The sequence below is a fragment of the Pongo abelii genome, chromosome 19, assembly GCF_028885655.2.
Source record: "Pongo abelii isolate AG06213 chromosome 19, NHGRI_mPonAbe1-v2.0_pri, whole genome shotgun sequence".
NCBI lineage: Eukaryota > Metazoa > Chordata > Mammalia > Primates > Hominidae > Pongo > Pongo abelii.
The window spans coordinates 79,775,262-79,909,718 of record NC_072004.2 but is presented as its reverse complement, the minus strand read 5'-3'; the positions used below and the strand labels follow the sequence as shown (position 1 = coordinate 79,909,718).

The 134,457-nt window shown below is 46.4% G+C and overlaps 1 protein-coding gene across 3 annotated transcripts; it reads left to right on the top strand.

The window, feature by feature from the left end:
* The first annotated feature begins 65,835 nt into the window (after positions 1 to 65,835).
* PECAM1 (platelet and endothelial cell adhesion molecule 1) lies at positions 65,836 to 131,184 on the top strand. Of its 3 annotated transcripts, XM_024234936.3 has the most exons (16): positions 65,837 to 66,110; positions 66,197 to 66,223; positions 78,593 to 78,886; positions 81,370 to 81,675; positions 86,714 to 86,989; positions 90,281 to 90,529; positions 93,301 to 93,576; positions 97,325 to 97,612; positions 98,682 to 98,789; positions 100,201 to 100,228; positions 101,245 to 101,318; positions 103,269 to 103,322; positions 105,374 to 105,436; positions 111,992 to 112,048; positions 123,976 to 123,998; positions 129,845 to 131,184. In XM_024234936.3, exons 1-16 carry the CDS (start codon positions 66,047 to 66,049, stop codon positions 129,872 to 129,874), a joined length of 2,217 nt encoding a protein of 738 aa, XP_024090704.3. In that variant the 5' UTR covers positions 65,837 to 66,046; the 3' UTR covers positions 129,875 to 131,184. The 3 variants fall into 3 exon arrangements, with proteins under 3 accessions (XP_054391661.2, XP_024090704.3, XP_054391662.2); XM_054535686.2 differs by lacking the exon at positions 123,976 to 123,998 and having other exon boundaries at positions 65,836 to 66,110; XM_054535687.2 differs by lacking the exon at positions 81,370 to 81,675.
* The last annotated feature ends 3,273 nt before the right edge of the window (positions 131,185 to 134,457 follow it).

The window sequence follows — 134,457 nt, the reverse complement described above, 5'->3', positions numbered from 1 at the left end:
TTTTTATTTGTAAAGACAGGGGTCTAGTTGCCCAGGCTGGTGTTAAACTCCTGAGCTCAAGTGATCCTCCCGCCTCAGCTTCCCAAAGTGCTGGGATTACAAGTGTGAGCTACTGTGCCTGGCCAAAAATGCCTGCTTTTGTTAAATGTTGATTCCTAGACCCCACCCCAGACTTACTGGGTTTGAAGTCCAGGACTCTGATTTTTTTTTTTTTTTTTTTTTTAACAAGGGCCCCGAGCAATTCTTACGCACAGTGAAGTCTGAGAAATATTTATACAAGGTGCTGCTGCCTCAGTGATTTCTGAATCAAGGGAGCCTTGGGGACCTGTTATTACGGCAAGTCCTCCAGTGCCAGGAGATCTGAGGTAGGAGTTAACTTAGATCAGCCTTTGAAATAGAACATGCAGGCTGGGTGCGGTGGCTCATGCCTGTAATCCTAGCACTTTGGGAGGCTGAGGCGGGCGGATCACCCGAGGTCAGGAGTTTGAGACCAGCCTGGCCAACACAGCGAAATCCCATCTCTAGTAAAAATACAAAAAACTTAGCTGGGCATGGTGGTGCGTGCCTATAATCCCAGCTACTTGGGGGGCTGAGGCAGAAGAATCGTTTGAACCCGGGAGGTGGAGGTTGCAGTGAGCCAAGATTGCACCACTGCACTCCAGCCGGGGTGATAGAGCGAAACTCTGTCTCAAAAAAAAAAAAAAATGTCAATTGAAATAGAATGTGCAGAGCCACTTCTTGATGGAGTGGAGGTCACCAAAAGGATAGAAAGGTATGACTATGGGGCTAGGTGGGCAAGACAGCTGGTTGACATGTGCAAGAATTGGCAGGTCCACCAAGAGAGGAAGCAAGGCGTTGAATGGCTGGGGCAGCCTTGAGCTGGGACATTCATCTCTGTGCCTTAGGTCCCAAGGTGTAACCAAATCCCTCCTTATTGACTCAGGGTCACCCAGCTAGCATCCTCTAGCTAGGGGGTTTGATACTGAATCTCGCTCTGTCTCCCAAGCTAGAGCACAGTGGCACCATCTTGGCTCACTGCAACCTCCACTTACCAGAATCAAACTATCCTTCCACCTCAGCCTCTCTAATAGCTGGGACCACAGGCACAAACCACCATACACTACTAGGTTTTTAACTTTTTCGTAGAGATGAAGTCTCACTATATTGCCCAGGCTGGTTTTGAACTCCTGGGCTCAAGCGATTCTCCTGCGTATGGCCTCCCAAAGTGCTGGGATTACAGGCATGAGCCACCATGCCCAACCCTTACTACAACAACTTTACAGCACTTTATAAAAGTTTGGATGGGTGAACTGTCAGATACATGTGCAAAATTCCATCAACTTTTTCTTTTCTTCACGTCTTCAATGTTTTTCATCAGCATCCTGTCACTTTTTGGCTACCACTGCTGGTCAGCTGGAAAAAGAACAGACAACCACAGAATCATTCCCCGCACCCACATTTTCTTTCTCTCTTTTTTTATTTTTTGAGATGGAGTCTCGCTCTGTTGCCCAGGCTGGAGTGCAGTGGTGCTATCTCGGCTCACTGCAACCTCCACCTCCTGGGTTCAAGGGATTCTCCTACCTCAGCCTCCCAAGTAACTGGGGTTACAGGTGCGTGCCACCACGCCTGGCTAAATTGTGTATTTTTAGTAGAGACGGGATTTCACCCCATTGGCCAGGCTGGTCTCGAACTCCTGATCTCAGGTGATCTGCCTGCCTCGGCCTCCCAAAGTTGTGGGATTACAGGCGTGAGCCACTACCCCCGGCTCCACATTTTTGTATAGACCCATGGAAATGGTTTCTCTATCAGATCCAGTACAAATTGCAGACAAATCTGGCAATGAAAAAAAATATATTGGCAACTTCTAGTATTTTCAAACTTGAGTAACAGCTGCAGTGGCGCCATCTCGGGCCACTGCAACCTCCGCGGTTCCCAGGTTCCCAAGTAGCTGGGATTACAGGCACTTGCCAGCACGCCCAGCTAATTTTTTTTATTTTTACTAGAGATGAGGTTTCGCCGTGTTGACCAGGCTGGTCTCAAATTCCTGAGCTCAAGTGATCTACCCACCTCAGTCTCCCAAAGTGCTGAGATTACAGGCATGAGCCACCTCACCTGGCCTCACACACTCTATTTCAAAGGCTGATCTGAGTTTACTTGTTTACTCCTACCTCAGTTCTCCTGGCACTGGAGGGCTCGCCATAATAACAAGACCCCAAGGCTGCCTTGATTCAGAACTTCACTTTTGAAAGACACTGTCTCAAAAACAAAAAAACAACAAAAAAAGAATTTTTAATGGTGATGTAGAAGAACATTTCGTGATGTGGTAAGAGAATCACAATATACTTAAGAAAAGAGAAAAGGTATTATTAACAGTTGTAATAACATAAATCATTTTTCTAATAAGAAAGTGCATAATTTATATACATAGAAAAACTATCTGGAGGCCGGGCACAGTGGCTCATGCCTGTATTCCCAGCACTTTGGGAGACTCATAATGAGACTTTGTCTCTAAATTTAAAAAGAAAAGGAAAAGAAAGGAAAGGAAGAAAGAAAGAGAAAAACTATCTGGAAGGATATTTTCTCAAAATGTTAACAATAGCTATATCTGGAGAGTAGAATGTTATTTTTATTTATTTTTTTATTATTATACTTAAAGTTCCAGGGTACATGTGCACAACGTGCAGGTTTGATACATAGGTATACATGTGCCATGTTGGTTTGCTGCACCCATCAACTCATCATTTACATTAGGTATTTCTCCTAATGCTATCCCTCCCCTAACCCCCCACCCCCTGACAGGCCCCAGTGTGTGATGTTCCCCTCCCTGTAGCCAAGTGATCTCATTGTTCAATTCCCACCTATGAGTGAGAACATGCGGTGTTTGGTTTTCTGTCCTTGTGATAGTTTGCTGAGAATGATGGTTTCCAGCTTCATCCATGTCCCTGCAAAGAACATGAACTCATCCTTTTTTATGGCTGCATAGTATTTCATGGTGTATATTTGCCACATTTTCTTAATCCAGTCTATCATTGATGGACATTTTGGTTGGTTCCAAGTCTTTGCTATTGTGAATAGTGCCGCAATAAACATACGTGTGCATATGTCTTTATAGTAGCATGATTTATAATCCTCCAGGTATATACCCAGTAATGGGATTGCTGAGTCAAATAGTAATTCTAATTCTAGATCCTTGAGGAATCACCACACTGTCTTCCACAATGGTTGAACGAATTTACACTCCCACCAACAGTGTAAAAGCATTCCTATTTCTCCACATTCTCTCCAGCTTTTATTTTCTTATTCTAGGTCCTCTTTTTTTTTTTTTTTTTTTTTTTGAGATGAAGTCTCACTCTTGTCCCCCAAGCTAGAGTGCAATGGCACGATCTTGGCTCACTGTAACCTCCGCCTCCCAGGTTCAAGCAATTCTCCTGCCTCAGCCACCCAAGTAGCTGGGATTACAGGTGCCTGCCACCACGCCCGGCTAATTTTTGTATTTTTAGTAGAGACGGGGTTTCACCACGTTGGCCAGGCTGGTCTAGAACTCCTCAGGTGATCCGCCCTCCTTGGCCTCCCAAAGTGCTGGGATCACAGGCATGAGCCACTGCGCCTGGCTGCTCTTCTTTCAATTCTTTCTTTCCACATTAATATTCCTATTATGGAGAAGGAGGAAAGATAGGATAATGGTAGACCTTGACATCTTTCCTTGGTCCTCCGTAAGGAGAAAGAGCCTCCTCTAAGCCTGGTAGTATGGTGCACCGAGTGAGGACAGGCAGTTGGGACATTTCCCAGAGGCTTGGGTTCAAAACCACTGAGGTATTGAGAAAGATAAAGTAACCTTTACATGGAAGGTAAAAACAAGATTCTTTCCTCAAAAGACCCACCTGGAGCCTATACTTGCCCTCAGGCAACCCATAGGCTTGCAACAACAGTGTCTATTTTTTTTTTTTTTTGAGGCAGAGTTTCACTTTTGTCGCCCAGGCTGGAGTGCAATATTGTAATCTCGGCCTTCTGCAACCTCAGCCTCCCCGCCTCCCCAGTTCAAGCGATTCTCCTGCTTCAGCCTCCTGAATAGCTGGGATTACAGGCATGCGCTACCATGCCTGGCTAATTTCTTATTTTTAGTAGAGATGGGGTTTCACCATGTTGGTCAGGCTGGTTTCGAACTCCTGACCTCAGGTGATCCGCCTGCCTCTGTCTCCCAAAGTGTTGGGATTACAGGCGTGAGCCACCGTGCCTGACCAGTGTCTATTTCCTTAAGAAAAAAATATGTTTTTTTCCTTAAGAAAAAAATTATAAAAATTGAAACAGCATACAAAATCCAAAGAAAACATCCAACAGGCATGAATATAATTAATTTCCGCTTATTGTCCTTGCCCCCAGGAATGTCTTTAGCACCCCCTCCCCTGCATACATTCTTTGTTGAGGATAGCATGCATTGTTAGAAGCAGTTTATCATGAATTTCGGTTCATAATCATAGTGGCAGCTGTTGTGTATTGACTAGGTCTTGTGTGAAATGCTTTTTCCTCATGATCTCCTGTAATTCTCTAGAGGGTTATTGTCCCCATTATACATTTGGGGAAAATCAGCTAGGAAGTAGCATGGCTGGGATTCAAACCCTGTGTGGGTGGGGTACAGTGGCTCACACCTATAATCCCAGCACTTTGGGAGGCCAAGACGGGAGAATCACTTGAGCTCAGGAGTTTAAGACTAACCTGGGGAACATACTGAGACCTTGTCTTTACTAAAAATAAAAATTAGTCGGGTGTGGTGGTGTGCGCCTGTAGTCCCAGCTACTCAGGAAACTGAAGCAGGAAGATCACTTGAGTCTGGGAGGTCGAGGGTGCAGTGAGCTATGACTTGCCACTGCACGCCAGCCTGGGCGGCTGAGAGAGACCCTGTCTCGAAAAATAAAAATAAAGAATAAGTAAATAAAAATAAAACAAACAAAACTCCCTCATCTGTCTGAAGTCATAGCCTGGTCTCCCAATTCTTTTCCACTGTCTCTGTCTGCCCAGTGCCCACGATCAGAACTTTCTTGACTTGAGGTCTCAGAATCCCTAAATTACAATGTGAAGTAGCTTGTGGTTGGTTCACTTCTACAGGATCCAGAATTCTCCTGGTTCTATGAAGTGTACACAAAGTAATGCCACATATTCCAGTCTCACCAGTCTGAAGTGGGAGGTGGGAAATGATGGGAAGGGCTTCCCAAGTGAAAGGAACTATGATCAGGCAGGGTCGCCTGGGTTACTGATTCTTGTCTCCACACAGGGTTAACCCTGTAGGTAGGTCCTGCACATTCCTGTAGACAGGTGTCGTCAGGCCAGGTGAGGTGGCTCATGCCTATAATCCCAGTACTTTGGGGGGCTGAGGTGGGTGAATCACCTGAGGTCAGGAGTTTGAGATCAGCCTGGCCAACATGGTGAAACCCCACCTCCACAAATAATATAAAAAATTAGCTGGGTGTGGTGCACGCCTGTAATCCCAGCTACTTGGGAGGCTGAGGCATGAGAATCACTTGAACCTGGGAGGCAGAGGTTGCAGTGAGCTGAGATCTCGCCATTCCATTCCAGCCTGGGTGACAGAGTGAGACCCTGTCTCAAAACAAAACAAAACAAAACAAAACAAACAAACAAACAAAAAACCAAAGACAGGTGTCATCTCTGTAGGGATGCCAGTTCCCTGCCCGTCCAGATTCTCCTAGGACATCCTCCCCACCCCAGCGTTGACTCACTCCAGGCTCCCCAGGCCCCACCTCCTGGTGGTCAGCCACCCCAGGGGCCACACCCTGCCACCACCAGGGGCCTGCTGCCCTCATCCCACTTCCTCCCTACCTGTCCACCACTGCCTGGTAGCAAATCATCTGTAACCCTCAGTTCACAAAAGGCGTTTATTCCCTCTTACAGTAAAAATTACTCCTCAGGCACTTCCCTTCTAAAAGAGATGACATGGTGCTTTTCATACTGTGACATCAGCGGCAATTTCTCTCAGCAAAGAAGCGAGGATGGAAAGAATCCTACAAGTTTAATCTCTGATGGGATAACTCTCAGTGCTAGAATTTCTGCTAAAGGGAATTGGAGGTTTTGTAAGCATGACAGTTTTGACACTTTCCCCACCAGCGTGTCCTCCATGCTTGCCTGGGCAGAGGGAGGGATGGGGCCCCTGAGATCCATCGTGCCTGGGAGGACTGGGGACCTTTCAGAACAGCTGACATGTCTAGAATTCTCTGCTGCAAGCAGGAAGCTTGCTGACCGCAGATCTGATCTAAAGACAACAGAGGAAACCAAGGGAAATACCGCTTACAGCTGTTAGCAAACATTGCTAGGAGCTCTTTAGCAAGGCCCTGGAAGATGGATTTGTCAAAAGTGGAATAATATTAATCAGCTGGGCGTGGGGGCTCATGCCTGTAATGCAAGCACTTTGGAAGGCTGAGTAGGAGGCAGGAGTATCGTTTGAGCCTAGGAGTTTGAGATCAGCCTGGGTAGTAGAGTGAGACCCTAACTCTAAAAAAAAAAAAAATTGAAAAAATTGAAACAGTTAACTGGGCTTGGTGGCACGTGCCTGTAGTCCCAGCTACTTGGGAGACCATGGCAGGAGGATTGCTTGAGCCTGACAAGTCAGGGCTGCAGTGAGCTGTGATTGTGCCACTGCACTCCAGCCTGGGCAACAGAGCAAGACACTATCTTAAAAAACCAAAACAAAAACAACAACTACAAAAAAAACAGTGGCATAATAAACCAGAGGTGAAGTCTTAAATTGAAAAAGAAAACATTTTCCCCATAGACCTGACACATTTCTCAAAATCATGCCAAATCCATGTTAGTGTGATCTGCAGTAATTTACCATATTGATAAGACTGACAGTAAATATAGTAACACCCAATAAAGTTGCTATATTCCTTTTTGCTGTGCTAAGAGCTTCATACTGATAATCTCATTTAATTCTCACAAACTTCTAATGAGAAATGCAGAAGTATTATAAAAAATACTTACTGTCCAGGCAAGGTGGCTCATGCCTGTAATCCCACCCCTTTGGCAGGCTGAGGCTGGAGGACTCCTTGAAGCCAGGATTTTTAGACCAGCCTGGGCAACAAAACAAGACTCTGTCTCTATTAAAAAACAACAACAATCAGTAGGAGAACATAAATATATAACTCAATACATAAATAAAAGATTTAAAAATAGATTTCACCACTGCCCCCACTTTGTCTCTAACTAAACTGACCTATATTACAAAACTACTTATACTTATCAAGAGAGAGAAGTTCTCATACAAATTGTTAATCACACTATTCTCACATTTTCCAAGGTTTTGCTGATGTTTAGAAATGGATGGCCGGGCTCACGTCTGTAATCCCAGCACACTGGGAGGCCAAGGCAGGCAGATCACCTGAGGTCGGGAGTCGAGACCAGCCTCACCAACATGGAGAAAACCTGTGTCTACTAAAAATACAAAATTAGCCAGGCGTGGTGGCACATGCCTGTAATCCCACCTACTTGAGAGGCTGAAGCAGGAGAATCGCTTGAAGCCGGGAGGCGGAGGTTGCAGTGAGCTGAGATTGTGCCACTGCACACCAGCCTGGGCGACAATAGTGAAACTCTGTCTCAAAAAAAAAAAAAAAAGAAAAGAAAAGAAAAGAAAAAGAAGTGGATGGTGTGGTCTTTTGAATCCTGGCATGATTCAAAAGACCTTAACATGGGCCTTGAACTTTTCCAATAAATTCTTGCAAATTGATGGCCACTGGGTAATGTATGGTCTCCATAAAAAGGGAATTTCTCTTCATACTAATAGTATTATTCATGGTGTTAAATCCTCAACCCCTGATGAACAATAACTGTTAAAAAATTTAAAAATGTTCTAGCTTGCTGGGCGCAGTGGCTCACGCCTGTAATCCCAGCACTTTGGGAGGCCAAGGCAGGCAGATCATGAGGTCAGGAGATCGAGACCATCCTGGCTAACACGGTGAAACCTTGTCTCTACTAAAAATACAAAAAAATTAGCCAGGCGTGGTGGCGGGTGCCTGTAGTCCCAGCTACTCGGGAGGGTTAGGCAGGAGAATGGTGTGAACCCGGGAGGCGGAGGTTGCAGTGAGCCGAGATCGCGCCACTGCACTCCAGCCTGGGTGACAGAGCAAGACTCCGTCTCAAAAAAAAAAAAAAAAAAAGCAACAAAAATGTTCTAGCTCGAATGATGATGCTGTTTGAAAATTTTATATACCCAATGATATGATTTGGCTCTGTGTCCCCACCCAACTCTCATCTCGAATTGTAATCCCCAAGTGTTGAAGGAGGGATCTGGTGGAAGGTGATTTGGTCATGGGGGTGGTTCCCCCATGCTGTTCTCGTGACAGTGAGTTCTCATGATATCCGATGGTTTAAAAGTGTGTGGCAGTGTGGTAGTTCCCCCTGCCTGTCTCTCTCCTGCCACCTTGTGAAGAAGGTGCTTGCTTCCCCTTTGTCTTCTGGCATGATCATAAGTTTCCTGAGGCTTCCCCAGCCATGCAAAACTGTGACTCAATTAAACCTCTTTCTTCATAAATTACCCAGTCTCAAGTAGTCCTTTTTTTTTTTTTTTTTTTTTGAGACAAAGTCTCACTCTGTTGCCCAAGCTGGAGTGCAGGGATGCAATCTTGGCTCACTGCAACCTCCACCTTCTGAGTTCAAGCGATTCTCCTGCCTCAGCCTCCCAAGTAGCTGGAATTACAGGCACCCACCACTATGTCCAGCTAATTTTTGTATTTTTAGTAGAGATGGGGTTTCACTATGTTGGCCAGTCTGGTCTTGAACTCCTGACCTCAGGGGATCCACCCACCTCAGCCTCCCGAAGTGCTGGGATTACAGGCATGCGCCACCGAGGCCAGCCTCAAGTAGTTCTTTATAGCAGTGTTAAATCTGGCTAATACAGAAAATTGGTACCAGGAGTGGGGTACTGCTATAAAGATACCTGAAAATGTGGAAGTGACTTTGGAACTGGGTAATGGGCAGAAGTTGGAAAAATTTGGAGGGCTCAGAAGAAGATAAGAAGACTGTTGGACATGGTGGCTCATGCCTGCAATCCCAGCACTTTGGGAGGCCAAGGTGTGAGGATTGCTTGAGCTCAGGAATTCAAGACCAGCCTGGCCAACATGGTAAAACCCTGTCTCTACTAGAAATTAAAAAAATAGCTGGCCATGGTGGTGCATGCCTGCAATCCCAGCTACTCAGGAGGTTGAGGCATGAAAATTGCTTGAACTCAGGAGGCGGAGGTTGCAGTGTGCTGAGATCATGCCACTGCATTCCCACCTGGGCAACAGAGTGAGACTCTGTCTCAAAAAACAAAAACAAACCCAAGAAGAAGACAGGAAGATGTGGGAAAGTTTGGAACTTCCTAGAGACTTGTTGAATGGTTTTGATCAAAATGTTGATAGTGATATGGACAATGAAATCCACTCTGAGGTGGTCTCAGATGGAGATAAGGAACTTATTGGGAACTGGAGTAAAGGTCTCTCTTGCTATGCTTTAGCAAAGAGACTGGTGGTATTTTACTCCTGCCCTAAGGATCTGTGGAACTTTGACCTTGACAAATATGATTTAGGGTATCTGGCGTAAGAAATTGCTAAGCAGCAAAGTGTTCAGGAGGTGGGCTGGCTACTCCTAACAGCATATAGTCATATGCATTTAAAAAGGGATAATCTGGAATTGGAATTTATATTTAAAAGGGAAGCAGAGTATAGAAGTTTGGAAAGTTGGGGCCAGGCACGGTGGTTCACGCCTGTAATCCCAGCACTTTGGAAGGCCGAAGCAGGCAGATCACGAGGTCAGGAGTTCGATACCAGCCTGGCCAACAAGGTGAAACCCCGCCTCTGAAAAAAAAAAAACAAAAATTAGCTGGGTGCAGTGGTGTGCACCTGTAGTCCCAGTTACTCAGGAGGCTGAAGCATGAGAATTGCTTGAACCTGGGAAGAGGAGGTTGCAGTGAGCCAAGATTGCACCACTGCACTCCAGCCTGGGCAACAGAATGAAACTCCATCTCAAAAAAAAAAAAAAGTTTGGAAAGTTTGCAGCCTGACCATGTGGTAGAAAAGAAAAACCCATTTGCTGGGGAGAAATTCAAGCCACTGGGCTGCATAAATTTGCATAAGTAAAGAGAAGCTGAATGTTAATAGCCAAGACAAGGGGGCAAATGTCTCCAGGGCATTTCAGAAATCTTCATGGCAGCCCCTCTCATCACAGGCCTGGAGGCCTAGGAGGGAAAAATGGTTTTCTGGGCCAGGCCCAGGGCCCTGCTGCTCTGTGCAGCCTCAGGACATGGTGCCACACGTCCCAGCTGCTCCACTTCCAGCCATGGCTAATAGGGACCAAGGTATAGCCCAGGCTGTTGCTTCAAAGGGTGCAAGCCCCAAGTCTTGGCAGCTTCCATGTGGTATTGGGCCTGTAGGTGCACAGAAGACAAGAGTTGAGCTTTGGGAACCTCCTCCTAGATTTCAGAGGATGTATGGAAATGCTTGGATATCCAGGCAGAAGTCTGCTGCAGGGGTGGAGCCGTCATGGGCCTCTATCAGGGCAATGCAGAGAGAAAATGTGGGCTCCCCACACAGAGTCCCCACTGGGGCACTGTCTAGTGGAGCTGTGAGAAGAGGGGTACCATCTTCCAGACCCCAGAATGGTAGATCCACTGACAACTTGCACTATGTGCCTGGAAAAACTGCAGGCACTCAATGCCAGCCTGTGAAAGCAATTCTGGGAGCTGTACCCAGCAGACCCATGGGGGGTGGAGCTGCCCAAGGCCTTGGTAGCCCACCTCTTGCATCTGCATTCCCTGAATGTGAGTCATGAGTCAAAGAAAATTATTTTGGAGCTTTAAGATTTAATGACTGCCCTGTTGGTTTTGGACTTGCATGGGGCCTGTAGCCCCTTTGTTTTGGCCGATTACTCCCACTTGGAATGGGAGAATTTACCCACCGCCTGTACCCCCATTGTATCTTGGAAGCAACTAATTTGCTTTTGATTTTACAGGCTCATAGACAAAAGGGACTTGCCTTGTCTCAGATGAGACTTTTGACTTGAACTTTTAGGCTAATGCTGGAATGAGTTAGGACTTTGGGGGACTGTTGGGAAGGCATGATTGTGGTTCTTTTTTTTTTTTTTGAGACAGTGTCTCACTCTGTTGCCCAGGTTGGAGTGCAGTGGTGCAACCTTGGCTCACTACAACCTCCACCTCCTGGGTTCAAGCGATTCTCCTGCCTTAACCCCCTGAGTAGCTGGAACTACAGGTGCACATCACAATGCCTGGCTAATTCTTGTATTTTTAGTAGAGATGGGATTTCACTATATTGGCCAAGCTGGTCTCAAACTCCTGACCTCAAGTGATCCACCTGCCTTGGCCTCCAAAACTGCTGGGATTACAGGCGTGACCCACTATACCTGGCCTGATTGTATTTTGAAATGTGAGAGGACGTGGAATTTGGGAGGGGCCAGGAACGGAAAGACATGGTTTGGCTCTGTGTCCCCACCCAAATCCCATCTTGAATTGTAATCCTCAAGTGTCAGGGGAGGGACCTAGTAGGAGGTGATTGGAGCATGGGGACAGTTTCCCCCATGCTGTTCTCGTGATAGTGAGTTCTCACAAGATCTAATGGTTTAAAATTATGTGGTGGTTACCCCCAACCCCTGCCACCTTGTGAAAAAGGTACTCTCTTCACCTTCCCCTTCTTCCATGATTGTAAACTTCCTGAGACCTTCCAGCCATGTGGAACCGCAACTTAATTAAACCTATTTTCTTTTCCTTTTTTCTTTTCTTTTTTTTTTTTTTTTGAGATGGAGTCTTGTTCTGTCACCCAGGCTGGAGTACAGTGGCACAATCTTGGCTCACTGCAACCTCCATCTCTCAGGCTCAAGTGATTCTCCTGCCTCAGCCTCCCGAGTAGCTGGGATTACAGGTGCCAACCATAATATCCAGCTGATTTTTATTTTTGTTTTTGAAATAGAGTTTCACTCTTGTTGCCCAGGCTGGAATGCAATGGCATGATCTCGGCTCACTGCAACCTCCACCTCCTGGGCTGAAGTGAGTCTCCTGCCTCAGCCTCCTGAGTAGCTGGGATTGCCGGTGCCCACCACCACACCCAGCTAATTTTTGTATTTTTAGTAGAGATGGGGTTTCACCACGTGGGTGAGGCTGGTCTCAAACTCCTGACCTCAGGTGATCCACCTGCCTTGGCCTCCCAAACTGCTGGGATTACAAGTGTGAGCCACCTTGCCCAGCCTAAACCTCTTTTGTTTATAAATTACCCAGTCTTAGGTAGTCCTTTATAACAGTGTGAAAATGGACTAATACACAATATATATAATATCTAATAGTTCTATATATTAGATTCTATTCTATATAGATATTTAATATCTAATAGTAAAATATTAGATATAAAATATCTAATAGTAAAATATTAGATATAAAATATCTAATAGTTCTCAATAACAAAAATTATCTAATTCATTGGTTTAAATGTATTCTTCCACAAAACTTTAATAAATACCATCTGGTGAAGGTGTAATTGCCTGATGAGTTCTTCTTGCCTGCTACACAAACAAAAATCAATTCACTGAGATAACAGCATTGCAAAAAGAGAGTTTACTCAGCGTGAGGTCAGCCACACCACATGGGAAATGAAATTTATTATTCAAATCAATGTCCCTGAAGGCTATGATGTTAAGGGTTTTGTGGAAAATTTGGTGGGCAGGGGGCTTGGGAATGGGTGTTACTGATTGGTTGAGGATGAAATCATAGGGGTATGGGAAACAGTCTTCATGAGTTGAGTCCACCTCTGCGTGGAGCCACAGGATCAGCTGACTCATGAGTCATGGGTCCAGGTGGGGTCAGTCTGAAAGATCTCCAAAACACCAGTTGTAGGTTTTACAACAGTGATGTTATCTACAGTGTTTCCAGAAAGGGGTTCTGATCCAGACCCCAAGAAAGGGTTCTTGGATCTCACACAAGAAAGAATTCAGGGCATGTCCACAGAGTAGAGTGAACACAAGTTTATTAGAGAAGTAAAGAAGCAAAAGAATGGCTGCTCCATAGGCAGAGCAGCCCTGAGGGCTGCTAGTTGGCTATTTTTATGGTTATTTCTTGATCATATGCTAAACAAGGGGTTGATTATTCCTAAGTTTTCTGGGAAAGGGGTGAGGAATTCCCAGAACTAATGGTTCCTCCCCATTTTAGACCACATAGGGTAACTTCTAGACGTTACCATGGCATTTGTATACCGTCGTGGTGCTGGTGGGAGTGTCTTTTAGCATGCTAATGCATTATATTAGCATAATAAACAGTGAGGATGGCCAGAGGTCACTTTTGTTGCCATCTTGGATTTAATGGGTTCGGGCTGGTTTCTTTACTGCATCCTGTTTTATCAGTGGGTTCTTTGTGACCTGTATCTTGTGCCAACCTCCTATCTCATCCTGTGACTAAGAATCCACAACCTCCTGAGAATGCAGCCCAGCAGGTCTCAGCCTTATTTTACTTAGCCCCTGTTCAAGATGGAGTCGCTCTTGTTCCAACACCTCTGACACATTTCTCCCTCCCTTTTACAAGGGGACTAAGTGGTGTAGAGGGATGAAGAGGCATCATCAGTAACTTCTTTGGGCTGAATAGGGGTGGTGATATTCCTGCCTAACTATTAGGGTCTCTTTTATTCAGGGTACAGAGGAGCTCAGTCAGAAAGCATTAGTATGGTGAGGGCCATTCGTAACTCTGAGTTCTGACAAAAAGGTGGTATCTGGAAGATTAATAAGTGTTCAATTTAAGAAAATGTTGGCCAGGCGCAGTGGCTCACGCCTGTAATCCCAGCACTTTGGGAGGCCAAGGCAGGCGGATCACCTGAGGTCAGGAGTTCAAGACCAGCCTGACCAACATAGAGAAACCCCATCTCTACTGAAAATACAAAATTAGCCAGGTGTGGTGGCACATGTCTGTAATCCCAGCTGCTCGAGAGGCTGAGGCAGGAGAATCGCTTGAACATGGGAGGCAGAGGTTATGGTGAGCCAAGATTGCACCATTGCACTCCAGCCTGAGCAACAAGAGTAAAACTCCATCTCAAAAAAAAAAAAAAATGTTGAGTAAGTTTATCCTGCATTCTTACACAAAGAGTACAACAGCCATATATTCCATAATAGTAAAACAAAATAGATAAAATAATTCCAAGTAAACTAAATAGGAAGGCTTTCCATGAACTGGGCAATTGTTGGAACCAAGCTGATACAGAGTTGCTTGCCAATCCCAATACATGCCCAGAATTATAAACCTGATCCAAATTTTTACACTGCCCATTCCTCCTGTTTCTGCTGAGCAGCAGACAGAGATCACTGGTTGGTTCACAAAAATAATCAGGGTCAGTCTAAATAGTAGAAAAGGTCAGGTGTGATGGCTCACGCCTGTAATTCTAACAGTTTGGGAGGCTGAGGAAGGTGGATCACTTGAGGCCAGGAGTTCAAGACCAGAGTAGCCAACATGGTGAAACCCCATCTGTACTAAAAATACAAAAATCACCTGGGTGTGGTGGTGGCTGTCTGTAATCCCAGCTACTCGGGAGGTCAAGGCATGACAATCCCTTGAACCCAGGAGGTGGAGGTTGCAGTGAGCCGAGATCATGTCGCTGCACTCCAGCCTGGGTGACAAAGTGAGATTCTGTCTCAAAAAATAAAATTTAAAAAGCAGAAAAAACTCAAAAACAATGGATGAGACCAGACTCTAATAACAGATATGTATTAGTCCATTTTCACACTGCTGATAAGTACATAGCCGAGACTGGACAATTTACAAAAGAAAGAGAGGTTTAATGGACTTACAGTTCCACATGGCTGGAAAGGCCTCACAATCATGATGGAAGGCAAGGAGCAGCAAGTCACGTCTTACATGAATGGCAGCAGGAAAAGAGGGAGCTTGTGCAGGGAAACTCCCCCTTATGAAACCATCAGCTTTCATGAGACTTATTCACTATCATGAGAACAGCATGGGAAAGGCCTGCCCCCATGATTCAATTCCCTCACACCAGGTCCCTCCCACAACGTGTGGGAATTCAAGATGAGATTTGGGTGGGGACACAGCCAAACCATAGCAAGGTATACCATAGTTTTTGATACATAATTTTTTCTCTCTCTCATCTCCCATTTTTATTAAATTAAAACAAATCATGATAGGACTGATTTGTTTGCAAAACAAGCTTTAGTCTTATGATACTTGGCAAATTATTCACATAATGTGCAGCAAGAATAATTATTTGCTATATAGGCTTCTTTTAAATTTGACTTTGATTGCCAGGCACGGTGGCTCACGCCTGTAATCCCAGCACTTTGGTAAGCTGAGGCAGACGGATCACCTGAGGTCGAGAGTTCAAGACCAGCCTGACTAACATGGAGAAACCCTGTCTCTACTAAAAATACAAAATTAGCTGGGTGTGGTGGTGCATGCCTGTAATCCCAGCTACTCAGGAAGCTGAGACAGGAGAATCGCTTGAACCCAGGGGGTGGAGGTTGCGGTGAGCAGAGATTATGCCATTGCACTCCAGCCTGGGCAACAAGAGCAAAACTCCTTCTCAAAATAATAATAATAATAATAGAAAAATAAAACTGGCTTTGATGTAACTTTGTTCTATAAGGACTCTTAGAGTTTTTAAGGCCTTGAGCCCAGCCACTGATTAATCTGTGCTGGCAGATACCTATATGTGCTGGTAAATTTCTCTCTTCTTGAGGTCCCAAGATAACTTGAGGCTTCTGGGCCTGTCAGAAAGTGACATTCTTTACTTGCCACAGGTCAGAAACACTGTACAGGGATTGTGTAGACAAAGTATGATGGCAGTTTTCCTAAGGGGCTTTTATTGGCTCAATATATCAACTTTGATTCCTTAAAGCAGTCTGTTTGTATTTGAAAGCACGCCAGATAAAATAACCTGATACAAAAGAAAAACAGATTCTTATTGCACTTATTCAAATAGCTATATTGCCATAAGTTAAGAATACTAGGCCAGATGTGGTGGCTCACACCTGCAATCCCAGCACTTTGGGAGGGTGATGTGGGAAGATCACTTGTGCCCATGAGTTTGAGACCAGCTTGGCCAACATAGTGAGACCTCATCTCTACAAAAAAAAAAAAAAAAAAATCAGCTGGGTGTGGTGACACACAATTGTAGCCCCAGATACTTGGGAGGCTGAGGTGACTAGATCACTTGAGCCTGTGGGGCTGAGGCTGTAGTGAGCTGTGATGATTGTGATCACGCCACTGAACTTCAGCCTGGATGAGAGAGAAAGGCCCTGGCCAAACAAACAAACAAACCAAAAACCAACCAACCAACCAAACAAAAAACACTCAAGAATACTCACAAATAGTTTCCAGATTCGGAAAAATCAGGTAAAGAGAAAGAAATATGCTCCAAATTTTGCTCATAGGAGTATACTTTACTCAATTGTTAAAAGCTGTAAATAATTCAAAAGAAGAGTTTTCTTGACTCTGGAAAACAAAAGAGAAAGGATCAGCAATGTTTGAAGCAAAAAGTCATAAGAAGATTATTTTGGTCTTTTTTAAATTTAGTCTATGCAATTAATTCCTGTTTTGCTTGATATTTATGAACACATTAGTTTTCCAAGAAAGTCTTGGAAATTTCTCCCCTCTACTTTAACAGCACACTTTCAAAACTTAGCAGAGACCTGGATTTAAGAGTCAGAGTCCTATAGCTAATTATAAAACATCTTTTGAACGGGATCAAAACAAGACAATAATTGTCTGTGAACGACAGAAGGTCTTGGGGAGCCACATTCAAAGACACAATTGACAAGGAAATTTGGTCACTTCTGTGGTATACAACAATTTTACATAAAAATTAGAATTATTACTGATAACTTACACTAACTCATATCAGAACTATAGGAGTTTCCCATAATTTTGCACTACGTATCAATAACATACTTATACAAATAAATCCCAAAGAAAGCCGAACACCAATTCATATTTGACAATGCTTCCAGTATGATTTTAATATACCACATAGGTCAAATATGTTTTGTTTTGTTTTGCTTTTTTGAGACAGTCTCACTCTGTCCCCCGAGGCTGGAGTGCAGTGACGCAGTCTCACTCTGTACGCCAGGCTGGAATGCAGTACATAATCCCGGCTCATTGCAATCTTCACCTCCCATGTTCAAGTGATTCTTGTGCCTCAGCCTCCTGAGTATCTGGGACTGTAAGCACACACCACCGTGACTGGCTAATTTCTGTATTTTTAGCAGAGATGGGGTTTTGCCTTGTTGGCCAGGCTGGTCTCAAACTACTGGCCTGAAGTGATCCACTGGCCTTGGCCTCCCAAAGTGCTGGGATTACAGGCATGAGCCACTGTACCCAGTCCAAATATGTTAATTTTGGATTTTATAGGACTTAATATCTAAAAGGATTAATCAGGTCAGGAAAAGACATAATTTAGAATTTGATTTTGGAAAGTTTGTCAAATATCAAAGATTTAAAATACTGATATTATAAAATAAAATCCTAGGTCAACATAAGTCATTTATTTAGCCAAAATGATAACTCAAAGATTTTAAAAAGACAAAAACCTTTACTCATTGATAGAGGAAGAGGTAGCTTCCCAAAAAAAAAGTCTTTTTAATTTCTCTTCTTTTTCCTGTAGTTTATTCAAAAGGCAAGCAAAAATCTTTCATTATCTTTTAATATTACGTGAAAATTTTGTTCAAGAGAGAAAGCCAAATTTTACCTTTGCATTGGTGTACTATTAATGTCAAACCCAATTCTTAATAAAAGCTATAGACAAATTTATTTAATTTCATTTAGTTTGACCATAAGGTAAGATTCTCATAAACCTTTTATAACCCTTTACAATTTTCTGTTAAAGATCAAATCAGCCAGGCGCGATGGCTCATGCCTGTAATCCCAGCACTTTGGGAGACTGAGGTGGGAGGATCACTTGAGATCAGGAGTTTGAGACCAGCCTGGCCAACATGGTGAAACCCCGTCTCTACTAAAAATACACAAATTAGGCGGGCATGGTGGTACACACTTGTAATCCCAGCTGCTTGGGAGGCTGAGGCATGAGAATTGCTTGAACCTGGGCGATGGAGGTTGTAGTGAGCCCAGATTGTACCACTGTATTCCAGCCTGGGCAACAGAGCAAGACTCTGAGTCAAAAAAAGAAGAATCGAATCAATGCCCTAAGAAAACCCTGTTGTGGTTTTATTTCAGTGTTCAATTTATGGAAAAATGGATCTTTATCCAATATGTTCACACATAGAATTTGTTTTATAAGATTAATCTTTCACAAACCTTTCACAACTTACCCAAAACTTTAGCTTTATCCTATCAAACTTAAAACAATCCTTTAACTCTCTAAATTAGGCCAAAAAACCTACATTCCCATATCCTCTTTACCAAAAACACATTCTACTTTCCTTACATATCTTGCGTGTGAAACTGTTTCTCCAGTACTCTCAATTACATATGTTACAATATTACCTCTTAGTTACTTCTATTCTTGGTGAAAAACCTAGCAAGTAAGAGATTTTATTTATGAACCAGGTGTGGAGCCTAGAACACCTGCTAAGAAGTGCAGATAAGGTCTGACTCTTCTCAGCATAGCTAGGGGGCATAGCTAACTCCACTTCCTCAGCCTTTTGCTCCAAAGCAGGTAAGTTGAACAATTATCACATTAAATAAGCAATTTATGACATTTAACCATTTAGCAAATGTGTCAGAGGTGCTGGAACCAGAGCAACTATTCTTTTGAATAGGAGCTGGGTAAAATGAGGCTGAGACCTTCCGGACTGCATTCCCAGGTTAGGCATTCTTAGTCACAGAACAGGAGATCCGCACAAGATATAGGTCACAAAGATCCAAGTGATAAAACAGGATGCAATAAAGAAACCAGTCAAAACTTGCCAAAACCAAGATGGCAAGTAAAGTGACCTCTGGAATCTCTTCATTGCTCATTATATGCTAATTATAATGGATTAGCATGCTAAAAGACACTCCCACCAGTGCCATGACGGTTTACAATACCATGGCAACGTCTGAAATTTATATAGACTGCCTCAGTTTCAAGAATTCCTTCCCCTTTTCCAGAAAACTCATGAATAATCCACCCATTGTTTAGCATACGACCAAGAAATAACCATAAAAACAGCCAACAGCAGCACTCTGGGCTGCTGTGCCTCTTGAGTAACCATTCTTCTGTTTCTTTACTTCTCTAATAAACTTGCCTTCGCTGTACTCTGTGGACACACCCAGAATTCTTTCTTGTGTGAGATCCAAGAACCCTCTCTTGGGGTCTGTATCGGGACCCCTTTCCAGGAACATCTTCCTGGCAAACCACGAAAAGACATTACCAGAGAGACCCTTGGCCCAAAGGAAAATCATCTGTGCAGCACTAATTGGCCGACTTTGGGTAAGTAGTGGGTACCTTTTATCCCGGTTAAGGGACAAAAATTTGGGTTAGAAGCCCAACTTTGAAGGGTTAGATTCCCCCCTAAGACGTAGGGGGTTAGAAGTCCCCCTCAGTAAGGCCCCTCTTAGTTAAAAATGGATCTAGCGGCCGGGCGCGGTGGCTCACGCCTGTAATCCCAGTACTTTGGGAGGCTAAGGCAGGTAGATCACTTGAGGTCAGGAGTTCGAGACCAGCCTGGCCAACATCATGAAATCCCGTCTCTACTAAAAATACAAAAATTAGCTGGGCGTGGTGGTTCGCGCCTGTAATCCCAGCTACTGGGAAGGCTGAGGTAGGAGAATCACTTGAACCCGGGAGGTGGAGGTTGCAGTGAGCTGAGATAGTGCTACTGCACTCTAGCCTGGGCGACAGAGTGAGACTGTCTCAAAAAAAAAAAAAAAATGGATTTGGCACTATGGGATGCTAACAGCTATTCTCTTTGGATTAATCCACCTTGCGCTCTTTGCTGATGACTGCGAGTTTTTTTCCTCCATCAAAGGGGAAAATTGAGAGCAGATGGGACTCCTGGAAAAGATCCCTTTGTTACTGACAAGCAGTTGCCTGAACTTTTGTTTCAGTGTTGCTGTGATGGTGGAGCTTTCTATGGCCTCCTGGTGCTTCTCATCTCCCTTTCTCTGCCACAGGCAATGCTCTTCTCCCTCCACTTTCCTCTCTCTGTCTTCCTTTCCTTTCCCTTTTCTATCTTTTCTGTCACTCAGGGTGACTGTCTACTCTTCTATCTTGCCCAGAGACCACATATTGAAACTCCTGGTTTGGAGGTCCTTCCACCCCACTTTGAGTAGATCAAAGATGACAGGGGCCAACAGGGGCAAGTTTGAGCCTTGCCAGGCTGATATTTGGTGCTCAGCGGGGTGGCTGTTTTGTCACATGTATTTTGCTCCAGGCAGAATGAAAAAATGTTAATTCAATTTCTCCATGCAGCCTCTTGGGCAGCATCTTGCAAAATTGAGAGGCTTTTGCTTATGGTTCCATGAAACAGAAAAAGATGATTTTCTTTTGTCACATGGCTTGGCCCCCATAGCCATGGCATAGCAAGCATGGCCATCAAAGTCATACAGAGAAAGGGAACCTAGAAACTTGGCATGCTGGCAAAAGGGTAAGAATTTCTTACCAGTCAGAGACCAGGTGCAGTGACTCACGCCTGTAATCCCAGCACTTTGGGAGGCTGAGGTGGGAGGATCACCTGAGGTTGGGAGTTCGAGACCAGCCTGGGCAACATGGTGAAACCCTATCTCTACAAAAAAAAAAAAAAAAACCCACAAAAATTAGTTGGATGTGGTGGTATATGCCTGTAGTCCCAGATACTCGGAGGGCTGAGGTGGGAGGATCACTTGGACCTGGGAGGCGGAGGTTGCAGTGAGCAGAGATCTTGCCACTGCACTCCAGGCTAGGTGACAGAGAGATACCCTGTCTAAAAAAAAATAAAAAAAATTCTTACGAGTCAAGCTTCTGGCCTCTCTCTGTGTGCAAACTGGTTGAATAAATGGTTAAAAAAAAAAGTGTCTGTCTCCTCTGCAAGGTTTTGATTAATAGGAAAAATGATTTGTGAGGCCAGTCTTAGGCTGTAGTGAATCTGGTGTACCTTGTGTCATGAATTTGTCTCTCTGTGTTGTTCTATCATGAAGAGAGGGGTACCACAGGATAGAATCTGGACTTGGGACCCCTATAAGCCCACTATTCAAGCCGGCCCATCAGATTTCCTGTCTTGAATTTTCCTTTCTCAGAGCTACCTTTGGAGATTCCAGATCTTATAAAAACTGCTCACCACCTCTTTGAAAATTCCTCCTATGCCCATGATTAAGTCATAACTTTAGTTAAGGCTCATTGGTTTCACCTGGGAGAGCTTTTAGTCTCGGTATGTAATAACTTGGTGGAAAATATACTTTTAGGGATGGCTAATGGCAGCTATGGGGAATACACAGCTCTTTCCATGTTTGGATCAGAGACTCATCTTCTTGGAAGCTGCATGCTTTCCTGGCCCTGTTCCTCAAAGGGCTCCAACCAGAAGCTGGTAATCCAGTTAAAAAAACTTAAAAACTGGGCCAAGTGGCTCATGCCTGTAATCCCAGCACTTTGGGAGGCCGAGGTGGGTGGATCACTTGAGGACAGGAGTTCGAGACCAACCTGGGCAACGTGGCAAAACCCCATCTCTACTAAAAATACAAAAATTAGCCGGGCGTGGTGGCGGGCGTCTGTAATCCCAGCTACTCAGGAAGCTGAGGCATGAGAATTGCTTGAACCTGGGAGGTCGAGGCTGTAGTGAGCCAAGATCATGGCACTGCACTCCAGCCTAGGTGACGGAGTGAGACTCTGTCTTAAAAAAAAAAAAAAAAAGCTCTTCTTCTGTCTGTGTGCATATTTATATGTGTTGTGTGTATAATGTTTATATAAAAGATCTCTAATTAATTGGTTTAAAGAAAAATAAGCACTTAAATCAAATATTTCTCAGAAAAGTCGAAATTTTAATGCCTTTTAGTTCACATGACTTAAATAATCTTTGGGAGATAAAGATAGTTTTAAAGATTATTGGTAAAATAAAAATGTCTTCAAAATTTAAACATTTGGTCTAAGTTAGGCAGGTCAGATACTGTGTTTACTAAACTACATAAACTGCTTCTATGACTTTTGGAACCATTAGAGTCTAAGCCTGGGGATATATGAGGGTAGCCATGCCCCCTGGCTATGCTGGAAAGAGTCACACCTTATCTGCACTACTGCCTGCTGACCTAGGCGCCACACCCGGTACTTGCCAAGTTTTTCACCAAAAATAAAAGTTGCTAAGAGTTAACACTGGGACATATGCATACAAGGTGTGTAAGGAAAGTATAATGTTTTTGGCAAAAGATTACAAGATGGCATGGAAATGTGGATTTTTTGGCCTAGTTTAGAGGGTTAAAGGATTGTTTTGGCCGGGCACAGTGGCTCACGCCTATAAATCCCAACACTTTGAGAGGCTGAGGCAGGTTACTTGATTCATTTGAGTCCAGGAGTTCAAGACCAGCCTGGGCAACATGGCAAAACCATATCTCTACTAAAAATACAAAAATTAGCCAAGCATGGTGGCGCAGGCCTATAATCCCAGCTACTCGGGAGGCTGAGGCACGAGAATCTCTTGAGTCCAGGATACAGAATTTGCAGTGAGCCGAGATCACACCATTGCACTGCAGCCTGGGCAACGAATGATTCTGTCTCAAAAAGAGAAAAGAAAAAAGAAAAAAAAAAGGACTGTAAAATTTAAATAGGATAAAGCTGAGGTTTGAGCAGGTTGTGGACAGTTGTTAATCTCATAAAAGAAATTCTATGTGTGAACATATCGGCTAAAGTTAAAGGGGGTATTATTCCGTTTTTTCAATAAATCGAACATTGAAATAAAAGCAAAACAGTTTTCCTTGGAACATCTGTTCTTTAAAAAAAGAAAAAGAAACAGAAAAAATCTTGTAAAAGGTTTATGAGAATCTTACCTCATGGTGAAACATTAAGATTGTATAGATTTGTCTATAAAGTTTTATTAATAATTGGGTTTAACATTAAGAGTACATTAATGCAAAAGTGAAATTTAGCTTTCTCTCTTGAACAACATTTTCACATAATATTAAAAGACAATGAAAGATTTTTCTTCACTTTTAAATACGCTACAGGAAAAAGAAGGGAGAAAAAAGAGACATTGTTTGGAAAGCTGTCTTCCCACTATCAATGAGTAAAGGTTTTTGCCTTTTAAAAATCTTTGAGTTGTCAATTTGACTAAATAAATGACTTATGGTGACCTGGGATTTTATTTTATAATATCAAGTGCTTTAAATCTTTGATATTTGACAAACTTTCCAAAATCAAATTCTAAATTATGTCTTTTTCTGACCTGATTAATCCTTTTAGATGTTAAGTTCCATAAGTTCAAAATGAAATATTTGGCTTATTTGGTATATTAAAATCATACAGAAAGCATTGTCAAATATAAAAGTGTTTGGCTTTCTTTGGATTTTATTTGTATGAATGTGTTGTTGATGTATGCTCCAAAATTATGGGAAACTCCTGTAATTCTGACGACTTATTGTATGCTATCAGTAATTATAACTGTTATGTAAAATTGTTGTATGCCACAGAAATAACCAAAATTCCTAGTCAATTGTGTCTTTAACCATGGCTGCCCTAAGACTTTTTGTCATTGTTAACTAAAAGTATCTGAGACAGGTCTCAATCAATTTAGAAAGTTTATTTTGCCAAGGTTAAGGACATGCACCTGGGAAACTGCCATTCTCCAAAGATTTTGAGGGCTTCAATATTTAAAAGGGGAAGGATGGATATTGGGGGAAGAGGAAAAATTTTTTACATGTCTGGGTAGATAAGAGACAAATGGTTGCATCTTTCTGAGTCTTTGCTCAGCCTTTCACTGAATACACAGTTTACATAATTCAGGGGAGTAGATGAATAGCCATTTATGCCACGTCTGACTCAGTGAATCTGCATTTTTACATATGATAATGTAAACAGTAGGGCAGAGGAAGCAGTCAGATATGCATTTATCTCAGGTGAGCAGAGGGATGACTTTGAGTTCTATTCTTTGTCCTGCATCTGTGAAAACAAGCTATCAATTTACATTGCCAGGGTGAAATTCAACAGAATTGTTCTAAGGTGAAGATCTTGAGACCCACAAGGAATTTACTTGTGGGCAAATTGTAAGGGAGGTATATGGCTTTTTTTTTTTTAATCTTTGTAGCTATCTTATTTAAGAATGGGAGGCAGGTTTGCCTGATGCAGTTCCCAGTGTGACTTTTCCATTTTGCTTAGTGATTTCAGAGTCCCAAGATTTATTTTCCTTTCACATCATCTACAGACAATTGTCTTGTTTTGATCCTCTTCAAAAGGTGGCTTATAATCAGCTATAGAAACTCTCACAAGTACTCTTAAATGCAAGTTTCTGATAACTTTGGAAAGTGTGCCATTAAAATGGAGAGGAAAGAACTTCCAAGACTGTCTTGGAAAGTGAGTCTATAAGCACTGAGCAAAACAGGAACTAACTGCATAGACTGAACTAATAAAAAGCCAAAAAATCTTTTTAGTTTTTTCTGCGATTTAAACTGACCCTGCTTATTCCTGTGAACCAACCAGTGATTTCTGGCGGCTGCTCAGGAAAAGAGAGGAATGAGTAATATAAAAATCTGGATTGGCTGCGTGTGGTGGCTCACGCCTGTAATCCCAGCACTTTGGGAGGCCAAGGCGGGCAGATCAAAGGTCAGGAGATCGAGACCATCCCGGCTAACACAGTGAAACCCCGTCTCTACTAAAGTAGAAAAATTAGCCGGGGCATGGTGGCGGGCGCCTGTAGTCCCAGCTACTCGGGAGTCTGAGGCAGGAGAATGGCCAGAACCTGGAAGGCGGAGCTTGCAGTGAGCCGAGATCACACCACTGCACTCCAGCATGGGCGACAGAGCCAGACTCTGTCTCAATTAAAAAAAAAAAAAAAAAAATCTGGATCAATATCTAATTCTGGGACAGATGGAATTGGCTAGCGACTCCATATCAACTTGGTTCCAACAGTTGTCTAGTTCATGGAAAGCCTCCTTATTTAGTTTACTTTAGATAATTTCTTAAATTGAACACTTATTAATCTTCTAAATATCACCTTTTGTCAGAACTCAGAGTTATGAATGGCCTTGACATACCGACGCTCTCTGATTAAGCTTCTCTCTACCCTGAATACAAGAGAAACTAATAGTTAGGCAGGAATGTCATCACCCTTATTTCTCCTAAAGAAATTACAGATGATGGATCCTCATTGCTCTACAACACTTAGGATGAAAAGTCTCCTTGTAAAAGGGAGGGGGAGTGTGTCAGAGACATTAGAACAAGAATGACTCCATCTTGAGTAGGAGTTGGGTGAAGTGAGGCTGAGACCTGCTGGGCTGCATTCCTAGGAGGTTAAGCATTATCTAGAATCTAATGGGGCTTATTTAGAATCTAATGGCTCCAAAGCAGGTAAGTTGAACAATTATCAAATTAAAGAAACGTCCTGGCCAACATGGTGAAACCCTGAGTGTACTAAAAAAATACAAAAATTAGCCAGGCGTAGTGGCACATACCTGTAGTTCCAGCTACTCAGGAGGCTGAGGCAGGAGAATTGCTTGAACCCAGGAAGTGGAGGCTGCAGTGAGCCCAGATCGAGCCACTGCACTCCAGCCTGGGCGACAGAGCGAGACTCCAGTCTCAAAAAAAAAAAAAAAAAAAGAAAAGAAAAAGTTAAAGCAGTATATGATATTAAAACATTTAGCAAATGTTTCAGAGGCATTCGAACCAGAGCAACTCCCTCTTGAATAGGGGCTGGGTAAAATGAGGCTGAGACCTGCTGGGCTGCACTCCCAGATTAGACATTCTTAGTGACAGGACAGAAGATCAGCACAAGACACAGGTCACAAAGACCCAGCTGATAAAAAAGGATGTAGTAAGAAGCTGCCAAAACCCACCAAAAGCAAGATGGTGAGGAAAGCTACCTCTGGCTGTCCTCACTGCTTATTATATGCTCATTATAATGCATTAGCATGCTAAAAGACACTCCCACCAGTGCCATGAGAGTTTACAAATGCCATGGCAATGTCTGGAAGTTAACCTATATGGTCTAGAAGGAAGAGAAATCCTCAGTTCCAGGAATTCCTTGCCCCTTTCCCAGAAAGCTCATGAATAATCCATCCCTTGTTTAGCATATAATTAAGAAATTTTCAAAAATAGCCAACCAGCAGCCCTCGGGGCTGCACTGCCTATGGAGTAGCCATTGTTTTGTTTCTTTACTTTTCTAATAAAAACTTGCTTTCTCTTTACTCTGTGGACTCACCCTGAATTACCTCTTGTGTGAGATCCAAGAACCCTCTCTTGAGGTCTAGATTTGAGACCCCTTTCCAATAACAAATCTATATTTTACTCAAACCAAGGAAAAGGGTGTGAATAACTGCAGTTAATACTGTAACGGCTCGGTGGGTTCACCTTGCCCACTGCCTAGACAGACTGATTTATTAAGACAGGAGAATTGCAATAGAGAAAGGGTAATTCACACAGGGCCGGCTCTGCGGGAGACCAGAGTTTTATTATTACTCAAATCAGTCTCCCCAGGCATTCAGGGAGCACAGTTTTTAAGGGCAACTTGGTGGGTAGGGGGAAGCCAGGAAGCCAGGAGTGCTGATTGGTTGGGAATGAAATCCATAGGGAGTAGAAGTTGCCTTCTTGCACTGAGTTCCTGGGTGGGGGCCACAAGGTCCGATGAGTCAGTTTATTGACCTGGGTGGTGCCAGCTGATCCATCAAGAGCAGGGTCTGCAAAATACCTCAAGCACTGATCTTAGGAGCAGTTTAGGGAGGGTCAGAATCTTGCAGCCTCTAGCTGCATGACTCTTAAACCATAATTTCTAATCTTGTGGCTAATGTTAGTCCTACAAAGGCAATCTAGTCCCCAGGCAAGAAGGAGGTCTGCTTTGGGAAAGGGCTGTTATTGTCTTTGTTTGTTTGTTTGTTTGTTTTTGAGATGGAGTCTTCGCTCTGTTGCCCAGGCTGGAGTGCAGTGGCGGGATCTCAACTCACTGCAACCTCCACCTCCCAGGTTCAAGCAATTGTCCTGTGTCAGCCTCCCGAGCTGCTGGGACTACAGGTGCCTGCCATCACACCCAGCTAATTTTTGTATTTTTAGTAGAGACAGGGTTTCACCATGTTGGTCAGGCTGGTCTTGAACTCCTAACCTCAGGTGATCCACCCGCCTCAGCCTCCCAAAGTGCTGGGATTACAGGCGTGAGCCACCTCACCCAGCCACCACTGCACCCAATTTATCTTTGTTTTAAACGATAAACCAAGTTTCTCCCAAAGTTAGTTCAGCCTGTCTAGGAAAGGACAAGGACAGATTGGAGGTTAGAAGCAAAATGGAGTCGATTAAGTTAGATCTTTTTCACGGTCTCAGTCATAATTTTGCAAAGGCGGTTTCAAGACGGCCAGGAAAATCTTACACATGGAGAGTTCTTTAAAGACGTAAGTTAAGGCCAGGTGCGGTGGCTCACACCTGTAATCCCAGCACTTTGGAAGGCTGAGGTGGGCAGATCACCTGAGGTCAGGAGTTCGAGACCAGCCTGGCCAACATGGCAAAACCCCATCTCTAATTTCGTAAAAATACAAAAATTAGCCAGACGTGGTGGTGCACACCTGTAATCCCAGCTACTCCGGAGGCTGAGGCAGGAGAATAGCTTGAACCTGTAAGGCGGAGGTTGCAGTGAGCCGAGATCGTGCCGTTGCACTCCAGACTGGGCGACAGAACAAGACTCCGTCTCAAAAAAAAAAAAAAAAAAAAAAAGACCTAAGTTAATTACTGGCTTTAGGGTGGAGCCTTTTAAGGAACAGGGCCAGGAAAGTACTAGGGACTAATAAGCAGGCTTGGATCCCCAAATAAAGGGAATCAGGCTATCCCTTATAGGAGTCTTATCTCTCAGTGGGGGTGGGTGAGTATGTTTCCATACCTTCTAGGTGGTCAGGAGTATGCTTCTCTGATCCAAACATGCAAAGAACTGAGTACTCCCCTATAACTGCCATTAGCCATCCCTTGAAGTATATTTCCTACCTAGTTATTACACATTAAGGCTAAAAGCTCTCTCATAATGTAATTTCTCATACCCTAAATGTAAAAAACATCAGGTAACACAATGCAAAACAGAGCAGAGCCTGACTTTTAACCAAATCTCTTATTACCACTCCAGCCAGGACAAATAGCTCTTTATTCCTGGCTTTTGGACTTTACCAAAGGTAACCTTCCAGGTGAAACCAATAAGACTTAACTAGGATTATGACTTAACCATGGATGTGCATTTGTTTGTTTGTTTGTTTTGTTTTGTTTTTGAGATGGAGTCCTGGTCTGTTGCCCAGGCGAGAGTGCAGTGGCACGCACGATCTCAGCTCACTGCAACCTCTGTCTCCCAGGCTCAAGCTATCCTCTTACGTCAGCCCCCCTAGTAGCTGGGATTACAGGCACGCGCCACCATGCCCAGCTAATTTTTGTATTTTTAGTAGAGACGGGGGTTTCGTCATGTTGGCCAGGCTGGTCTCAAACTTCTGACCTCGGGGGATCCACCTGCCTCGGCCTCCTTTTAAAGTGCTGGGATTATAGGCGTGAGCCACTGTACCCGGTGTGTGTGGTATTTTCAAAGAGGTGGTAAGCAGTTGTTACAAGATCTAGAATCGCCAAATGTAGCTCAGAGAAAGGAAAATTCAAGATGGGAAGTCAGAAGTTGTTCATGGAGGGGAAGATAATTAATAACTGGCAAAAGTCACACAGATAGCAAACCAGAAAGCACTTATTCCCTAAGCTGGGAATTGAACTGAGGCCACCACTGTGAAAAAAAAGATAAGGCCTTAGCCACTGAGCTAGGGTGCTGGGCAATTTCTGGTACTCTTCCCAGAAGGAGCCTAAAGCAGTAAATTTCGAGCTTGCAAAGGCTTTTAGCTGCTCAAGTTAATTTTTAGAGCTAAATATGATATGAACCTCCAAAATTCCCACCCTTCAGATGGCAGAAGCCAAGAGAAAGTACCCCGACATGGTCACAGGGTTAAAGGATCAAGCTCCCGCCTCACCTCCCCGAGTAGCTGGGATTACGGGTGCTTGCCACCATGCCCGGCTGATTTTTTTTTTTTTAAATTTTAGTAGAGATGAGGTCTTGCTATGTTTCCCAGGCTGGTCTTGAACTCCTGAGCTCAAGCGATCCTCCCACCTCGGCCTCCCAAAATGCTGGGCTTACAGGCATGCACCACCATGCCCAGCTGAAATTACCGTTTTAAACCAAAGCCAGTAAGGATCTGGGTAGGCCCTTAGCTGCCTGCAGAAGTGACCTATCCTAAGAGATGATTTGTCAAGATTTTGTTAGTGGAGAGAAGACGATTCCAGAAAATCTGGGTGTTTACCACAGGCTGAGCACAAGGAAGGAAGGAAGGCTTTGGGTTTCCTTGTAGGGGCAGGGGACAAGTAAGGGCTCTGGTGACTCTGTCTTGCTGTCTTGTATCCGGAATGGCCTGGGCTGCCACCTGGGAGAATGCTGCACTCCCTGGGTCCCAAAGTGATGCCAGTGGACCCCCAGGCCCCCTTCAGGGAAGGGAGTGCTGAGGATTCTGGGAAGACTACATCAGCTGACCTGGGTGAACTTGTTTCTTGTTTGTTTGTTTTACTTGTTTGTTTGTTTGAGACAGGGTCTTGCTCTGTAGCCCAGGCTGGAGTGCAGTGGTGTGATCTCGGCTCACTGTAACCTCCATCTCCCAGGCTCAGGTGATCCTCCCACCTCAGCCTCCTGAGTAGATGAGACTACCGGTGCGCACCACCACACCTGGCTAATTTTTTGTTTTTATTGTAGAGTCAAGCTCTCACTATATTGCTCAGGCTGGTCTTGAATTCCTGGGCTCACGCGGTCCTCCCACACTGGCCTCCCAAAGTGCTGGGATTACAGGAGGGAGCCACTGCACCTGGCCTCAACTTTTTTTTATTTAAGTTCAAGTGACTCAAAAGAAAAACAAGCAAAAATAAAAATAAAGTGTTAAGGCATAAGCAGTTAATGGGCAATCAGTTCCTTCTCTAGCTAATTTGAAATTACAGACACTTGACAATGATGCCATCTAGTGGAAGGTTAGCAGGTCAGACAAAACCCATCTATTTCTCCTGATTCTTGCTCTGTCAGTTCTCAGCTGTGAATAAGTGAGTTTTGCTGGCCATCCCAGGAGTGGACTGGCCCCAATTGTGGGGCGTCAGCACCCAGGAACAACATCCTATGAATGATCTTTCCTGCTTCTCTGAGTTTGCTGGGGTCTCCTCTGGTCTTTCAAGTTCCAAAGAGAAAATCTAGCACTTACTGAGTACCTCCTGGTTAAAGGTCAGTTCGTTAGATGAGCCAGCTGACTCCATCCTCATAATGACCCTGTGACGTGTTCTGTTTCACACATGAAAAAAATCAGCTTGGTCAACATGGCAAGTCCTCATCGCTACAAATAATTTAAAAACTAGTCAGATATGGTGGGGTGTGCATGTGGTCCCAGCTACTGGGGCTGCTGAGGCAGGAGGAGTGCTTGAGCCCTGGAGCTCAAGGCTGTAGTGAGTCATGATCACACCACTGCACTGCAGCCTGGGCAACAGAAAAAGACCCTGTCAAAAAAAATAAATAAATAAAAAGGAAACTGTAACTGTAAAGGTAGTCTGTCTCTTTGTAGGAAGGCTGAAAATACTTGTTTGTACATAGTGCTAGAAGAGCCTTACTGTGGGAATTTACAGAGGGAGAAGCTGAGATATTTGCTCTAAGTTGCTTGCTACTCAATGGGAATGGTGTTTGGGCTGAAACTCAAGTTTTTCTGGGCAAAAAACTTGCAGTGAGCACTGTAGCCTCGACCTCCGGGGCTCAGGTGATCCTCCTGCCTCAGCCTCCCCAGTAGCTGGGACTGCAGGCATGCTTCATCATCACACCTGGCTAATTTTTTTTATTTGTGGAGACGAGCTCTTGCCATGTTGCCCAGGCTGGTCTCCTGAACTCAGGTGATCCTCCCTCCTTGGCCTCCCAGAGTGCTGGGATTCCAGGCGTGAGACACCATGCCTGGCCTATTTCATATATTTTCAATGTACTATTTCTGTATTACACATTTTATATACTTTTTAATATCAATAGTATGTCTGTATTAGAAATAACAATGTAAAAGTGAAATAAGCAATGGGAGTGTCCAAAGCTATTTTAAAGGTGTTTCGGGTGGCCAGGTGCAGTGGCTCTCACCTGTAATCCCAGCACTTTGGGAAGCCGAGGCGGGCGGATCGACTTGAGGCCAGGAGTTTGAGACCAGCCTGGGCAACGTGGTAAAACCCCGTCTCTACTAAAAATACAAAAAATTAGCCAGGCATGGTGGTGCACCCCTGTAATCCCAGGTACTCGGGAGGCTGAGGCACGAGAATTAGTTGAATCCAGGAGGTGGAGGTTGCTCTGTCTCAAAAAAAAAAAGCGTTTAGGAGCAGCTGTGGCTGATAAATTACAAATACATGGGTTTTCGTCTGAGCTGCTAATCTTCCACTAGATGGCGTCATTGTCAAGTGTCTGTAATTTCAAAAGCGCTAGGGAGGGAACTGACTGTCCATTAACTGTTTATGCCTTAACAATTAATTTTTATTTTTGCTTGTTTTTCTTTTGAGTCACTTAAAATTAAAGAAAAAAAGTTGAGGTCAGGCACAGCGGCTCACTCCTGTAATCCCAGCACTTTGGGAGGCCAGTAAGGAAGGATCGCGTGAGCCCAGAAATTCAAGACTAGCCTGAGCAATATAGTGAGATCTTGTCTCTACAATAAATACAAAAAATTAGCCAGGTGTAGTGGCGCACACCTGTAGTCTCATCTACTCAGGAGGCTGAGGTGGGAGGATTACCTGAGCCTGAGAGATGAAGGTTACAGTGAGTACAGTGAGCCGAGATCACATCACTGCACTCCAGCCTGGGCTACAGAGCAAGACCCTGTCTCAAACAAACAACCAAACAAAACAAACAAACAAACAAGAAACAAGTTGAAGTTCCCTTCAGAAATACCCTACTATTTCAAGCCTAGAGAGGGTAAACCAAATGAGGTGCTCGTTAAAAGAATTTAGTCCTTAGATGAAAAATACCATCAAATGCATGTAGAGTTTCTTTTAGTCCTGCAGAAATTCACCCCCGATACCTCGATTATCACAGAGAAAAATGTTTTTGGCTACTTTAAAATGTTCCATAATTCTGAGCAGGCTGGCAGTCCTACCTTTTCATCATCAAAAACCCCCCATTATTTTTATTGTGTATTTATTTATTTTATGTTTTGAGGCAGGGTCTCGCTCTGTCACCCAGGCTGGAGTATACTGGCACACCCATGGCTCACTGCAGCCTTGAACTCTGGGGCCTCATCCTCCCAACTCAGCTTCCCTAATAGCTGGGACTACAGGCATGCACCACCAAGCCCAGCTAATTTTTTTGTTTTGTTTTGCAGTTGTTGTTTGTTTGTTTTAGTGATGGAGTCTCACTATGCTACCCAGGCTGGTCTCAAACTCCTGGGCTCATGTGATCCTCCTGCCTCTGCCTCCCAAAGTGTTGTGATTATAGGCAGGAGCCACCACTCCTGGCCCCTTCATTATTTGTATTTTATAAATCTCATTATTGGGAATACTTTATCCAAAATAGCATTGACTAAGTAGTCAATGATTTTTCTATTTATATTTATACGTATATTTGATTAATTAAAGTCCCCAGTAGATAAGGGACAACCTTGCTAGGTTGGTAAAACTCCATCCCTGCTGGGCGCAGTGACTCACGCTTGTAATCCCAGCATTTTGGGAGGCCAAGGCGGGTGGATCACTTGAGGTCAGGAGTTAGAGACCAGCCTGGCCAACATGGTAAAACCCTGTCTCTACTAAAAACACAAAAATAAGCCGGGCGTGGTGGCAGGTGCCTGTAATCCCAGCTACTCAGCAGGCTGAGGCAGGAAAATTGCTTGAACCCAGGAGGTGGAGGTTGCAGTGAGCTGAGATCACACCACTGTGCTCCAGCCTGGGTGACAGAGCAAGACTCTGTCTCAAAAAAAAAAAAAAAAAAAAGAGAGAGAGAGAGAATGCTTCTCCTTCCTTCTTGAAATGCCCAAATTGTCGTGGTCATATCATTGATGAGCTAAGTAATGGGATTCTTGGGCTTATAAGTTTACAGTGGCTGAAGCCTCCACTGTATAGGGCAGTTTTTGTGAAATCCTCTAGTACTGGAATGGCACTAGGGAAATGGAAGGAATAGAGTGGAATGTCATTGAGTCTTCCTCATTCGAAAAAAAAGGAGCCCCTTTGCAGATATAGCTGTCCATATCCATGGGTTCCAGATTCATGGATTCAACCAACCGCGGATCGAAAATATTCAGAAAAAAATTCCACAGTTTCAAAAGTTGAAACTTGAATTTTCCACCTGCTGAGTCCTATGTTGAATTCCCCACAAACGAAATGATGTGCAGCATCTTATGTGGTTTTATAAGTAATCTAGAGATGATTTTTTTTTTTTACTGCTCCTTATGGAGCAGAGCTAACTCATAGGCAGTATACCCAGAGTTGGCCATAAGTAATCTAGAGATTATTTTAAATATACAGAAGGGTGTACCTAGGTTATATGCTATTACTATGCCATTTTACAGAAAAGACTTGAGCATCCTGAGATTTTGGTATCTGTGGGGGTCTGGTACAATCCCCCATGGATATCGAGGGGCAACAGTATTCACAAAGAAAAAAGTTTAATTACACCAACAGCACATTTAATTAAGTCTCCAAGACTCCATCTCTGATGGGGTGAATTTAAAGAATGCGTTATTATAATTTTGATAGTTGGTCAGAATTTCGTATCTGGATAGCTGAGGGCCAGACCTACTAGCAAGTAGCTCTGTGTTGACTATGGACAAATGCGACTGTGCTAATTCTAAAAAGCTGATGTTCTCTTACTAATTATAAAATGCAATTCTAAAAGCAAACACGACATATATACGAATGTTAGTTTTATTGGACAAGGTCAAAAAAGTTTCTCTCCCATAGAAGGGAAAAATGAGACATCTTTCTCTCTTTGCTTTGAATGATTGTGTGTTTGGAGGTAAGTGTGTTGTGGGTTTGTAATTCACCTCTTTAGGGGCAGGGAAGTGTGATACTCATTTTTGTAGCCCCTCATGCAGCCTGCACAGAGCATTTAGTGGCCATTCAGCCAATGAGAGTCTGTATATTTCTCTAATTTCTGGGCAGCAAAACGGGGTAGGTGGGTGATTTTAGTATTTGGACCATCCAACAAGGGGAGGACTGTTGCCAACTCCCCGGTTTGTCCTGCGGTGTTTCTTTCTTTTTGTTGTTGTTGTTCGTTTGTTTTGAGATGGAGTCGTGCTCTGTCACCCAGACTGGACTGCAAGGGTGCGATCTCGGCTCACTGCAACCTCTGCCTCCTGGGTTCAAGCAATTCTCCTGCCTCAGCCTCCCGAGTAGCTGGGAGTGACTACAGGCATGTGCCACCATGCCCAGCTAATTTTTGTATTTCTAGTTAGAGATGGGGTTTCACCATGTTGGCCAAGCTGGTCTTGAACTCCTGATCTCAAGTGATCTGCCTGCCTCAGCCTCCCAAAGTGCTGGAGTTACAGGCATGAGCCACTGCACCCGGCCTGTCCTGTGATATTTCTGACCTTGAGTCTTGCCCTCTGCAGGCCATTGGCCACTGGGAAGACAAAGCTAACGTGACTGTTTAGAATGTATTTCCTATCGGCCGGGCGCAGTGGCTCACGCCTGTAATCCCAGCACTTCGGGAGGCTGAGGTGGGCGGATCATCTGAGGTTGGGAGTTCAAGACCAGCCTGTCCAACATGGAGAAACCCCGTCCCTACTAAAAATACAAAATGAACCGGGCATGGTGGCCCGTGCCTGTAATTCCAGCTACTTGGGGAGGCTGAGGCAGGAGAATCACTTGAACCTGGGAGGCAGAGGTTGCGGTGAGCGGAGATCACACCATTGCACTCCAGCCTGGGCAACAAGAGCAAAATTCCACCTAAAAAAAAAAAAAAAAAAAAAAATGTATTTCCTACCTTGGTGGCTTCTATGGGTTCCTGGGCAGGTGGGATGGTTTTTGCAGTTGTATTTTGCTAGAGGTGACAGTGGGGAGGAAGTGCATGGAAGGTAAAGCTGGTTTTTCGTTTGTTTGTTTGTTTTTGTTTTTGTTTTTTGAGATGGAGTTTTGCTCTTGCTACCCAGGCTAGAGTGCAGTGGCGTGACGTTAGCTCACTGCAACCTCTACCACCTGGGTTCAAGCAATTCTCCTGCCTCAGCCTCCCTAGTAGCTGGGATTACAGGCACCTGCCACCAGGCCCGGCTAATTTTTTTTGTATTTTTAGTACAGATAGGGTTTTACCATGTTGGCCAGGCTGGTCTTGAACTCCTGACCTTAGGCGATCCACCGGCCTTGGCCTCCCAAAGTGCTGGGATTACAGGTGTGAGCCACCCTGCTCAGCCAAAGCTGTTTTTTTAAGCAACAATATTATTCTAGGCATCGTGCTAAATTTAACAGCTTTACCTACCATAAAACTCACCCATTATAAGTGTACAATTAATTCAGGGTCTCTGAGTTAGGCTTGCACATAAAATACAGGATATCCAGTTAAATGTGAATTCTAGGCTGGGCACAGTGGCTCACGCCTGTAATCCCAGCACTTTGGGAGGCCTAGGCAGACAGATCACTTGAGGTCAGGAGTTTGAGACCAGCCTGGCCAAAGTGGTGAAACCCCCGCCCCTACTAAAAATACAAAAATTAGCTGGGTGCTGTGTTGCGTACCTGTAATTCCAACTACTTAGGAGACTGAGACAGGAGAATCACTTGAACCAGGGAGGTGGAGGCTGCAGTGAGCCGAGATCGCGCCACTGCACTCCAGCCTGGGCAAGAGTGAGGCCCCACCTCAAAAAAAAGAAAAGCGAATTCTAGGTAAACAGCAAATGTTTTCTTTTCTTTTCTTTTCTTTTTTTTTTTTTTTTGAAATGGAGTTGCACTCTTGTTGCCCAGGATGGAGTGCAATGGCGTGATCTCGGCCCACTGCAACCTCCGCCTCCCGGGTTCAAGCGATTCTCCTGCCTCAGCCTCCCGAGTAGCTGGGATTGCAGGCATGTGCCACAGCGCCCAGCTAATTTTGTATTTTTAGTAGAGACGGGGGTTTCTCCATGTTGGACAGGCTGGTCTCAAACTCCCGACTTCAGGTGATCCACCCACCTCAGCCTCCCAAAGTGCTGGGATTACAGGCGTGAGCCACTGCGCCCGGCCCAGCAAATGCTTTCTTAGTGTAAGTATATCCCATGCAATATGCAAGGATGTCCCATCTGAGACATACTTATATTAAAAATAGTATTTGTTGCTTATCTGAAATTTAAATGGGCATCCCGTATTTTTATTGACTAAATTCGGGAACCCTACAATTTGTGAAGACAGTTGTACAAGCATCACCACAATCCAGTTGAGCACATTTTCTTCACCCCCAAAAGTTCCCTCTTGCCCAATGGCAATTGTCCTCTGATCCCTCTCAAGTCCCAGGCAACCTCTGGTCGGCATCCTGTCTCTATGGAATTGGAGAAGACTGTATTTTTAAGTGGAGAGACTTGGCTGTTACATAACTGTTTAGCACCCGAGTATTTGCATGAAGAGTTTCATTTCATTTTTTCAAGCGAAACCATGGAGGAGAGTGGCTGCCCAAGGTGGGGTTTGTCTTTTGCCGTCTGAGTGGCCCCTGGGATGCAGGTATGTCCATTATTTAAATCTCTTGGTGTTTACAGACCACTTGGGTAACCCCTGTTGTGGCAAGGCTGAGGACCTCTTCACCTGTCACTGAGTGTGGGGACTCTTTTCAGGCCTGGGCAGGGCAGGAAGTCTGGAGGGGATATCAGGTGATCAGAGGGGCCATTCAAGAATGCTGCAGGCTACACTGACAAAATGCTGGTCCTTGGCTACCTGGGACCAGTCCTGGAATGACTTAACTAAATTAAATATTATGAATCAAGGTGCCTAGCACCGTGCCTGTTGCCTAAATGGTAGCTGGAAAATAGTCTCCCACGAATCCAGAGTGACATTTGTTCCACACCCAGTTGGGCCTAAGCCTCTAGATCTAGAGATATCCATGAAGAATGGCTCTTGCTTTAAGAACTTAATTCTTTAGTGACTAATGTTTCTAGAGCATTAACCACAGGCAAGCATTTTCTAAGTGCTTTACATATGTTAATGTCCAGTCCTCACAGACACACTGTGAGGCAGATGCTCGCATTCTCTCCGTCTTGCCTATGAAGAAATCAAGGCTCAGAGAGGTTAAGCAAATCCCCTGAGGTCACACAGCTAGTCTGATCCTAGAAGAGCCTTTTCTTCTACTATTACTCTGTGTTGCTTCACAATATGGTGTAAGTTCTGTGGGAGCCCAGAAAGCAAGGCATCTGAGCTACTGGGAAGGAGGGATGAGACAAGTCCCCTGAGGAGTTAGGTGACCAAGGAAGCAGGGAACAGCATTTCAAGCAGAAGGAACAGCACATGCAAGGGTTACAGGCAAGAGACCGTGGCCTACATGAAGAGTGGCTGATGAGGTTTGGGATAAGTGCCTTCCCAGAGCATTTCAAAAAAACTCATATGTTTTCTTTGGGGAAAATAGTCTGATTTTGGCAACAGAAAGAATCTCAAAAGAAAGCCTTGAGACCTTCAGGAGCTATTGTTAACTTGGTGAATTGTCTCTGGTGCATCTCTCTCCCTCACAAGGCCTGTTTGTTCTTCTGTGATAAAAGTGCTAATAGCACCTGTGCTGTGGGCTCATTTAATAGAACACAGTCGTGTGTAGGGCGTAATATAAGAGAATGGAATGGAATAACGTAGGTGGCATGCATCGAGAGCTTCACATGTGGTGGCCACCCAGGTGTGGCACAGCCCTGGGCCCCGACGCATCCGCTCGGGCACCCATGCCTTACTGACACATTGAAGAGGAGCTGGGAATTTGTTTTCCATCTGGCAGAGCCCCTTCTCTCTTCCTCTACCTGCGGTTCTGGGGGCTCAGTCTGGAGAGGCGCCAGGCGGCTAACCGACTCTGGCGTTGGGAATGCGTTTGCAGGGAGCCAGGGGAAGGGAGAAGTCTTATTGCCGGCTCCCTCTGGGCTCCCTTCCTGGTGATTTATCACTATGGAAACTGAGCTCCTTTCCTCTTCGCGCTGCCGGCTGGTGGGGGTGCACATTGTTGATGCCGTTGCCGCACAGATCAGAAGTTCCTTCCTCTTTCCTGCTGCAGAAATGCCACAGTAACCTACGTGGCCCAAGAACTGCAGCTCACACCTGAAGAGCCCAGTCTTGGGAAAAACAATCTCATCGGATTCCCCAGGGGTCACGGGGGCCTTCTGGGTAAGCAGAGCCGGCCTGAGAACAATGTCATGGGAGAACAATGCAGCCACCGGGCTGAGCTGGTGGCCCTGCTGTTCCTCTTCCTTCAGCTTCCCTAGCTGGGGGTTAAAAATGGATTTACAGGCAGTCGCAAGTAGCATCATGTTAGGCGGCAGAAAACTGAAACTCAGAGTCTCTTAGTGTGGGCAAAGTCTCCCGTGACAACCCGCTTGCTGCAGGTGCCCAGCCCTGCGTATGCCCACTCATGACATATGCCCACCCACTGCATTTGCCCACCCACTGCATATGCCCACCCACTGCATTTGCCCACCCACTGCACATGCCCACCCACTGCATATACCCACTCACTGCATATGCCCACCCATCACATATGCCTATCCATTGCGTGTGCCCACCCATGACATATGCCCACCCATGACATTCCCACCTAGTGCATGTGCCTATCCACTGCATATACCCAACCCCTGCATATGCCCACCCATTGCATATGCCTGCCCATTACACATGCCTATCCACTGCATATACCCATCCACTGCATATGCCCACCCACCGCATATACCCACTCACTGCATATGCCCATCCACTGCATATACCCACTCACTGCATATACCCACTCACTGCATATACCCACTCACTACATATGCGCATCCACTGCATATACCCACTCACTACATATGCCCATCCACTGCATATGCCCATCCACTGCATATACCCACCCACTACATATACCCACTCACTGCATATACCCACTCACTGCATATGCCCACTCACTGCATATATCCACTCACTGCATATACCCATCCACTGCATATACCCATCCACTGCATATATCCACTCACTGCATATGCCCAGTCACTGCATATGCCCAGTCACTGCATATACCCATCCACTGCATATACCCATCCACTGCATATACCCACTCACTGCATATACCCATTCACTGCATATACCCATCCACTGCATATACCCACTCACTCACTGCATATGCCCACTCACTCACTGCATATACCCACTCACTGCATATGCCCACTCACTCACTGCATATACCCACTCACTGCATATGCCCACTCACTCACTGCATATACCCACTCACTGCATATGCCCACGCACTGCATATACCCACTCACTGCATATGCCCACGCACTGCATATACCCACTCACTGCATATGCCCACGCACTGCAGATACCCACTCACTGCATATACCCACTCACTCACTGCATATACCCACTCACTCACTGCATATACCCACTCACTGCATATACCCATCCACTGCATATACCCACTCCATATACCACATATCCATATATCCACTCCATATACCCACTCACTGCATATACCCACTCACTCCATATACCCACTCACTCCATATACCCACTCACTGCATATACCCACTGCATATGCCCATCCACTCACTGCATATGCCCACGCACTGCATATACCCACTCACTGCATATACCCACTCACTCCATATACCCATCCACTGCATATACCCACTCACTGCATATGCCCACGCACTGCATATACCCACTCACTGCATATACCCACTCACTCCATATACCCATCCACTGCATATACCCACTCACTACATATGCCCACTCACTGCATATACCCACTGCATATGCCCATCCACTCACTGCATATGCCCACGAACTGCATATACCCACTCACTGCATATACCCACTCACTCCATATACCCATCCACTGCATATACCCACTCACTGCATATGCCCACGCACTGCATATACCCACTCACTGCATATGCCCACGCACTGCATATACCCACTCACTGCATATACCCACTCACTCACTGCATATACCCACCCACTGCATATACCCACACACTACATATACCCACTCACTCACTGCATATACCCACTCACTGCATATGCCCACTCACTGCATATACCCACTCACTGCATATACCCATCCACTGCATATACCCATCCACTGCATATATCCACTCACTGCATATGCCCAGTCACTGCATATACTCATCCACTGCATATACCCATCCACTGCATATACATCCACTGCATATACCCACTCACTGCATATACCCACTCACTGCATATGCCCACTCACTGCATATATCCACTCACTGCATATACCCATCCACTGCATATACCCATCCACTGCATATATCCACTCACTGCATATGCCCAGTCACTGCATATGCCCAGTCACTGCATATACCCATCCACTGCATATACCCATTCACTGCATATACCCACTCACTGCATATACCCATCCACTGCATATACCCATCCACTGCATATACCCACTCACTCACTGCATATGCCCACTAACTCACTGCATATACCCACTCACTGCATATGCCCACTCACTCACTGCATATACCCACTCACTGCATATGCCCACGCACTGCATATACCCACTCACTGCATATGCCCACGCACTGCATATACCCACTCACTGCATATACCCACTCACTCACTGCATATACCCACCCACTGCATATACCCACTCACTACATATGCCCATCCACTGCATATACCCATTCACTACATATGCCCGCTCACTGCATATACCCACTCACTCCATATACCCACTCACTGCATATACCCATCCACTGCATATACCCACTCACTACATATGCCCACTCACTGCATATACCCACTGCATATACCCACTCACTGCATATGCCCACGCACTGCATATGCCCACGCACTGCATATGCCCATCCACTGCATATGCCCATCCACTGCATATACCCACCCACTACATATACCCACTCACTCACTGCATATACCCACTCACTGCATATGCCCACTCACTGCATATACCCACTCACTGCATATACCCATCCACTGCATATACCCATCCACTGCATATACCCATCCACTGCATATATTCACTCACTGCATATGCCCAGTCACTGCATATACCCATCCACTGCATATACCCATCCACTGCATATGCCCATCCACTGCATATACCCACTCACTGCATATACCCACTCACTGCATATGCCCATGCACTGCCTATACCCACTCACTGCATAGGCCCATGCACTGCATATACCCACTCACTGCATATACCCATCCACTGCATATACCCATCCACTGCATATACCCACTCACTCACTGCATATACCCACCCACTGCATATACCCACTCACTACATATGCCCATCCACTGCATATACCCATTCACTACATATGCCCGCTCACTGCATATACTCACTACATATGCCCATCCACTGCATATACCCACTCACTGCATATGCCCAGTCACTGCATATACCCATCCACTGCATATACCCATCCACTGCATATGCCCATCCACTGCATATACCCACTCACTGCATATGCCCACTCACTGCATATGCCCATCCACTGCCTATACCCCCTCACTGCATAGGCCCATGCACTGCATATACCCACTCACTGCATATACCCATCCACTGCATATACCCATCCACTGCATATACCCACTCACTCACTGCATATACCCACCCACTGCATATACCCACTCACTACATATGCCCATCCACTGCATATACCCATTCACTACATATGCCCGCTCACTGCATATACTCACTACATATGCCCATCCACTGCATATACCCACTCACTACATATGCCCACTCACTGCATATATACCCACTCACTGCATATGCCCACTCACTGCATATGCCAACGCACTGCATATACCCACTCACTCCATATGCCCACTCACTGCATATACCCATCCACTGCATATACCCACTCACTACATATGCCCACTCACTGCATATACCCACTGCATATGCCCATCCACTCACTGCATATGCCCACGCACTGCATATGCCCACGCACTGCATATACCCACTCACTGCATATGCCCACTCACTGCATATACCCACTCACTGCATATACCCATCCACTGCATATACCCACTCACTCCATATGCCCACTCACTGCATATACCCACTGCATATGCCCATCCACTGCATATACCCACTCACTACATATGCCCACTCACTGCATATACTCACTACATATGCCCATCCACTGCATATACCCACTCACTACATATGCCCACTCACTGCATATACCCACTCACTGCATATACCCACTCACTGCATATGCCCATCCACTGCATATACCCACTCACTGCATATGCCCATCCACTGCATATACCCACTCACTGCATATGCCCACGCACTGCATATACCCACTCACTCCATATGCCCACTCACTGCATATACCCACTCACTGCATATACCCATCCACTGCATATACCCACTCACTACATATGCCCACTCACTGCATATACCCACTGCATATGCCCATCCACTCACTGCATATGCCCACGCACTGCATATGCCCACGCACTGCATATACCCACTCACTCCATATGCCCACTCACTGCATATACCCACTCACTGAATATACCCATCCACTGCATATACCCACTCACTACATATGCCCACTCACTGCATATACCCACTGCATATGCCCATCCACTCACTGCATATGCCCACGCACTGCATATACCCACTCACTCCATATACCCACTCACTCCATATACCCACTCACTGCATATACCCATTCACTGCATATACCCACTCACTGCATATACCCACTGCATATGCCCATCCACTCACTGCATATGCCCACGCACTGCATATACCCACTCACTCCATATACCCATCCACTGCATATACCCACTCACTGCATATGCCCACGCACTGCATATACCCACTCACTGCATATACCCACTCACTCCATATACCCATCCACTGCATATACCCACTCACTACATATGCCCACTCACTGCATATACCCACTGCATATGCCCATCCACTCACTGCATATGCCCACACACTGCATATACACTCACTCCATATACCCACTCACTGCATATACCCACTCACTCCATATACCCACTCACTGCATATACCCACTCACTGCATATACCCACTGCATATGCCCATCCACTCACTGCATATGCCCACGCACTGCATATACCCACTCACTGCATATACCCACTCACTCCATATACCCATCCACTGCATATACCCACTCACTGCATATACCCACTCACTCCATATACCCACTCACTGCATATACCCATCCACTGCATATACCCACTCACTGCATATGCCCACCCACCACATATGCCCATCCACTGCATATGTCCTCCCATCACATATGCTCACCCACTACACAGGCCTGGTGAGAGCTGGCTCTGCTGGACTTGGTCTGGCCCTCCGTAACCATTCCTTAGAGGCCAGTGCCTGGATTAGAGCACCCTGGGCATGGCATCACATGTACCTGTGCCAGGTTCTAGACTCAAGGACACAGGGCAAGGGGAGATTCCAGAGACAACAAAGGAAGCTCCCTGGCCAGGAAGTCCTGAGACACTGCCAGGCCCAGCAGTCCCCTTGCTGGCCACACAGACAAGACATGGCCAACATCAGGGCCTCAGGGTCCTTCTCTGTAAGTTGACCTAAGGGATTCCTCTGTAGGCCTCATCCTATGGGGGATGGGAGAGAGGGAGCTAAGAGCACCTCCTACTTGCCCATCTCTCTCTTAGAGAGGTTCATCTAAGAGTAGCTTTCTGAGGAAACTGGCCTTCAAACGACTTGGGAGAAAAACATTTCATTTAGGAGCTGAGGCTTGTCAATGCATCTCACAATAATTTGCAGAAATCCCCTTTACCTCCCTGAATATACAAGATCTTTTCTAAGTGCAAAGTGTTCCTGTTTGTTTTCCGTTTAGAATTTCCCCTTGTTGAGGGCATATTTGTTCCCTCTCACCCTCAGAGAAAATTTCCAAGTTCCTTCCACATTCTAAAGAGCAATGTGAAAATTCAAGATTTTCTGTTTTGTTTTGTTTTGTTTTTTTGAGACTGAGTCTCGCTCTATCGCCCAGGCTGGAGTGCAGTGGTGCGATCTCGGCTCACTGTAACCTCTGCCTGCCGGGTTCAAGCGAATTCTCCTGCCTCAGCCTCCTGAGTAGCTGGGACCACGGCACGTGCCACCACGCCTGGCTGATTTTTGTATTTTTAGTAGAGACAGGATTTCACCATGTTGGCAAGGCTGGTCTCCAACCCCTGACCTCAAGTGATCCTCCTGCCCTCAAGTGATCCTCCTGCCTCAGCCTCCCAAAGTGCTGGGATTACAGGTGTGAGCCTTGGCATCCGGCCCTATTTTTTAAATAGAAATATTTTTATTGGGATAATAGTACATTTGCATGCATTTGCAGTAAATAATACAGAGATATGTACCAGTTTCCCCTAATGGTAACATTTTGCAAAACTACAGTATACCATCACAACCAAGTTTTCTGGTTTTTGTTTATTTGTTTTGTTTTTGAGACAGGGTCTCCCTCTGTCACTCAGGATGGAGTGCCATGGCCCAATCATGGCTCACAGTAGCCTCCACCTCCCGACTCAAGCAATCCTCCCACTTCAGCCTCCCAAGTAGCTGGGACCACAGGCATGTACCCCCATGCCTGGCTAATTAAAAAACAAAATTTATGTAGAGATGGGGGTCTCACTATGTTGTCCAGGAGGGTCTCTATGTTGTCCAGGAGGGTCTCGAACTCCTGGGCTCAAGTGATCCTCCTGCCTCAGCTTCCCAAAATGCTGGGATTACAGTCACGAGCCATCGTGCTGGCTGCAACTGGTCCATTTTTAAAAAGCTCTAATTAAAGCAAGTCCTTGACATTTGGGAGGTATCCATCCGCAAGCCCAGATGTGTTCCCACATTCTGAGTATTATGAATGTTTACACAGGCTCCCGACATGGTCCTAAATCACATGAATCTCATTTCTGTCTAGAAGCACCATTTCCTGTGCATATTCTCATACCCCAACTTGGCTGCCTTTTTTATTTTTATTATCTATTTATTTTAATTGTGTTTAATCAGGTAATGAAGCTGTAAAGAAACAGGAAACATGGAGACAGTTGTATAGAACAAGGTGAAGGATTACATCCTTGAATAACCTTGGTGAATACATATGTTACATTCAGTGTATTTCAACTGTTTCAGACTTTGATCCCTTCCATCTTTGTTCTAGACCAAAGATTTTTCTATTGTGGAACATTTCAAGAAGTCCTGAAATGTTTTTCTTTTCTTTTTTTTTTTTTTTTTTGAGACAGTCTCACTCTGTCACCCAGGCTTGTGTGCAATGGCGTGATCTCAGCTCACCTCTGCCTCCCGGGTTCAAGCAATTCTCCTGCTTCAGCCTCCCGAGTAGCTGGGATTACAGGCATGCACCACCATGCTCAGCTAATTTTTTGTATTTTTAGTAGAGATGGGGTTTCATCATGTTAGTCAGGCTAGTCTCAAACTCCTGACCTCAGGCGATCCACCTGCCTTGGCCTCTCAAAGTGCTGGGATTACAGGTGTGAGCCACCGCACCGGGCTCTGAAATGTTTTTCTTCTAGAGGCCCTGTGTGAGGAATTAGGGCTCAGGGCTGAAGGCAGGCAGCCAGCGTCGCCACTTCAGCTGTGGGATCGTGGACAAGAGTACTAACCTCTCTGAGAGTCTTGTTTCTCTCTTGTAAAAGGAGGGTAATAACAGTAATTGACTCATCAGATTAAAGGAAATGTGAGATGTATGTAAGCACTCAATAAATATTAGTTATTATTATTTAAATAAAAGCTCCATAGCGGAGTCTTCTAATTTTTAGGAGTAAAATCATAACTCTCATGCAAATATAAAATGAACATGTGTCAAATATTTTATTTAACTTATCAATTAATGAGTGAACCAGTGAAATGCTATAACTTACTCAAAGGAGAATCAAAGAGGATATGTATATATGATTACATTGATTGACCAATTGATCATTAGATACACAGATATCTACCATCAGAGATGCTAAAATGAATTGGCTTAAAAGATGTAAAATTGGCCGGGTGCGGTGGCTCACGGCTGTAATCCCAGCACTTTGGGAGGCTGAGGCGGGTGGATCACCTGAGGTTGGGAGTTCGAAACCAGCCTGACCAACATGGAGAAACCCCGTCTCTACCAAAAATACAAAATTAGCCGGGCGTGGTGGCGCATGCCTGTACTCCCAGCTACTCGGGAGGCTGAGGCATGAGAATCACTTGAACCCAGGAGGTGGAGGTTGCAGTGAGCGGAGATCGTGCCATTGCACTCCAGCCTGGACAACAAGAGCGAAACTCTGCCTCAAAACAAAAGATGCAAAATTGCTCAATATCATTAGGGGAATTATCAACTGCATCATCCCCACTGGACACAATTTGCATTTCTCTGGACAACCTGGAAAATTATAAAATATCTCAAAGACAATGAAAGGCACGGATACCTCATAGTCAGATAAGCTGGAAGAATGCGCTAGATTGCCTCTACTTTTTGTTGAAGACACCCAGGAATCTTTTAGGCCTATTTCAAACCCTTTCACAATTTTTCCTGATGCTTGTTCATTTGATATGAGGTCAAAGGACAATACTTAACGTTAGCCATATCCCTATAGAATTTTATGATATTGAGGCCCGCAGTGGCCTTATGAGGAGCAATCTACAGGCTGGTGAGCTGAGGCTTGGTAGACTTGGCTCACATGAGTTCAGAAGTCCACAAACCTCCCCCAAGGCAGCTCCTCCTCCCTTTCTTTTTTCTTTTCTTTTCTTCTTCTTCTTTTTTTTTTTTTTGAGATGGAGTCTCACTCTGTCACCCAGGCTGGAGTGCAGTGGTGTGATCTTGGCTCACTGCAACCTCTGCCTCCTGGGTTCAAGCAATTCTCCTGCCTCAGCCTCCCTAGTAGCTGGGATTACAGGTGCCTGCCACCATGCCTGGCTAATTTTTGTAATTTTAGTAAAGATGGTGTTTCATCATGTTGGACCAAGCTGGTCTCGAACTCCTGATCTCAGGTGATCCTCCCGCCTCGGCCTCCCAAAGTGCTGGGATTACAGGTGTGAGCCACTGCACCCCACCAGCTCCTACTCCCTTTCATGCTGGGTGGTGCAAAGCAGGATTGATCTTGGCCCCTCAAGGCCAAACTAATGAAACTGTGCTACATGGAACTGATGCGGAGCAGGTGAACTCCAGAATTGGGGCTTAGCCTGGCAGGGTTCTTGGCTTTGCCCAGGAAAGAATTCAAGTGCAAGCTAGGGGAGCCGGTGGTGTTAGATAGCAACTTGTATTGAAGTGGCAGTGCCCAGCAGCAGCAGACGGACTGCTCCTTGTGGAGCAGTGTGCCCAGAGCACCAGCTCAGGGCAGTTCTGCATCATATGTGTGCCCATCTAGTTATATGCAAATTAAGGGCCAGACTATACAGAAATTTCTAGAAAAAGGGTGGTAACTTCTGGGTCGTCAGGTCATTGCCATGGAAAGGGGTGGTAACTCCCGATGTTGTCATGGCAATGGTAAACTGACATGGCACACTGGTGGACGTGTCTTATGGAAAACTGCTTTCTCTCAGTCTCTGTTTAGCTAGTCTTCAATTTGGTCCAGTGTCCAAGCCCTACCTTTGGAGTGGAGTCCCACCGCCTACCTCAGAACATTTGTAGAGCCATTTAAAAAGGAAAACTCTCTAATGTGACCCTTTGTAGAGCCACTTTATGTCTGACAAGGAAAGGCTGGAATTCTTTCTGCTGTGTAGGCACAGGTTCAGGGCCACACAGCCCTTCCTTTCTTTGAACACCGGATTAGTGCACCAGGGAGCCCCGGCGTGGTGGATTCAGGCTCAAACACTGAAAACAGTCCAGCAAAACCTTGACCTATAGAGAGTGAAGGGCACAGGGCCAGGGGAGGGGAGCTCTTCGCGGACACAGGGCGACTTCTTTCTCTAACCTGCCTTTTGGGTTTCCTTGGCTTTTCCTCCCTCCTCCTCTTGGATGAACTTGTGAGAATGAAGGTACATGTCTGTGGCCCATGCTGGGTCCTCCAGGCATGGTGGGGTCTGGGAGGGCCATGGCTGAGGAGCCCAAGGAAGCTGGGCCCGTTGCTTTCTCACCGGAGGATTTGTCTCAGAACCATGACACAGTCAAATGAGAACAGAAACCCCACTCTAAGGCCGGGGTCGGTGGCTCAGGCCTGTAATCCCAGCACTTTTTTGGGAGGCCAAGGTGGGTGGATCACCTGAGGTCAGGAGTTCGAGACCAGCCTGGCCAACATGGCAAAACCCCATCTCTACTAAAAATACAAAAAGTTAGCTGGGCATGGTGGCGTATGCCTGTAATCCCAGCTACTTGGGAGGCTGAGGCACGAGAATCGCCTAAAACTGGGAGGTGGAGGTTGCAGTGAGCCAAGATTGTGCCACTGCACTCCAAACTGGGCAACAGATCCAGACCCTATCTCAAAAAAAAAAAAAAAGAAAAAAGAAAAGAAAGAAATCCCACTTCAAATCTCTACTAGAGGTTGCTTGAAGGTTGCTGGAAGGGAGATGTGAGGGCAAACTTACACCACGCTGCCCAGAGAAAAACCCACGAAAAACTTGTGTCTCCCTCAGAGTCATGGTAGTGGCCCCAGCGTCCCTACCACCCCTCCCAAAGTCAACCAGTCAGTCTCGCCCTGTTTCCCTCACCCCCAGATCAGCTCCTTTCTGCATCATCCTGGGTTCATCCTTCTGTTGTCCCCAGACGACCCCACCACCGCTGGGGATAGAGACTAGGCTGCATTTTGCTTTTCTTTTTGTTTTTGGGGTCCCTGTCATTCTAAAGTTTGTCCAGCCAATCTGCTTAGGTTTCCACAGTGGGAACACAGACAACTTTTTTTTTTTTTATTGAGACGGAGTCTCTTTCTGTCACCCAGGATGGAGTGCAGTGGTGCAATCTTGGCTCACTGCAACCTCCGCCTCCTGGGTTCAAGTGATTCAGCCTCCTGAATAGCTGCGACTACAGGCTTGTGCCACCACGTACAGCTAATTTTTAGTAGACATGGGGTTTCACCATGTTGGTCAGGCTGGTCTCGAACTCCTGATCTCAAGTGATCCGGCTGCCTCAGCCTCCCAAAGTGTTGGGATTACAGGTGTGAGCCACCATGCCCGGCCAGATGCTGTTTTTTTATGTTGTCTGGGCAGTCATTTGTGAGCTCCATGAACAGTTGCATGGTCATTTTTAGCATCAGGCCAGAGCTATGATTCCCAGCCCACAGTGACAGAGGCCACCTAGCCACCTTTGCAATGGCAACCACATTGACGATGACAGTCTTCCTTCCTTTTCCTTTGTCTTCAGCTGTGGCAATCAGTGGGACACTGCTCTGACCCCGGCATTGATTTTGACAAATACTTGGCTCCTTGTTAGCTTTATTAATAAGATGAAGAGATATTTGACAGCTACATTTTCCCCCTAAAAGAAGAAGGAGTGGCCCACATGGCTTCTGGAGTTCTTGGGAACTGACACAAAACTTGCCTCATGGTGGAGGCTGGGTTTGCCTCAGGTGGGCCCAGAGGAGACTCCGCAGCTTTAGGAATCACCTCCATCTCTCTCAGCTGGCTTTTTTTTTTTTCTTTTTTTGACAGAGTCTTGCTCTGTGGCCCAGGCTGGAGTGCAGTGGTGCAATCTCGGCTCACTGCAACTTCCACCTCCCAGGTTTACTCGATTCTCTTGCCTCAGCCCTCTGAGTAGCTGGGACTACAGGCACATGCCACCACGCCTGGCCAATTTTTGTATTTTTAGTATAGATGGGGTTTCACCATGTTGGCCAAGTTGGTCTCAAACTCCTGACCTCAAGTAATCCACCTGCTTCAGCCTCCCAAAGAGCTGGGATTACAGATGTGAGCCACTGCGCCTGACCTTTTTGTATTTTTTTAATAGAGACAGGATTTCGCCATGCTGCCCAGGCTAGTCTCAAACCCCTGACCTCAGGTGATCCGCCTGCTGTTGCCTCCCAAAGTGCTGGGATTACAGACATGAGCCACCATGCCCGGTCTCATCCGGCCTTTTAAAACATTTGCAAAACTTTCCTTACCTGCTGTGTTGCACAGTTCTGGCTGAAATATACCTCCCTATAATTTCCACCAAAAGTAGAAAAAAGTCTAGTTCTTCTTTCATATAAAAACAATGCAATTATTTAGGCTGTGCAGGATCGGGGTGTCAGGTACTTTTCAGGTCTGAGGTGAGGCCGTGGATAGGGCAGCTTCTACCCACCTCATCTCAACTCTCCCTTTTCTTGCTTGGTGTCACATGTAGGACCAGTTACATAATTTGTGGGTCTAGTGCAAACGAAAATTCAAAATTATCAAGAATTTCAAGGTGGCGACAGCAAGGCATCAAACCAAGCATGGCAGCTTCTGAGCACAGGGCCCCTGTGACAGCACGGGTTACACATCCATGAAGCTGGCTCTGGTCTCATGACTCATGTGTGTCAGGTCAGGGACTGGGTCTGAGCGTTCTGTCCAGAAAGGTGCTGTAAAAGGTCAATCATAGAAGCCTTGTAGCAAGCCAGGCAGACACAGGCAGGCAGATGTGGTGCTGGGAACTTGGTTGATGTTTCACCTCCTGGCCCTCAGCTCCCCATCTGTAATATGGGTCATGATACCCCTGTGGTAGGCTGCTGATGACCCCCAAAGATATCAGGCCCTGACCCTGGAACCTGTGAATGTTGCCCTATATGGTGTCTTAGTTTGTTTGGACTGTGTGCCTTAGAAACAACAAAAATGGGCTGGGCGCAGTGGCTCACGCCTGTAATCCCAGCACTTTGGGAGGCCGAGGCGGGTGGATCACCTGAGGTCGGGAGTTCGAGATCAGCCTGACCAACACAGAGGAACCCCATCTCTACTAAAATTACAAAATTAGCCAGGCATGGTGGCTCATGCCTGTAATCCCAGTTACTCAGCCGGCTGAGGCAGGAGAATCGCTTGAACCCGGGAGGCGGAGGTTTCGATGAGCTGAAATTGTGCCATTGCACTCCAGCCTGGGCAACAAGAATGAGACTCCATCTAAAAAAAAAAAAAAAAAAAAAAAAAAAAAGAAACAACAAAAATGTATTTCTCACAGTTCCAGTGTCTGGTGAGGCCTACTTCCTCATTTATAGATGGCTGTCTCTCTGCTGTGTCCTCACATGATGGAAAGGACTAGGGAATTCTTTTCTTACTTTTTTTTTTTTTCTGTTTTGAGAAGGAGTCTTGCCCTGTCACCGAGGCTGGAGTGCAGTGGCGAGATCTCGGCTGACCACAACCTCTGCCTCCCGGGTTCAAGTGATTCTCGTGCCTCAGCCTCCCAAGTAACTGAGGCTACAGGTGCGCCACCATGCCAGCTAATTTTTGTATTTTTAGTAGAGATAGGATTTTGCCACGTTGGCCAGGCTGGTCTCAAACTCGTGGCCTCAAGTCAATCTGCCCGCCTTGGCCACCCAAAGTGCTGGGATTACAGGCATGAGCCACTGCACCTGGTCTAGGGATTTCCTTATGGTCCCTTTCATAAGGGCACCAGTCCCATTCATGAGGGCTCCACCCTCATGATATAACACCTCCAAAGGCTCCACCTCCAAGTACTATCACACTGGGGATTAGGTTCCAACATGTGAGTTGTCGCGGGGATGCAAACATTCAGTTTGTAACATGTGGGAGAATGGGATTTGCAGATGTGATTAAGTTAACAGTTTTGAGATGGGGAGATTATCTGGATGGGCTCCAAATGCAATCACAAGTGACCTTACCAGAGGGGCAGAGGGAGGCGGGGCACATTGGTTTACACCTATAATCCCAGCACTTTGAGAGGCCCAGGCAGGAGAATCCCTTAAGCTCAAAAGTTCAAGACCAACCTGGGAAACATAGCGAGACCTCATCTTTACAAATAATTAAAAAATTATCTAGGCATGGTAGTGCGTGCCTGTGGTCCCAGCTACTCAGGAGGCTGAGGTGAGAGAATTGCTGGTGGTCAAGGCTGCAGTGAGTCGTGATTGAACCACTGCACTCCAGCCTTGGAAACAGGGTGAGACCCCATCTCAAATAAATAAATAAATAAATAAATAATAAATAAGGGAGATTAGACACACAGAAGAGAGGTGATATGAAGATTGAGCAGAGATTTGAAGATGCTGGCCTTGAAGACTGGAGTGATGCACCCACAGACCAAGGAATGCCAGCAGCCACCAATCTGCTCCTGTAAGAGGCCAGGAACAGATTCTCCTCCCGTAGAGCCTCTGCAGGGAGTGTAACCCTGCTGGCAGCTTGATTTTGGTCCATTCATACTTATTCTAGATCCAGAATGGGGAAAGAATAAGTTTCTGCTGTTTTAAGCCAGGAAGTGTGTGGGTATTTTTCACTGTAGCCACAGGAAATGAAAACATACCCTCTGAGATTTTTAAAATAACAGATTCATTGAGATATAGTTCATATGCCATACCATTTACCTATTTAAAGCATGCAATTCAATGGTGTTTCATATATTCAGAGTTGTGCAACCATCACCCCAATCAATTTTAGAACATTTTCATTATCCCAAAAAGAAACCTGTATTCTTTAGCTATCTTGCCTAATCCCCCAGCCCTAGCCAACCAAACTACTTTCCATCTCCATGGATTTGCATATTCTGGACATTGCACAGAAATGGAATTATATAATATGTGGCCTTTCATGTGTAGCTTCTTCCACTTAGCATGTCTTTAAAGTTCATCTATAGTGTAGCATGTATCAGTATTTCATTCCTTTTGTTGTTGTTGTTTAGAGACAGTCTCACACTATGACCTGGGCCAGAGTGCAGTGGTGCAATCCTAGCTCACTGTAGCCTCAAAGTCCTGAGCTCAAACAAGCCTCCCATCTCAGCCTCCAGAGTAGCTGGGACTACAAGGGCACACCACCACACCAGGCTAATTTTTAAAAATTTTTTGAGGGAAGTAGGTGGGAAGTGAAAAAAAAATTTTTTTTTTGGTAGAGCCAGGGTCTGGCTATGTTGCCCAGGCTAGTCTCGAACTCCTGGCTTTAAGCGATTCTCCAGCCTCAGGCTCCCAAAGTGCTAGGATTACTGGCGTGAGCCACCATGCCCTGCCCAGTACTTTATTCTTTTTATTGCCAAATAATATTCCATTATATGGCTATAACACATTTTGTTTACTCATTCATCAGTTGATGAATATTTGTGTTGTTTCTACATTTTGGCTATTGTGAATACTGCTTCTATAAACATTTGTGGTTTTTTTTTTATTTTTTTTGAGACGGAGTCTTGCTCTGTTGCCCCAGGCTGGAGTGCAGTGGCACGATCTCGGCTCACTGCAAGCTCCGCCTCCCGGGTTCACGCCATTCTCCTGCCTCAGCCTCCCGAGTAGCTGGGACTACAGGCGCCCGCCACCATGCCCGGCTAATTTTTTGTGTTTTTAGTAGAGACGGGATTTCACCGTGTTAGCCAGGATGATCTTGATCTCCTGACTTCGTGATCCACCCGCCTCGGCCTCCCAAAGTGCTGGGATTACAGGCGTGAGCCACCACACCCGGCCCTATAAACATTTGTGTGCATGTTTTTGTGTGGGCATGTTTTCAGCTCTCTTGACTATATCCCCAAGAGTTTAATTGCTGCTGGATCACATGGTAACTCTATTTTTAATTTTGGGGAACTGCCAGCTGTTTTCAAAGTGGCTGTATCATTTTACAGTGCCATAGTAACATATGGACGTTCCTGTTTCTCTACATCCTCATCAATACTTATTGTCTGTCTTTTTGGTTACAGTTATCCTAGTGGGTATGAAGTGGTATCTCATTGTAGTTTTGATTTGCAATTCCCTAATGACTAATGATGTTGAGCATCTTTTCATGTGCTTTCGGTCATTTTTTTTAATCTTCTTAGGAGAAATAATCTGCTCAAATCCTTTTTTTTTTTTTTTTTTAAGATGGAGTCTCATTGACTCTATTGCCCAGGCTGGAGTGTAGTGATGCGATCTCGGCTCACTGCAACCTCTGCCTCCTGGGAACAAGCGATTCTCCTGCCTCAGCCTCCTGAGCTCCTGAGTATCTGGGATTACAGGCATGTGCCACCCCCCAGCTAATTTTTTGTATTTTTAGCTGAGATGGGGTTTCACCATATTGGCCGGGCTGGTCTTGGAACTCCTGACCTTAAGTGATCCTCCTGCCTCAGGCTCCCCAAGTGCTGGGATTACAGGCGTGAGCCACCACGCCCTGCCCCTTTGCCAATTCTTTAAAATGGTTGTGTTTTTGTTGTTGAGTTGTAACAGTTCTTTATATAGTCAAGATCCTAGACCCTTATCAGATATATTATTTCCAAATATTTTCTCCCATTCTGTGAATTACCTTTCACTTTCCTAATGCTATCCTTTGCAATAAAAACATTTTTAATTTTAATAAAGTCCAGTTTATCTATTTTTGTTATTTTGTTGCTTGTGCTTTTGTGGTTTTGAGAACAGAATGCACAAACACCTGTTTTGGCTTTAGTGCCTGGGACATGGTGGTGCTCTTCCCAGGCCAGCGGCCAGGCCACTCAGGATGGAAGACAGTAGGTCCCTTAACCCCTTGGGCTGTTGTGTGCCTGATCTGTTGTCAGGCCCTTCTTCATTAGGTTTAGAAGATACAGTCATCAGAAGAATAAAACTACTGTCTAGGTAAAAGAAATTTTTAAATATATAATATGAATATATTCTTATTTATACCAGTGCAGTTTCAAAATGTAATTTTTTTTTTTAATGGAGGAAGAGGTCTACAAAGGCAAAAATGCCTGTGGTTATGAGTCATAATACAACCATGTCAGCCAGGTGCGGTGGCTCATGCCTATAATCCCAGCACTTTGGGAGGCCGAGGCGTGCAAATCACTTGAGCTCAGGAGTTCAAGACCAGCCTGGGCAATGTGACGAGACCCCACCTCTACAAAAATTACCAAAATTAGCCGGATGTGGTGGTGCATGCCTATAGTCCCAGCTACTCGAGAGGCTGAGGTGGGAGGATGGCTTGAACCTGAGAGGCAGAGGTTGCAGTGAGCTGTGATCACACCACTGCACTCCACCATGTGCAACAGAACAAGAACCTGTCTCAAAAAAAACCCCAAAAAAACCCCAAAAACAAAACAACCATGTCCCTTGTAACTGGAGGGGGCCTCCTGCAGGGGATGGAATAGCACAGACTCCTCCACAATGTCCCTGCCTGCCTCCCTTTTGCCCAGCTGCCCACCTTTGTGAGGGGCCAGACTTGGGTGGTGAGGGCAGCACATGGTGGGTGTGGAAGAAAAGGCACTGAGCGCTGCCCCTTGGGTTCACTAAGTCAGCTGAGCTCCAGAGCAGCGATTCAGATGTGGCAGGCCCAGCCAAACCAGACCAACAACTGTCATTATTATTGTTCAATCATAACCATTGTGTTTTTTAAAACTTTTTAATTAATTATTATTACTTTTTGAGAGAAGGTCTTGCCCTGTTGCCCAGGTTAGAGTACAGTGGCATGATCGTGGCTCACTGCAGCCTCAAACTCCCGGGCTCGAGCGTTGCTCCCGCCTCAGCTTCACGAGTAGTTGGGACTACAGGCATGCACCACCGTACGCAGCTATTTTTTATATTTTTTTGTTGTTACTATGTTCTTATTGTGCTCTGCTGGTTAAATGTGCTTTCAAAGGCTAGCTCTTGTTTGATCTTCCTAACAAGCCTATTCAATGGGTAGATGGGCACATTATTCCCATTATATAGGTGAGGAACATGAACCTCAGAGCATTTAAGCTATTAAGCTGAAGAGAACAGACAGGAACCCCAGGCTTCTGATTTACGCATTAGTGCACATTCACTCCCAGCCTGGGGTGTGTCCCAAACCCAGTGGATGGGGGCTGTTGAGTCTGGCTCATCAACTCTCCAAGACTAATGAGATCTGCAGCTACAGGTAGGGGAAATGGAATGGCCGGTGAATCTCATTTCCGATCACCATTGTCATGAAATAAGTGGTTGGCCTGCTGTGCCTGGTGCTGGTAACCCTCTGACATGTCTGTTGCCCACCTGCCTCCGCCTTCCTCCCCCCACCCCACCTCCAGCTGCTCAGAAAAACCACTTCCTGAAGTTTATTCCAGCAGACAGCTTTTTTGTGCAGTTAACGAGTCGCTATGTTTCGGATCTGCGTTACTTCCCCGGTATTTGAAGGCAGGAGCACTGCAGGTAGGAATGACTATGTGTCTGTCCTCCTTCAATTCTGCTTGGCTGAGAAGAAGCAAACAACACCATGGGAGAAACAGGGTCCTGGATGAGTTTGTTAAGCCTGGTGGGAACTCCTGGGGTCCCTTGGTTATGTAGGAGTCAGTCTCTTGATCAGTTACCAAGAAGCCAAAGCAGTGTGGGAACCTTTGCCCCAACCCAATCAAGGAATCCACCAAGGTCAAGGGGAAGAAGTGAGGAGAAAGGAGAGGCCCACAAAGGAATAAAAACCCATTCAATTTACTATATTGAAAAAGGCAAGGCCAGGCGTAGTGGCTCATGCCTATAATCCCAGCACTTTAGGAGGCTGAGGCTGGAGGATCTTTTGAGCCAAGAAGCTGGAGACCAGCCTGGGCAAGACCCTGTCTCTACAAAAGGCAAAAAATCAGCTGTGCATGGTGGTGCACACCTGTAGTCCCAGCTACTTGGGAGGCTGAGGTGGGAGGATTGCTTGAGCTCAGGAGTTTGAGGCTGCCGTGAGCCATGATTGTGCCACTGCACTCCAGCCTAAGAGACAGAGTGAGACCCTGTCTCAAAAAAAAAAAAAAAAGAAGATGTTGGCTGGGTGCGGTGGTTCATGCCTGTAATCTCAGCACTTTGGGAGGTTGAGGTGGGTGGATTGCTTACGGTCAGGAGTTTGAGACCAGCCTGGCCAACATGGTGACACCCCATCTCTACTAAAAATACAAAAATTAGCTGGGCATGGTGGTGCACACCTGTGATCCCAGCTACTCGGGAGGCTGAGGCAGAAGAGTTGCTTGAACCCAGAGGCAGAGGTTGCAGCAAGCCGAGATTGCAGCACTGCACTCCGGCCTGGGCCACAGAGCAAGACCCTGTCTCAAAAAAAAAAAAAAAGGCCAGGCGCGGTGGCTCACGCCTATAATCCCAGCACTTTGGGAGGCCAAGGCAGGTGGATCATGAGGTCAGGAGATCGAAACCATCCTGGCTAACACGGTAAAACCCCGTCTCTACTAAAAATACAAAAAATTAGCCAGGCGTGGTGGCGGGCGCCTGTAGTCCCAGCTACTCGGGAGGCTGAGGCAGGAGAATGGTGTGAACCTGGGAGGCGGAGCTTGCAGTGAGCTGAGATCATGCCACTGCACTGCAGCCTGGGCGACAGAGCGAGACTCCATCTCAAAAAAAAAAAAAAAAGATGCTAACTGATACATAGATCACAAATAAGCATGTGAAAACATGCTCAATATTGTTAGTCAATAAGAAAATGCATATTGAAACCATAATAAGATATTACAATACCTCCCACTAGAATGGCTAAAATTAAAGGCCTGCCAAGTGTTGGTGAGGGTGTAGAGCAACTGGGACTCACAGACTGCTGATGGGAATGCAAAATGGTATAACCAGTTGGGAAAACAGTTTCTTAAAATATTAAACATACATACACCTATCGTATAATCCAGCTGCTTCATTCCTAGGTATTTACCCAAGAGAAATAAAAATATATGTCCATACAAAGGTTTGTTCATAGCAGCTTTATCTGTAACAATGCAAGATTGGAAACAGCCTAAATGTCCATCAGTAGATGAATGGAGAGGCTAGGTGCAGTAGCTCATGCCTGTAATCCCAGGGTTTGGGGAAGCTGAGGAGGATGGCTTGAGGCCGGGAGGTCAAGACCAGCCTGGGTAACAAGAAAAACCTTGTCTCTAAAAAAAAAAGAAAGAAAAAATAATAGGCGAATAAATAAATAAACTGTGGTGTATTCATACAATGGACTGCTACTCAGCAGTAAAAAGGAATGAAATATTGATACACCCACCAGCATGACAACATGGAGGAATCTCAAAATAATTACACTGATTGAAAGAAGATAGACCAGGCTGGGCGTGGTGGCTCACACCTGTAATCCCAGCACTTTGGAAGGTCGAGGCGGATGGATCACGAGGTCAGGAGTTCAAGACCACCCTGGCCAAGATGGTGAAACCCCATCTCTACTAAAAATACAAAAATTAGCCAGGCGTGGTGGCAGGTGCCTGTAATCCCAGCTACTCCGGAAGCTGAGGCAGAGAATTGCTTGAACCTGGGAGGTGGAGGTTGCAGTGAGCTGAGATTGTGCCACTGTGCTCCAGCCTGGGTGACAGAGAGAGACTCCGTCTCAAAAGAAAAAAAGAAAAAAGACACACCAAAGATAATGATAATAATAATAAAAGGTACATACTGTATGAATCTTTACAAAATTCCAGAACATGCAAACTAATCAGAAAGCAGATCAATCCTTGCAGTGGGGAGGGTGCAGAGGACAAGGGAGACAAAGGGCACAGGAACCTTTTGGGGGTGGTGGATGTGTCTACTTCCTAGACTGTAGAGGTTGTTTCATCGGTATACACATGTCAACACTTTTCTGAGTGTATACTTTAAACATTTGCAGCTTATTGTATGTCAATTATATAATACTTCATAAAGCTGAACAGAAATTCAATTTCTTAATTAAAATTTTAAAGGTAATACTGCCCGGCATGGTGGCTCCCGCCTGTAATCCCAGCAGTTTGGGAGACCAAGGTGGGTGGATCGCCTGAGGTCAGGAGTTCAAGACCAGTCTGGCCAACATGGTGAAACCCCATCTCTACTAAAAATATGAAAATTAGCTGGGCATGGTGGCACATGCCTGTAGTCCCAGCTACTCGGGAGGCTGAGGCATGAGAATCACTTGAACCCTGGAGGTGGAGGTTGCAGTGAGCTGAGAGAGTGCCACTGCACAACAGCCTGGGCAACAGCGCAAGACTCCATCTCAAAAAAAAAAAAAAAAAAAAAAAAAAGTGAAAGGGTAATACAGTTACATGATTTAAATAACAAAAGTACAGAAAGCCAGAAAGCTTTACAAAGAAAAGTCCCCAACTGCTCAGTTTCTGCCACCCACCCCTCTGCCACAGATAACAAGAATCCTTTGCATCTTTACTGGCTCTCTACAAGTTAATGTTTACCCTCCCCTACTGATCGTAAAGTATGCTAGTCTACCGTAAACAGCAAGTCAAACAAACGTTAATAACCTGAGAGCGTCAGGTAAACCCTGGACAGGCATGCGGTAATCATTTTTGCCTATTTCCAATTTCAGATACTTTTTCTTACATTATGGAAACTATCTGTTCATATTCTTTGCCCATTTTTCTATTGGATTGTTGGTCTTTTCTTTTTCTTCTTCTCTTTTATTTTCTTTCTTTTAATCAGGCAGCCTCCCAAGCCAGAGTAGCATAGACAGACTCCTGATCTTTTTCTTCTTAATTTATGAGTGTTCTTCACATACTAGGGAGGTTATCTCTTTGTCCATGATGTGAGTTGCAAACATTTTTTCCAGTTAGCAGTTTTTCTCTTGACTAATTTTTTTTTTTTTTTGGCAAAGCAGAACTTTTTTTTTTCATAAAGTACAATTTATCAATCAATTTTATGGCTTCTGGATTTTAAGTTTTAGTTAAACCAGCCTCTGCCATTCAAGGTTGTAAGGACTTCTTTTCTTCTTTTGTGTTTTCTTCTAGAACTTTTTTTTTTTTTTTTTTTGCGAGACAGAGTCTTGCTCTGTTGCCCAGGCTGAAGTGCAGTGGCATGATCTCGGCTCATTGCAACCTCTGCCTCCCAGGTTCAAGTGATTCTCCTGCCTCAGCTTCCCAGGTAGCTTGGACTACAGGCATGTGCCACCACGCCTAGCTAATTTTTGTATTTTTTAGTAGAGACGGGGTTTCACTATATGTGGGCCACGCTGGCCTTGAACTCCTGACCTCAGGTGATCTGCCCACCTTGGCCTCCCAAAGTTCTGGGATTACAAGTATGAGCCACTGTGCCTGGCCTCTTCTAGAACTTTTATGGGTTTATTTGTACATTCATATCATTGGTCCATTTGGAATGTATTCTGGTACACAGTGTGAATCATGGGATACAATTTTTCAATTTTCTAAAAAAAAACATTTATTTTTTAAATAAAGCTTTATTTTATCATGGTATCCTGAAAATATTAGAATCATTTATGAAGCAATTGCCACATTTTAGAAATTTACTTTGGAACTTGAGGGCACGGGGTCTGGGGTCTTGGCATTTATCACTATCATTTGAATTGTCGCTCTGCAAAAGGTGCTTACTCTGCAGTATCTAAAAGTTACCATTGAAGCCAAAATTTATTTTATTAATCATGGTGTTTCCTTTTTTGTTCCCACATCAAAATTTGGTAGATAGGTGAGGGTAATTTCCAGTAGGTTGCCAAAGAAGATAGCTTACAGTGGGGAATGGCGAGCACAAAACAACAGCAAATAACACAATGGAAAACATTCCTTTAGAAGTAAATGGGTAAAGTGTGTATTGCTGTTCAAGGCTCTTATCAAAACTTCCACTGAACCGTAGGTCAGAGAGAGGAATTGTTTTCTAGCTGGAAACCATTACTTCTTGGTTCTTGCCCTGAGGTAGAGGAATCTGGTTTCGATTGTGGCCAGTTTGTATCTGTCTTAGCTTTACCATGGGGAAGTCCTAGAGGGTGGCATTTCAGAAACAACATGGCACCCTTAAGGCAGTGATCATCTGATTCAGACAATACAGTAGCTTGTCTTCATCCATCTAGACAATCATCCATTGCACTGATGCTTTTTCATCATCTACTAGGTTCCAGGCACTGTCCCTGTCATCAAGGAGATTGCAGTCCATTTGGGGGAGGACAGGCCATTATGACACATCGTATAATAAAAGTGTCCGGCCAGGTGTGGTGGCTCACGCCTGTAATCCCAGCACTTTGGGAGGCTGAGGCGGGCGGATCACGAGGTCAGGAGATCGAGACCATCCTGGCTAACACGGTGAAACCCGTCTCTACTAAAAATACAAAAAATTAGCTGGGTGTGGTGGGGGGCGCCTGTAGTCCCAGCTACTTGGGAGGCTGAGGCAGGAGAATGGCGTGAACCCGGGAGGCAGAGCTTGCAGTGAGCCAGGATTGCGCCACTGCACTCCGGCCTGGGCGACAGAGCGAGACTCCATCTCAAAAAAAAAAAAAGGGGTCCGACAGCTGGGCCGGTGGCTCACATCTGTAATCCCAGCACTTTGGGAGGCCAAGGTGGGCGATCACCTGAGGTCAGGAGTTCAAGACCAGCCTGGCTAACATGGTGAAACCCCGTCTCTACTAAAAATACAAAAATTATCCGGGCATGGTGACACATGCCTGTAATTCTACCTACTTGGGAGGCCGAGGTAGGAGAATCTCCTGAACCTGTGAGGTGGAGGTTGCAGTGAGCCAAGATCACGCCACTGCACTCCAGCCTGGGCGACAGAGCAAGATTCTGTCTCAAAAAAAAAAAAGTGTCCGATAGAGGGAAAACCAGGGAGGTGAGGGGGTTGCAGAGGAAGGGCAGCTCAGTCTGGGGAAGACAAGGAAAAATTCTGGAGAAATGGATTCCTGAACTGAGTTAGGAAGGATGGGTAGGAATTTGCTTGGAAAGAAGTGGGGAAGGCATTCCAAGTAGGGGAGCAGCCCCGACAAAGGCACAGACAGATGAAGAGTGCTGGGAACTAGAAATTCTAGCAGCCATAATGCAAGTGCAAGGAAGGAAGTGGTGAGAGACTAGGCTTGAAAGGTAAGCAAAGGCTGTATTATGGCAGGCTGTAAATTGACTTTTTCTGGTCTCAAACAGAGGAGTGAAAGGAAATGATGTATATCTTTTTTTTTTTTGAGACAGTGTTTCACTCTTGTCCCCCAGGCTGGAGTGCAATGGCGTGATCTCAGCTCCCTGCAACCTCCACCTCCCAGGTTCAAGCGATTCTCCTACCTCAGCCTCCTGAGTAGCTGGAATTACACGCATGCGCCACCACACCCGATTAATTTTTGTATTTTTAGTAAGGACGGGGTTTCTCCATGTTGATCAGGCTGGTCTCGAACTCCTGACCTCAGGTGATCTGCCCGCCTCGGCCTCCCAAAGTGCTGGGATTACAGGCATGAGCCACCATGCCCAGCAGAAATGATGTATATCTTAGAAAGCTCCCGCATAGTGGCCCAGTAGAGTACGCATTTGTTTAGGGGTGCAGGCTGGAGAGGGGCCTCTCATAGGGCTGCGTATGTCATCCACACCAAAGGCTGGGGAGAGCTTCCTAGTTCTATTACCAGATGGTGCCGCGCAGCTCCAGGCTGTTGGTGCCATGAACAAAGAATTGGACATGACACACGTACAAATAGGAAAGCAGCAAATCATTTATTAAGCACAGCGACACTCTCGGAGAGGGGTGAGTGGGCTGACCTGTGAGTGGTTCTCAGTGCCTGTTTGTTGCATTTTGTGGCCTTTTACATGTTTTTCCTCACTTGCTTAATGTCACTTGCGTTTCTCTTATTGTGCTTTCACCCTACTTTATTTCTTGTAAGCTAGTTGTTCAACCTTGTTTACCCCCACTTTACCTTTTCTGACCAAATTGCTCATCTTTACTTTTATTTTTTGCGACCAAATAGCTACTGGAAGTCCTTTCAACTTACCTCTCTTACCTTCCATGTCCCAACTTACTGCTTACTCCCTTATCTATTATATTACTTTTTGTGGCAATATTTGATTGATGTTTTAAATTACAGACTATAAAGAAACACCATAAAATATTAAGACAGTCTGAGAGATTTTGATGTGTTATTAATATCCACATGGTTTGCTTCTTTTCCAAAGACTCCCATAACTTTTGACTCTATGACTCTAACAAGTTAGATTTTTAGAAACTGATGCAAAGGGTCAGATTCTAGTAGTTTCTTTCTTTCTCTTTTTTTTTGAGATGGAGTTTCACTTCTGTTGCTTAGGCTGGAGTGCAGTGGTGCAATCTCAGCTCACTGCAACCTCTGCCTTCTGAGTTCTTCTGCCTCGGCCTCCTAAGTAGCTGGGATTACAGGTGCATGCCTTCATGCCCGGTTAAGGCTAATTTTTGTATTTTTAGTAGAGACGGGTTTCTCCCTGTTGGCCAGGTTGGTCTTGAACTCCCGACCTCAGGTGATCCGCCCGCCTCGGCCTCCCAAAGTGCTGGGATTATAGGCATGAGCCACCATGCCCGGCAGAAATGATGTATATCTTAGAAAGCTCCCGCATAGTGGCCCAGTAGAGTACGCATTTGTTTAGGGGTGCATGCTGGAGAGGGGCCTCTCATAGGGCTGCGTATGTCATCCACACCAAAGGCCGGGGAGAGCTTCCTAGTTCTGTTACCAGATGGTGCCATGCAGCTCCAGGCTGTTGGTGCCATAAACAAAGAATTGGACATGACACACGTACAAATAGCGAAGCAGCAAATGATTTACTAAGCACAGCGACACTCTCGGAGAGGGGTGAGTGGGCTGACCTGTGAGTGGTTCTCAGCGCCGGTTTGTTACCTTTCATGGCCTTTTACATGTTTTTCCTCACTTGCTTAACGTCACTTGCGTTTCTCTTATTGTGCTTTCACCCTACTTTATTTCTTGTAAGCTAGTTGTTCAACCTTGTTTACCCCCACTTCTGACCAAATTGCCCATCTTTACTTTTATTTTTTGTGACCAAATAGCTACTGGAAGTCCTTTCAACTTACTTCTCTTACCTTCCATGTCCCAACTTACTACTTACTCCCTTATCTATTATATTACTTTTTGTGGCAATATTTGATTGATGTTTTAAATTACAGACTATAAAGAAACACCATAAAATATTAAGACAGTCTGAGAGATTTTGATGTGATATCCACATGGTTTGCTTCTTTTCCAAAGCATCCCATAACTTTTGACTCTAACAAGTTAGATTTTTAGAAACTGATGCAAAGGTCAGAATCTAGTAGTTTCTTTCTTTTCTTTTTTTTTTTTTTTTTGAGATGGAGTTTCACTTCTGTTGCCTAGGCTGGAGTGCAGTGATGCAATCTTGGCTCACTGCAACCTCCACCTTCTGAGTTCTTCTGCCTCAGCCTCCTAAGTAGCTGGGATTACAGGTGCACACCTTCATGCCCGGCTAAGGCTAATTTTTGTATTTTTAGTAGAGACGGGTTTCTCCCTGTTGGCCAGGTTGGTCTTGAACTCCTGACCTCAGGTGATCCGCCCGCCTTAGCCTCCCAAAGTGCTGGGATTACAGGCATGAGCCACCGTGCTCAGCCAGATTCTAGTATTTTCTACCATCAAAATATCTATTACCCAATGAAAAGTCCAAAGGCCAATCTTTTTTTTTTTTTGAGACAAAGTCTTGCTCTGTCACCCCAGGCTGGAGTGCAGTGGTTCGATCTCGGCTCACTGCAACCTCTGCCTCCGGGGTTCAAGCGATTCTCCTGCCTCAGCCTCTCGGGTAGCTGGGATTATAGGCGTGTGCCACCGCACCTGGCTAATTTTTGTATTTTTATTGGAGACAGGGTTTCACCATGTTGGCCAGGCTGGTCTGAAACTCCTGACCTCAGGCAATCCTCCCACCTCGGCCTCTCAAAGTGCTGGGATTACTGGCATGAGCCACGACTCCCGGCCCCAAAGGTCAATCTTAAAGCTACAAGGTATCTTTTAAAAGGAGTAGGAATAACGTATTTTGAGGCTTGAAGGAGTAGGAATAGTGTATTTTTAGATTTGAAGCCATCTTCTAAAGGGTACGATATTGGGTTAACATGTCACTCCTTATCGCCATGGAAGAAGTTAATTCTATTCTTTTTTTTTTTTTTTTTTTTGAGATGGAGTCTCACTCTGTCGCCCAGGCTGGGGTACAATGGTGCGATCTCAGCTCACTGCAACCTCTGCCTCCTGGGTTCAAGCAATTCTCCTGCCTCAGCCTCCTGAGTAGCTGGGATTACAGGGGTGCTCCACCATGCCTGGCTAATTTTTGTATTTTTTTTTTAGTAGAGACGGAGCTTCACCATGTTGGTCAGGCTGGTCTCAAACCCCTAACCTCATGATCCGCCCGCGTTGGCCTCCCAAAGTGCTGGGCTTACAGGCATGAGCCACCGCGCCCAGCCGTTAATTCTATTCTTACTGTTTACTCCCTTATTTCGTATGTTCTTCTACTATCTTACATCTTTTGCTTTTGCTATTGCTTAAGCTAGCCTACGCCCAAGGGTCCTCTTTGCCCCCTACTTCCTCTGCTATTCTCCGCCTCAGTTCCACTGCATTCCAAGCTCAGCCTGCCCCAGCAGCAGGTCTCTTTGACAAACCTGCAATTTTAGGGAAAAGTCAGCCCAAGAAAGGCAGGGGCCCAGAATTATGCTGTGTGGGAAAAGCCCTCTTTGATGGGGGAAGGGGAGGACTGGAAAAGCAGAGAGATCTTTCTGGATGTCCTGGGAGAGCAGCCTTTTGGGTGGTGGGTGGAGGCTGGAGGCAGGGAGGAATCCCCTCACCGTGCCATGAGAAGGGCCCCCAAACTCAGGAGACAGAGGGAGGGTCAAGAACGCCGAGGCAAATGTCACTTGTGCCGTGTTTTTTCCCTAAAGAAACTAAACAAAGCGGCTGCATTCGGTGGCCCCTCAGGAAGGCCGGTCATTTCCTGAGGAGATATCAGGCCAGCCCAGGCCCCATTGTTCCCGGTTTCCAGCCATGGCTGCCATTACCTGACCAGCGCCACAGCCGGTCTCTCTGCAGGCGCCGGGAGAAGTGACCAGAGCGGTTTCTGCTTTTCACAGGGCGGGTTTATCAACGGTGACTTGTGGGCAGTGCCTTCTGCTGAGCGAGTCATGGCCCGGAGGCAGAACTAACTGTGCCTGCAGTCTTCACTCTCAGGATGCAGCCGAGGTGGGCCCGAGGGGCCACGATGTGGCTTGGAGTCCTGCTGACCCTTCTGCTCTGTGAGTGTTTACTCTGTTTCCACATCACTTTAACTCCATGAGCATCGAAGCTTCTGGAATCAACATGTTTCTTCCGTTTCTTGCAGGTTCAAGCCTTGAGAGTCAAGAAAACTGTAAGTCTGATGTTTCCACTGTAACAGATGTTTCTACCTGGCTTCCTCCTTTGTCTTCTGTGATGCCTAAAAAGCATGTCAAATTGCTGGGGTTTGATACTTCTAACAATTAACGAAAAGATTCCAATTGAGAGCTAAAGTTTATTCCATGTGGGCATTTTTAGAAAGGCTTAGATCTAAGCCAAGTTCTGGGCAGTGTGTTTTAGAAGTTAGCATACGTTTCCTTGGCTGGTCTGAAGGTAGTGGGTTATCTTGATGAATTGTTTAGTCAGTTACAGATCAAACTCCATGTTCTTTTTTCTGTTCTCACGACTACACTAGACTAGTCTAAAAATATATTAGGTTGTTGCAAAGTAATTGTGGTTTTTGCCATTTTTTAAAAAATGGCAAAAAAACACAATTATAAGTAGCACACATTTTCTTTTTTTTTTCTTTTTTTTTTTTGAGACAAGTGTCTCTGTTACCCAGGCTGGAGTGCAGTGGCGCAATCCTGGCTCCTTGCAACCTCCGCCTCCTGGGTTCAAGGGATTCTCCTGTCTCAGTCTCCTAAGTAGCTGGAATTAGAGGCGCATGCCACCAGGCCCGGCTAATTTTTGTATTTTTAGTAGAGACAGGGTTTCACCATGTTGGCCAGGCTGGTCTCAAACTTCTGACCTCAGGTGATCCGCTGGCCTCCACCTCCCAAAGTGCTGGGATTACAGGTGTGAGCCACTGCGCCCGGCCTCACATTTTCTAGATTCCAGTGCATTGCTGTTTTTTGGGATGGGGAGGTGATTTTTCTTTTAATGAGCAATTCCATAATTAGTTTTTTGTTGTTTTACCATAATGGCTTATTTAAATATTGTAACCTATCCCCAACTGTTTTTATTTGCAAATGAGATATAATTGATTTGTTAGACATATGAAGACAGATCCTAGTTTAAATTGTTGCTACTGTTTTTACTCCTAAATGATAAAAATCACACACTGGAGCTCATTTTCCATTCACCTGTGAGGCTACAAGTATATCTGTAATATTTTGTGTTTGCACAAAGGGAAGGGGGGTGCTGCCTATCTTTGAAGCCTGGTTTATCTTCCACTTTACAGCTAATTTTGAACCTTTGTCTTGAGATGAGAGGGTTTTGTTCTGCTTCTTCTGGGACCACATGAATGAGGGGGCTCAGTAGTGTCCCAGGGCTGTGAATAGAGGGAGAGCCCACAGAACCCTATTTCCTAGTCAGAAGTCACTGCAATTAGTAAAGAATGGAGGTGACTGGGTTGCAGGCAAATTGCACAGCTCTTTGGAGGTGAAGTTAGCTGGTGAGTCAAGCCTCAGAGCAGTGGCCCCAGGCTGGGGAGGGCTAGTTGGCCACTGGCAAAGCCGCTCTGCCAGGCTTCTCTGCTCAACTGTACGGTGCTTCCTTGGGCATTTGATCCCCATGGCAACCCATGGAGGCAGGATATCTATAATCTTCATAATTATCCTGCTGGACTGATGGTGTCACCGAGCCTCAGAAATAACTGATTTTACCAGCCACGTTGGCTCACACCTGTAATCCCAGCACTTTGGGAGGCCAAGGTGGTCGAATCACTTGAAGCCAGGAGTTCAAAACCAACCTGGCCAAAATAGTGAAACCCCGCCTCTACTAAAAATACAAAAAATTAGCTGGACATGGTGGCACATGCCTGTAATCCCAGCTACTCGGGAGGCAGGGGCATGAGAATTGCTTGAACCCGGGAGGCAGAGGTTCGGTGAGCCAGGATTGCGCCACTGCACTCCAGCCTGGGCAACGGAGCAGGACTTTGTCTCAGAAAAAAAAAAAGAAAGAAAGAAATAACCGATTTGTCCACGGGAGAGGCAGTTGGCTGGACACTGGGACTGGAACTTCCACTCTCTGAAGCCGCACCATTTGTCTGGAGCCATAGGCCTGACTCAAGTCTTTTAGACCAGTTTTACTTAAGCTCTTTGAGCTATTTTCCCAATCTGTAACATGGGGATGATAAGAGAACTTCGTGGGCATGAAGTGGGTGTAAGGTTGAGACTGGATAAAAGGAGGTGATTCATTGGCCCCCGCCTCGTGGTGATTGATAAATGACAATGGTGTTTACTACACGGTCCTAGCCCACCTTTACAACTGTGGCTCCTGCCCCACCCACTCTCCCTTTGTCCACCCCAGCCCTCGTACCCTCCCAGGCCACACCCTTTGGGCCAGACTCTGCCCTGCAGACGCTCACGCTTTGGGGTCCCTCTTTTTCTTACCCGCAACATCCTGCTTCCCAAAACCGTGGTGCTCTCCCCTCTCCCCCTCCACCCCACATGGAAGTCAATTGCTCCCTCCTTTGGGTTCCTAGAGAATGAATGTTCTTTGTACCTTCAGGGAAGACGTTGGAACTGCAGAATGTGGCACAGGGAGCGACTCTCCCACTGCCTTCTCAGGCCTCTGCCTTGTTTTACACTCGAGGAAACAGACCCGGAGGCCACAAGGCACCGAGCAAGCAGGGTCAACACTGGGGGTGGGCAGGGCGGCGGCTGGAACCAGGTCTCCATTCCTTAGGCCCCCCAAGGCCAGCATTTGCAGTGCATGGCCTGCAGGCTTGCTCCAAGTCTCCTGCTCTGCAGCTGGGGTCCTGGGACAGCCTCGGCCCTTTCCCTTCCTTCCATCTCAGGCCTCTTTGTTCCCCTCCAGCCCGCACCTCACTGCAGCTGCCTTGCCTCAGGAGGTGACTGCTGCTCCATCTTCACCTAGAAAACAGTCATCTGGAGGAACTCCCTCAACTTCTCGCCTGGGCCTGGCTGCAGGCTTATCAGCCTCCCCACCCATCCTCTCGGCTTCCCTCCTGGCCTCGGAGGACACGTGCACCCCGCTCCTCAGCTGATGGGGGCCAGCCAAGCACCTAGGCTGAGACCCTTCCTCACCCCCAGGACCCCACACCTACGTGCATTCATGTCCCTCTCCCCTACCACCACTTCTAGAATCTCTATTTCTGCTTCTGGCTCTGTTCTCTCAGTGAATGGGAACTCTTTTTTTAGGAAAAAGAAAAATCACACGCAGACACACCCCCCCAGCCGTTTATCTCGTGTCCCCCTCATCTGGCCTTTCTAGTTTCCTTTCTCAGTTGAACCTCTCTGAAAGTTAGTTTATAATCTGTCCCTACCCCCCTCACCTCTCAGACATGCCTCACTTCCCAGCAGCCTGGCCTCGGGCCCCACTTCTCCGGCTGTTGGGTCTTCTCTTGCTGAGGGGTCACCAGGGACCACCTGATGCCAAAGGCAACGGACACTTCCAGCCCTCGGCTCCCTGTACCCCTTTCCTGCCTTTGACTTTTGATCGTGCCCCAAAGCCTCCCTCCTTGACCTTCTCCATCCTCTACCCTGCTTTGTGTCCTCCCTGTCTAACAAACCCTCCTCCTTCTGCCCCATGGCTGACTTTGGACTTACTTTGTCTTCTCCTGGAGTCTGAACCCCGTCCTGGTCTCTGCAGGCTCCTGGTCTTATCCTTCCTGGAGACCAGCTCCCCTTTCAACACCTCCACATTCCCCCCTCCCCTAAATCCACACTCCTCCCACCTTCACAGTCCAGCCCTGACCTCTGCCCTGAGCCTCCAGTTAACACAGGCTGACTTTGATGTCTCCTCCCGGTCCTCCTACTGGCGCCTTGCACGCAGCTGCACCACCGTCACTTTGTATTCCTTCCTTATCTTTTTCTGTTTTTATTTGTTTGTTTTTTGTGTAGAGACTGGGGTCTCATTTTGTTGCCCAGGCTGGTCTCGAACTCCTGGGCTGAAGCCATCCTTCTGCCTTGGCCTCCCAAAGCTCTGGGATAACAGACATGAGCCACCACGCCCAGCTGCGTGTGGCATTTTCTATTTTAGTTTGGTGGCACACACATCCTCCTGGGAATCTAATCCAGGAAGTTTATCTTCCATTCTTTCAACCCCATATCCAATCAAACAAAATCTTTTTTTAAATTGTGGTAAAATACAAATAATATAACATTTATTATTAGTGACATTTAGTACATTCACAGTGTTGTGCAACCATCACCATTGTCTAATTCTAGAACATTTTCTTTCTTTTTCTTTTTTTTTTTTTTTGACAGAGTCTCACTCTTGTTGCCGAGGCCTGGAGTGCAGTGGTTGGATCTCAGCCCACTGCAACCTTCACCTCCCAGATTCAAGCAATTCTCCTGCCTCACCCTCCTGAGTAGCTGCAATTACAGGCATGCACCACCATGCCCGGCTAATTTTTGTATTTTTAGTAGAGACAAGGTTTCCCCATGTTGGCCAGGCTGTTCTCAAACTCCTGACCTTAAGTGATCCACCTGTCTTGGCCTCCCGAAGTGCTAGGATTCATTCTAGAACATTTTCAACACTCTAGAAACAAGTCCTGTTGAGTCCACTCAAGAGATCCCGAGCCTATCCTTCCCTCATCCCCACTGCACCCGCCTAGCTCAGGCCTCATCAGCTTTCACCTGAACCACTTCCAGGCTGTTTACTGGCCTCGGGTGCTGTCACACCCCTCCTGACACCTCAGGTCAGGGCCCAGCTTGTCAGCACAGCAGGCCGGCCCTCCATTCTGGCACCACAGACCCAGCCACCTGGCCTCTCTAGCCCCACACTCTGGTTTCTGTAATGGGTCATGCCCAGAATGCATGGATTTCTTACACCCCTGTGTCCTGGTACACGCTGTTCTCCTACCTGGAGCACCCCACTGCCTGTCCTTGGCCTGACAGGCTCAGTTCAGTGGTCACTTCCTTCAGACTCCTTGACCTCTCCTGGGCAGCCCTTCCTCTTGGTGCTTACTGATATCACTGGAGTCCAGCTATGTGGGCCCCACCAACCTTTGCTGTTTGGGACAGCAAGGATGATTCCTTATTTACTCTGTCAGCCCAGCACCTGGCACAGGTGCTCGATACATGTCTCATGGATGGGAACTTGAACTGAACTTGGAGATGCTTGAGATTCGGGTAGGAAGATGGTTCAGTGTGCTCTCTGATGAGCACAGAAGTTCATCAGGGACTCTATGCTTCGTGGCTCCCATTAATTTTTCTGACAAGGGTGGGCAGCCCCTCCTTCTCCTGCACCCTCCACTTTCTCCCTGAGTCATTTCCAGGTTGAGGGCCAGGTGGCTGGCTGACTCATGGTGCCGCATGTTTCCAGGGAGCACCACCATCCACTGATGAGTGGCCTTGAGGTCAAGGTCCCACTGTTTTTAGCATGTTGGGGTTTGGCACTGTGGTCACGGGCTGTTCCGTGGTGACTTTCCAAATTTGGATCCTTCTCCGTCAACCTTCATCTCCCCAGGTTGAAAAGATCTGACCTCTTTAGGCTGTCCCACAGCCCCACCCTTCATCACAGTAGTCCTGAACCTTTTTGGGTTCAGTAAGGAAATCTGTGGGCCCTCTCTCCAGAAAAAGCACACATTTGCACACAATTGGAGGTAGTTGATGAGGCTCCTAACACCCACCCATGCACCTCCCAGGGGCTGTGTCCCCCAGGTTGTGAACAGTCACTCTGTGTAAATAGTGAGACCTACAGGCAGTAATTCAGTTTGGCTGTGCTTGGCTGATTTATTTAGAAAGATAATGTTTTCCATATTATCAAAACAAGAATCAGGCAGAGACTTTTGAAGTTTGGTTGCGTGGTATATTTGTTACCTTTGCTGCTTAACAATTTACCTAAAACTTACTGGCTTAAGATAACACAGATTTATTATCCTGAAGTTTCTGAGGGTCGGGAATGCAGGAGTGGCTGAGTTGGGTGGTGCTGGCACCGGGTCTCATTAGATTGCAGATAAATTGTTGGTCAGGGGTGCGGTTATCTGAAGGCTTGACTGAGTCTGGGGCATCTGCTTCCAAGCTCACTCCTGTGGCTATGGGCTGGAGGCCTTAGTTCCTCATCATGGGGACCTTCCACAGGGCTGCTCATGCCATGACTGCTGGCTTTCCCTAGAATGAGGGATCCCAGACAGGAGAGAGAGTGATCAGGCTAAAAGCTGCATTGTCTTTTATCACCTGATGGAGTATTTTGTTGGTTGATGTTAACGTGGGAGGCGACCACGTGTAAGTGTGATGAGCAGAAGGCAAGGATCATTGGGGGGGCATCTTGAAGGGCAGCTACAGCAAGGGAGGTGGTGGTTGTTGTGGCGGTGAAAACTAGGCCACTGTTCTTGTTGTTTTGTCAATGATATTTGTGTTAAGATGAAGAGCTGAGACTCATATCTTGATAGATTTTATAAAATGCTTTTCCTTTTTCCATCCTGCCCTCTCTTCTCCCTTGTCTGTTTGAGCTAGCCATGGGAATGTGGTGTTCCTGCCAGTGCATCCATTGAGTTCATTTATTGTTAATTTATTTATTTTCTGAGATGGAGTTTTTGCTCTATTGCCCAGGCTGGAGTGCAATGACGCAATCTTGGCTCACTACAACCTCTACCTCCTGGGTTCAAGTGATTCTCCTGCCTCAGCCTCCTGAGTAGCTGGGATGACAGGTGCCCGCTACCGTGCCCAACTGATTTTTGTATTTTAGTAGAGGCGAAGTTTCACCATGTTGGCCAGCGGGTCTCGAACTCTTGACCTCAGGTGATCCACCCACCTGGACCTTCCAAAGAGTTGGGGTTACAGGTGTGAGCCACCACACCCGGCCGAGTCTGTTTATTTGAGCAGATAATGTGTGTTAGAGTTGCTTAGAAAAACAAGATGATGGAAGTGCCCCATGCTAGTGGGTACCATCCCTGCTGAAAAAACCACCGCTTGGTGCGTTAGCCAAATTTGCTTTAAAATTGTTTTTTAAAAAGGGAGAGCTTTTATAAAAATCAAATGAACTAGGACTGGTCAGTGGGAGGCTCACGCAAGGGTTGTGCTGAAGCTGGAAGGCCCAGAGTAGGAAGAGTTGTGGAGCGCAGACTGAGCTCTCCAAGGGCGGACACTGCCAGCCTCACTGTTCTCTGAACCCCCAGTATGCGGGACAGTGCTTGGCACAGAAAAACCCCCTTAAATGTTTGCTATGAATTGTGCTAAGGAAGAAGGCAGAGAATGTCAACCAGGGGCCAGGCACTGGGCAGTATATACATGGCCCCTTCTGTTCCCTCAGCCACTTTGCCGCAGTCACTGTTTAGGTTAAAGATACCAGAGAAGGCAGGTATTCATGTTTCTACTTTGTAGGCGGAGACATGGTGGCCCAGAGAGGTTAAATAACTCCCGAGATCACCCAGCTAAGGACTGTGGGATCAGGGGTTTGAACCTGGTATGTCTGACTCCCTTCTGTACCCAGCACTGTCTGCTGGTCTAGGGCATAACCAGCCAGGGATGGGCAGCTCGTTCAGTAAACAGGAGAGCAGATGAATGACTCGTGTGGAGAGCACGCAGTGGAGTGAGCAAAACTGGGAGGCTGGAAAGTTGCTTTAAATTAACCTGAAAATGTTTAATATGCTTTTTATTTTATTTATTTTTTTTGAGATGGAGTCTAGCTTTGTCACCCAGGCTGGAGTGCAGTGGCGCAATCTCGGCTCACTGCGATATCCGCCTCCCAGGTTCAAGTGATTCTCCTGCCTCAGCCTCCCGAGTAGATGGGATTACAGGCGCTTGCCACCACGCCTGGCTAGTTTTTGTATCTTTAATAGAGATGGGGTTTCACCATGTTAGCCAGGAGGCTGGTCTCGAACTCCTGACCTCAAGTGATCTGCCCACCTCAGCCTCCCAAAGTTCTGGGATTACAGGCATGAGCCACCACGCCCAGCCTTAAATATGGTTTTTATTTGGAAAAAAAAAAAATCCCTAGAAACATGGAGTGGAGACACAGCTTTAAAGCTCTGAATAGTTGATTTTCAGCTCATGCCTGTAATCCCAGCACTTGGGGAGGCTGAGGCGGGATGATTGCTTGAGGCCAGAAGTTTAAGAATAGCCTGGACAACATAGTAAGACCCCATCTGTAAAAAATTAAAATTAAAAAATAAAAAAAGAGTCGACTTTATTTCTGTAACTGGAAGAATCTAGCTAACATTTCTCAAGCACTTTATAGGTGCCAGGAACTCTACTTTAAGTACTTAAACTCAGGTTCTCATTTATACTCACATTCCTTGTGCCTATTGTATGGATAAGCAAACTGAGGCTCAGAGAAATTTAGGGACTTTCCAAAGGTCACACAGCTTTGTTAGTAGCAGAGATGAGATTTGGCCCAGGTCTGGCTCCATGCACTTGATTTCTGCTCTTTAGTGTCTCCTGGTTGAGTCACTGGAATACACAGCATAGCTTAAAATGAAGGAGGAAGTACTGAAGAGATAATGGAAGGAGACCTAACTGTCTCTGAGAGGGAAGAGAGTGGTTGGGAGGGAACTATATTAATTGAGGAGTGCAGAGAAATTAGTATGGTCCAAAGAAAAAAGCGTTTTTTTGAGATGGAGTTTTGCTCTTATTTCCCAGGCTGGAGTGCAATGGCATGACCTTGGCTCACTGCAACCTCTGCCTCCCGGGTTCAAGCAGTTCTCCTGCCTCAGCCTCCCAAGTAGCTGGGATTACAGGCGCCCACCACCACACCCGGCTAATTTTGTAGTTTTAGTAGAGACAAGGTTTCACCATGTTGGCCAGGCTGGTCTTGAACTCCTGACCTCAAGTGATCCACCCGCCTCGGCCTCCCAAAGTGCTGGGATTACAGGCATAAGCCACCGTGCCCAGCGGGTCCAAAGAAAATTTTGCGTCAAGAGCTCATCCAGCAGGCTCCTTAAATCAGGAGCTTGTAAGTTGAACATAAAGACAAAAAAGGGAGTTCCAAAGAGTAACGCTGTGGGAAGTGACTTGAATTTAAACCATCACCTTGTTTCATCTCATGGACTGGTCAGACACCATTTTTGTTGTTGTTGTTGTTGTTGTTGTTGTTAAATTAATTGCTCAGAATATAGCAGCAGGCGCAAATTGTGGTACTCGTTTTAAAATTGAAGATTACATTTTAAATTACCCAACAAAGGCCTAACTTTGTTAAAAGAGAGGGAAAGGACGGGTTCTGCCAGTATCTCTGGCCAGCTAGCTAACTAACTTTTTTCTTATTCCAAAAAAATGACTTGGGACCACTTATAAAAATTATGTATTGTGGTTCGACAAGATACAATTAATGAGGAAATCAGGATGAGAGAAAAATAAAGGCAGGGAAATAAAGCTATGGCCCATTTAGCACAAAACACATCCCAAAGATTGCTAGAAGCAGAGGTGAAATTTTGGCTGTGTGTTAGCAATCAAAGCAAAAAGAGGAACAAGGTCCATTAGAACATTCTCAGAATCCACAAGATAGAAATGAATCAGTTGTTCAGCATAAACACAGTGTTTCCTGGTGCTGTTGGAACACTTTGTGAAATTAGGGACAATATCTCATCAACATCCCAGACCAACATCCCCAAAGACCATTTCTTAATAGCTTGCATCTGTGCTTCTCCCTACCCCATAGCCCCTCCCTCCAGAGATGACCACTATGCTGACTTGTAAAATATTAATCTTATATCCAGCCACCTTTCTTTTTCATTTGTTTGTTTGTGTTTTTGCCGACAGAGTCTTATTCTGTCGCCCAGTGCAGTGTTGTGATCTCAGCTTAATGCAACCTCTGCTTCCCAGGTTCAAGTGATTCTCCTGCCTCAGCCTCCCAAGTAGCTGGGATTACAGGTGCATGCCACCATGCCTGGCTAATTTTTGTATTTTTGATAGAGACGGGGTTTCACCATGTTAGCCAGGCTGATCTCAAACTCCTGGCCTCCCAAAGTGCTGGGATTACAGGTGTGAGCTGCCATTCCTGGCCTTATCCAGCCACCTTTCTAAACTCATATTTATTTCTAATAATTTGTCTGTAGACTCTTTGAGGTTTTTACATATCATGTCATCTGTCTTTGAGAGTTTTAAACATTTGACTGCTCTATTCACTCAAAAATTTAAAAAAATTCCATGACTGCATTATTCATACTTCATGGAGATAGATGGGGGGCTAAGAAAGCATACCAGACATAGTCACTTTCAATCCCAGGTCCAAATGCTGGATAGGTAGCTTCCTTGAGAAGGGGCATGATAGAAATTTCTGGGGGGACATGTAGGGATTTGGGAAAAACACCTGGTTTTATGGTCATGGGCTCTCAGTACGTTTTTTTCCAAATCCCATATAGATCAATTACTTTTTCTTTTCTTTTTTTATTTATTTAATTTTTTTTAGAGGAGTTTTGCTCTTGTTGCCCAAGCTGGAGTGCAATGGCGCGATCTCAGCTCACTGCAACCTCTGCCTCCCGGGCTCAAGCGATTCTCCTGCCTAAGCCTACTAAGTAGCTGGGATTACAGGCATGCCACCACACCCGGCTAATTTTGTATTTTTAATAGAGACAGGGTTTCACCATGTTGGTCAGGTTGGTCTCAAACTCCTGACCTCAGGTGATTCACCCACCTTGGCCTCTCAAACTGCTGGGATTACAGCCATGAGCCACTGCGCCTGGCCTCTTTTCTTTTTTTTTTTTTTTTGAGACAGGATCTCACTCTGTCACCTAGGCTGGAGTGCACTGGCATGATCATGGCTCACTTCAGCCTCGACCTCCCAGGCTCAGGTGATTCTCCCACCTCAGCCTCCTGAGTAGCTGGGACTACAGACACATGCCACCATGCCCGGCTGATTTTTTTGCGTTTTTGTAGAGTCAGGGTTTTGCCATGTTGCCCAGGCTGGTCTCGAACTTCTGGGCTCAAGCTATCCTCCTGCCTCAGCCTCCCAAAATTCTGGGATTACAGGCGTGAGTCACTGCACCTAGCTTCATCCATATTTTTTTAGCCATGTATAGAACATGAGATGTTTGAAATTGTTTTCTGACAGGAATTTGGAGAGTGAATATTTTATGGTGCTGATTAAACCCAGATTCGTGTGCTTGGAAAAGAGAACCACAGGGAAGATAGTGAGTGCTTTGAGATATGTCAAGGGGTGTAACTAGGACCACAGGTGGGCTGCAGAAGCACCTATAGGCATTGCCAAGAGGATCTCCAAAAAGCAGGCCACCCTGGTCTGCTCTGAAGTTTGGACACAAGTCCTGACCCATGGGCATGGTTCAGGATCTTCTAGCCTGGAAAATTTTCAGGGCAGTTGCCCACAACCAACCAACTGACAAAAACACAGCAATAGCTAGAGAGCACCCAGTTTTAAGCAGTCTACCCTTCCGTCAGCCTGCTACTGTGAACGAGCCTCAATATGTGATCTGTAGTTAGCTGAATTCTATTGACAGCCTATGGTTACTGGATATAAGCCAATTCTGTTCTGGGGACTTCGGCCAGAAATGACACAATTGGCCAGTTGACCGAGAGCCTAGTTCCTAGCAGAGATTGGATAGCTGGTTGAGCATTGTGGCTGTTTTGGGTCTTGACCGGAGAGTCCTGTCTTTGGCAGAGGGGAATCTGTAGTCTTTGCTTCTTGGTAGCAGGTGAGGCTGAAAATGCAAGTAGCAAGCTAAAAACTGGTTTCAAGTCCTCCCCATCTGGTGAAACCTCAGAGCCCATCAGATAGAAAATGCCAGCTGGGACTGTGCTAATTCGGTAAGGCCTGGGTGGAGAAGGAGAGCCTGAGCACGACCATCTGGTTTCGGAATAGAGGTAGCGGTCATTTATTAAGCACTTAATGTATATCGGGCACTGTACAGGAGACGTTCTGGCTGTTCTCCTGTACATTTCCTGCAAAGACCTAATGAGATATGATTACTCCATCCTACAGGTAAGGAAACTGAGCTCAGAGAGGTTAGCTGCCCAGGGTCACACAGTAAATGATGAGCCAGGACTTGAATACTTGACTGCTTGAATCCTGTACTCCCTCCAGGGGCCAAGATGTGGCAGCTCACAGGATGCCTACATCTTTTTTTTTTTTTCTTTTGAGACAGTCTCACTCTGTCGCCCAGGCTGGAGTGCAGTGGTGCGATCTCACCTCACTGCAACCCCCGCCTCCCAGGTTCAAGTGATTCTTGTGCCTCAGCCTCTCAAGTAGCTGGGATTACAGGCCTGCACCGCCACACCTGGCTGGCTAATTTTTGTATTTTTAGTAGAGAGGGGGTTTCACCATGTTGGCCAGGCTGGTCTCTAACTGCTGACCTCAGGTGATCCACCCCGCTTGGTGTCCCAAAGTGCTGGGATTATAGGCATGAGCCACCATACCTAGCTCTACATCTTTATCATACTCTGTTCCTTTGCCTTGGTGGGAAAAGTTGCAGCTTAGTACCAACTGCCTCCTGCTTGAGCCACTACGCACAGTTACTATCAGCCTGGCCCTGTAGGCATGTAGGACCCCTGGACTCAATACTGCATAGGATGGGATAAGACCACATCTGATGTGGTGAAGGTCACCGGGATGATGTTGTTTCTGAGATAACCGGTATGTCTGCCTTCCTTCCCTTTGCATTTAGCTTTCACAATCAACAGTGTCGACATGAAGAGCCTGCCGGACTGGACGGTGCAAAATGGGAAGAACCTGACCCTGCAGTGCTTCGCGGATGTCAGCACCACCTCTCACGTCAAGCCTCAGCACCAGATGCTGTTCTATAAGGATGACGTGCTGTTTTACAACATCTCCTCCATGAAGAGCACAGAGAGTTATTTTATTCCTGAAGTCCGGATCTATGACTCAGGGACGTATAAATGTACTGTGATTGTGAACAACAAAGAGAAAACCACATCAGAGTACCAGGTGTTGGTGGAAGGTGAGTCCTTGGAACTGAGCACAGGCAAGCAGATGGAGCATAACACATAGTGGCGTGAATAACAGCTGTGAATGAATAGTGACACTGGACTTAACTCTCCACCCATCACCCTCTCATTCATCTGCCTGGCATTTTCCTTACCTGGATACATAAGCACTAGACATATTCTCAATAGTCTAGGTCCTCCCTCCCTCCCTCCCTCCCTCCCTCCCTCTCTCCCTTCCTTCCTTCTTTCCTTCCTTCCTTTCTTCCTTTCTTTGATGGAGTCTCACTCTGTCACCCAGTCTGGAGTACAGTGGTGTGATCTCGGCTCACTGCAACCTCTGCCTTCCAGATTCAAGCGATTCTCCTGCCTCAGCCTCCCAAGTAGTTGGGATTACAGGTGTGCGCCACCATGCCTGGCTAATTTTGTATTTTTAGTAGAGACGGGGTTTCACTGTGTTGGTCAGGCTGGTCTCGAACTCAAGTGATCCACCTGCCTTGGCTTCCCAAAATGCTTCTTCATCTCATCTCATAAATTAAAATTTCTTCTTCAAGACTCAACTCAATGATGTCTTCTCTTTCCAAAACAAAATTCATCTACCCCAGGGTGCCAGTCAGTACAGCTCTGATGCTCTCTCTACATTCAGTGGTATTTGTGTGTATAAAGGCCACAGCGGTATGTTAAGACACTGTGTATTGCAGTCACTCTGCCTGGGTTTCAATCTAGGCAAGTCCATTAACAGCTCTAAACTCCAAAATCCTCACCAGTAAAAGGAAGAATAACAATGATATCCAGTTCAGGCAATTATTGAGAGGGTTAAAAGGTGTCATGTGCGTAGAGTGCTTAGCAAAATTTCCAGCACCCTAGTGAGTTCCTAATAAATGGAAATTTATTTATTTATTTTGAGACAGAGTCTTCCTCTGTCGCCCAGGCTAAAGTGCAATGGTGCAACCTTAGCTCACTGCAACCTCTGTCTCCTGGGTTCAAGCGATTCTCCTGTCTCAGCCTTCCAAGAAACTGGGATTACAGGCATGTGCCACTGTGCCTGGCTAATTTTTTGTGTTTTTAGTGAAGACGGGGTTTTACCATGTTGGCCAGGCTGGTCTCGAACTCCTGACTTCAAGTGATTTACCAACCTTGGCCTCCCAGAGTGTTGGGATTACAGGTGTGAGCCACCATGCCCGGTCCACAAATATCCTATTTCACTCAGTATTGCCATCCGTTCTTACACATCTGTCTGCTCTTCTGGATAGTGCAATTGTAAAGACAGAGATGGTGTTTGGTTTATTCTTATATCTTGAACAATGAATCTGGCTCATAGTAGGCATTCAGTCAATGTTCATGGAATAAATTAAAGTCAGTCCTAGCCTGTGGCTGCATTCAATAAAGGGTAACAACAATCACAGTGACACTGGCAAATACTGGCTACCTTTCCCCTCTAAGCATCACCTGTTGGGAATCTGATTGTGTCCTCTTCTCAATAGGATTATAAACCATTGAAAACACCAAGTACATCTTGACCATATTTTATTTTTTTAATTAATTTATTTTTTGACTTATTTATTTATTTATTTATTTTGAGACAGAGTCTCACTCTGAAGCCCAGGCTGGAGTGCAGTGGCACGATCTCAGCTCACTGCAACCTCTGCCTTTGGGGTTCAAGCAATTCTCCTGCCTCAGCCTCCCAAGTAGCTGGGATTACAGGCGCCTGCCACCATGCCTGGCTAATTTTTTGTATTTTTAGTAGAGATGGGGTTTCGCCATGTTGGCCAGGCTGGTCTCAAACTCCTGACCTCAGGTAATCCACCTGCCTCAGCCTCCCAAAGTGTTGGGATTACAGATGTGAGCCACCTTGCGTGGCCTTGGTGGTGATTTCTGTGATTTTGGTGCACCCATCACCCGAGCAGTGTACACTGTACCCAATGTGTAGTCTTTTATCCCTCGGCCCCTCCCACTCTTTCCCCTGAGTCCCCAAAGCCCATTTTGTCATTCTTATGCCTTTGTTTCCTCATAGCTTAGCTCCCATTGGGCATATTTTATGTTTTTTTCTTTCTTTTCTTTTCTTTTTTGAGACAGGGTCTCTGTTGCCCAGGCCGGAGTGCAATGGGATCACTGCTCACTGCCGCCTCAACCTCCTGGGCTCAAGCGATTCTCCCACCTCGGCCTCCCAAGTATCTGGGACTACCAGTGTGCACCACTAACTACTCCTGGCTAATTTTTAAATTTTTTTTGTAGAGATGGCATTTCACCGTGTTGCCCAGGCTGGTCTCCAACTCCTGGGCTCAAGAGATCCACCAACCTCGGCCTCCAGATTTTATATTTTTCAAAGTACCTAGTACTGTGCTGGGCACATACCTGTTCAGTTATTACCTGGTAGGTCGCACTGGGTATTCAGAGAACAAAAAAGAGCCCTCTCATGGGTCAACTATAGTCACTCAGTGGAGGGAGGCTTGTGTCTCTCAATCAGGCTGATACTGACAGACTTTCTCTTTCCCCATAGGAGTGCCCAATCCCAGGGTGACACTGGACAAGAAAGAGGCCATCCAAGGCGGGGTCGTGAGGGTCAACTGTTCTGTCCCAGAGGAAAAGGCCCCAATATACTTCACAATTGAAAAACTTGAACTAAATAAAAAAATGGCCAAGCAAAAAAGAGAGAAGGCTTCTCGGGACCAGAATTTTGTGATTCTGGAATTCCCCGTTGAGGAACAGGACCGTGTTTTATCCTTCCGATGTCAAGCTAGGATCATTTCTGGGATCCATATGCAGACCTCAGAATCTACCAGGAGTGAACTGGTCACCGTGACGGGTCAGCGTCCTGCTCCCTTCCTCATCGTTCTTTGTGGTTTCTGGTTTGGTATGGGGAGAAAGAACCCAGAACTGGAAAGGGGCTGCTGTTCTCAGGACTTAAGACCTGTTCTTAATCATTTCAAGCCAGTATTTTTCAAGCTTTTTTGACTGTGATACAGTTAAATTGCATACAATTTTTCAAACAAGAGTTTCACCAACAACACTTTACTCTTAAGATATATGATGCTTTTTGTTTGTTTGGCTTGGTTTTTTTTTTTTTTTTTTTTTTGAGACAGAGTCTCACTCTGTCGCCCAGGCTAGAGTGCAGTGGCGCGATCTCGGCTCAGTGCAGCCTCTGCCTCCCGGGTTCAAGCAATTCTTATGCCTCAGCCTCCGGAGTAGCTGGGATTACAGGCATGCACCACCACGCCTGACTAATTTTTGTATTTTTAGTAGAGATGGGGTTTCGCCATGTTGGCCAGGCTGGTCTCAAACTCCTGACGTCAGGCGATCCACCCGCCTTGGCCTCCCAAAGTGCTGGGATTACAGGCGTGAGCCACCACACCCAACCTTGTATGTGTTTTTGAGACAGGGTCTTGCTCTGTTGCCTGAGCTGGAGTGCAGTGGCATGATTTCATCTCACTGCAACCTCCGCCTCCCAGGTTCAAGCGATTCTCCTGCCTCAGCCTCCTGGGTAGCTGGGATTACAGGGGCATGCCACCGTGCCTGGCTAAATTTGTATTTTTAGTATAGACAGGGTTTTACCATGTTGGCCAGGCTGGTCTCAAACTCCTAACCTCAGATGATCCACCCACCTCGGCCTCCTAAAGTGCTAGGATTACAGGCATGAGCCACCGCAACCAGCCTATTTCAGTCTATAAACACTGGCCATGACGCACTACACTGATGCATTATGTGATCTGTAGTTTGGAAGCCACTGCTTGAAGCCATCGAGGGTCAGACACCAGGAAGCTGGGTTTGGAGGGGATCGGGAGGAAAGAGGGGCCAGGTCCTCAGACTTGGCCTCCTGTTGTTCAACGTAGATTTGCTTTGGACCAACAGCAAACAAATGAGGTGAACTGGGAAATGCTCCCAGGAGAGAAGGAGGCAACAGCAGAGGGAAGCTGGAGAGTGTCCAGGACATACAGGGCTCTAGGACAGGTAGTCACCCACTCCCAGGACCCGGTCTCATTTGCCAAGCCAGGAGAAGTTAGGGGAAGGCACACCCATGTAGATATTTGCAAATGTTTCCAAAGTAGGAAACTTACAGTTTGTCATAAATGGTCCCCTTCTTTTGGCATCCCACTTTATCCTGCCATTGTGTGTATGTGTGTCTGTATGTTCTATTATCTGATTATAAAATCATGTGTGCTCTGGGTAGAATTTTCAGACAAAAGAGCAGGATATAAAGTATGTATATAAAGTGACAATCATTCATAATGCCTCTACTTAGAGAAAACCACACATGATCCTCTAGACTTTTTCTACATATATTTATATATCATACACACACCCAGCCACACACACACACACACACATACACACACACACACAGAAAAAACAAAAAACATCTTTTGTTTTTACAAAAGATGGGGACCTATCCCACTATTTTACAGCTTTTTAAAAACCAGACAAAATCTTATGGACTTTTGTCCATATGAAGAAATATAGATCTATCTCATTTTAGAACTCAGAACTGGACTGTAGGGATGGGCCATCTCTGCAACCCTCAAATTCCTGGGCTCGAGTGATTTACTTCATCTTCTGTTGATGGATATTTAGGTATTTTTCTGTTTTTGCTATTACAACAATCCTGCAGTATAGATATTTGTACTTGCAACTTGTGTACTTTGGCAACTCTTTTACTATTATTATTTATGTGGTTAATTCTTAGCAGTCAAATTGTTGAATCAGATGTTTTGTGCATTTTCTTATTTATTTATTTATTTATTTATTTATTTGAGACAGAGTTTCACTCTTGTTGCCCAGGCTCAATTGCAGTGGCACAATCTCAGCTCACCGCAACCTCCGCCTCCCGGGTTCAAGCAATTCTCCTGCCTCAGCCTCCCAAGTAGTTGGGATTACAGGCATGTGCCACCACGCCCGGCTAATTTTGTATTTTTAGTAGAGATGGGGTTTCTCCGTGTTGGTCAGGCTGGTCTTGACTCCCGACCTCAGGTGATTCGCCTGCCTCAGCCTCCCAAAGTGCTGGGATTACAGGCGTGAGCCACCACACCCGGCCTGTGCATTTTCAGTTAAAAACTTCAGCATGAGGCCAGACATGGTGGCTCACATCTGTAATCCCAGCACTTTGGGAGTCTGAGGCAGGCAGATCATCTGAAGTCAGGAGTTTGAGACCAGCCTGGCCAGCATGGTGAAACCCCATCTCTACTAATAATACAAAAATTAGCCAAGCGTGGTGTGGTGGGCATCTGTAGTCCCAGCTACTCTGGATGCTGAGGCAGGAGGATCACTTGAACCTGGGAGGTGGAGGTTGCAGTGAGCCTGCATTCCACCTCCAGGTTGACTGCATTCCAGCCTGGGTGACTGAGTGAGACTCCATCTCAAAACAACAACAAAAACTTCAGCATGAAAAACTTATCATAAAATAAAAAGACAAATGACAAACTGGAGAAAATATTTGCATAGTACCCTTGACAAAGAGCTAATTCCGTTAATTTATAAAATGTTTGGCCGACTGTGCCTAGCTCGATATTGCCAAAGTGCTAGATATTGCCAAAGTGCTCTTCAAGATGGTTGAACGTTTTCATCAGAAGTGATGCTAGTGTTTGTTTTCCTACGTCCTTACCAACAGAGTCTTTCTTTCTTTCTTTCTTTTTTTAAATAGAGATTAGGGTCTTGCTATGTTGACAAGGCTGTTCTCGAACTCCTGGCCTCAAGTGATCCTCCCAAAGTGCTAGGATTGCAGGCATGAGCCACTGCGCCTGGTCCTAACAGAGTATTTCAATGTTTTATTATTTTTGACAATCAAGTTGAGGTATAGTGATATATATCATTGTTGTGGTGATTTGTATTTCTTTAGTTTTTAGGGAGGTTGAGTTTGTTTATTCATCTATTACATTTTTTTCCTGTAAACCGCCTATTCATATACGCCTTGTCATTTTTATTGTGAATCACAAAACTCCGGTGCTGTAAAGAAACAAGATACGTAAATTTGACTAAAGCCATTTTTATTGTTCCTGGTTGGATTTGTTCAAGCCCTTTATTTTATTTTTTATTTATTTATTTATTTATTTTTGAGATGGAGTCTCACTTTGTCGCCAGGCTGGAGTGCAGTGGCACGATCTCGGCTCACTGCAACCTCCGCCCACCAGGTTCAAGTGATTCTCCTGCCTCAGCCTCCCGAGTATCTGGCATTACAGGAGGCTGCCACCGTGCCCAGCTAATTTTTGTATTTTTAGTAGAGACAGGGTTTCACCATCTTGTCCAGGCTGGTCTTAAACTCCTGACCTCGTGATCCACCCACCTTGGCCTCTCAAAGTGCTGGGATTACAGGTGTGGACTACCACGCCTGACCCCTTTATTTTATTTTAAAAAATATTTTATAATATGTTTTTTGAGATGGAGGGTCTCACCATGTTTCCCAGGCTGGTCTTAAACTCCTTAGCTCAGGCAGTTCTCCTGCCTCAGCCTCCCAAAGTGCTGGAGTTGCAGGCGTGAGCCACCGCCACCAGCTGAGCCTTTAATAAATTAATTAGCTATTTGTCAGTAATATTATGCAAATATTTTCTCTAGTTTGTCATTTTTCTTTGAGTTTTATGATAAGATTTCCATGCTGAAGTTTTTAATCTTCATTTAGTCAAATTTACCTGTTTTGTTTCTTTATGGCACCTCAGTTTTGTGATTCATACTTAAAGGTCTTCCGCGTGTCAAGATGATTAAAGGAAAAAAACACACCCATGTTTTCTATTGCTGTGCTGTGGTTTCATTTTTTTCCCCCTGCATTTAAATATCTGGTGCATCTGGAGTTGATTTGGGTGAAAGAAAAACACGCTTCAGCTATTATTAAGGTTCCCCAGAAGACCTGAAATTTGAGTCCTAAAGCATGTAAAGGATGCCTTCCCCTTTTTTACTTTTACTTGAGAAGGCAGGCTATTATTTTATAACTTCTTATTATGAATTGACTTTATAATGTTAAAAATCACTAATGAATATTAAAGTATTAGATTACTCTAAATTCACTATTAGCATTTTTTAAAATCCCTAATCTATATTTTACACAGTTGGAATCTGTGTATATATTCCAGTTTGTGCCCTGGGCTTGTTTTTTTTGTTGTAAGTGGAAACGAAAGCCTAGGACCTATCCCTACTTCCCTGAAGATCCTATGCCCTGGTTGGTATGTGATCTATACTTGATTAAAACTATTTTTCTTTTTACATAGAGATAGGGTCTCACTATGTTGCCCAGAGGCTGTTCTAGAACTCCTGGGCTTCCTAAGTGTTAGGATTACAGGTGTAAGGCCCCAGGCTCAGGCAAAATTGTTTTTCAAACTGCATGAGTCATGAAATCAGTTTAGTGAGTGATGGCCAGCATTTTAAAAAATGAAATAGAAAAGACTAGAAGCCACTTTTTTGGAGGCATGCGATTATTTAAATATGCATTTCCATGAAGCAGCACATTTCACAGAGCTGAACTTTTGAAAGCTATAGTATCTTCATGCTGAAATGCCAAGCTTCCATGAAGTGCTGAGAATAGCCTAGAAAATTCGTAGTGGACGGGAGGAAGATCATTTCTAAATACTGTGGTTATTTCTGAAGTCCTCTGAAGGTGAGATCTAGAGAAGGTGTTTGGCCTTTGGGAAGCTTCAGAAACCCAGAGAATTGCAGTGAAGAAGCCTGAAGATGCAAGAGTGAGCGAGAAGGGAGGGAGTATGAGAGTAGCCAAGGCAAAAGTTCTAGAGAGGAAAGGTTGAATTTTTAAAGTTAGTTAGGAACAATAGAAGTTTGAAAAGGGAAAGCAGCAAAAAAGAGCAGAAGAGGTTCCTCTTGCCCAGGTTTGCACCTGAGTCCAGCCGGGTTGTCTTCCTCTCTTGCAGAATCCTTCTCTACACCCAAGTTCCACATCAGCCCCACCGGAATGATCATGGAAGGAGCTCAGCTCCACATTAAGTGCACCATTCAAGTGACTCACCTGGCCCAGGAGTTTCCAGAAATCATAATTCAGAAGGACAAGGCGATTGTGGCTCATAGCAGACACAACAACGAGGCTGTGTACTCAGTCATGGCCATGGTGGAGCACAATGGCAACTACACGTGCAAAGTGGAGTCCAGCCGCATATCCAAGGTCAGCAGCATCGTCGTCAACATAACAGGTAGGGCTGCTGCTGCGGGAGGGTGTTAGCATATGGCGGGCTCAAGAGGCCACCATGTTGCAATCCAGCATGGCCAAAGAGAGCTGATACATTTCCTGCCCCTGCTTATCTGAATGAATGTGCTCAGGTGGGGCTTTGGTGCTCATGGGAAGAAGCCACTGCAGAGTGAGTTAACAGTCCACGGTGCTTGTTGAGGGTACAGGCTCCGGCACCAAAACTCAACCCTGCTGCTCACTGCTTCTGTAACCTTGGGTGAGTTATTGAACGTGCTGCAGCTCTGTGAGATGGTGATAATGACAGCACTCACCTTTTAGGACTGCTATAATGATTAATGGGATGACTATACTTTAAGTATGAGCTGAGAGACTTGTACAGAGTAAGACTCTGAACACTGGTTAATGTTTTCATTACTCTGCTATATTTCTCCATCCCCTGTGACAAACACTATGCTAGATCCCAGACATGGGTCCTGTGACAGGGCCACAAATGAGAAAGCATTAGTAAACTCAAAAATAATGATAACATGGCTGGGCTTGGTGGCTCACGTCTGTAATCCCAGGACTTGGGAGGCCAAGGTGGGCAGATCACTTGAGGCCAGGAGTTCAAGACCAGCCTGGCCAATATGGTAAAACTCCATCTCTACTAAAAATACAAAAATTAGCTGGACATGGCAGCATGCCTGTAATCTCACCTACTCAGGAGGCTGAGGCACAAGAATCTCTTGAACCCGGGAGGAGAGGCTGCGGTGAGCTGAGATCGCACTGCTGCACTCCAGCCTGGGCCACAGAGTGAGACTCTGTCTCAAAAAAAAAAAAAGAAAGAAAAGAAATGACAACAATTACCCTTTGTTGAACACTGTATGATGGGTTTATATACATTTTCTTTTCTTTTTTTTTTTCTTTTTTGAGACATAGTCTCACTCTGTTACCCAGGCTGGAGTGCAGTGGCGTGATCTCGGCTCACTGCAACCTCTGCCTCCCAGGTTCAAGTAATTCTCCTGCCTCAGCCTCCCGAGTAGCTGGGATTACGGGTGCGTGCCACCATGCCCTGCTAATTTTTTGTATTTTTAGTAGAGATGGGGTTTCACCATGATGTCCAGGCTGGTCTCAAACTCCTGACCTCAAGTGATCTGCCTGTCTCGGCCTCCCAAAGTGCTGGGATTATAGGCATGAGCCACTGGGCTGGCCCAGTTTTATACATATTTTCATTTCATGCTCATAACAATTCTAGGAGATAGGCATAAGAATGCCCACTTTGTGGACGTGGAAACTGAGACTGTGAGGTTAGTAACTCAACCAAGGATTACAGGGTTACCAAGGGGGTAGAACAAGAGTCACCTTCAGGCCTGTTTGGCTTTCAAATCCATGAACTTGAAAGTTCCCTCAGACTGCTAACCCTCCTTACCTGGCTTTATTTCCCTCTAAAGTACTTAGCACCAAAAATATACTCTACCTTTCTTGTTTATTATGTGTATGCAGCCACTAGAATGCAAGCCACCGAGAACAGGAACATTATTTTGTTCAGTGCTATATCCTTAACACCTAAAACAGTGCCCGGCACACAGTAGGAATTCAATACATATTTGTTGGATGAAGGAATGAGTGTTGGATGACAATGTTTCAGGGGACAGAGACAGTCAGCACTTCTTGGTTGCACGGTGAAGGTGTTCTCGTGTGTCTGCATTCATAACGTTCATTCATTCATTTGTTCACTTATTTACTAAAAGCCTCCTATGTGTCAAGCATTGAGTGTGCAGTGTCAACAACAGTCTCCAGCACCATAGGTAGGCTACCAACTACCCAACTGGTATATTGGCATATACATTGGGTCCTGCTGGTCTATAGTGTGTACTAGCAATTTAGTTAATTATTGATCATGACTTATATTTTGATGGCTCATGGTATTTTTTTACTGATACAATTTATATTATCTCATTAAAGAAAAGTACCAGTTCAACACATATTGAGCATTTTCTGTAGCTGGGCAACTTACTGGGGATAAAGAGCTACCTAAGACCCGGTTTTACCTATGAAGAATTCATAGACATAAATAGACCGGTCTACAGCATTTTGTGGTAGAAGCCCAGATGGACTGAGACATTCTGTCTCAGACACTTTCCCTGAATAACTTTCTTCAAGAGGCCTTTCCATGATTCCCCAAGACTAGGTTCAGTGTCTTTTGTCTTTTCTTTTTTTTTTTTGAGACGGAGTTTTGCTCTTATTGCCCAGGATGGAGTGAAGTGGCACGATCTCGGCTCACTGCAACCTCTGCCTCCCGGGTTCAAGCGATTCTCCTGCCTCAGCCTCCCGAGTAGCTGGAATTATAGGCACGCAGCACCACACCTAGATAATTTTAGTATTTTTAGTAGAGACGGAGTTTCGCCATGTTGGCCAGGCTCGTCTTGAATTCCTGACCTTGTGGTCCGCCCACCTCGACCTCCCAAAATGCTGGGATTACAGGTGTGAGCCACCGCACCCTGCCAGTTCAGTGTTTTTTCTATGGGCTCTGTGACAAATAACGCATCTGAATCAACCACTAAATGTAAGCACTTTGAAGTCAGAGACTGTTTCTTATTCACTGCTATCTCTCAGTGCCTAGCAAGGGGCCTGCCACAGAGAAAACCTGCAATAAATATTTGTGGGGTGAAATGAGTAAGTGAACAAATACATGAGTGAATGCGTGAATCATTATTTGCTGCATTACAAGCTGCAAAACTTTTCTTTTGTTTCTTTTTTTTTTTTTTTTGAAACGGAGTTTCACTCCTGTTGCCCAGGCTGGAGTGCAGTGGAGCGATCTCGGCTCACTGCAACCTCTGTCTCCTGGGTTCAAGGGATTCTCCTGCCTCAGCCTCCCGAGTATCCGGGATTACAGGCGCCCACCACCATGCTGGCTAATTTTATATTTTTAGTAGAGATGGGGTTTCACCATGTTGCCCAGGCTGGTCTCAGCTCCTGACCTCGGGTGATCCACCCACCTCTGCCTCCCAAAGTGCTGGGATTACAGGCGTGAGCCACCACACCCGGCCACAAGTTGCAAAAATTTCTAATCCTTGTCATTGAAATAAATTGGATTAACAAGAAAGGAAAACCTGCCATTGGAATCCTAGGCAAAGAATGAACCCTAGCTCCTTACTGGGGTGATCGTTAGGTATATGAGAAGCAAAGGAAAACTTTTTGCTGGAAATTGGAAGTTGGTTCTGCCAACAGCACCTGAGCCAGGGGCCTCTCCAGCAAGGGGCTTTAGGGTGGTGGCCAGACACATCTTGCTCCATTCCTACTCACTGTTTTTCAGAACTATTTTCCAAGCCCGAACTGGAACCTTCCTTCACACGTCTGGACGAAGGTGAAAGACTGAACCTGTCCTGCTCCATCCCAGGAGCACCTCCAGCCAACTTCACCATCCAGAAGGAAGATATGATTGTGTCACAGACTCAAGATTTCACCAAGGTAGCCTCAAAGTTGGACAGTGGGACGTATATCTGCACTGCAGGTATTGACAAAGTGGTCAAGAAAAGCAACACAGTCCAGATAGTCGTATGTGGTGAGTATATCATTGCTGACTCAGAGGACATCCGGGGTTGAATGGGAGAAAGGAAATTTATCTGCAGCTGCCGCCCTGTCCGGTCTGAGCAGACTCAGGCAGGGTAAGAACTAGAGGGAGAGAAGGGTGAAATCAAAAGGCCAAAGAAACAAGGAGGTATTCCTGCTCAGAACACTGATTCACTGATGATGATGTGGCCTCTGACTTGCTAAGATTCTGGCAAGATTCTGCCTCCTGGAGCAAGTACCCACCCAAAAGGTCAGGAAGGAAACACTACTTAGTCAATGTTAAACTTTTTTTTTTTTTTTTTTTGAGACAGAGTCTCACTCTGTCGCCCAGGCTAGAGTTCAGTGGCACGATAGCTCCATGCAACCTCTGCCTTCTAGGTTCGAGTGATCTCCTGCCTCAGCCTCCCAAGTAGCTGGGATTACAGGTGCCCGCCACCATGTCTGCCTAATTTTTGTATTTTTATTTTTATTATTTTTATTTATTTATTTATTTATTTATTTTGAGATGCAGCCTTGCTCTGTCACCCAGGCTGGAGTGCAGTGGCACCGTCTGGGCCCACTGCAAGCTCCGCCTCCTGGGTTCACGCCATTCTCCTGCCTCAGCCTCCCAAGTATCTGGGACTACAGGCGCCCACAACCACGCCTGGCTAATTTTTTTCGTATTTTTAGTAGAGACGGGGTTTCACCATGTTAGCCAGGATAGTCTCGATCTCCTGACCTCGTGATCTGCCTGCCTCGGCCTCCCAAAGTCCTGGGATTACAGGCGTGAGCCACCACACCCGGCCAAGAATATCAAAATTCCATTTTTAAAATCTGTATCCTGGCTAACCCAAAAGGGTAAGACTTCCAGTGGACAGAATGTAGGTATTTGACCACCAGGAGCTGGGCTTCTCAGGCCTGAAAGTGCATGCAAGACCTGGTTAAAATACAGGTTATGATTCAGTATTTTAGGCCCAGATGGGGCCAGGTTCTGCATCTCTAACTAGCATTTTGGTGATGTGGATGCTGTTAGTCTCTGGACCACACTTTGGGTGGCGAGATTCTGGATGATTATAGAACTCCAGTCAAGTTGTCACTGTCACTATATTATTCAGTCATGATCCTTTCATTTAACCTGTGGCTGTTTTATCCAGCTAAGATTTTATTGTAGCTTCAACTGAACCAGGATTTTAGCCTATTTTTAATGCTCTAACCACCTAACTCAAAAGGCAGAAATGCAAGAGACAAATGTGTGTTATTACGTTTTATTTTATTTTTTGTTCTTGGGAGGAGGAAATCTCATTGTATAAGGTTTAAATAACCTAATGCCTAAATAATGACCTAATATAATTCTTATCTGTTAAGAGGCTGAAGCACTAAGAAGACTTTTTTTTCTTTTTTCTTTTTTTTTTTTTGAGATGGAGTTTTGCTCTTGTTGCCCAGGCTGGAGTTCAATGACATGATCTCAGCTCACCGCAACCTCCGCCTCCCGGGTTCAAGTGATTCTCCTGCCTCAGCCTCCCGAGTAGCTAGGATTACAGGCATGTGCCACCATGCCCAGCTAATTTTATATTTTCAGTAGAGACGGGGTTTCTCTACGTTGGTCAGGCTGGTCTTGAAGTCCCGACCTCAGGTGATCCGCCCACCTCGGCCTCCCAAAGTGCTGGGATTACAGGCATGAGCCACCGTGACTGGCTGAGAATAATTTAAAAACATATATATTGGCTGGACCTGGTGGCTCATGCCTGTAATCCCAACACTTTGGGAGGCCAAGGTGGGTGGATCACCTGAGGTCAGGAGTTTGAGACCAGCCTGGCCAACATGGTGAAACCCCCTCTCTACTAAAAATACAAAAGTTAGCCGGGTGTGGTGGCATATGCCTGTAATCCCAGCTACTCGGGAGGCTGAGGCAGGAGAATCCCTTGGACCCAGGAGGTGGAGGTTGCAGTGAGCTGAGATTGCGCCATTGTACTCAAGCCTGGGTGACAGAGCAAGACTCGGTCTCAAAACACACACACACACACACACACAGACACACACACACACATACACATATATATATATGCTCAGCCAGGTGTGGTGGCTCATACTTATAATCCCAGCACTTTGGGCAGCTGATGTGGGAGGATCACTTGAGTCCAGGAGTTCAAGACCAGCCTGGGCACATAGTGAGACCCTGTCTCTACAAAAAATAAAGGATTAGCCAGGTATGGTGTGCACCTATAGTCCCAGCTACTCAGGAGGCTGAGGTAGGAGGATTGCTTGATTCTGGGAGGTTGTAGTGAGCTGTGATCGCACCACCGCACTCCGGCCTGGGTAATACAGTGAGACCCTGTCTCAAATACACACACACACACACACACACACACACACATATACACACACACATTTTGTTGGCTACTTGTACTTTTTCTACGCTTTCTGTGTCTTTACTCAACACAAGAAAAGTATATTATGTGTGCATGTGCGTGTGAGATATGGTAAAATATGAACATGTATTTCTGGTGATGTAATGTTTTCCTTGAATTTCTGTCATTCTCTATTTTGCTTATTGTACTTCTCTTTCCCTTTCCCTTCTCACCACACACACACACACACACACGCACACACACACACAGCCTGTCAGTCTCATAGGTGTCCTATAAATGTAAATAAGGCAGGCAGGCATTTGAAATTACAGCAGGGATAGAAAGCAAAGCTCAGGCTGTGGAGGAGGAACCTCTTGTGCTAGATGCTTTGATTTTACCTTCAGTGCCTTTTGGATTGTTTCTCCCTCTGTTCTAGAAATGCTCTCCCAGCCCAGGATTTCTTACGATGCCCGGTTTGAGGTCATAAAAGGACAGACCATCGAAGTCAGTTGCCAATCGATCAGTGGAACTTCGCCTATTTCTTATCACCTTTTAAAAACAAGTAATGTTTTGGAGAGTAGTACCAAGAACTCAAATGATCCTGCGGTATTCAAAGACAACCCCACTGAAGACGTCGAATACCAGTGTGTTGCGGATAATTGCCATTCCCACGCCGAAATGTTAAGTGAGGTTCTGAGGGTGAAGGTGATAGGTAAGTTGCTGTGCTATGAGAAGAAATCATGTGGGCTTGGGGCATTCGTTCATGCCCAGGGACTGTGGGGACAATAAGAGAAGTAGGGGTCCAGGTGCGGTGGCTCACGCCTGTAATCCCAGCACTTTAGGAGACTAAGGCCGGTGAATCATTGAGTCCAGGAGTTCAAGACCAGCCTGGCCAACATGGTGAAACCCCATCTCTACTAAAAATACAAAAATTAGCTGGGCGTGGTGGCGTGCGCCTGTAATCCCAGCCACTCCGGAGGCTGAGGCAAGAGAATCGCTTGAACCCAGGAAGCAGAGGTTGCACTGAGCCAAGATGCGCCATTACACTGCAGCCTGAGCAACAAGAGTGAAACTCCATCTGAAAAAAAAAAAGAGAGAGAAGTAGTGGGTGCTTATGCAAAGTCCATACACTAGATATGCACCAAAGAAGGACCAAGGCTCAGTAAAGGAGGCTGGAAAATATTTGGGGGCTATTGATGAGGACAATGTAATCTCTTTCCAGAACCTTTCAACGAACTGCTAAAATATGATAAGCATGAAAGTGTCCTGACTGCATGAAGCACTGAAGTTGTGCATATGGGCTCCCTTAGCACTTTCTCCTTTTCAGATACACTGTTCTGAGAATTGTAGATCAGGACTCTGCTGTTGTGACTCCTAGCCAGGCAACCCTGTCTTGTGTGAAATCCGCAGCAGTGAGAGCTACAGGCTGTGGTCTCATGGGAATTACTAACATTTGCCTGAGATTCTCATCATACTCAAGAGAAATATACCATTGTCTTGGGGGTGGACAGTTTCCCTTAAGCCTCTATCTCATGCCTTTCAGAAGACCTCAGGAGTGCCATTGCTTGCGTGTCTTAGATATTTTGCATCCTGTTGTAAAAAGTTTAATAAGGCTTCCTCCTGTTTGTCCTTCTTGTTTAGTAACTGCCTATCTACATGGGCTGCTGGTGGATGTGAATAGGAGAGAGGGATTCCTGCTTCTATTCATGTATAGTCTAATAGTAGCCATACCTTTTCAATTAACATTAACATAGGCCGGGTGAGGTAGCTCACACCTGTAATCCTAGCGCTTTGGGAAGCTGAGGTGGGTGGATCACCTGAGGTCAGGAATTCGAGACCAGCCTGGCCAACACGGTGAAATCCTGTCTCTACTAAAAATACAAAAAATTAGCTGGGTGTGGTGGTGGGCACCTTTAATCCCAGCTACTCGGGAGGCTGAGGCACAAGAATCATTTGAACCTGGGAGGCAGAGGCTACAGTGAGCCAATATCATTCCACTGCACTCTAGCCTGGGCAACAGAGCAAGACTCCATCTCAAAAAAAAAAAAAAATTAACATTAACATAAACTAAGCACCTAATGGTGTGAGGCATACAAAAAAGAAGACATATTCTTTGTTTCAATGCTGTACTAAGAAACACAAGCTCTCCTAATTAAATGATGGAGAAACATCTGAATCATAATACAAATAAGCATAGAAAAAATGTTAGAGGTCATGTTTGGTTGTCACATGAACTATATCCTTACAGTGATGGTGATAGTAACTCAGGGTATGTCAGACGTCATCTAGCTTAAGTGGGTAAACATTGTGAAAAAGCTGGGCTAGGTGCCAGGGCTTCAGAATGAGTGGGCAGAGAAGGCTGAAGATGGCTGAACATCTCCAGCAAACACATGAGCCAAAAGGTTCCATGGGGCACTTCAAAAGACTGTGCGCAGCCAGGTGCGGTGGCTCACGCCTATAATCCCAGCACTTTGGGAGGCCGAGTCGGGTGGATCACTTGAGCCCAGGAGTTTGAGACTAGCTTAGCCAACGTGGCGAAACCCCATCTCTACTAAAAATACAAAAATTAGCCCAGCGTGGTGGTGGGTGCCTGTAGCCCCAGCTACTCAGGTGGCTGAGGCGGGAGAATCGCTTGAATCCAGGAGGCAGAGGTTGCAGTGAGCCAAGATTGTGCCACTGCACTCCAGCCGGGTGACAGAGTAAGACTCCATCTCAAAAAAAAAAAAAAAAAAAAAAGACTGTGGCCAAATCAGATGGCTGGAAACAAAGGCTGGAGGTTGGGAATGGAGAATCACTGGATATGAGCTGAAAAAGTGGCTGAGCCTAAGTGTGAAAGGTGTCAGGTGCCAGTCTCAGGAGTAGGGAATTGTCCTACATGCAGTGAAAAGCCAGAAGACACCAGAAGACGGAAGGAAGGACAGGATGCAAATGAGTTCTCGGAACGATCCACCTGGTGGCTGGGTCAGGGAGCAGGCATGGGGACTTCAGACCTCATGGTACGTTAGAGGCTAATGCAGAAGCCCATGTGAAGCTGTTGGTTTAAACTGGGTCAATATCAGTGGCTTACATTTACTGACCATGTGTCCAGCCCTGTGTGAAGTACTGTAGTAAATTGCTCCAATGGAAACTCACAATAACCACAGAAGACCAGTAACAGCGTTGTCGTTGTTTTATCATGATGCAGCTGAGGCTTAGGGCAGATAGCTGGTGGGTGGTGGGACTGGGATTTGAGCCCACTGGTGTCCCAGACCTGGAGCTTGGCTTCTTCCATTGTCTTACCACAGCCTGCACTCACAGCAGAGTGACTCATAAGTCACAATACCATCTGCTGACCATCTGCTCTCACACTAGAAGGAAAGTCTACTTGGGAAGACAATTTAGGATCCGAATTTTGGTAGTTGAGGATGGAGCTAGGAAAAGCGGATACAGGAGGTAGCCAAGTTCTGCTTGGACCTGCAGGGAGTGAGGCTGGCTGGGCTTCCAGGTGGAAATGCCCAGGTGAAAAGGGAGACTTGGAGTTCAGGAAAGTAACCTGAACTGGAGCCATAGGTTTAGGTGTCAGTGGCTCAGAGACAGAAGCTCAGCGTGTAGGTGAAATCACCCAGGAGGAGAATGGGGATGGAAAACTGAGGATTGAATTTTGCAAAATGTTCATACTTCTGGGCAAAACAAAGAATAACCAGTGAATAAGAAAGGGGTGCCAGGTAAGAAAGGAAGAGAATCAGAGTCATGAGGAAGCCCAGAAGCGCAGAAAAAGCTGAGTTCCACAGTAAGATCTGGGCAACAGTGAAGTGTGGAGAGCCCAAGGTTGGGAGCCTGGAGGAAGAGCATCCACCACTGAATTTAATCAGGGACTCAGGGACGTTGGTTGGGGAATCAAGTGACCTTCCCAGTTTCTTCAAAACTTGAGATAGAGTGCAGTGTCACAAGATTGTGACTACACAAGAGTGCAGTCAGATTTCAGGAGTAACAAGAAAGTGGGAGATAAGGGTGTCAAAGCATAAAGGAAAAAGGAGAAAAAATGGCCTATAGCTAGAGAAGGCAGTGGGTCAAGATTGTTTGTGGCCTGGCATGGTGGTTTATGCCTGTAATCCCAGCATTTTTGAAGGCCGAGGTGGGCAAATCACTTGAGGTCAGGAATTCAAGACCATCCTGGCCAACAGGGCAAAACCCCATCTCTAAAACAACAACAACAACAACAACAACAACAAAAATCCAAAAAGTTAGCTGGGCCTGGTGGACACACCTGTCATTCCAGCTACTCGGGAGGCTGAGGCAGATTTGCTTGAACTCAGGAGGCAGAGGTTGCAGTAAGCCGAGATTATACCACTGCACTCCAGCCTGGGTGACAAGAGCGGGACTCTGTCTCAGAGAAAAAAAAAAAAGTTGAGCAGTGGCTGTCTCATGTTCCTCTTCCTCTGCCCTTTTTGCTCAGTGTGAATCTTTTTCCTGCTTTTCAGCCCCGGTGGATGAGGTCCAGATTTCTATCCTGTCAAGTAAGGTGGTGGAGTCTGGAGAGGACATTGTGCTGCAATGCGCGGTGAATGAAGGATCTGGTCCCATCACCTATAAGTTTTACAGAGAAAAGGAGGGCAAACCCTTCTATCAAATGACCTCAAATGCCACCCAAGCATTTTGGACCAAGCCGAAGGCTAGCAAGGAACAGGAGGGAGAGTATTACTGCACAGCCTTCAACAGAGCCAACCACGCTTCCAGTGTCCCCAGAAGCAAAATACTGACAGTCAGAGGTGAGTCAGGGTCTCCACAGCAAGCTGTGCTGTGGGCTCCCAAGGGCAAGACCAGAAAACACACCCCGTGTAAGAGGGAGTTGGGAGGAGTTTAGCTCATGTGACTGAAGGCTAGGAGACTAATGTCCTCCAGGCTCTTGGTTGCAAGTGACAGAAACCCACTCAAATTAAGTAAAAAAGAGGAATTGATTATTATAAGGAATTGGGAGAATGTCACATTGTTCCAATTACAGATTCTTGGCAGACTCACCATTGAGTCATCTTGGGTCAAACACCCACCCACAGACCACCTGTGGCCAAGGGGATTGAGTCACGCAGAACAGACATGATTGGGGAGCCCACTTATGTGGGTGGGGGTGGTTTCCTGGAGAGGAAGAGGGCTGAACACACATGCCAAAAAGGAGTTTACTCCACTTGAGCCCTGGAGTTGGAGACCAGCCTGGGCAACATGGTGAAACCCTGTCTCTACAAAAAGTACAAAAATAGGCTGGGTGCAGTGGCTCATACCTGTAATCCCAGCTACTCGGGAGGCTGAGACATGAGAATCACTTAAACCCAAGAGGTAGAGGTTGCAGTAAGCAGAGATTGCCCCACTGCACTCCAGCCTGGGTGACAGAGCAAGACTCTGCCTCAAAAATCAAACCAACAAAAAATAGCTGAGTGTGGTGGTGTGCTCCTGTAGTCCCAGCTACTCGGGAGGCTGAAGTGGGAGGGTTGCTCAAGCCCAGGAAGTTGAGGCTGCTGTGAGCTGTGATCAGCCTCTAGCATGGGTGACAGAGTGAGACCCTGTTTCAAAAAAGAAAAAAAAAGAGTCTACCCCAGCAAAGCTTGTTTGTTCCCTCCTTGAGGACCACAACTGACCTCTATTTGTAGCAGAAACAATAATTTCTGCACCAGCTCTGAGTGCAGAACCCCTCAGAGGTAGATGGATGCTAAGGCAAGCTGCCAGTTACAAGAGCTGTGAGAATCAGTCCGACTTTTGTTGCTTAAGCCTGATATTATTTCTTCCTGGCAGAGGAAGAGCCTATATACAAAAAAAAAATTTTATTTTGTTTTGTTTTGTTTTCAGTTGTTCTTGCCCCATGGAAGAAAGGACTTATTGCAGTGGTTGTCATCGGAGTGATCATTGCTCTCTTGATCATTGGGGCCAAATGTTATTTTCTGAGGAAAGCCAAGGGTGAGCATAGTTCTTTCCTTCCATACTGACTGGTCGTCCTTGCCAGGAAACCAGCCAGGGATGCATGGTGCTTTTCTGACCCCTGGATTCAGCTAGGCAAAAATGAAAGCTATTACTTTCCTCATTGGGCAAACCAGAAAAGATAAATTTGAGGGGAAATTGCATCTTTGTGTGGTTAGAAGAAGCCATTTCTGTAGAATTGTCCACACCTAGTCCGTAATGCGTGTAGAGTAGGGTGCAAGCGTCTTGGAGACACACATACACGTGCATAACACCCACATGTTGCACACACACATTGAATGCTTTGTAATTAACCTGGCGGTTGTGCTGTGACTTCTACCCTATGCTTGGGGTTAGCTAAGTAAGCCCGGCTGAGCAGCCAGACCACCCGCTGATTTCCAGGAATCAGAGTCAGCTGTCCAAGACTCAAGGAAAAGGGCAGAGCATCAGCAAATCCTGCAAAAATTTTTTTGTGGGATAAGGTAGGTTCTTTTGGAGCCTCTGGTGCTGCTGCCCAGGATGGGAGGGGCAGATGGGGAGGGGCCCTGGTTTTTGTCAGGAAAGCTGCCACCCATCAAGGAAGATAGAGCACACCCTGGCTTTGATCTCAGGCCAGCTTCGAGTTACAAGCGCAGGGATTGATTTGGCCTTTACTTTTTGTAATTATCTGGAATCAAAGAGAGTAGTCAGGCACGGTGGCTCACACCTGTAATTCCAGCACTTTGGGAGGCCAAGGCAGGTGGATCACTTGAGGTCAGGAGTTCAAGACTAGCCGGGACAACATGGTGAAACCCCCATCTCTACTAAAAATACAAAAAATTGGCCAGACGTGGTGATGGGTGCCTGTAATTGCAGCTACTCGGGAGGCTGAGGCAGGAGAATCACTTGAACCTGGGAGGCAGAGTTTGCAGTGAGCCCAGATCACACCACTGCACTCCAGCCTGGGCAACAGAGCAAGACTCTGTCTCAAAAAAAAAAAAAAAAAAAGAGAGAGACAGAGAGAGGAAGAGAGCTGCCTGCTTATCTGGCTAATCTGGTTCCTGTATCATTGTCCCTTTTTCCATCATATTTCACTAACAAAAATCACTTCTGGCTAAAATAGTCAAGATATCATGTTTCTGGGGAAATATCTTGGTATAAGACCAAGAGAATACCTCTTTTCTGTCTTTTGTGAAAGAGTGAATATATTTGGCTTCCTTTTCTCTCTTTTTCTGGGTATTCAGTCTTCTGGGAAGTCAAATGTAGCTGAAAAGAGTGTTCCTTCACAGCTTACTAGGAGTAAAACAAAGAGAAAAGAAAAGTGTTTTCTATCTATTAGGTTAGTGCAAAAGTCATTGGCGTTTTGGCCATTATAATAGTATGGATGTGGGTACCGTATACTGACTTTGGTTTTTCTTTTTCTGTTTTAAAGCCAAGCAGACGCCAGTGGAAATGTCCAGGTGAGTGTATTTGTAAGAAGGGGGCGGCTGCTCTGTGAGCACGGTGGACATTCTGTGGAAGGAGATTCTGGTCATTAGGAAGTTTTCAGTGACTCTTGGCAAACTCAGAAAAATATAGGCCTTCCTTGGGTGTGAGTTGTGTGTGTGAGTTGTGTGTGTGTGTGTGTGTATCTCAGTGGAAGAGTGCCAATTGTCCTTTCATGGGAAGGAATGGCTTTTATTCTGAGATCATGTCCTTCCTACATGATTATTTGTGAAATCCCCTTTTCCTTATGAAATTATAATGGTAGTAGATAAAATTTTTTAAATTTGGCAAAATAGAGTTGGCCTTTAAAAAATAGTTTTACTACCTTTACTGTTCTTGAAATCCCAAATCCAAAAGTATAGAAATGATTGCTGTGTTCCAGAGAGAAACAGTAGCGCAGGATAAGGAATTCAGGGACTTGGTAGTAGCCTGTGAAGGACTCCTGGTATTCATGTGCGCTTTGCTCCTGATGTTTATTTTAATAGGAAAAAGTTTTACCACCGCCAAGCATGGTGGCTCGCGCCTGTAATCCCAGCACTTTGGGAGGCCGAGGCAGGCAGATCACCTGAGATCAGGAGTTCAAGACCAGCCTAGCCAGAAAAACCCCATCTCTACTAAAAATACAAAAATTAGCCAGGCATGGTGGTGCATGCCTGTAATCCCAGCTACTCGGGAGGCTGAGGCACGAGAATCGCTTGAATCCAGGAGGTGGAGGCTGCAGTGACCCGAGATTGCACTGCTGCACTCCAGCCTGGGTGACAGAGCAAGACTCTGTCTAAAAAAAAAAAAAAAAAAGTCTTTTCACATAATCCTTGGAGCTGCCAAAAAATATTAGTTTTCCAAATGAGAGAGTAAAGTTTTCCTTACCTTGGAAAACTCTTCCTGGTTTTTCTCATGATCTTCCCTTGATTACTTTGGTGGTTGGGGTTAGAACAATAACAACAACAAATATATCTATATATTGTTTTCCTTTTTTATATTTCATTTTAAGGCCAGCAGTACCACTTCTGAACTCCAACAATGAGAAAATGTCAGATCCCAGTATGGAAGCTAACAGTCATTACGGTAAAGTCATGGTCTCCTGCCATTGCTAATTTTCCCCAACTTGCTACATACTTCCTTAGCCCTCTCAGAAGCAGAATATGTAAGTGGTGGGATTACGGTTGGAAGAGAAACCCTGGCTTCAACAGGGTACTTCATCTCATCAGCCACTGGGCCGTGTAATATACAGAAACGTAAAAGGAAAGGTAACACATTTTATTCTAACTTTGCCTCCTTCCAAACACTCTGTAGAAGAAAGATGGAGAATAATCATAATGCATTCAAAGACTTTGAACATTGCTCCAGCGTAAAATTATAATTCTCCATTTTCAAGACAGAGACCAGATATCGAATGAAAACATTAGTAAAACATCTTCTCAGGTGGAATTATTACAAGCACAAGACAGTTTTACTTCAAATTTGCCACAAAGGGAAAGCAATTTCAATATTCTTTCAGTAGAGGCATAAAAAAAGTGTTCCAGTTAAGAAATATCTATTCATAAGGTTCATCAGTAGCTTCAGGGTCAGCTCAGCTGAATGAGTAGCCAGTCCTAGGAGTTCTTAATCCCAGGTTAGTAAGAAAATTGCTCAAGCATTTCAGCAGGGATGCTACTTACTTCCCAGAGGGGGCTATAATTACATCACAAAAAGTCCTATCCCAGACCAAATTTGGAACACTCTTCCTCTTTTCTTTCTTTCTTTCTTTTTTTTTTGGACAGGGTCTTCCCAGGCTGGAGTACAGTGGTGCAATCTCAGCTCACTGCAGCCTCTACCTCCCAGGCTCAGGTGATCCTCCCATCTCAGCCTCCTGAGTAGCTGGGATCACAGGCATGTGCCACCATGCCCAGCTAATTTTTATTTTTTGTAGAGATGGCACTCTACCAATGCTGGTTTCAGACTCCTGGGCTTAAGAAATCCTTCTGCCTTGGCCTCCCAAAGTGCTGGGATTACAGGTGTGAGCCCCTGAGCCCAGCCACTTTTCTTGCTTTATGAGCAGGTTTGGTCATAGAATGCTCATGTTCTTTTCCAATTCTATAAGTGTCTCACAAAATAAGAAATTTTTAGGATATACTTTTTACAGACACATATTTTGCTTGAGAAATATGTTTTAAGAATTGAGTAATTCATATAGTACTGAATCATAAACTTTAAAAAAGGCAAATAAAATATTTGTAGTAATAAAAGTAATGTGTCAGTAAATAGAAAAGAGCAAATATATTGTTTAAGAAACTATATTCTAGGCTGGCGCGGTGGCTCACGCCTGTAATCTCAACACTTTGGGAGGCCGAGGCGGGTGGATCACTTGAGGTCAGCAGTTCAAAACCACCCTGGCCAACATGGTGTAACCCTGTTTCTACTAAAAATACAAAAAACTAGCTGGGCATGGTGGTACATGCTTATAATCCCAGCTACTCAGCAGGCTGAGGCAGGAGAATCCCTTGAACCTGGGAGGTGGAGGTTGCAGTGACCTGAGATCGCAACATTGCATTCCAGCCTGAGCAACAAGAGCGAAACTCCATCTCAAAAAAGAAAGAAAGAAAGAAACTATATTCAGGACAGTCATGGTAGTTCATGCCTATAATCCCAGCTCTTTGGGAGGCTGAGGTGGGAGGATCACTTGAGGCCAGGAGTTGGAGACCAGCCTGTGCAACAAAGCGAGACTAGGAGAATCGCTGGAATCTGGGAGGAGGAGGCTGCAGTGAGCCGGAATTTCACCACTGCTCTCCAGCCTGGGTGACAGAGCAAGACATTGTCTCAAAAAAAAAAAAGAAAGAAAAAAGAAAAAGACTACACAGCAAGTCAAATGGAGCCCACAGGAGGACCAACGAGGGGACCCAGGACCCAGAGACAATGCTGGTTGTCACTACACTGAATAAATCAGGCTTGACTTTGTTAGGGGTACTGAATTTTTAAAAGGTTTTAGAAAACTAGAATTTCCCTTATCACTCACCCTAATTGTTATTTTTCAACTAGGTCACAATGACGATGTCGGAAACCATGCAATGAAACCAATAAATGATAATAAAGGTAATTATCTAATTACATGTTTTTATTAGAACCAACTTTTACGTTTAAAAAAAAAAGACTCATAGGAAAAGAAAACTAAAACTTGAGGGACTGTGGATAATTTCCCACCTCTCTTAATGACCCTGTACCCAGCCAAAGTGTCAATGAAGGTGGCTAGTTGCTTTCACCAGAGATGCTATATAGTGTCCTCAGTGGGAAAGTCACCTAAATCAAAGTAGGGAAAAACTGGGTTATACCCAAAAAACAACTTCCTGACTCATAATGGGCTACTGGGTAAGGCAGCGGAACCTCTTTTTTCTTGAATATCGAGGTGGTGATTTTTAAAGACAATGGACAATAAATTGCTGTCTTCTGCCTGAAGCACTGAGGGATTGGACTAAATCATTTTTCAAAATTCCTTTTGCTCTGGGCTGCTGCCATGGGAGCTAAGGCTCCTAACAAAGAGAAAGGATTCTGTTGAGATCTATTCCTTTCTTTCTTTTTTTTGTTTTTTTCTTGAGACAAGAGTCTCGCTCTGTCACCCAGGCTAGAGTGCAGTGGTGCAATCGCTGCAACCTCCACCTCCTGGGTTCAAGTGATTCTCCTGCCTCAGCCTCCCAAGTAACTGGGACTACAGGCGCCCACCACCATGCCTGGCTAATTTTTGTATTTTTAGTAGAGACAGGGTTTCACTGTGTTGGCCAGGCTGGTTTCAAACTCCTGACCTTGTTGTCTGCCCACCTCGGCCTCCCAAAATGCTGGAATTACAGGTGTGAGCCACTGCTCCCGGCTTTTTTTTTTTTTTTTTTTTTTGATACAGAGTCTTACTCTGTTGCCCAAGCTGGAGTACAGTGGCGCAATCTTGGCTCACTGCAGCCTCCGCCTCCTGGGTTCAAGCCATTCTCGTGCCTCAGCCTCCCAAGTAGCTGGGATTACAGGTGCGTGCCACCATGCCCAGCTAATTTTTGTATTTTTAGTATTGATGGATTTTCACCATGTTGGCCAGGCTGATCTTGAACTCCTGACCTCAGGTGATCTGCCCGCCTCAGCCTCCCGAAGTGCTGGGATTACAGGCATGAGCCACCACACCCAGCCTGAAATGTATCTTTGACTGCAGAATCATTGTTTTAGTAGCCGATGAGAATCCCTATTCTTTAGGACTTTAAAAACAAAACAATAATGTTATTTTTGACTTGAAGACAAACTACTTTTCTAGCTTTCACCTTAGTACCCTGAGCGATTTCATTTACATGTATGCCTCATACTCTCCAAGTATTTTTAGGCTAGTGACCCCTGTTTCCCATTTCCCAAAATCCTCTCAGTCTTGGAGGTAGTAGCTTTGTTTGCCTGTGGCTTTGGAGAAGGCTTCCAGCATCTTGAGTGAGACTGAACTGGGAGAACTGCTGGGGCTGATACTGGGCTGTTTTCTGTTTCTACTGACCTGTTCCAAGTCCCCCCACTGTAGAAACAGGGACCTAGGCCAGAGGGTCCCTCCACATCCTGGTAACAAAGGAGTCAGGGAGGAAACCATGGGCCTCGAGGCTCTGTATCTGCCTCCTGGACCAGTGTGGGGTTTGTACTCCCTTCCTCATCCTGAATGGAATTAAGCCTGTGTCTGGCTGCCCCCTCAAAATACAGAATACGTTAATAACGTGAATGAAAATCTAGCCAGGCGCAGTGGCTTATGCCTGTAATCCCAGCACTTTGGGAGGCTGAGGTGGGCGGATCACTTGAGGTCAGGAGTGCAAAACCAGCCTGGCCGATATGGTGAAACCCTGTCTCTACTAAAAATACAAAAATTAACCCTGTCTCTACTAAAAATACAAAAATTAGCCAGGCATGGTGGTGCACACCTGTAATCCCAGCTACTCAGGAGGCTGAGGCAGGAGAATCACTTGAACCCGGGAGGTGGAGGTTGCAGTTAGCTGAGATCGCACCACTGCACTCCAGCCTGGGCGACAGAGTGAGACTCTGTCTCAAAAAAAAAAAAAAGAAAGTCTCTACTTCTATGATCTGAGGTGCCCACAAGAGATTCCACCTAAACAACAAGCTGCTGTGGTTTCTTTGAGCAGAGCCTCTGAACTCAGATGTGCAGTACACGGAAGTTCAAGTGTCCTCAGCTGAGTCTCACAAAGGTAAGTGCCACTCGAGTGAGTCCCCAGGCATTGCCTTTGGCTTGGGTGTAAACCCCAGGGGTGGGGTGGGGGGGGGGGGTTGCCGTGTTCAGTGAGAAGAGTCTGTGCACCCTCAGTCACTCCAAAGGAAGTGATTAGCAGACCTACCGGCCTGCTAAGACTGGAAGGAACAAAGGCCCTGGCCCTGGCCCTGTCTCTGAGCTGTAAAATTTCAATAATTTAAAAGAAAAAAAGAAAAGGCCAGGCACGGTGGCTCACACCTGTAATCCTAGCACTTTGGGAGGCCAAGGCGGGTGGATCACCTGAGGTCAGGAGTTCGAGACCAGCCTGACCAACATGGTAAAACCCTGTCTCTACTAAAAATACAAAAATTAGCCAGCTCTGGTGGCGTACACCTGTAATCCCAGCTACTTAGGAGGCTGAGGCAGGAGAATCGCTTGAACCCGGAAGGCAGAGGTGGCAGTGAGCTGAGATTGCGCCACTGCATTCCAGCCTGGGTGACAGAGTGAGACTCCATCTCAAAAAATATATATATATAAAATATATAAAAATACATATATAATATATAATATATATGTTTTCTTTGTGTATATATAATATATATTTTTATAATATATTTTATATATTTTTATTTTTTATTTTATATATTTTATATATATTTTTATATTTATATTATTTATATATTTTTTATTTTATATATATATTTTTTTTCTTTGTTGAGACAGAGTCTCACTCTGTGCCCAGGGTGGAGTGCCGTTGCACCATCTCGGCTCACTGCAATCTCTGCCTCCGGGTTAAAGCGATTCTCCTGCCTCAGCTTCCTGAGTAGCTGGGATTACAGGCACCTGCCACCACAGCCAGCTAATTTATTTTATTTTATTTTTTTATTTTTAGTAGAGATGGGATTTCACCATGTTGGCCAGTGTGAACTCGAACTTCTGACTTCAAATGATCCACCCGCCTCAGCCTCCCAAAGTGCTAGGATTACAGGCGTGAGCCACCACACTTGGCCTCAATAATTTAAAAAATTAATTAAAGAAAAATAGAGACAGGGTTTCGCCATGTTGTCCTGGCTGGTCTCAAATTCCTGGGCTCAAGCAATCTGCCCACTTTTGTCTCCCAAAGTGCTGGGATTATAGGCGAAGCCAATTTTTGATAATTATTAGTTATGATACTACTAATAATAGGTAAGATTTATTGAGCACTTACTAAGTGCCAGGGAATTAGGAAGTACTGAGCAATTTGTCCCTTCCAGAGGTAGACCCCTTGCCCAAACCCAGTGTGTTCCTGAAGTTGTTTGTGCAGACTGAATGTGTGTAAATCAAATGCATGTTTCAAGATATCGAGTGCTTTGCCATTTAGAGGGACACTTAGGTAAAGGCTTTTGAAAGCACAAGATCCTTGTCCGTGTGAGCAGTGGCACTGATTTTACACCTTGGGTTTTGTTTTTGTGTATGTGGTTCTCTCAAGGGCAGGCTGGCCTGGAAGTCCCTGTCTCTGGTTCTGTGCTGGGGAAATGGATGCAGAGTGGGCTGCTTCATAGCAAATGCTAGAATATCAATCTCGTTTGTTTTGGGTACCGTAAAAAACATGCATCTCCTGGCCAGGCACGGTGGCTCACACTTGTAAACCTAGTACTTTGGGAGGCCAAGGCAGGCGGATCACTTGAGGCCAGGAGTTCGAGACCAGCCTGGCCAACATGGTGAAACCCTGTCTCTACTAAAAATACAAAAATTAGCTGGGTGTGGTGGCGCATGCCTGTAATCCAAGCTACTGGGGAGGCTGAGGCAGGAGAATTGCTTGAACCCGGGAGGCAGAGGTTGCAGTGAGCCAGGATCAAGCCACTGCTCTCCAGCCTGGGTGGCAGAGCAAGACTCCGTCTAAAAAAAAATTAAAAATGCATCTCCTAACCCTCCTCCTCCTTTGCTAACCCAGATTGGGCAGTACACACCCCGGGGGTCACTGCACACTCCTGCACGCTCAAAGGAAACAGTGGCTCCTGCACGCTCAAAGGAAGCAGTCTCAGAACCTTCCTGCCCAGCTGGGAAGCTCCCTGGGATCATTGCCATCTGTCTCCCTTCCTCTGAGGCTAACCCCAGGCTGCATCTACCTAGCCAGGCAGGCCTGGGGTAGTTTTCCTGACTGTGCAGGCTGAATGCGTGCAGTTTTTCAGGCCATGCCAGCCACTAGCCAGACCACATGGCAATGGGGTCCTGAAATCACCCCTTGCTCCATGATCTTGGAGGAGTCTTGGACTTCTCCTTGTCTTCTTTTTTTGAGCTTGGGCTGAGTGTCAGCAGGTGTATGCACAGAACTTTCCCTACAGGGCTGCCCCGTAGAGCCGCTGGGCTGTGTGCTGCACCACTGGGGCACATTCCCATAACCTACCAACAGAATGGCCCCCGGGGGTTGTGTACTGCCCAATCTGCACAACTCACTTCCAAGTGTAGACTGGACCTGAGAAGGGTGGGGAACGCGGCAGGCCTGAAGCTCTCTTCCTCGTTTTTTCTTTTCTTTTTTTTTTTTTTTTATGACAGTCTTGCTCTTGTCACCCAGGCTGGAGTGCAATGGCACAGTTTCGGCACACTGTTTCCTCCGCTTCCCGGGTTCAAGCTATTCTCCTGCCTCAGCCTCCCGAGTAGCTGGGGTTACAGGCACCTACCACCATCCCCGGCTAATTTTTGTATTTTTAGTAGAGACAGGGTTTCACCATGTTGGCCAGGCTGGTCTCGAACTCCTGACCTCAGGTGATCCACCTGCCTTGACCTCCCAAAGTGCTGGGATTATAGGCATGAACCACCCAGGCCTGGCCTCTTCCTCTTTATTTCATTGTAAAGTGATTGACTTGTTGAGATAACAAATTGTGATTAAGGCCCTATGCAGGCAGCACAAGCACATACAGACCCTCCCTTGTGGAGGGAATGCCTGGGAGGCAGCCAGGAACACACTGCAGCAAAGCCCTGCTAACCTTCAGGGATCACTTAACCTTCAGTGATCTGCCCACCTCAGCCTCCCAAAGTGCTGGGATTACAAGCATGAGCCACTGCGCCCAGCCCTGGTTTTCTTTTTCTTGCTCAAAGGTGGGGAAGGGTTGAAGGGACAAGAAGGAGGTATTGTAATCCCAGCACTTTGGGAGGCAGAAGCGAGAGGATCACCTGAGCCCAGGCATTCAAGACCAGCCTGGGCAACAAAGCAAGAACTCATTTCTACAAAAAATTTAAAAATAAGGAGGTATCGAGACCCTCCAGGATTGGGTGAAGCAGAGGCGGTCAGCATGTGCCCTCCTTGCCAAGCTGTGCAGCTGCAGGGATGCCATCACCTAACTGGTCCCTCTTTTCCCATTTGCACAAACGCTGTGTGGGCTGCAGAGGTCCAGGTAGATCCGTAGGGAGGGTCACTTGGGGGCAATGGAGAGCTTTTTGGGAATTCAATTTGAGTTTTCTAGACCCATCATCCTCCTCCTTGGCAGCTAAGGAGCAGTGTGGGAAGTCAGACCTGAGCCTCAGGTGTTCCCTCTCTCCTTCCTGTGGGTGGAGAACCAGGTATTACCAGGTAAGAAAAGGGGCTTTGTGGGTACAAGGCCAGTGGTGAGTACATTTGACCTGGTCTTGACCAAGCCAGTTCCCTGCTCTCAAGACTTCCTCCTCCTGTGGAGGAGGGGATGGGAACCACATCCAGCTCTGACCCTAGTGGCAGCCGACCAAGTGGTCACTTGGGGTGGAGGAGGGAAAGGAAGGAACTCAGTAAATCCTGGTTTGCTGCATGTTTGCTCTGAGACTAATTGCTGGGAAAACCCCATGACGTTGAAGCCATCTCCTTCTCTGTTAACACAGAGAAAAACAGAAGCCAAAATAAAGCCCCATCCGGAAACATCCCTGACAGCAGAGACAAACAGCCTGCCAGCCTGGTTTACTCATTAGTGGGCAGCTGCTGCCGTGGAGTGGGTGGGGAGGGGAGGTAGTGATGAGCTGCAACTCTGCCTGCCCACCCGTCACTTAGCTGGGCAGATTCGGGGGCAGCTGCAACTCTAGCAGCTCCACCAAAAAGCAGAAGCCCCCAGGCCCAAACACCAAGCCCTCTCCCTCCATTTATTCTCCACCTGCCCCAGCCCCCACTGTGGGCCTGGGTCGGAGGGTGAGCTGGCCATGACCACCCCACCATGTGCCTGGTACCTGGTGTTTGATAGCATTTGTTGCAGTGTCTGCATTGTTTGTGCACCTGTCTGCCTCGCAGCCTGGAGCTCCTGAAAGCTGGGACCAGGCCCCCATCACCTTTCCTCTTCCACAGTGCGGGGTTCACACTAGGTGTCTAGGATTCTGCTGAGTGAGTGATTTGGCCAGGCCTGACATCAAGCAGAGGGTGTCTTGGGGATGTGGAGGACCCCCAGTAGGGATGGGGATTCCTGCAGCTTCCCTTGAGGCCCCCACATCTGGTGCCACAGAAAGAGAGTGAGGGATGTGTGGGCATCTCTGCTGTCCCAGCAGTGGGGTGCCCTGGTAGCTCAGCCACTCTACTGAGTTCCAAATCCTGTTTGGTGCCCTGGGGAAGTCAGTGTAAGGCCCTAGTCACCCCAAATGCCCCAAGTTCAACTGTAGGGATCTGACCCACCCCCAGGCTTTCTCCTCACAAATGGTTCCTGACGCAGGAACCACCACCATTACTGTCGCTTCAAACTTGGGCAGGTGCCCCCAGGCAGCTGAGCAAGCCTAGGAATGGGACGTGTCCAAGACCCCAGCTGTCACCCCATAGGAGGTCGGGGTCTGCCAGGGAGACGGACTTGGGAGCAAGTCACGTCAGTGTGTGGTGGACAAATGTCACCAACATGCTGTGGAGCTCAGGGGGCCCTGTAACTTCCCAGGGCACAGAGAGAGGGTGAGTGTGGGTGTGTTGGTACATGTGTGAAGCTCCACCAGGGTCGTGGGGAAATGGGGCAAGGAGAAAGGGCAGTGCTGGCTGTGGAGGAGTGTGTGTGGGGCCAGGAAGTGAGAGTGGGGTGTCCCTGGAGCATGGTGAGACAAGGGCATCTCAGTGCAGGTAGAGTCCAGGGTCACACCCCAGCCATCCACTCCGAGGAGGGAAATGCACTGACCGTGGCACAGGAAGCCTCTTACCCTATCTGGCGCTTCCTTCCCCATCTGTAAAAGGAGAACAGTGGCCCACACGACATCAGGCTCTTTTCTACAGTGAGGCTTCCTGGGCCTCTGTGCAGGTGACAGGAGCTGGGAAGTGGCCAGGTTCCATCCTGTTTCCTCAGGGTTGGTGGGTATGTATCTGTGTGCACACCCAGCTTGCATGTTTGTACATGCAGTGTTTATGTACATGCTGTATGTGTGTATACAATGTGTGTAGACACACCCTACACACTGTATGAGGGTATACATAGCATGTATACACATTGTGTGCATGGGTGTGCGTGTGTATATGCTGTGTGTGTATTTTTGTGTACACATCCTGTGCCCATACCCCAGTGTAAGGTAAACAGATGGCAGGAAGGGCGCCCTTAAGTCTCCTCCAGGTATACGCCACACCCTGGGTCAGTCATCATGCTGCCATATTGAGAGGGTCTAGCCCAGAGGCTCTCAGCCCTGTCTGCATATTAGAGCCCCTGAGGAGATCCTAAAAAACCAGCACCAGGGACCCCCCCAGACCAATCCAACCAGAAGCTGCAGTGAGGCCCAGGAGCCAGCAGTGAAAACAGCCAGCCCAGCTGTCTAGCCCTGTAAGAGTTCTCAGTCCTGGCTATTCCTGGGGTCACTGACAACCCCCAGGCTCTAACCCAGACCTCGGGATCTGGTTCTGGATCCCAGGGTCTGGGCTCTCAGGTGATTGGGAGGCCATAGCCCAACTCTGCATTGAGGGACCTGGCAGAGTGTCTGGACAAGGGTCACGGTGCAGGGGAAGAGGAACAGGGCCACCAAGGTGGAGGCTGCAGGCCCTTGCTGGGGGCCCCTCCATCCGTGGCCCCTCAGGTCCAGGGTTCCTCTGGAGCATGTGGCCCTGCTCCACAATGGCCTGCTGACCTCCTATTCCCAGACTGGGAGTGATGCTGGTTAGACCAAGACCTTCTTCTTCTTCTTTTTTTTTTTTTTTTTTTTTGAGGTAGTGTCTCACTCTGTTGCCCAGGCTGGAGTGCAGTGGTGCAATCTTGGCTCGCAGCAATCTCTGCATCCTGGGTTCAAGCGATTCTCGTCCCTTAGCTCTTGAGTAGCTGGGATCACAGGCACGCACCACCATGCCTGGCTAATTTTTTGAATTTTCAGTAGAGACGGGGTTTCGCCATATTGGCCAGGATGGTCTCAACCTCCTGACCTCAACTGATCTGCCCAACTCACCCTCCCAAAGTGCTGGGATTACAGGCATAAGCCACCGCCCCCAGCCAGGATCTTCTAATATCAGAAATGACAAGGTCTCTGGGTGCTTCTGGACCTGGTTCTGGTGGGGTGCAGTGGTGTGGTACAACCTTGCCTGCAGAGCCTCAGACCTTTTCCTATGACTGCAGTGGACTGACCTTGTTCCCAGAGGCAGCTACTAACTTATGCCTGGTCCTTTTTCCAGATCTAGGAAAGAAGGACACAGAGACAGTGTACAGTGAAGTCCGGAAAGCTGTCCCTGGTAAGTAAGGGTCCCCAGTGCCCCAGCCTGGGGGATGCCCCCTAGAATCACTGATGGGGCCTTGGGAGTGGGCAGAGAAAAGAGGAAGCAAAGAAGGCCAAAAAAGGGGTGCCACCTCTTACACCAGTGCTGTGGGCTCCCTCTCTCCCACCACCCTTAAAAAGTCACCTCGGGTTACATTTACTATTCATTTAGTCAATGAGTGCTTCTTGAGCGCTTACTAACGCCAGCCAGTGACCCTTACCTGCTCCCCACACAGGCCCTGGTGGCTGGGGTTCCCCAAGGTCTTGGACATCAAGTGTTTTGCTTTGGAGACTCCCAGTAGCTTCAGCCTTTCTTCTTCTTTTATTTTTTCTCTCTCTTTCTTTTTTTTTTTTTTTGATGTGGAGTCTCACTCTGTCACTCAGGCTGGAGTGCAGTGGTGCAATCTTGACTCACTGCAACCTCCACTTCCCAGATTTAAGTGATTCTCCTGCCTCAGCCTCCCAAGTAGATGGGATTACAGGCACTCGCCACCACGCTCAGCTAATTTTTTTTTTTTTTTTTTTTTTTTTTTTGAGACAGAGTTTCACTCTTGATGCCCAGGCTGGAGTGCAATGGAGCGATCTCAGCTCACCGCAACCTCCGCCTCCTGGGTTCAAGCGATTCTCCTGCCTCAGCCTCCTGAGTAGCTGGGATTACAGGCATGTGCCACCACACCCAGCTAATTTTGTATATTTAGTAGAGACGGGGTTTCTCCCTGTTGGTCAAGCTGGTCGCGAACTCCCAACCTCAGGTAATCCACGCGCCTCAGCTTCCCAAAGTGCTGAGATTACAAGTGTGAGCCACCGCGCCCAGCAGCTTCGGCTTTTCTGACAGTCTTTGGGAGTGGGTGTGGGTTTGCGGATCTGCTGTATTTCCTTTGGTTTGGCTGGCCCCACTTCACTTCCCGTGACGACCTACTGCTTCCTCATGGAAGGGCTTCCCCCGGAGCTGAGCACAGAGCTTAAGCAGACCCGGAACTGGGGGAGCTCAACAAGTCCTTTTTTTTGGTGGGGGGGTATAATAACTGTATTCAATTCTGGTGAAATGAAATACACAATGACAACTTTTAAATTCTGAAAGTAAGTCAGCAATCCAAAAGACATAAACATTGTGGGGGAAATAGTGACTGTGTGAGTATCTCGCTTTGTACAGCAGACCTCTATTTAAGTGGGTTCTTGGAAAGGGAATCATTAGAATGGTCCAGGACATTTCTGCAAAGGGTGGCTTCTCTGGCTGGGCGCGGTGGCTCATTAAGCACTCAGTAAGTGCTTTATTTATTTATTCAAAATAAATAAATAAGTGTAAAAGGATGGCTCCTCCGAGTGCAGTCGGCAAACCAGCAGCAGCAATCTCAGGCCCAGCCCAGATCCACAAAACTAGTCTCTGCAATCTGAACTTAGCCAGCTTCAGATGTTTCTGATGCTGCCAATATTTGAGAAGCACTGTTTGTGTTTTGTTTTGTTTTTTGTTTGAAACGGAGTCTCACTCTGTCACCCAGATTGGAGTACAGCGGTGCCATCTCAGCTGACTGCAACTCCGCGCAACACCCCCCAGCCCCTAAGGCTTAAGCGATCCTCCCAAGTAGCTGGAACCACAGACACACACCATCATGCCCAGCTAAGTTTTTGTATTTTTGGTAGAGATGAGGTTTCACCATGTTGCCCAGACTGGTCTTGAATTCCTGAGCTCAAGCAATCCGCCCCCTTCGGCCTCCCAAAGTGCTGGGATTACAAGTGTGAGCCACTGCGCCTGGCAAAAAGCACTGTTTTAGAAGAACCATCCAATTCTCTGAAGACCCTGCTTTTTATCTGAAATAGTAATCACTTCTTAATTCACTTTTAAAAGTTGGTATGTTTGTAAGAAGAATAGAAACTCAACCCCTTGCGGAACTTGACCCTGAATAATTTTTGAAAAACCAGTTCTCTGGGGAATTTTTAGCTCAAGTACCTCATTTTACAATCTCCATATATTCAGAGCTAACAAAATGCAAATCTGACAATAAACAGGCGTTCTCTATTTGTCTAGTGTAAGGGAAAGTTATAAGTGAGGTAGGGTTCAAGGTAGCTCCCATTGTGCAATTGTACAAAAAGGCCTCTTCTGCTTTTTTGGTGGTCCCTGAGATTGTTCACTTTCTTGGACAGTGCTGAAGAGTTCACTTTCAGTTGTTTTGGTTACGCAAAATCTCCTATTTGAGCACTTACTGTATGTGCTAAGTGGCATAAGTACACCGTCTCTTTCAATGGGATTTGTCAATGGGATTCACCACAAATCCCATTTTACAGTTGAGGATACTAAGGCATGGAGAGGTTAAGACGCTTGCCCAAGATCACGCAGCAAGCAAGCCCCTGAGAATCGTTCCTCCCTGGAGTGGACTCCACGCTCTTGATCACTGAGGTGTACTGTCTTCGGTTTGGGAAAGTCGGGTGGTAGAAGGTGGAAGCTGCAGGGATCCTCGCTGCAGGAGGCCAGGACCTTACCACCTCTGCCTCGAGGCCTCCAGCGAGGTCTGTGATCATCTGAGGCTACTGGTTGGAGACCCTTTTATAGGTGGTGAGGGGCACCTTAGTGTGGATTCTAGGGAAAAACTTAATTTTTTTCCTTTACTCTCCTAAGTGCTCCGACTGGGGCCCTGCGAATTGGACAAGGAGATTAACAAGAGGAAAACAGAGTTTATTAACATACATAATGCAAATCACACAGGAGAAACATCAATGATGAGTAACTCAAAGGGGCGGTTAGCACTTGGGGTCTATAAAGCATCTTAGGCTGATCACAGTGGCTCATGCCTGTAATCCCAGCACTTTGGGAGGCTGAGGCGGGTGGATCACCTGAGGTCAGGATTTGGAGACCAGCTTGGCCAATATGGTGAAACCCCGTCTCTACTAAAAATACAAAAAATTATCTAGGCATGGTGGCATGTGCCTGTAACCCCAGCTCCTCCGGAGGCTGAGGCAGGAGAATTGCTTGAACCCGGGAGGCAGAGGTTGCAGTGAGCCGAGATCACACTATTGCACTCCAGCCTGGGCAACAAGAATGAAACTCTGTATCAAAAAAAAAATATATATATATATATAAGTATATAAAGCATCTTAACAAAGAGCAATAAATTTGTAGAGAAATGACAAGACAAAGGAAAAATGATTTTTCGCTTCCCAGGGTGGCAAACTGAGAAGGTCAATCAAGTGGCCACAAAGATTTTATGGGGGCATTTACAGCAGGCATCTTTTCTTAGGAGTTTCTGCTTTCAGGGCTGGGCATGGTGGCTCATGCCTGTAATCTCAGCACTTTAGAAGGCTGAGGTGAGAGAATCTCTTGAGCCCAGGAATTTGAGACCAGCTTGGGCAACATAGTGAGGCCCTATCTCCACAAAAAAAAAAATTAAAAAACCAATATAAAAACAAAAATTAGCTGGGCATAGTGGTGCCTGCCTGTAGTCCCAGCTGCTCAGGAGACTGAGGCAGGAGGATCACTTGAGCCTGGGAGGTGGACGCTGCAGTGAACTGTGATTGTGCCACTGCCCTCCAGCCTGGGTGACAGAGTGAGACTGTGGGTTCCAAAAAACTTAATTTTTTTCCTTTACTCTCTTAGGTTTTCTGACTGGGGCCCTGCAAATTACACAGGACAGATTAACAAGAGAAAAACAGAGACCCTCTTTGTTTTTCTCTTGTTAATCTGTCTCAAAAAAAAAAGGAAGAAGTAGTTTCTGCTTTTAGTCAGATAAACAAGCTCTGGGAAGACATCTTTCTACATCTGAACCAGCTCAAAACAATCCTTATGCCAAAGGGGCATATTTTGTGGTGGCATATTCTGATTTCCTTCATCTGCTTTAGGGCAGCTGGCTGTTCAAGTGGGTTCTCTCGGGGTCTCCAGGTTGGTTCTAGATTACTCAGTCCAAGCTGTTGGAACCTGACCCCTCAGGCGGAAACCATAGGCATCATAGAACCCACTCTTGTAGAATTTGAAGCGGTGTAGAGCACAGGCTTTCCTGGGAGACATCCCAGTCCCCATTCTGAGGCAGCCCCCAATCAGCTGAGTGACTGTGACCAAGATGTCTTACCCCTCGGAGACTCAGTTTCTTCAACTGTTAAATGCAAATGGTGTTAAATGAGATAGAATCATGGGAGATGGTGCTGGTTATCCCCACAGTCACTGTATTATCCCTGCCACAGAGTGAGCATTTAATCAATTTCAGTTTAAAAACACAGGAGGAACTTGAGCCCTATAGAGTTCAGTGTCTTGCCCAGGGTACTACTAGAGCAGTCCCCTGACTCCCAGACCAAGACCCTCCCACAGCACCATCTGGGCCACCTGGAGTCAATCAGGGCTCTGTCCCTCTACAAACTTGTCTCTAAACTGGCAGACCATTAGGGAACCTGCCAGGTCTCTAACCCGCCCAGGGGTAAAGGTAGAGAGAGCCCTGGGTCTTGCACAGGCCGTAGCCCTTGGGGCCTGCAGCTGCCTGCAGCTGTGCCTCCAACCCACCTGGAAGCCTCTGGTCCTGGAAGCCAAGGGGTTTCCTGTTTGTCAGTGCTTCCTTGAGGAGAGGAGCCTGCAGGACATGGCTGATTCCTTTTCTTTCTCTCTTTCTCTTTCTCTCTCTTTCTCTCTTTCTTTCTTTCTTTCTTCCTTCCTTCCTTCTTTCCTTCCTCCTTCCTTCCTTTTTCTTCCTTTCTTTCCTTTTCTCTTTCCTTTTTCTTTCTCTCTTTCTTTCTCTCTCTCTCTCTCCTTCCTTCCTTCTTTCTTTTCTTTCTTTTTTGTAAGACAGAGTCTCACTGTGTCACCCAGGCTGGAGTGCAGTGGCACGATCACAGTGCACAGCAGCCTCCACCTCCTGGGCTCAAGCGACCCTCCCGCCTCAGCCTCTGGAGAAGCTGGAATTACAGGCAGGCACCACCATGCCTGGCTAATTCGCCATGTTGCCCAGGCTGTTGTCCAATTCCTGGGCTCAAGTGATCTGCCCGCCTTGGCCTCCCAAAGTGCTGGGATTCAGGCGTGTGCCACCTGAATGCTCAGCTTTTCTTTCTTTTCCTCTTACTGGTTGCTAAAGAGCAGGCATCCAATTGAGGAATTTCTCTCCTAAATTCTCTGGGACTTCCTTAATAGAAAACATCTTCTAAGTAATCTCTTTTCCTCCACTCCCTACATAAAATCAGAGAGATTCCCTCCTCTCTGCCCGGGGGGAGTTAGATGATTCTCCAAGGAGCCAGATCCTTCAGCCAGCAATAACCCACCCGCTTAGGCTTCTCTCACACTCATCCTCAGCCTCTCTTTGTTCAAGTCTTCCCCAGAGACCAGAGCTGTTAAGGATCATCACTTCTTTCTTTCTTTTTTCTTTTCTTTTTTTTTTTTTTTTTGAGACAGGGTCTTCGCTCTGTCACCCAGGCTGGAGTACAGTGGCGTGATCACAGCTCACTGCAACCTCCAACTCCCGGGTTCAAGTGATTCTCCTGCCTCAGCCTCCTGAGTAGCTGGGACCACAGCTACTGCCACCACGCCCGGCTAATTTTTTTTGGATTTTTAGTAGAGTCGGCGTTTCACCATGTTGGCCAGGCTGATCTCGAACTCCAGACCTCTGGTGATCCACCTGCCTCGGCCTCCCAAAGTGCTGGGATAACAGGCGTGAGACACCACGCCCAGCCAGATCATCATTTCTTATACATCATCATAACCATCCCCAGGTTCTTTATCATTGCCAAATTCTTCAGCAGCTCTTTCCTCTGGATGTTATTCCACCTCTATAGACTGCAGATTTCTTTTGTTCCGTGTTGATTTTTTTCTCCCTATACTCTAATTATCTTGTGGTTGGGAGGGTCCCTTCTTCCTCCGTCACAGTTACAGCTAATATGTACTGAGCACTCCCTCTGTGTGAGACACTTGGAGCCCTACCTTAATCCTCAAGATCATCTAACAGTTGATGGGGGTTCTATTATTATTCTTGCTCTGCAGATGGGGAAACGGGCCCAGAGGTTAACTAACTTGTCCTTGTTCCACAGCCAGTGGCAGAGCAAGGACTGAACCTAGGGGGCCTGGCTGAAGCCATGCTCTTCAAAGCCTTCCTGTTCCCTGTCTTTTTTTCTCTCAATTGGTTTGTTACCAATTGCTGTCAATTGTTTGTTGCCAAATCAATTGACTGCATTCTTCTCTGTTTTCCATCTTTCTTAGTCTAGGTTTTATGTTATCAGCATAATTGGAGAACTCTGTCTACTTTTTTTTTTTTCAGACAGGGTCTGGCTCTGTCACTCAGGCTGGAGTGCAGTGGCATGATCTTGGCTCACTGCAACCTCTGTCCCCTGGCCTCAAGCATCCTCCCATCTCAGCCTCCTAAGTAGCTCCTATCTACTTTAGACATGAAGAGTAATGTTCTACTGTGGCCTGGGTGACCCTGGGCAAGTCGTAGAGCTTCTCGAGACCTTGGTCACCTCTGTGAGATGAGGTATGGGCTGGATGCCGGTCAGCGGTCCTCGGGCTTTATTAAAGCATCGATTGTTCGGCAGCACCCCACTCCCTGTGAATTTCCCATTCACTAGGTCTGGAGCAGTGCCGAAAACGTGCATTTCTAACAAGTGTCCACATGCAGCTGCTGCTGTCACGCTGGGGCCCAGGCTTTGAGAACCACTCTTGATGCAGCATGTTCCTTTCTGATTGTGCCACGCTAAGGCTCTGCTTCTTGTTGGAAGGAGTAGGGTCTTTCTCACCCTCCAGAAATCCTGGAGGGATCTTGCAGCATTGGTGAGCAGGTAAAACCCAGAAACACTGTGCTTATTGGAGGGAAGGTGGTATTGAGTGACTCCCAATAAAACAGGGGGCCCAGGGCCGCACGCAGTGGCTCATGCCTGTAATCCCAGCACTTTGGGAGGCTAAGGCGGGCGGATCACGAGGTCAGGAGATCGAGACCATCCTGGCTAACACGGTGAAACACCGTCTCTACTAAAAATACAAAAAATTAGCTGGGCATGGTGGCGGGCGCCTGTAGTCCAGCTACGTGGGAGGCTGAGGCAGGAGAATGGCATGAACCCGGGAGGCGGAGCTTGCAGTAAGCCAAGATCGCACCACTGCACTCCAGCCTGGGCGACAGAGCGAGACTCCATCTCAAAAAAAAAAATTGGGGCCTAGTGTGGGGTAGGTCTGTGGACAGATCAGTGAGCCAGCTGGGTGCAGAGTGGAGTCTTTGCTGACCTTTCCCCCTCTTGTTCCCCGTCATCTTCTAGCCTGCAGCACTTCAGGGCTGCCTATTTTGGGAAATGGCTTACAGGGCACAGTTCTGGCACTTAAACCCCCTTTCACCCCCTGAGTAATACAAAATAAGCCCTCCCCTAGATAAGCAATAAGGCATGGGGCAGGCCTGCCTCCAAGGAGCAGCCCCAGGGCCGAGGAGAGAGAGCTGGGCGCTGGCCCAGGGGACTTGAGTTTGATGGGAAAGCTTGCAGACGGGGGGAGCTGCCTGGTCTTTCCAGTCTTGGCTTTTGGCTCTAAGCACAGCTTTTCTTTTCTTTTTTTTTTTTTTTTAATTGTTGTATCATGAGGCCCCTTCCACTCAGCTGCCTCCCCACATTAGGGGATGGACACAGCACTGGCAGGGATCCTGTGTGTCTCAGTTTCCCTATTGGCTCTCTGTGGCCTAGAGATATATGGTAGAATTCCACACTATGCTTTTTTTCCACCTTTTTTTTTTTTTTTTTTTTGAGACAGGGTCTCTCTCTGTCACCCAGGCTGGAGTGCAGTGGCGCAATCTTGGCTCACTGCAACCTCCGCCTCCCCAGGCAGGCCCCTCTGACTCAGCTGGGACTACAGGCATGCACCACCGCACTCAGCAAAATATTTTTGTATTTTTAGTAGAAATGGGGTTTCGTCACATTGGCCAGGCTGGTCTTGAACTCCTGAGCTCAAGCAATCTGCCCGCCTCAGCCTCCCAAAGTGCTGGGATTACAGTGCCCGGCCCACTTTGTTTTTACTTTTTACAATTTTATTCTTAAAATTGTGGTAAAATACATATCACATAAAATTTACCATTTTAACTCTAAGTGTCCAGCTCAGTGGCACTAAGTACTACACTTTTGGTTGTCATAGCATGGTGGACAGAGAAGAGAATGCTACTGCGTCTCGTGGAGAGAGGCCAGGGATACCACTAAACATGCGACAATGTACAGGACAGCCCCCTCCCCACCACAAAACACCACCCAGCCCAAAATTTCAACAGGGCCACCATGGAGAAGCCCTGGCCGGAGGAATTCACCTCCTGCAACTCCTCTAACAAGAGAGCTGGTTTTCCTCTCCAGTGCCAGCTCTTGCCTGCCCTCTGTCTTGGGAGGTGACTTGAGGCACATCCCACCTGATTACTGTGGTGCTGAGTCTTGCTCTGGGCACCAGCCCTGCATGTTGAGTCAGAGGCCCACCTCCCCATCACGGAATCTACTCACTCAATGGTCCATCTTCTACTTTTTTATTGCTCTTTTTTGTTTTTTGAGACTAAGTCTTGCTCTGTCACCCAGGCTGGAGTGCAGTAGCACGATCTTAGTTCACTGCAACATTCGCCTCCTGGGTTCAAGTGGTTCTCATGCCTCAGCCTTCCAAGTAGCTGGGATTGGAGGCACGCATCACCACGCCCAGCTAATTTTTGTATTTTTAGTAGAGGCGGAGTTTCACCATGTTAGCCAGGCTGGTCTCGAACTCCTGGCCACAAGTGATCCGCCAGCCTTGGTCTCCCAAAGTGCTGGATGACAGGCATGAGCCACTGCGCCCAGTCCACCTTCTACTTTCTATTTTCCTGGAATTCAGACTTCCAGGGTGTTTCTTAAGGAGGCAGAAACCCTGGTCCTCACTGCATCCCCTGCCACCCAGTATACCAAGACTGGCTGGGCCGAGAGTAGCCGTGACAGGAAATGGCTGAGAAAGAACCAAAGAAAAGGAGGCCTCTGTGCCAAGTCTCCCATGGGAGGAAGAGAAGAGCACTTGAGGATCAGTCCCCACCCATCCTGTGAGGCCCAGAGCCAGTGAGGTCAGAGGGCACTGCCAACCCTGCCCCTTTGGAGGCATTTCCTACTTCAGCATGCAAGATGGTGAAAAAAGTATCCCCATGAAAAAAATGGATGCTACCTCCAATTCTACTTAGGTGATGATTGCTGTATTACCAAAAAAACAAGAACCGCAAGTGTGCGTGGAGTGAGTGTTCCATCAGTATTTGAGTTTTTCGCATTTTGTCTTCAGATTGCTTTAGAAAATGCCGACTTGAGGTTCTTTCCCTGTTGGGAAAGAGGTTCCAGAGCCTTTAGGGGACTAGGAGGGTCCAGGAGTCACGGGGTCCTTTGGGTCCTTGCAGGTCAGATTTGCATTGGGGGTGCTGTCCCCAACCTCACTCAATGCATGGAAGTTGACACAATGGCTCAACATTACCGTTGGGCTGATTCATCATTTGGCTGTTGACGCCAGCCTCTGGCCCAGCCAGGACAGAAAAAGGGCCCCTGAGAAACTTCTGGCTCTGTTCCCTCTATGGGGGAGGGGCAGTGGACTTGTGATAAGACAGGGTGTTAGGGTGAGGTGGACTTGGGGAAACAGGATATTTCTAAATTAGAGAAACAGAGGGGTTGTGACCCCTGTTGCGACAGATGGGCCCTGAGCCTGCCCAAGGTCCAGGAGGAACTGTATGTGAGCTTGGGGCTGGGTCTATACCAAGGCCCCTTGGCGTGCTTTTCTCAATAAGACTGAGGACTTATGGCCCTCCCACCATTCCCTCCACCACCTTTGAGAACAGCAACCATCTCCAATGCCCACATCTCCTCTTGGGGTCTCCCCCAGGCAGCAGGTGAGGTCCCCATGACTTCTCTGTATTCAAGTCAGGGTCTACAGTCGGCTGTTTGGGGATCTGCCCCAACATGTGAGCCACTGACCATTGGGTGGGGTCCTGGTCCTTTCCAGAAGGGCAAGCCATACCCATCGCTTGCCTCTCATAGGAAAGACCATCTCTAATGAACGCAGGCAGGGATCACCCACCACCCATGCAGAGCTTCCTGCTCTCATTGGCTTTTCTCACCCTCACTGTCCTCTTGCTGACATCTGGTTGGGACCATTTGCACAACTGCAGACTGGCAGGGCCAGGCAAACACAGCGTGCCGCCTGCCAAGGTGATGTGAGACCAGGCGCGGTGGCTCACACCTGTAATCCCAGCACTTTGGGAGACTGAAATGAGTGGATCACCTGAGGTCAGGAGTTTGAGACCAGCCTGGCCAACATGGCTAAACCCCATCTCTACTAAAAATACAAAAATTACCTGGGTATCGTGGTGGGCATCTGTAATCCCAGCTACTTGGGAGGCTGAGGCAGGAGAATCACTTGAACCCAGGAAATGGAGGTTGCAGTGAGCCACTGCACTCCAGCCTGGGTGACAGAGCTAGACTCCGTCTCAAAAAACAGAAGGTGGTGTGGGCTCCCAGGGAGTTGAGAGGAGACTCCTGAGGGGAAGGGGAAACAGCTGCCTAGATCTGCTAAGAGCGTTGGCAATGCTTCTGCCTCCTGCTCTGTTGAGCCTGCTCCTGGAAGGGATCGACAAAATAGTATGAAATCTAGAAATAGCTTTATTCCCAAAGAGGATACTGGTGGTGTTATTGAAAAGAGCAAAAACTTGGAAAGCACCTACATTTTTAAAGTAAGGAATTAGTAAAGTCAATAGTTGCACATCCATTTAACAATTATTTAGTAGCTAATTGGACAATTATGCTTAAGAAGTTTTCAGAAAAAGTTTATAAAGCCATGTTATATGAAAAAGTTAAGTTACAAAATGGCATATACTGTGTAATTATAACTGCTCCCCACCCCCAAAAAAAGCCAAATCATAGTGGAAAATGACTAGGAAAAAAAAAAAAAGCATCAACAGGGTTTGGAGAATGAGGCCAGAGATCATTTTTATCTGCTACTTCCTACTTTCCATAGTTTTCATTTTTTTCTTAAAAAATATGTGCTACTAATTTTTTTTTTTTTTTTTTTTTTTTGAGATGGAGGCTTGCTCTGTCACCCAGGCTGGAGTGCAGTGGTGCAATCTCAGCTCACTGCAACCTCTGCCTCCTGGGTTTAAGTGATTTTCCTGCCTCAGCCTCCCCAGTAACTGGGACTACAGGTGCCCACCACCATGCCTGGCTAATTTTGTATTTTTAGTAGAGATGGGATTTCACCATGTTGGCCAGGCTGGTCTCCTGGCCTCAGGTGATCCACCCGCCTCAGCCTCCCCAACTGTTGGGATTACAGGCATGAGCCACCACACCCACCCGTGATACTACATTTTTAAAAAACTGTTTAAAATGTTAAATGAGGCTGGACATGGTGACTCACACCTGTAATCCCAGCACTTTGGGAGGCCAAGGTTGGCAGATCACCTGAGGCCAGGAGTTCGAGACCACCCTGGCCAACATGGCAAAACTCCATTTCTACTAAAAATACAAAAAAAAAATTAGCCAGGCGTGGTGGTGCACGCCTGTAGTCCCAGCGACTTGGGAGGCTGAGGCAGGAGAATTCCTTGAATCCAGGAGGTGGGGGGTGCAGTGAGCCGAGATAGTGCCAGCTGAGGCAGGAGAACTGCTTAAACCCCGGAGGCGGAGGTTGCAGTGAGCCAAGATGGCACCACCACACTCCAGCCTGGGTGACAAAGCGAGACTCTGTCTCAAAAAAAAAAAAAAAGAAAATTTTAAATGAAGTGCCAGGGACTTTATATGCATGTCATGTGGAGCTAGAGGGTCCCAGGGAAGCTGTCTTTGCACAGAGCAACCATAAACCTCTAAGGGCACCTGCCAGCTGATGTCTCCTAGCTCTCGCCTCCTCCCTCTTTTCTCGACCTGCTCCTGCCCCTGTGATGTTGTTGGGGCAGTTGAACTGGGTTATTTGCATTGCTCACTGCCATGTCATCCTTTGTTTTGTAGATGCCGTGGAAAGCAGATACTCTGTAAGTACACATTTCATATACATTATATTTAAAAGTACTCCACTGAACAGTGAAATATTTCCAGACTCACCCACGTCCTGCATTCCCACGAATTCTTCCCCGCTCCCTAGTCTGTTTCAGACCAGAAGCCCTGGGCTTCTCTGACTAGCCTTGGCCAGTTCTGATTTTGAATATTTTCTCCTGCAATTTCCATCATTACATCTCAGCCCACACGTGAAGGGATTGGGACTCTAGGGTGCTTAGGGCCAAACAAGCAAAGCACACATTTCGTTTAACGCCAAAGTCTAGGCTCTCGAAGTGAGGCAGATCTAGGGCGTATGCTTGGAGGAGTGGAGCAACTGACAGCTCGTTGCAATTTAGCCGATACCAATTACTCCCTACACACCAGGCCATCAGCTGCAGGAGACACCCAAGGTTCTTGACCTCAGTTCACCTTCTGATGAGGGAATCAGACATGTGATCACTTATCATAAAGCAAAGTGAGCGACGCCAGAGCCTATGGGAACACAGAACAGAGACCTAGCTAGTGGCCTCTTCCCCAAGGAATCATTTGGAATGGACCATGAACAATGAATGGAGTGATGGCAGCATTGAGGGAGAAAGATCAGCAGGAGCACAAGGATGAGGGATGACCAGTTTCAAGCAGTGTGGGATGGGAAAAGAAGAGTGTGACAGTGACAAGTGACAGGAGAAAGATAAGTCAGGGCTTAAATCCAAAGGACCTACATGCCTTGTTAAGAAGTTTCATTCTGTAAGAAATGGAGTTAGGAATCTGCTGTTTGGCAGATGGGAGGGTTTATGAAAGACACAGAGGCCCACGTTCAACTTTTGCAAAGACGTGTCTTCCACTCCCAACCTTTTTGTGAGCTACCCAGCAATGCAGGAGTTAACTGGGCAGCTAATATCTGAAGAAATGAGGCATTTGCCGCATAAACTTCTTTTAGGTCTGGGAAGAACTTTCAGCAAGATTTCTGGTAGCTCTTCCAGTGGGCCCCTGGCTTCCTTTGTTTTGCCCATGTCTGGGCTCTTGTAAAACAGAGCTCATTATGCCTTTGACAGACAGGAAGCCACTGACATTCTTTTTATGGAAGAAAGCTATGAATTTAAGGAAAAGAGGAATGAAATGAATGGTTGTTTTTTTTCCTAGCCAAAACCCACTCAGATTCCTGAAATCAGAGACTATCGTGTCACTGGGACAAGGAGCCCAATTTACAGACGAGGAAACTGAGGCCTGCATTGGTAGAATAGCATGCCTGGGGTCACCTGGATGGCTAATAGAGTGAGGAACAGAGCCCAGGCCTCTACACTCTGCAGCCAGTCCTCTGTCACGACAGAGACTCCCTCCAAGATGTGAAGTTGCTGTCCCAGCAATAATGACTTTGAGAGAGTGGAAAATGAGGTCTTTGCTCCCTGGGCAGTATGGGACACAGATGTGTTCTCCTGGAGCGATAAACATGCCTGGGTCCACCCAAAACACCCTGTAGGACCAACTTATTTACTTTGTCTTGGATCCAAAGGGTGTCTCTGGACAAAGGCTTGGAGCTCCAGGCCAGACAGAACTTTCCCCAGAAGCTGGCCCTTGGGCCTCAAAGTCTGCTCCCAGGATGGTTCTGAGAGCTCACCCATGACTGGTCCTGTCCCCCCAGAAAAAAGAATAGACTCATTTTGTGGGAGAACAGGGTTTCCAGCCGTTGGGAAAGGAATTTTGAACCTTTAAGCAAATGGGTTTTGTTTATAAAAGAAGCAGGTATAGCTTCCCTAATAATCAGCTGGTGTGGGTCAGGAGAAAATTAATTGAATTGCCCAGTAGGGAAATGGGAGGAGATTTCCTTCCTGAAATCAAACCTGGCGATCATTCCCAGTTGTTTAATGGCCGTTGCCTCTGAAAACATTAGAGGAAATATCTTAACAATGAGATAGCCACATAGCCAAAGACTAATTTGGTATTGTTTGACTTGCTTCAATGGCACATTCTGACTTCATTTTTCCTCTGCCATTTTTACCTTGTTTATAAATTGTGTGTGTGGCCGACACAGACAGATAGCATGGAAGAGAACACCCTGTACTTAAATGAAAAGCGTGAATCTGGACCTGCGAGAGTCTTGGGATCTTGGAGAGGACCCTGCCTTCTTACAGAAAGAAAGGCAATTGGCAGCTATAGCTCGCCTCCCCCCTTCCTGGAGGCCAGGAGGCAGCTGGGCTACCGTGGAAACTGCCCAGGTGCTAGGATCAGGGGATGGGAGGGGAGCTCCAGCTTTCCAGCTGTCTTTTGGGTGAGCCTGTCTTCCTCAAGCTCAACCTTCCTTATCTATAAAGTGGAGATGGTGATGACGATGATGATAAGAGCAACCTATTAGGATTTTAAGGATGAAATGAGCAACTGCAACCACCATATAAAAGCTGCAAGCTGCAAACCACCATATAAAAGCTGGTTGATTTCAAGCTCTTTTCATCACTTGGGCAATAGTAGGTGTGGATGGGGCACTTAACTTGATTTGGCTATGAAATGACCTTGCCACATATAGAGAATGTAGCAGTTGCTTACCCAAGGCATAGGATTCAACCAAGGCCAGGCTTTGACTTAGGAATCAGAGACCCACATTAACACTTGACTTCCCACTTCTTAGCCATGTCACCATGGGCAGATCTCTTGGCCTCTCAAGACCTCTGCTTCCTAATCTGTAAACTGGGAATCATAAACTCCCTCATTTGGTTGTTGCAAGGGTTGAATGAGCACCTGATATAGACCTGGTCTATTGCAAGTGCCCATAGGAGCACTTTGTAGAAGCAGGAACTAGAGATCCCAGGGTGTGTTGAAATCAAAATGACCTTTGAGGGAGACCACACCATATTCCGGGTACAAGGCAGGGCGATTTCACAACTGCACTTGGGTGGCTGATGGCTGGCTTCTGATTTAAGCACAGCAAGCCCAGGCCTTGGATGTGAGCGTGTTAACCTTTACTTCAAAATCCCTAAGGCCCTGCTGATCGTGGCCCAGCCCTTCCTGTCTGTGGCTTTGGTTCTGCAATGGTGCCCCAGGCATTGGCTGCCCCCACAGAGGGAGAGTGGAGGTGTCTGGGGAGGGACTTGGTCTGGGGCCCGCAGAAAGGCTGGACACGAGTCATGTCTCCCCCATCCAGGCGGAGCAGAGGAAATAGGGCAGGGTGGCTGCCAGCGCTGGCAGGCCTCCAGCCTCTGGGGCCAGGACGGCTTGCTTGGCCCACTTGCATGGGGCTCTCCTGGCAGAGGAGGGGCCAGAGCCTTGGCTTTCTAGTTGGGGCACCTCGGCCCTGCATCCTGTTCCCCAAGGGTCCTCAGACCCAGCAGGGCTGAAACAAAATGGAGACACTATCCCAGCTCACCCTCAGGAAGCCAACCAGGCTGGCTGTGGAGGTCCCAAGACCCTGGGTCATCCTCTATCTCCTGCTTCTGCCTTGCTGAGTTCCACCTGCAGCAGAGTGTCCTGTGCACATGGAGGGTCCAGAATAGTGGACTTAGGTGCTGCCTGCTCTTCAGGGCCCACTGTTGCCCAGGGGCCCCTCTACTCTGGTATCTCCCAGCATGCCCTGCTCTTTTTCCCTCCAAGGGCTCCTTCCATTTGTCAAAATCCAATCTTTAGGCTGACTCCAGAGTTGCTTCTGTGAATCCCCCACTGCCCAGCCCAGAGCCCTCTCAGTGCCTCTGAACCCCTTCTGCAGTTTGTTGAGACCTCTTATACCTTCTACTTCATAGTGGTGTTGTTTATCAATAATTAATACAATATAAAATTCTTGGGGACAGCTTCTTGCATCCCCAACATAGAGAACAGTGTGGGTCAGATAAGGGTCCAGGCACTGATAGGTGGATAGGTGACACAAATACCATTTGAAGCTGTTAAAGAGCACTACAGGATGGCAGAAGGAATCCAGGAATCCTTTTGTGGGTGTTTTTTTGCTTTTTTTGTTTGTTTGTGTGTTTTATGAGATGAAGTCTCACTCTGTCACCCAGGCTGGAGTGCAGGGGTGCTATTTCAGCTCACTGCAACCTCCATCTCCCAGGCTCAAGTGATCCTTCCACCTCAGCCTCCTGAGTAGCTGGGACTACAGGTGCACACCACCATGTATGCCGAATTCTTTGCATTTTTGATAGAGACAGGGCTTTGCCATGTTGCCCAGGCTGGTCTGGAACTCCTAAGCTCAGGGGATCCACCCACCTTGGCCTCCCAAAGTGCCGGGATTACAGGGATGAGCTACCATGCCCAGCCAGGAATCCTTTTTTTTAATTGTCATAAAATATACATAATATTAAGTTTACCATTTTCTTTTTTTTGAGACGGAGTCTCACTCTGTCGCCCAGGTTGGTGTGCAGTGGCGCAATCTCGGCTCACTGCACACTCCGCCTCCCGGGTTCACGCCATTCTCCTGCCTCAGCCTCCCAAGTGGCTGGGACTACAGGCACATGCCACCACGCCCGGCTAATTTTTGTATTTTTCAGTAGAGACAAGGTTTCATTATGTTGGCCAGGCTGGTCTTGAACTCCTGACCTCATGATCCACCCGCCTCGGCCTCCCAAAGTGTTGGGATTACAGGCGTGAGCCACCACGCCCAGCAAATTTACCATTTTCAAGTGTATACTTAACCATTTTAAAGTGTATAATTCAGTTGCATTAGGTCCGTTCACATTGCTGTGCAACCACCACCACTATCCATCTCCAGAGCTTTTTCTTTTTAAGTGAAAGCAAGTTTATCAGAGAAGTAAAGAAACAAAAGAATGGCTACTCCATAGGCAGAGCAGCCACTGAAACACTGTACCCATTAAACACTAACTCCCCATTGCCCCTCCAGCAACCCCTAGCAACCACTGTCTACTTTCTGTCTCTATGAATTTGACTATTCGAGGTACATCACATAAGTGGAATCAGATATTTGTCCTTTCATGTCTGCCTTATTTCATTTAGCATAACGTTTTCAAGGTTTTTCTGTGTTGAAAATATATCAGAATTTCATTCTCTTTTTAAGGTAGAATCATATCACTTTAAAACATTTAAGTTGGACCATCTAAGTTCAGTCCTTCATTTTCAAAATTAAAAAAACAGGCCTCAAACGGGTACACCTTACGTTAGTTAGAGGCAGAACTGGAGCTAGAAGTCAGATCTCTTACAAAGTTGCCTTTCTTCTTCTGTGGGTAAGTGGGGCACCCTTGGGACGCTGTGCTGGGTGTACATGGGTGCTTGATGAAGTTACCTGGTAGATTGATGTGATTGATGTCCAACATGTATGCAGGGACAGAGGCTACAGTCCCTACAGAGCAAGCATGGAGAGAAGGAGAAATGCATATGGGCAGGAGCCAGGAGAGGGAGAGTGTAGTGAGCAGAGATCACGCCACTGCACTCCAGCCTGAGTGACAGAGTGAGAATCCATCTTAAAAAATTGCTTGCTAAAGAAATGGTCTCCTGAGGTCTTAAGACGTTCCTGACAGTGTCTTGAGTGGGTGAGAGAGAGGCTGCAGTCATTGTGCTGTCGAATTTCAGAGGTGAGAACCACACCTAACCAAAATCACTTTCCCTGTTTGCCTCAGTGACACAGCTACAGGAACCCTGGTGGGTGTTGTATTAAGTAAATTTGACCTTTACTCTTTGCAGATCTGTGAAATGTTGTCTTCTGAGGGGCCACATGTATCTGTAGTGCTGAGGACTCCTTGGGCCTCTGAAGTCACAGAGAGAACCCTGCAGGGTGGGGGACCAGTGCATGACAGCCCTGCTTTGCATTTTCTTTGAGAAATGCTGTCATTTTGCATTTCTCTCCACCAGGGCAATCTTCAGTCTTGAGAGGTGTGATCATAACTTGCCCTGTTTCTTGTTGCTACAGAGAACGGAAGGCTCCCTTGATGGAACTTAGACAGCGAGGCCAGATGCACATCCCTGGAAGGACATCCATGTTCCGAGAAGAACAGATGATCCCTGTATTTCAAGAGCTCTGTGCATTTATTTATGAACCTGCCCTGCTCCCACAGAACACAGCAATTCCTCAGGCTAAGCTGCCGGTTCTTAAATCCATCCTGCTAAGTTAATGTTGGGTAGAAAGAGATACAGAGGGGCTGTTGAATTTCCCACATACCCTCCTTCCACCAAATTGGAGCATCCTTGGCAATTGGAAGAGCAGAAGAGGAGATCCAGGGCAAACAGGCCATTGGGATATTCTGAAACTTGAATATTTTGTCTTGTGCAGAGATAAAGACCTTTTCCATGCACCCTCATACACAGAAACCAATTTTCTTTTTTGTACTCAATCACTTCTAGCACATGGCCTGGTTAGAGGCTGGTTTTTTCTCTTTTCCTTTGGTCCTTCAAAGGCTTGTGGTTTTGGGTAGTCCTTGTTCTTTGGAAATACACAGTGCTGACCAGACAGCCTCCTCCGTCCCCTCTATGACCTCGCCCTCCACAAATAGGAAAACCAAACTACTTGGGAGCACTGCCTTTGAAATACTAACCTAAGACACGGTTCATTCAGGCAATGCACAAAACAGAAAATGAAGGTGGAACAAGCACAGTTGTACTTAAACTGTTTTTTTCTACACTTTTTTTCTTTTCTTCTACCATGCTGAAGGCTGAAAGACAGGAAGATGGTGCCTACAGCAAATATTATTCTTAATTGAAAACTTGAAATGTGTATGTTTCTTACTAATTTTTAAAAATTTATTCCTTGCCAGGGCAGGCAAGGTGGCTCACGCCTGTAATCCCAGCACTTCAGGAGGCTGAGGTGGGCGGATCACCTGAGGTCAGGAGTTTGAGACCAGCCTGATGAAACCCTGTCTCTACTAAAAATACAAAAATTAGCTGGGCGTGGTGGCGTATGCCTGTAGTATCAGCTACTCAAGAGGCTGAGGTGAGATTATCGCTTGAACCCAGGAAAGGGAGGTTGTAGTGAGCAGAGATCGCGCCACTGCACTCCAGCCTGAGTGACAGAGTGAGAATCCATCTCAAAAAAAAAAAAAAAATTGCTTGCTAAAGAAGTGGTCTCCTGGGGTCTTAAGACATTCCTGACAGTGTTTTGAGTGGGTGGGAGAGAGGCTGCTGTCATTGCGCTGTGGAATTTCACAGGTGAGAACCACGCCTAGCCAAAATCACTTTTCCTGTTTGCCTCAGTGACACAGCTGCAGGGACCCTCGTGGATGTTGTATTAAATAAATTTGACCTTTACTCTTTGCAGATCTGTGAAATGTTGTCTTCTGAGGGGCCACATGCATCTATAGTGCTGAGGACTCCTTGGGCTTCTGAAGTCACAGAGAGAACCAAGCAGGTCTATGTTTTTGTTTTGTTTTGTTTTGAGACGGAGATTCACTCTTGTTGCCCAGGCTGGAGTGCAGTGGTGCAATCTCGGCTCACTGCAACCTCCATCTCCTGGGTTCAAGCAATTCTCCTGTCTCAGCCTCCCGAGTAGCTGGGATTACAGGCATGTGCCACCATGCCCGGCTAATTTTTGTATTTTTAGTAGAGACGGGGTTTCACCATGTTGGCCATGCTGGTCTCAAACTCCTGACCTTTGGTGATCTGCCTGCCTCGGCCTCCCAAAGGGCTGGGATCGCAGGCATGAGCCACCATGCCCAGCCTAGACTCTTTTGACAATATGATGAAAGTTGTTGGTTCCTTTCCCCAACACACACACACACACAGTTGTATCACGAAAATGTCATACAATTTCCAAGTTTTCAGAGTGGTGGGCTCAGATTGAGGTCAAAGGATCAGACGACCTCTAACGACCTTCACGTCTCTGTTGATGATCTGGGGACAGCCGGAGCCCCTGTGTCCGGCGAGTTCCTTAGTCCCTAGCCATTACCAGAAAAGGGCAATTGCCACCGGAGCTGCAAAGACCCTACTCCTACTCTTGGTGCCTTACTTATGCAGCACGACTGAATTTTTTGTTTTGTTTTGTTGAGACAGGGGCTTGCTCTGTCGCCCAGGCTGGAGTGCAGTGGCACAACCACGGCTCACCGCAGCCTCGAATCCCTGGGCCCAAGCGATCCTCCCATCTCAGCCTCCTGGGTAGCTGGGACCAGAGGCGTGTGCCGCCATAGCTGGCTAATTTTTAAATGTTTTTGCAGAGATGAGGTTTCACCATGGTGCCCAGGCTGGTCTCGAACTCCTGGGGTTCAAGTGATCCTTCCTCCTTGGCCTCGCAAAGTGCTGGGACTGCAGGCATGAGCCACCGCCCCCGGCCTGTGGAGCACACATGAGTTTAAAATTACTTTCCCTTCTGCCTATATTTCCGAGGAGGAAACTTCATGCGCAGGGATCTTTCTTAGTGGATTTAATGGCTAAAAGGTCTGTCTGAATCCAGGACGCTGGCTGGCTTCAGCCTTCCTAGGCAGCTGTCGTAACCCCGGTGTCTAAGCCTGAGGCATCCCAGGAGCACCCACTCCAAGAGTTTTATCGGCCGCGGAACTCATTAGTTAGAGCGCCCTCTTGTGTTCTCATGTGGTAATCGGTCATTAAAGGACTTAAAATAGTCCTTAGCCAACACACAGTAGAACTTTTCCCTCTTCTGACCCCAAGAGGTCAGCCACCCATTTCATGAGCATATGCTGGTCGCTCCATCAGCGTTCTCTGATTGGCTAACTGAACCCACTCCCCGACCTAGACTCGAGAGGCGAAGCGACGCTTAGGTCAACATTCACTCACTAAAGCAACGACTGTCGGGCGATTTTGTCTCCCGTTGGTTTTGGAATGGTGTCTAGAGACATTTTTGGTTGTCACAGCTGGGTGGGTGTGCTCCTGGCATCTGGTGGATAGAAACCAAGGATGCTCCTAAACATCCTACGGGCACAGAACCGTCTCCCACGACCAAGCATGATCAAGTCCCAAATGCCAATAATGGCCAGGTTGAGAAACTCTGCACAGAAGCATCCAGTTATTTGTCTGTTTGCTCAACAAGCTTGTGCTCATCATGCTCTGTGTTCCTGACACTGTGCTGGGTGTTGGCGGTGGGAAGATTACAAGAGTCACATGGCACTTGTCCTCCTGGAAGGTACAACCCAGTAGAGATGCAGACGAACAGAGAGCCAATTACAAAGCAGTGTGACAAGCGTCATGGTGGAAAATTAAAAGCTCAAACAAGGGCACATGGGAGGGGCTTCCAACAAAGACTTTGGGGGATCCAGGAAGGTCTAAGAGGAAGGTGGGTCTCACCAAAGCCTTGACCATAGGCAGAGGGTACCAGTGGAAAAGGTGGGGTGAAGAACATTGAGGATAAAAGAAAGAAGTGCAGGAAGGCCCTGAGGCAAGGGAGTGGGGGGTGCCCTGGAGGGATGGCAGCAGGGCAGTCTGTCAGACCCAAGTGGCCACCAGCCCTAGAAGCCAATTAGTCCTCCTCAAAAAGTTGTCACTATCCCTTGAGAATTGCTGCCAGGCTCCCAATGGCCTGACTCAGTCTTTGAGAGTCTTAAGGAGAAGGTCTCTGAAAGGTACACACCAAGAACTCTCCCCAGCACAGCTGTTTTTAAGACTCTCCACCAGCGTCATTAGCGTGTTGGGAAGAAACCCTCTGCCACAGAGGCCAGCTTCAGCCTTTGCCTAACACCGCAGGGGCAAATGGAAAGGTAAACGGGAAGGAGATGTCTCCCCAGCAGGCTATTTGAGGACAGTCTCCCCTGCAGAGGATCTCAACCTGGGGTCCACAGAGTGGAAATGTTAGAGTAGGGAGCTAGGCAAACATGAGCAGGACAGGTGATGGCCCCCACAGGAATGTCAGGCTACCATCAGGTGACAGTCAGGTGGTTGTTAAACTGTCTCTGTAAAATAATAATTGGCTGCAGCCAGCTCCAAGCAAGGACAGTCTCGCAACAGATACAAAACACCCGGATCCGGTGATCAGCCGCTTCCCGAAAAGATCTCAGGAGGTGGGCAAGCAGGCTGGAGCATGCGCACCAAGAGGCAAAATGGCGGAATTTAACCGGTATATGACCTTCCTCTGGGAACGCACGACTGGTTAAGGGGAAAAATGCCTCAAGTGAGCATGCGCGCAACTTCAGTAATCACACTGTGCATGCGACCCCTTCCAAGTGCTGGCAGGTCACCACATAAGCGGACAGCCTGCTCCAAGGGAAGAATCAGGGGAGATGAGACGTAAATCCCAGAACTATGCCAAATATATAAAACCTCAAGTTAAGGGTCAGGCAGGGCACTTAGATCTCTCAAGTTGCCTGCCTGACCCAAGTGTAGTGTACTTCCTTTTGTTCCTGCCCTAAAATTTTTTAATAAACTCTCACTCCTGCTCTAAAACTTGCCTTGGTCTCTCCCTGTGCCTTAAAACCACTTAAAACCACCTCTGCCCCTCAGCTGAGTTCTGTCTTTGAGAAGGCAAGCATCAAGTTTGCAGCAGACCCATCGGATTCACCGCTGGTAACAGAAGTTGGGGTAAGGCATGGGGCCTGAGAATTCTCTAAGAGTAGGTGCAGCCGGGCGCGGTGGCTCACGCCTGTAATC

Bases quoted from the DNA above. Each gene is read 5' to 3' on its own strand.
- PECAM1 (XM_024234936.3), top strand. From the start codon at position 66,047: ATGCAGCCGAGGTGGGCCCGAGGGGCCACGATGTGGCTTGGAGTCCTG. The intron at 66,224-78,592 runs GTAAGTCTGATG...CTTTGCATTTAG, and splicing joins CCTTGAGAGTCAAGAAAACT to CTTTCACAATCAACAGTGTC. The intron at 112,049-123,975 runs GTAAGTAAGGGT...TTTGTTTTGTAG, and splicing joins AGTCCGGAAAGCTGTCCCTG to ATGCCGTGGAAAGCAGATAC.